At 40.8% G+C, this 144,179-nt stretch overlaps 8 protein-coding genes and 1 non-coding gene across 20 annotated transcripts; 1 reads left to right on the plus strand and 8 right to left on the minus strand.

The window, feature by feature from the left end:
* Positions 1-17,514: 17,514 nt before the first annotated feature.
* il17rc (interleukin 17 receptor C) lies at positions 17,515-27,281 on the minus strand. Of its 2 annotated transcripts, none has more exons than XM_071203134.1 (15): positions 25,223-27,281; positions 24,603-24,928; positions 23,988-24,135; positions 23,078-23,181; positions 22,872-22,983; positions 22,747-22,788; positions 22,525-22,643; positions 22,035-22,091; positions 21,715-21,775; positions 21,387-21,604; positions 20,941-20,994; positions 20,804-20,855; positions 20,583-20,684; positions 20,347-20,385; positions 17,515-20,247 (listed from the first exon to the last, which is right to left on the minus strand). In XM_071203134.1, the coding sequence occupies exons 2-15, from the start codon at positions 24,708-24,710 to the stop codon at positions 19,601-19,603; spliced, it is 1,863 nt and encodes a 620-aa protein (XP_071059235.1). In that variant the 5' UTR covers positions 24,711-24,928; positions 25,223-27,281; the 3' UTR covers positions 17,515-19,600. The 2 variants fall into 2 exon arrangements, with proteins under 2 accessions (XP_071059235.1, XP_033938391.2); XM_034082500.2 differs by having other exon boundaries at positions 23,988-24,228.
* Positions 27,282-27,371: 90 nt separating this feature from the next.
* On the minus strand, positions 27,372-32,930 carry LOC139433821 (uncharacterized). 2 transcript variants are annotated; one of them, XM_071203135.1, is made up of 9 exons: positions 32,859-32,930; positions 31,746-31,814; positions 31,346-31,411; positions 30,255-30,308; positions 29,846-29,956; positions 28,115-28,283; positions 27,837-27,982; positions 27,663-27,744; positions 27,372-27,559 (listed from the first exon to the last, which is right to left on the minus strand). In XM_071203135.1, the coding sequence occupies exons 2-9, from the start codon at positions 31,759-31,761 to the stop codon at positions 27,463-27,465; spliced, it is 741 nt and encodes a 246-aa protein (XP_071059236.1). In that variant the 5' UTR covers positions 31,762-31,814; positions 32,859-32,930; the 3' UTR covers positions 27,372-27,462. The 2 variants fall into 2 exon arrangements, with proteins under 2 accessions (XP_071059236.1, XP_071059237.1); XM_071203136.1 differs by lacking the exon at positions 31,346-31,411.
* An 82-nt stretch (positions 32,931-33,012) lies between these two features.
* On the minus strand, positions 33,013-49,512 carry LOC117446262 (inter-alpha-trypsin inhibitor heavy chain H3-like). Of its 6 annotated transcripts, none has more exons than XM_071203131.1 (21): positions 49,321-49,512; positions 47,938-48,098; positions 47,706-47,810; positions 46,348-46,510; positions 46,149-46,250; positions 45,603-45,731; positions 45,299-45,415; positions 44,973-45,141; positions 44,779-44,889; positions 44,261-44,442; positions 43,953-44,132; positions 43,729-43,850; positions 42,380-42,573; positions 41,876-41,899; positions 41,584-41,604; positions 41,161-41,178; positions 34,274-34,291; positions 34,116-34,151; positions 33,838-33,852; positions 33,300-33,359; positions 33,013-33,047 (listed from the first exon to the last, which is right to left on the minus strand). In XM_071203131.1, exons 1-21 carry the CDS (start codon positions 49,390-49,392, stop codon positions 33,028-33,030), a joined length of 2,019 nt encoding a protein of 672 aa, XP_071059232.1. In that variant the 5' UTR covers positions 49,393-49,512; the 3' UTR covers positions 33,013-33,027. The 6 variants fall into 6 exon arrangements, with proteins under 6 accessions (XP_071059232.1, XP_071059231.1, XP_033938236.2 ...); XM_071203130.1 differs by having other exon boundaries at positions 34,116-34,175; XM_034082345.2 differs by lacking the exon at positions 34,116-34,151 and having other exon boundaries at positions 49,321-49,511.
* Positions 49,513-49,717: 205 nt separating this feature from the next.
* wnk2 (WNK lysine deficient protein kinase 2) lies at positions 49,718-71,217 on the minus strand. Of its 4 annotated transcripts, none has more exons than XM_034083738.1 (27): positions 69,837-71,217; positions 65,846-66,018; positions 65,338-65,558; positions 64,758-64,915; positions 63,971-64,059; positions 63,523-63,742; positions 62,538-62,790; positions 61,952-62,256; positions 60,596-60,628; positions 59,547-59,609; positions 58,797-59,360; positions 58,584-58,633; positions 58,301-58,463; positions 58,099-58,215; positions 57,853-58,023; positions 57,515-57,557; positions 57,264-57,404; positions 56,197-57,059; positions 55,915-55,972; positions 55,749-55,813; positions 54,914-55,503; positions 54,575-54,807; positions 54,254-54,484; positions 53,968-54,066; positions 53,186-53,230; positions 52,749-53,071; positions 49,718-51,980 (listed from the first exon to the last, which is right to left on the minus strand). In XM_034083738.1, exons 1-27 carry the CDS (start codon positions 70,494-70,496, stop codon positions 51,681-51,683), a joined length of 6,231 nt encoding a protein of 2,076 aa, XP_033939629.1. In that variant the 5' UTR covers positions 70,497-71,217; the 3' UTR covers positions 49,718-51,680. The 4 variants fall into 4 exon arrangements, with proteins under 4 accessions (XP_033939629.1, XP_033939628.1, XP_033939627.1 ...); XM_034083737.1 differs by having other exon boundaries at positions 53,992-54,066; positions 59,547-59,954; XM_034083736.1 differs by having other exon boundaries at positions 59,547-59,954.
* A 2,424-nt stretch (positions 71,218-73,641) lies between these two features.
* On the plus strand, positions 73,642-82,984 carry ninj1 (ninjurin 1). Its single transcript, XM_034082640.1, has 3 exons — positions 73,642-73,879; positions 80,006-80,243; positions 82,041-82,984. Exons 1-3 carry the CDS (start codon positions 73,823-73,825, stop codon positions 82,181-82,183), a joined length of 438 nt encoding a protein of 145 aa, XP_033938531.1. The 5' UTR covers positions 73,642-73,822; the 3' UTR covers positions 82,184-82,984.
* card19 (caspase recruitment domain family, member 19) lies at positions 82,663-87,035 on the minus strand. The gene is made up of 6 exons (XM_034082638.2): positions 86,985-87,035; positions 86,382-86,521; positions 85,377-85,533; positions 85,179-85,241; positions 84,943-85,008; positions 82,663-84,772 (listed from the first exon to the last, which is right to left on the minus strand). The coding sequence occupies exons 1-6, from the start codon at positions 86,989-86,991 to the stop codon at positions 84,663-84,665; spliced, it is 543 nt and encodes a 180-aa protein (XP_033938529.1). The 5' UTR covers positions 86,992-87,035; the 3' UTR covers positions 82,663-84,662.
* LOC117447448 (U6atac minor spliceosomal RNA) lies at positions 83,447-83,574 on the minus strand. Its single transcript, XR_004552226.1, has one exon. It is a non-coding gene; the product is annotated as a U6atac minor spliceosomal RNA (small nuclear RNA).
* A 411-nt stretch (positions 87,036-87,446) lies between the features above and the next one.
* Positions 87,447-106,763, minus strand: bicd2 (bicaudal D homolog 2 (Drosophila)). Of its 2 annotated transcripts, none has more exons than XM_034082641.2 (8): positions 106,275-106,763; positions 102,747-102,959; positions 94,235-94,387; positions 92,849-93,304; positions 91,244-92,236; positions 90,905-91,056; positions 90,206-90,431; positions 87,447-88,816 (listed from the first exon to the last, which is right to left on the minus strand). In XM_034082641.2, exons 1-8 carry the CDS (start codon positions 106,512-106,514, stop codon positions 88,814-88,816), a joined length of 2,436 nt encoding a protein of 811 aa, XP_033938532.1. In that variant the 5' UTR covers positions 106,515-106,763; the 3' UTR covers positions 87,447-88,813. The 2 variants fall into 2 exon arrangements, with proteins under 2 accessions (XP_033938532.1, XP_033938533.1); XM_034082642.2 differs by lacking the exon at positions 106,275-106,763 and adding an exon at positions 103,292-103,358.
* A 4,553-nt stretch (positions 106,764-111,316) lies between these two features.
* On the minus strand, positions 111,317-119,897 carry LOC117446466 (transketolase-like). Its single transcript, XM_034082643.1, has 14 exons — positions 119,546-119,897; positions 118,180-118,297; positions 117,960-118,073; positions 117,766-117,863; positions 116,923-117,114; positions 116,546-116,664; positions 116,205-116,401; positions 115,936-116,100; positions 114,691-114,847; positions 114,105-114,235; positions 113,883-113,966; positions 113,681-113,774; positions 113,184-113,306; positions 111,317-112,405 (listed from the first exon to the last, which is right to left on the minus strand). The coding sequence occupies exons 1-14, from the start codon at positions 119,650-119,652 to the stop codon at positions 112,218-112,220; spliced, it is 1,887 nt and encodes a 628-aa protein (XP_033938534.1). The 5' UTR covers positions 119,653-119,897; the 3' UTR covers positions 111,317-112,217.
* Positions 119,898-144,179: the final 24,282 nt, after the last annotated feature.

Here is a 144,179-nt window from a genome sequence, read left to right on the forward strand (position 1 = left end):
CCTCAATAGTGCATTACAAGACATCTATCAATATTTGTGCATACCTCCAGCAATGTTAACTATGTTGAAGCACTTATTTTAACTGATATTATACATAATGTATTACTCTTATAAGATGTATGTAGATATTTCATCTCCGGCCTTGTCAGGTATTGAACAATCAATAAATAAAGAACACAGAATTGTTGAATATAAAACACAGAATTTATGTGATTATACTAAATGATTTTCAAATAAACACAACTGCATATTTAACTGCTACACATGCTGATGTAACGCAAATGTTCCAACTTGGGATCAATAAAGTATATCTTATCTTAAGCTGATCGATGGCTACTGCCATATTTGCAAAATGTGCCTCTGAACCTTGACAAGTGCATGTTTCAGGCTTATCAATTAATGTAATGTAATGTTATCACAGGGGTCACACACATAAGACCAGCTGTTAAATAAAGCTCTTCTGACCTTAGCTGGCATGTGGGTATATATATTAATACTGCCCATAATGGGCACAAGCAATGTTCACCCATTTATTAATTATATGTTTTAAATGTGAGTGTTTCCTGTCCCCTAAACCTCCAGGGATGTACACAGTTTAATACTGGCAACTTCTTATTATGGGAAATACGAAAACGTCTTTTAAAACTACAACTCCCAGTAGAGACGTGCCATAGAGAACATGTTGCGAAACAGAATAGCCAGCATGTGTAGTTCTGGGGACGGGGTGGGGGAGGGGGGACGCGGTGGACCCGTTCAAATCCAGTTTTGGACAGTCTGCCGTGGTTCCATCCCATTTCAAGTGCTGTTCGAGAATCGGCTTAACCCTCGGAGCACAAACAATAGCTGGGGATTCTGGGTAGTGTAGTGTCTTCTGCCATCCTTTACTCCTGGGAATGGACGCTCACATTACCTTTAAGGGCAGCCGACATAAACGAATGCCGTGCTTCCATGAGCGTCAAATCCCGACGCAGATGGGAATACATTGCAATCAGTTGAAAGCTATTTGCGTCCCTTTATGACGCTGAAGGAGCCTAGGAGCGTCACAATTGGACGCCACGGACACTGACCAAACGTCGCTATTGGACGCTTAGGGAGTGAGAGTGTGTTGGTACTGTACTAGTACCTAAGCAGCCAGTTTGACATTATGACTTGCTTGTCATTGTATTTTCATGTTTTTTTAAAGAAAGATTAACTTGTCCACATTGCTTGCCGAAAGGGCAGATCTGCTGGCACTAACAATGTCTCCTGCTGTGGAGAACACCCTCTCGCTAGGGACAGAGGTAGTAGCAGATACAGCCAGGTAGCGCTTTGCTAACATGGCAACATAAGGATATTTGCCGTTTGTAATAGCTTTGGCTCGGTCTGAAGTTTTTGCGAGTGGTGGAGGCTTAAATGCTAGCGGGAGTTGGGTTTGCACTTCAGTCTTTTGGTACCGGTGATATTCACGTTCGGGTGATGTCTTTTCAAATGAGTGTGCAAGTTTGATGTATTGCCAGCCGCGTAACCAATGTTAGTTGAACAATGCCGACAAACAGCTTTGGTTCGGTCCACCTGTCTTTGTCGGTCATCCTTGTACGTAACTGCGAAACCAAAATGTTCCCAAACCGGAGACTTCAATGATGCTGGGGGATTTTCGAGCTCAACTTTATCTGCGTTCGCCATTTCGACAGTTCCTCAAATTACTGATTACATTTGAACGCATCCCTCTGACCAGCTCGTCCAATGAAATGACTTGCTCGCTCTATGACGCGTTGATCACAATGGGTGCAAATTACTCTGAATGCTGCGACGCAGCACCGGAGATTACTTCCAAGAAGTTGTTCACGTTCTCAATTTTTTACGTTTAACGTTATATGCGTTCGGTACACTTCGGTACACACGTGTACTGAACCGAAGGGCCCGTACCGAATAATTTCGGTACGGGTACGTGTACCGTTACACCCCTACTAACTATGGATGGCATTAATTTGGCCTCCAGTGAGACTATAAGGAATCTTGGTGTTATATTTGATCAGGATTTATCCTTTAACGCCCACATAAAATCAATTTCAAGGACCGCCTACTTCCATCTACGTAACATTGCAAAAATCAGGCATATCTTGCCTCAAAACGATGCAGAGAAACTAGTCCATGCATTTGTTACTTCTAGGCTGGATTATTGTAACTCTTTATTATCAGGGAGTACCAAGAAGTCAGTCAAGTCGCTTCAGCTGATTCAAAATGCTGCAGCTCGTGTACTAACCAGAGTTAGGAGAAGGGACCACATTACTCCTGTTCTGGCTCCCTATAGAACACAGGATAGAATTTAAAATTCTTCTTCTCGCCTACAAAGCCCTTAATGGGCAGGCGCCATCTTACCTTAAAGAACTCATTATACCCTACTGTCCTACTAGGGCATTGCGTTCCAAGAATGCAGGGTTGTTGGTTGTTCCTAGAATCTCTAAAAGTACAATGGGAGCCAGAGCCTTTTCTTATCAAGCTCCACATTTGTGGAATCAGCTTCCAGTTTGTGTTCGGGCGGCAGACACCCTATCCGTTTTTAAGAGTGCGCTTAAGACCTTCCTTTTTGATAAAGCTTATAGTTAGGGCTGATTAGATTCAGCCCCTAGTTTTGCTGATATATGCTTAGTTTGTCGGGGGACATCTTACTTCTTCCTTCTCTCTGTCTATACCTGTGTACTCTCATGTTCCGATTAACCCAGCTTCCCCAAATGTCTTTCTTTTTGGTGTCTATATACGCTGGGATCCGGAGTCATGGATGATCCTGCGGTCCTGTGTCCTGGATCTTGAGTCGTGGCTGTGGTCCTGGATGGATATCCTCGTGGATTTATCTTCCTATTATACACACATGCATTTCCAAACATTTGGACTACCTATGTTGCAAATGTATTATCTTTTCAATTTACACACGGCATCTATTGCACGTCTGTCCATCCTGGGAGAGGGATCCCTCCTCTGTTGCTCTCCCTGAGGTTTCTCCCATTTTTCCCTTTAAACTGGGTTATCTTTGGAAGTTTTTCCTTGTACGATGTGAGGGTCTAAGGACAGAGGGTGTCGTATTGTCATACTGATATTCTGTACACACTGTGAAGACCACTGATACAAATGTAACATTTGTGATATTGGGCTATATAAATAAACATTGATTGATTGATTGATTGATTGATTGATTGATTGATTGATTGATGGTTATTCTCTACTAATAGTTAATTAAAGACTGTATATTATGGCTATTTTGCACATCCCTTTCAAGATTTTCAAAGGTTTATTGACATATCATACACAACTACGGTGTAGTTATGCAATGAATGAAAAACTTGGGTCACAGGTTTCTCAACAGTGCATTACAAGACATCTATCAATATGTGTGTACCTCCACCATTAAACTGTCATATTCTGCACATTTCTTATTCTATCTACATACATAAGAGTATAATTAATGTGTATAATATCAGTTAAAATAAGTCCTTCAACATAGTTAACATTGCAGGAAAGCAATATATTAGACGTTAATTACTTTGTCAGGCTTAATATTTAATGTTTAAATAAAGGTTAATCCGTTTTTCTGTTTTGCACCTCCTCCTATTAATATCTTTGTACATCCTGCACTAAACTGTTTTATTGTAGAGATCACTTATAGTATCTTCTTGATTTTTTATATTCTATATTTCTATATTTATACTTTCCCCCTATGAAAGTATGTACTCTTAATATTTTTTTAATCAAATATAACACATAAAAACAATAATTCAATAACGTGCTTTAACCACTAGGAGGTGCACACAAGGTACACACAGCCATAATAACTTTGTATTATTAGTGTGTATGTACAACATCTGAAGATGTATACTTTTATGCATGCTTTCACATCATTTTACAGCATATTGCTATACTATTTCAGACTCAGTATTTACATTCTTACATTCAAAGAAAATCAGTAATATCTTTAAAAACTACAGTCCTTTTCTATCAACTGTGCACCGTTATGGTGTAAATATAACCTATCTATGAATTAGATCAAATGTAAAAGTCAGCCGAATTAGTGTTGATACTACAAGGAGACGTATTGTGTGAAGAGAAATTGAAGATGTTGTTTAATTGTTGATATATTTATGATCCACGTCAAGTATTCAGTTTCGGCGGCATTTCTTCCAGTTTTTCCAAAGGTCTTCTCATCAGGGCTCTCTAAATAAAGAACTACGGCAGATCTGTAATATGTAATGCAGCCGAACCGTGTATTACAATGCCGTTATGTGATGACTTTCAAAGAGAAAAGCAAGAGCACTCGGAATTAAGTATTATTTTATTCTTTTAAAATGTTTTCCGGATTTCATATAATATAAACACCAAATCCCAGCATGCATTGCGGCTAACACATCCAATCAACGAGCTTAAAACCATAGCTGAGGATCTTGGGTAATCGCTCGAAATGCCTACGTCTGTTTCCGGTTATATTTATTTTGAAATTCAGTTCCTGACGGATGCCAAAAAAGCCCGAGATTATGGAATTAAACCAATAAATAAAAGCAAGGATAATTGTGTGTTATTGGTGAGTAAATAACAGTGTGTTATTTTGAAAAGAATAACAAATTAGAAGGAAAAAAAGATTTAAAAAATACAGATTTCAGTATCCTGAGGCTCTGAGCCCCATTTATTTTCCTCGCAGACGACAACAAAAGTCCGAAATTATACGATTTAAAATAAAAGCAATAACTGTGGCTTGATATTGAGTAAGAACATGTTTTTATGAACCACACAGCTTCCGGTCTTCCACGACCCGACCGGAGAAAAAGACGTGCTGCAGCCTGCAGGCACGAAACACATTACCAGTAGAAATACATTGCTTTTAAAATCGTGCTGTGCAACACGAAAAAAAGGGCCAAATTGTGTTGGTGAACACGAATCAATAGATTAAAAATCGTGTTGGTGAACACGAAATGCCGTGAGACTGGGTTGGTATGTGTGGCCCGAGCGAGAGAGAGACCTTACGTGCATTGTTGTTGTTAGCATCTGGTGCTAGCTAGCTGCGCTAACGGATATAAGGAGCTGTTTAAATTAAAACAGAGGAGCGACATTTCGCCACAACTGCGCCGAGCACTTGACTTTATGCAGGAAGCCAGACAGTGGGACATTGTACGAAAAGTCAGCACACTCAGCACGGATACATGAACATGATTGCAGCTTCCAGGCCAACACACTCTCACTCCCTAAGCGTCCAATAGCGACGTTTGGTCAGTGTCCGTGGCGTCCAATTGTGACGCTCCTAGGCTCCTTCAGCGTCATAAAGGGACGCAAATAGCTTTCAACTGATTGCAATGTATTCCCATCTGCGTCGGGATTTGACGCTCATGGAAGCACGGGATTCGTTAATGCCGGCTGCCCTTAAAGGCAATGTGAGCATCCATTCCCATTGGATAACGGATAATTTTACACCCGGAAGTAAGTAGCCTACTCCTCTTACTGTCGATTGATTTTACAGTGATATCTGCACTACTCATCGACTAAAAAACACCAGATTATCCTTGTTAATTACACAACATTGATTGGTTTAAATTGTGTGCAATGCTTTTGTATTTTTCCCCTTCGATTCGGAGAAACAAATATGTTTTCTGAGTAAAGGATGGCAGAAGACACTACACTACCCAGAATCCCCAGCTATCGTTTGGCCTACACCATGTGCTCTGTTTGACAAACCCCGTTTTTTTCACCATTCATTCCGATGGCTGGCGTCTATGTCACGTGATCTTCAAATTTCTCCCTGCAGAAAAAGAAAACATGGCCGAAATTCGTTTTATTCTCGGTAGAAAATGCCTATTTTAAAGTTAGTTTGGCCATTCAAATGCGTTTTGATGTCATTTGATGCGAGAAATATGAGTTGTTATTTCAGATTATGTGTGCAGTGGATGTACATGATCTGTTGTTTGCTAGTTATTACGAAGATTACTTCAGGAAATCACGACATTTTCATTGTTACCAAGGTGGTTGCTAGGGACGCTGCTATCGATATTATTTCTGTTATGTTGTGTAACTGTTTAATGGTGTTATCTTTATTTCTACCCCCTTCCCCGTCAATGTATAGTGTTGGTCTACAGCCTAAACATATTAGTTTAACAAAATCCGCATCTAAAGATAGCCTACGTTATTTCCCCCCTGTGCAATTCCAGTCTCACATCTCAGAGCACATCGTCATTAACAAATACCGGAAACAGACCAAAATAATAATAATACCTTATTCCGAGTGTGCTTGCTTTTCTCTTTGAAAGTCATCACATAACGGCATTGTAATACACGGTTCGGCTGCATTACATATTACATAACTGCCGTAGTTCTGTATTTATAGAGCCCTGATGAGAAGACAAACATGAGGAACTGAAAACGTGACGTGGATCATAAATATATCAGCCATTAAACAACATCTTACATTTCTTTTCACACAATACGTCTCCTTGCAGTATCAACACTAATTCGGCTCACTTTTATATTTGATCCAATTGGTAGATCGGCTGTATTTACACCATAAAGGTGCACAGCTGATATAAAGGGACACCTGGTGGTTAAAGCATGTTATTGAATTTCAATATTTTTATTATTAGATATTAATACGATCCCTATCAAGTATATTCATTACTCGTTATTCTCTACTAATTATTAATTAAAGACTGTATGTAATGACTATTTTGCACATCCCTTTCAATATTTCAAGATTTTCTAAGGTTTATTGACATATCATATAGGCCTACACAACTGTGGTGTAGTTCTGCACTGAATGAAAAACTTGGGTTGCAGGTTCCTCAATAGCGCATTACAAGACATCTATCAATATTTGTGCATACCTCCAGCAATGTTAACTATGTTGAAGCACTTATTTTAACTGATATTATACATAATGTATTATACTCTTATAAGATGTATGTAGATATTTCATCTCCGGCCTTGTCAGGTATTGAACAATCAATAAATAAAGAACACAGAATTGTTGAATATAAAACACAGCAATTATGTGATTATACTAAATGATTTTCAAATAAACACAACTGCATATTTAACTGTTACACATGCTGATGTAACGCAAATGTTCCAACTTGGGATCAATAAAGTATATCTTATCTTAAGCTGATCGATGGCTACTGCCATATTTGCAAAATGTGCCTCTGAACCTTGACAAGTGCATGTTTCAGGCTTATCAATTAATGTAATGTTATCACAGGGGTCACACACATAAGACCAGCTGTTAAATAAAGCTCTTCTGACCTTAGCTGGCATGTGGGTATATATATTAATACTGCCCATAATGGGCACAAGCAATGTTCACCCATTTATTAATTTTTTTTTTTTAAATGTGAGTGTTTCCTGTCCCCTAAACCTCCAGGGATGTACACAGTTTAATACTGGCAACTTCTTATTATGGGAAATACGAAAACGTCTTTTAAAACTACAACTCCCAGTAGAGACGTGCCATAGAGAACATGTTGCGAAACAGAATAGCCAGCATGTGTAGTTCTGGGGACGGGGTGGGGGAGGGGGGACGCGGTGGACCCGTTCAAATCCAGTTTTGGACAGTCTGCCGTGGTTCCATCCCATTTGAAGTGCTGTTCGAAAATCGGCTTAACCCTCGGAGCACACTCTCCAATCACAGAGCTTGAGGACTATCACGGGGTTTGTCAAGAGCACATGGTGTAGTCCAAACGATAGCTGGGGATTCTGGGTAGTGTAGTGTCTTCTGCCATCCTTTACTCCTGGGAATGGACGCTCACATTACCTTTAAGGGCAGCCGACATAAAGGAATGCCGTGCTTCCATGAGCGTCAAATCCCGAGGCAGATGGGAATACATTGCAATCAGTTGAAAGCTATTTGCGTCCCTTTATGACGCTGAAGGAGCCGAGGAGCATCACAATTGGACGCCACGGACACTGACCAAACGTCGCTATTGGACGCTTAGGGAGTGAGAGTGTGTTGTCCAGGCAGCTCCGGTTCGAGCATATGCCTTGAATTGCACATAGCTCCAACGCGCGCGCGCACGCACACACGCACACACGCACTCACGCACACACATACATACATACATACATACATACATACACACACACACACACACACACACACACACACACACACACACACACACACACACACACACACACACACACACACACACACACACACACACACACACACACACACACACACTTTGTATTGTATTATTGTCTTCGTACGCTATTAACACACCATCGTAGCGATGGCGATGTTTCAGGTGACTGATCAGGTTCGAAGTATTAGGGAGCGCTGGATTTGTGAAGAACTCCCCTCTTCCTAAACCACTAATACCACAGTACTGGCAAAACGGGAGGAGCCGAGTGAAAAACAAGCGCCCCTCATCCCAATCCACCCACACCGCAGTATTTTTTTCTTTTTTTTTACCCAAAAAATATATTGTATATTATCCGGGCTATTAATACTGTTATCGGGTTTATCGGGATGACGTCATAATTCCTAATATCGGACCGATAATTATCGTGCATCCCTACTATTTTTATGATATGTACAGCACTTTGGCTCGACCAAAAATCGTTTATAAATGTGCTATATAAATAAAACTTGATTTGATTTGATATCTTGCTGGTGTTCACTAGCACATCATGTCCAGTTGAAAATAGTCCCCAACAAAAAGAAAGAAGCCAGAGCCCGACATGTCCAAGAGATAAAACCTTATGAAGGGGCCTGGCGTCTACCAAGACGCCGCTGTGCATATATCCTCCACAACGTTGAATAAGGCTGTCAACGCAGCCACAGCCCGTGTGGAGTGCGCACGAACCCCCGTAGGGCAGGCTCTCCCTGCCTGTCCGTAGGCATGTGCAATGCACTCGCAGAGCCAGCCTGCCAGGCGTTTCTTGGACAGAGCTTTCCCGATCACACCGCCCCCCACACACACGAACAGCTGTTCGGTGCGTCTAAGGGCAGCCGTGCGCTCCACATAACATGCTAGCGCACGCACCGGGCAGAAGAGGTGCAGTTTAGCTTCCCTGGCCCCACCATGGGGGGGAAGACTAAAACTCCCTAACTGAATAGCCCTCGACCTGAACGCACTCCTTAGCTTTTGGGCACAAAGGAGGGGTTCGGTCTGAGTGTCGCGCCACTCCGGTCACCCCGAATCAGTAAACAGCTCGGGTGCACCGACAGAGCAGTTAACTCGGACACCCTTTTGGCTGACGGTAAGGCAAGAAGCAAAGCTGTTTTCCAGAGGCTCAAACGGCCCCGAGGCCAGAGCCTCGAGCACTAGGGGCAGGTCCCACTGTGGGGTGGAGGCGTGCACTACTGGGCGCAGCCTCCTGACCCCCTGTAAAAACCGCGACATCAGTGGTTGACTAAAGGCTGACCTGCCGCCAAATCCCTCATGGCAGGACGAGATGGCTGCTGCATACACTTTTATAGTAGAATGAGCTAGTCCTCTGTCCACCAATAACAGTAAGAAGGAAAAAAATAGAGCCTAACTCACAAGATAGGGGCTCTCCGCTCCTCACACCATCGCTGGAATCCTAGCCACCTCGGCCTGTAACAGGCTGTGGTGGATCCAGCTCTAGCTGCCTGGATAGACTAAATAACACTGTCAGACAATCCACCCTGTCTCAGCCTGTCCCAATCAGGAGCCAAGTCTGGAGAGGACGGCCCAGAGTGGGTAACGCCCCGATTGCACCTGCCTCTTGAGACCTCACCCCCCAGAACTGGGGAACCGCCCAGGGCTGGTCCACCTTCATCTGTGTCATCTCTGAGTACCACGGCGCCCCGACGCGGTCCGGAGCCACTAGGATGACTGACAGACGTTCTCGCCTCACTCTCCCCAGGAGAGGGAGAATGAGAAGCAGCGGTGGAAAGGCGTATAGCAGCTTCCTTGGCCATGGCTCGTGTGCAAACGCGTCCACCCCCAAGAGCGGGTCGTCGCCCAGGGCCATGGAGAACCACAGGGCACAGTGGTTGTTGCGACGGCTGGCGAACAGATCCACTTCCGCTCTCCCGAACTGGGCCCAGATCAACACACTCTCACTCCCTAAGCGTCCAATAGCGACGTTTGGTCAGTGTCCGTGGCGTCCAATTGTGACGCTCCTAGGCTCCTTCAGCGTCATAAAGGGACGCAAATAGCTTTCAACTGATTGCAATGTATTCCCATCTGCGTCGGGATTTGACGCTCATGGAAGCACGGCATTCGTTTATGTCGGCTGCCCTTAAAGGTAATGTGAGCGTCCATTCCCAGGAGTAAAGGATGGCAGAAGACACTACACTACCCAGAATCCCCAGCTATCGTTTGGACTACACCATGTGCTCTTGACAAACCCCGTGATAGTCCTCAAGCTCTGTGATTGGAGAGTGTGCTCCGAGGGTTAAGCCGATTCTCGAACAGCACTTGATATGGGATGGAACCACGGCAGACTGTCCAAAACTGGATTTGAACGGGTCCACCGCGTCCCCCCTCCCCCACCCCGTCCCCAGAACTACACATGCTGGCTATTCTGTTTCGCAACATGTTCTCTATGGCACGTCTCTACTGGGAGTTGTAGTTTTAAAAGACGTTTTCGTATTTCCCATAATAAGAAGTTGCCAGTATTAAACTGTGTACATCCCTGGAGATTTAGGGGACAGGAAACACTCACATTTAAAACATATAATTAATAAATGGGTGAAAATTGCTTGTGCCCATTATGGGCAGTATTAATATATATACCCACATGCCAGCTAAGGTCAGAAGAGCTTTATTTAACAGCTGGTCTTATGTGTGTGACCCCTGTGATAACATTACATTACATTAATTGATAAGCCTGAAACATGCACTTGTCAAGGTTCAGAGGCACATTTTGCAAATATGGCAGTAGCCATCGATCAGCTTAAGATAAGATATACTTTATTGATCCCAAGTTGGAACATTTGCGTTACATCAGCATGTGTAACAGTTAAATATGTTTGTTTATTTGAAAATCATTTAGTATAATCACATAAATTCTGTGTTTTATATTTAACAATTCTGTGTTCTTTATTTATTGATTGTTCAATACCTGACAAGGCCGGAGATGAAATATCTACATACATCTTATAAGAGTATAATACATTATGTATAATATCAGTTAAAATAAGTGCTTCAACATAGTTAACATTGCTGGAGGTATGCACAAATATTGATAGATGTCTTGTAATGCACTATTGAGGAACCTGCAACCCAAGTTTTTCATTCAGTGCAGAACTACACCACAGTTGTATAGGCCTATATGATATGTCAATAAACCTTAGAAAATCTTGAAATATTGAAAGGGATGTGCAAAATAGTCATTACATACAGTCTTTAATTAACAATTAGTAGAGAATAACGAGTAATGAATATACTTTATAGGGATCGTATCAGAGGCGGATTTAGGATTGTAGGAGATCCGGGGCTTAGCCCAGGAGTTGTTGGGGGGGGGGGGGGGGTGCAGGGGTAAAGTGCTATTTTTTTTACAAGTGGGGGGTGGACCAAACATCCTTTAGGGGGGTCGTCACCTCCTCTAGGGGGGTCCGGGGGCATGCTCCCCCGGGAAGATTTCTTTTTTTAAATATTGAAGTTAAAAGTATCAATCTGGTGCACTTTGAGAGCAACATGAACCCTACCTTAATAATACCTTAAAGGGGACATATCATGCTATATTTGAACAATATATTGTAGGGCCATACCTATATAAAGTATATAAATAGTTTTTCTTTCAAAATACCAAACAGATCCTGCATTTTAGCCATGCCTCATTTCGCTCTATTTGCTCTTTCCAGCGCTGTTTTTGCAGGGGGCTGATTCTGTGAGCTGCACCTGACCACGCCCCCCTGCAGGAGAGGGGAGCGTGCTTTGAGATCAGCTGCTAGGCTGCAGCGGGGAGAAGAGGGGGAGAAAAAGAGATCTCCGTCCTCCGTGTCTTATTCTTATATTATTATATAGAGTCGTTATTCATTTGTTTTAAAGCTCAATAAATAACAAAGAAGACCTTTGACCGGCACTTTTCTAATTTTGTCCGGAAGATTTAAACTTTAACGGACATGATGACCGGGGAAATAAAAATCTAACTGAAACTCTGCCGCACGGTCCCCTCGTTCCTTGGAAGAGCCGGAGAGGAGGGTGTTTGTCATCTACTGGTGGACTGCCGGAGAGAATTACAGCGAGGGAGCAAACGCTTCCCTCGGGGAGGGAGAAAAAGAGCCAGAGCAGAGTATAAAGGGCAACCATGCGCGGGAAGTCTTCTTCGCTACTTTTGTGGCAGACTACAGCGCCACTTACAGGCCTGGCATATGTACTACAGCGTCTCCAGCGCAATGGCTGGCCGTGGCCCAACCCCACATTCCCCTGATAGGTGGAGAATTGACCAATAAGCGGAGCACCACTTCTGTGACGTAGAAAATAATTCAAGATCAGTCTGTATCAGATCCGTTGCAGCCCCGTTTTTAGAGATTTGGGTATGGAGGAAAAGAGAGAGGGTTGTGTTTTCTGACACTTGGTGAGTTCCCTGGAACACCGGGGACTAGGGGTGTAACGGTTCACAGAAGTCATGGTTCGGTTCGTACCTCGGTTTGGGGGTCACGGTTCGGTACGGTTCGGTACAACAAGAAAAAGCAAAAAAAAGTCCCAAATGCATAATTCCAGGTTTTCTGTTATTTATTTTTGAACAGTAGTGCAAGTGTCAGTTTAAAAATAAGGAACTCTGACATTTTAAATAATTAACTGTATTAAACAGTTAAAAACAAACCACAAACAGTACCACACACACTCAGATGGCCATAGTATCTATAATGGCTGATGTCAAACAAAAAGGTTTCATCAAGCTGTAAAACTAAAAAGAATGTCTTGAAAATATGACATCATAAATAATAAGAAAGTGTTTCAAGAGCGCAGTCGTTGAAAAAATATGCCAAAAGCTTCCGTTATTTATTTTGGTCTCTCGGCTTTCATGTCTATTGGTTTATTAAAAACAGCGGGGATCAGCTGTTGAACTGTTGTTGTCTTTTGCCGGGCTCCGGTGATTGGCAAATCTGGGTGATGCCTTCTGATGTGATTTAGCATGTTTGGCGTGTGTTCCCATTAGCATACCGCACCGCTATCGAACAACGCCGACACACCGTCCTCTTCCGATCTACTGCACATTGCTTATCGTTTTATAGATCTATTCTCATCCACCATCTTTGTTTGTGACGTAAAGAGTGTAAGAGTCACGTTTCTGAATCGGGCACTCTGAGTGGATGCAGTCACAGCCAATCGGATTTAGAGTGTTGCCTGTCAGTTCCGTTGCCTGTCAGTTCCGTTGCTATGGTTCCGTTGTTATGTGTACTGAAACGAGAGCCGGTATAATTCCACGCGCGAAAACAAAATAAAAATTGGAATACATTATGTTACAAAAGTAGACTGAGGTATGAAGGGTTAACGTTACATCTTAGAATAATTTGTAGTCATGTTCTGTATACATACTAACATATAAGGGTATTGACTTAGTGTGGTTTATCTTTTTGTCGCTGCTTTTAATTTAAACTGAGCTGTTGTGTTCATCAGTAAAGTGGAACTTCTGTGTGAACTATTCATATCTTAAACTGCACTGTAACTTTTTATTAATGTACTTTTTCTTTTAATGTTTCTTTTATTATCTTTTACTGTTTTTAAATGCCTTTGTCTGAATGTCTTTCATTTTTGTAAAGCACCTTGAATTGCCTTGTGTTGAAAGGTGCTATATAAATAAACTTGCCTTGCCTTGGTTACTCCATGCTTACTAGCTATAAGATTAACGTTACATCACTCTTTTTCACTTCTTACTCAGTCAGACAGAGTGCAGATATCACCATTAGATTCACAAACCTGAAACATCATCCATTTCTTCACTGCTGGTGATGACATTGTTGTCAGCTGCTGCTGCTGCTGCTGCTGCTGCTGCTGCTGCTGCTGCTGCTGCTGCTGCTGCTGCTGCTGCTGCTGCTGCTGCAGCTTGTGGAGCCTGCTTCGATGAAAATAACTTTCTAATATCCATAACTTTATAGGCTATTAGCTTAAAACTCGTCAGGCACTAGGAAGAATCACTTCTTCTTCAGGGCAGGGAAGGCTACGCAGTACGCAGGCTAATGTCCCGCAGCGGCTGCCTCTCTGGTGGACTCCGGTGCTGCACATTACTCCCGAGACATTTAAAAAAAAAAAAAAAATTAATTAATTATTTTTTTAATTTAAGTGAAACATCCGGGGCTTTTCAGAAAACATCCGGGGCTTGAGCCCAAGTAGCCACCCCCTAGCGCCGCCCCTGGATCGTATTAATATCTAATAATAAAAATATTGAAATTCAATAACATGCTTTAACCACCAGTTGTCCCTTTATATCAGCTGTGCACCTTTATGGTGTAAATACAGCCTATCTACCAATTGGATCAAATATAAAAGTGAGCCGAATTAATGTTGATACTGCAAGGAGACGTATTGTGTGAAAAGAAATGTAAGATGTTGTTTAATGGCTGATATATTTATGATCCACGTCACGTTTTCAGTTCCTCATGTTTGTCTTCTCATCAGGGCTCTATAAATACAGAACTACGGCAGATATGTAATATGTAATGCAGCCGAACCGTGTAATACAATGCCGTTATGTGATGACTTTCAAAGAGAAAAGCAAGCACACTCGGAATAAGGTATTATTATTATTTTGGTCTGTTTCCGGTATTTGTTAATGACGATGTGCTCTGAGATGTGAGACTGGAATTGCACAGGGGGGAAATAACGTAGGCTATCTTTAGATGCGGATTTTGTTAAACTAATATGTTTAGGCTGTGGACCAACACTATACATTGACGGGGAAGGGGGTAGCAATAAAGATAACACCATTAAACAGTTACACAACATAACAGAAATAATATCGATAGCAGCCTCCCTAGCAACCACCTTGGTAACAATGAAAACGTCGCGATTTCCTGAAGTAATCTTCGTAATAACTAGCAAACTAAAGATCATGTACATCCACTGCACACATAATCTGAAATAACAACTCATATTTCTCGCATCAAATGACATCAAAACGCATTTTAATGGCCAAACTAACTTTAAAATAGGCATTTTCTACCGAGAATAAAACGAATTTCGGCCATGTTTTCTTTTTCTGCAGGGAGAAATTTGAAGATCACGTGACATAGACGCCAGCCATCGGAATGAATGGTGAAAAAAACGGGGTTTGTCAAACAGAGCACATGGTGTAGGCCAAACGATAGCTGGGGATTCTGGGTAGTGTAGTGTCTTCTGCCATCCTTTACTCAGAAAACATATTTGTTTCTCCGAATCGAAGGGGAAAAATACAAAAGCATTGCACACAATTTAAACCAATCAATGTTGTGTAATTAACAAGGATAATCTGGTGTTTTTTAGTCGATGAGTAGTGCAGATATCACTGTAAAATCAATCGACAGTAAGAGGAGTACTTACTTCCGGGTGTAAAATTCTCCGTTATCCAATGGGAATGGACGCTCACATTACCTTTAAGGGCAGCCGACATAAACGAATGCCGTGCTTCCATGAGCGTCAAATCCCGACGCAGATGGGAATACATTGCAATCAGTTGAAAGCTATTTGCGTCCCTTTATGACGCTGAAGGAGCCTAGGAGCGTCACAATTGGACGCCACGGACACTGACCAAACGTCGCTATTGGACGCTTAGGGAGTGAGAGTGTGTTGCCCAGATCTGCTTCACCACCTCCGGGTGAACGCCGGAGTAGCCAATGCTGTTCTCACCACTACGGTAACGGAGCGTCCACACTACAGCTTCAAAAATAGCTTGGAGCTGGGCGTGTCTGAAGCTTGGGGATTTTATTCAAGCAACGCGACCAACAACCAATCACATGGATCTCCCGCCCCCGACATACAAAGCAAAAAACCCCGGGGATTTTATGCGAGCAATATATATATATATATATAAAAACTCCCCAAACAGGCGAAAACCTACCAGTTTCACCCACTGTCTCTGCCACCTCCCTCCATGCCTGGTTCTTCCGGTTTGTATCCCAGTAGGTGAAGAGGGTCTGGTCATACAAAACCGGGTGATTTGCTACGGCGATAATTAGTTTCTCCTCCATCTTTTTTTGAAATATAGAAATGAACGGCGGGATATCTCTCCCAGTTCAGACGGGTTTGATTGGCTAGGGCTTGAGCTGTCAGATTTTCAGAAACAGGATTTGATTGGCTGGCGCTGGCTACTCCGCGGTCTCCGGACCACGATGCTACCCACAATTCAGTTCGGCGAAAAAGCGAGGTAACGTGACGTCAACCCATTCAAAGTGAATGGGCAGATTGAAGCTGTCGACGCTGTAGTGTGGACGGGCCGTAAACAGCATTAATCGGAGTCTTTATAGGCGTAGTGTGTTTTACTAAGGTCCCTGAACGCACCGCCACGCTCTCTTGTGTGAGTGCGGGCTCCGCCATAATGCAGCCTTTACCACTACGGGTAAACTGCATTGGAGTCTTTGCTCTAGGCGTATAGTGTGTTCTCTGACAGCAATACGCCGGCCATAATGTCCCTGTACCTGCACTCCCTGCGGTTCATCCCTCTCTGAGCATGCCCACTAGCCACCTCCTTTACAGGAGCTACAGCTGGGGCAGCGAATGGGGAATTTGTACGGTTAACATTGTGTGTAGGCCTAAGTGTAGCCTTTGTGGAAACAAAAGACACTTAGATTTGGATACAGATCAACCTCATTCTTATTAGAAATCATAGTGATCTGTGCATTATACAGGGAGGAGGCGGGATTCTCCCCCTCGTCCCGGGCAGAGAGATTTTCTCCCCCCGCCAGCCAGATCCGTAAAGACGGAAAGCCCGTCCCCGGGGAGTTTAGGACAGTGTTTCTTCCTCTGGGAATGGGCAAGAAGCAGCTATGCTGCAACTAATCCTCATCCCGTGAGCAAGGAGATCGATCCAAAGAGCCCTTCCGTAAACACGGGGCCTCCCAGGAGATCAACACAATCCTCTTTGGAAAGTGCCACGTGGTGTGATATCCCAGGGACATCACACGGCGGGCAGCGGTGGCGGCCTGTGATGAAGTAGGGTCGACCCTATATCACGTGAAGCCACCGAGCACCGGTCCCTGGGGGAACCGGGCCTGGGGAAAGGCCCGTGGACCAAGCTACTTATTCGGCCTTGCGGCCCAATAATCGCTCTGACCTGGTGAGGCGGGGGCATCTCTAGCAATAAGTGAGTAGCCCACACACCCGCCGCCACGATCATCATCCAGGGAGAGTACAGCCCTGGGCGGTGGACTTCCATGGACGCCAGACCCGGAAGGAATGGCGAACGTGAATGGCGAACGTGAATGGCGAACGTGAATGGCGAACGTGAATGGCACCGCCTCGGCCATATCCTGGTCCCCCAACCACTCGAAGCAAGGTGGTGGGGATTGTTGGGGGATGGGGTTTTTACAACCCAACTCCTCTCCGCGTGTCGTTTTGGCGAGTCCTGCTTGAATCATAACAGGGAGGAAATTAGAAGACACCAGGATACCAGTTAAACAATAATCCGTTTTAATTAAACAAGGTAATAATGCAATACAATATAATACATTACTATACAATATAAATAATCATATAAGTAACGTAAGGAGTACTCCTGCCCTGATTCACGCGCTGTGATCCTCCTGTCTGGGCAGCGTGCGGAGAGAGAGAGAACAACAGGCTGAACAAGCTCTCAATACCAACACAAGAAGGAAGGGGCGGAGTTAACTTGGTCGTCTTTTCCGGTCATTTCATTTGGGAGATACCAAAGACGCTGTCTCACAGGGAATCAGCGCGGGCCAGCAGAGAACCAAACAGTTTCAGTTTGAAGCAAAACACATTCTTATTATGTAGCTTATCACACAATAGTCCATATGTTTTCCCTTTATGGAAGCCACACGTGTTGGGAATGTATCAGTCATCATCTCATGACCCCCTCAGGACCAGCTAACCCACAGAGCTTCTCAAGGCCTGCAGGATGCGCATCATTAATTTAAGAAGAATTTAACCATTATATCTGGGGGAAATGTCCCTCGCAATTGGCAAAGCCTATCAATGGTTTAACCAAGAAAAACACTCAAAGGGGTAATCCTTTCACTCAAAACAGAACTCACAAGTAATTCTGCATCTTCCCTCTTCAAAAATAGCCTAAAGACACCCTTTTGATAAAAGGGTAAAAGTGAAAGAAAAAGACTATTGCGCTAATCTACTTTTAAGAAAAAGGGAACATTGTTTCAGGAATCTATAAAAAAAACCTCTCTATATTTAAGAGGAAAAATGTACTTTTTGTTCCTTCAACTATTAACACACAGGAATGTATAAACCCACACATATATTAGGGATAACATGATGCAATACACCTCCTATATATGGGTGACATTAAAATGAATATACCAAAAATATGCTGCCTCACTTCTTCTGTATAATACCTTACATCAATTTTCCACAGGATCGGCGCCCGCTATTTCAGCCAGGGTATACGAAGGACAGGCCCGGGTCTCTAGCAGTGGCGACTCCCTGGAGGTATGATAACTCTTTCTTCTTCTTTCAAACGTATCTTGTGGAATCACTTCCGCTGCTGAAGAGAAAAGGATGATAGTCAGGAGGTGAGGCCTCCTTTTATACGGTGTGATGCGCGCGCATTCAGGTAGGCCCGCCCAAGGCCGGCTACGTCTATAGAAGTCTCAGTGGGAGAATGCTTGCATAGAGGGTAGTACCCATAGAGTCCAGTAGAGGGCGGAGTCTGTGAGAGATATAACATGCAAATGTAGAGTTGAACATTTGGGAGATGGTCATTTCATGGCATAACACCAAATAGATCATTGCCAGCTATTATTTAATAATGTGGATGTTCATCTCATCCACACTTTGGATGAACACATGCTTCATATGCACAGAGCAGCAATAATGTACAAAAATAACTAAAGGGTGCTAAAAGGTCTTTGTCTCCATGTTTCTTTATCAACTCTCAACATATTTACAGTGTGATTTCTTCTGCTAGATTGGTCCTTCTTTAGACTTTGACCTCCATCCATCTGATGCCCTCCATTTCCACCCTGTCCATGGCCCTTTCTCATTTCTCTAACTCGACTCCCCTCCTCGACTCCTATCATCGAGACTTAGTCCCGCCCACAGGAGATGCGAACGGAGGAGTCGAGGAAGGGAGCCGAGGAGAGAGGAGGGGAAGCAGCAGGCGGTTAGAGAAATGAGAACTCCTCTTTGTTTGTAGATATCTACTAAACTAAAGCAAATAAAGAGAGTAATGTAGGCCTGTTATACTGAGTGATATATATTATACAAACTGCTCTGCTTTCTGCACAGACCTCACAGCTGTTTTCTCTGTAAACATCGCGTCGCGATGAGAGCAGTTAATAAAATAATATCCAGGGGATGCATGCAGAGTTGTCATTGGCTGAGATAAGTCCGGCCGTGCGTCACGACTCTTTGAAACATCTCTGTTCCCGGAAATGCATCCATGAAGGAGCCGTGGAGGACCGTGGAGGACCCATCAGCGTATCCTCGGTTATAGCTCCTCCAGAGAGCCTCCTCGACGCTCGATCCTCGGTCCTCGAAGTGCATTTAGAGAAATGAGATGTCCTTCAACATGGCGCGCTAAAATTCATTTCCGGGTCACTACCGGAGGACCGAGGAGTCGAGGAGTTGAGGAGGGGGATTTGATGAAATGAGAAAGGGCCCATGTCTTTACCTGATCCCTTCCCTGCCCCCGCTACGGCGAGCTCAGATAATAATGCCTGGGTCTGAGAGGGAAGCTGGAACAGGTGCAGCCCCTGAAGAAGCTCTGGTAGACTCCTGTCAATGCTTGAATTGGGGTCAAATGTCACAAGAACAAAACGTTCTGCAGCTCTGCCCAGCTGCTTGTCCGCTTGGATGAGACACAGAGAGGCTGTGAACACATCAGAGTAAGGGGAAGACTTCTGAGGAAAACCCATGTCTTCCCTCTTCATCTTGGTAACCCCTTGGTTCTGGTTGGTCCATGTTTTTACTCGCTCTAAGGCTTTCTGGGTCAACACAATCACAACTCGGCCGCCCAGGCTTTTCAGCTCCAGCAGCTGGGAGTACAGCCATGGCAGAGGCCCCAGAGTGCACTGCTCCTTCCTGCTCCACTGGTCCACAGACACGCTGAAGCCCTGGTTAGAGAGCTGTGAGCCGAGCCGACACACTGACTCCGAAACACCGTCATCCACATCTGGGGGGCTCAGCAACACCACATGACACTTCATGCCAACTTTGGAGAAATAAAACAAGAGGATAACTATCAGAGAGTTGTTCCATTCCAACTGAATGACTTTTTAATAAAGTAGTGATATTACAAGAAAATACTTACTCTGTACAAATCCGCCATGATGCCAGCTCCACACCCATTCTATGACAGACATAAAGATAGGAGTAAACATATCAGTGGGCTTAGCAGAAATACACCAAAAGGTATTTATCATTTCAGTGCCATGCACAACTGATTCAATGTGTGCATAAGCTACAATCGGAGGGGTGAAAAATGTCCTGGAATTCATCCATATTCATTAAACTTATTGCAAAAAGGAAAAAAAGATTTGAACTTACTCTTCACAAAGTCATGCCGGAGAAGATATGAAGATATGAACACAGTCAAGCAAAGGAGCAGCATGATACCAACAATCAGGAGACTCCAGTGCCACCTGTCAGCTGCAAGTAGTACAAAATAAAACCCTGTTTGTAAAAAGCATGAGGAACATGTGCTGCATTTCAGCTAAATGCGTCCAAACCAGCATCAGTTTGTGTAAGTATTAATGTGTCAGACTCACTGTTTTCAAAACAGAATGGACCCAGCTCCCGATCCATTCCCTTTACCTTCACCTGCACAAATATATTTAAATAAAGTATTTATTCAACGTTGGTAAAGTAATAACATTACTGCGGAGGGAAATTGTGAATACTTTACCATCACACATGGTGAGAGCTTCAGGTTGATTTCTTCAAACACCCCTGTTTTCTTCTAAAGAAGACACAATCATAAATGCTCTGTCAAACTTAAAGCACTGTGAGATAAGTAATAAAGTAAACAAAATAAACATGTTTAAACTGAGGGGAACAAGTCAAGTATATTTACAGAGCATGTTTATTAATAGAGACTCATACAGATAAGATAAAGACACATAAGATAAGATGCTATTACAATTGCAGTAGACCTTTAACAAGTGGCAGAGACTTCCAGAGACCAGAAGGAGTTCATAAACTGATTTCTGATTCTAGGTATGGCGAGGAGACCTTTAGATGATAACTAACAGAATATTTTGTGTGCATTTAGTGAACATGTAAACAACATAGGAAGGAGCTAAGCTTTTTATAGACTTAAAACCAATAATAAGTATTTTAAAAGATTCTTACCCACTGTCCCTTGCGGTTTTGTTTCCACGTGCCATTTGACAGCTGCTGTCTAAAGCCCTTCATTTCCCTGCAGCTGCTCTCCTTCTTGCAGGGCCACACCTCCCCCTCCAGCCTGCAGGGTGCGGACAGTTTCCACCACAGCATTGGGCGGAGGTTGTTCATCTGACCCGGGCCCACAGACACTGACACATTCTGCCATACGTTCCTTTGGAATACATCTTGAATGGACACATAGTAAACATCAGCATTCCAGAGCTAAACTGCTCAGTCTTTACCTTGTGATAACAAGACCAGAAAGAAAATGAACTAGAAAAAAAAGACGTCTCACCTGTGTCAGTGAAAGGGCAACTGTGAGAGCGCCTGGACCTCTGCCCATCCTCATCCCAGACCTACACACACACACACACACACACACACACACACACACACACACACACACACACACACACACACACACACACACACACACACACACACACACACACACACACACACACACACACACACACACACACACACACACACACACACACACACACACACACACACACACACACACACACACACACACACACACACACACACACAGTTATAAAGGTGTACAGTGTTGATGTGGTACAGTAGCTATAATAGAACCATGATGTTTACCTGGAGACAAATGCAGGGGGTCACAGAATACAGTGGGATGGTCATCCTGTTCCATCCCTTCAAAGTAACATTAAACACAACAAGGGTTACACTTTTAATATAACTAGACTTACATATTGTTTATTAATGAGATTGAGAAACTAGTGGTTGCAAGTAACTAAAGGAACATTTATTGAATGTATGTCTGTAATTGTTCTGTCCTTCCATCTAATGCCACTGTATGCTACTGCTGAATTACCTACAGAAAGATGATATTGATACATTTAAGTAAACTTCAACTTTGAAGAAAAATGCTAAACATTCACTGGTTCTACTTGGTGTTACTTGTTTTTCTTGTATTTGACTTTAAACTAGATGCATTTGGGTCTTTGTACTGCTGATCGGACAAAACATTGCAAATAGAATTGGTCAACTTGACCTTCTTGAACTCTGCAAAAAACAACAATAACAAAAGAAAAAATGACAGACTGCACAGATAAACAACACTGACCTGACACCTTCCATTCTTCTCATACTGGATGCACACAGAGGGGAAGCTCTTATTCCTGCCATCAAACTGCAGCTCCACCCGATTCATCTCTTTGTTGATAACACTGATAAGCTTGGGCACTGACATGAGGAAATTAAGAAACTAGTTATATTCTGCCAAAACAAATACTCATAAATAGGCACAAGGAAACAAACAACCAGGTATTATGTGGGGAATATTTACCATGGCATTCGTCTGGGCGCTCCTGCTGCTCCTGGGTGCAAACTGAAGACAGATAACACAGTATGTGTCACTAATGGTTTATAATAGTTTAACAAGTGCTTTGTAGTTAAAAGAATAGACTTTACCATCATCTAGAGAAGGAACAGAAACTTCTTTTCTCAGAGATGAAGCTTTAGGATAAACAATCACACGACTGCTGAAGGAAACCCCAGATGGCTCAATAATCACCACAGAAATCTAAAGTATAAGAAACATTGAGAGTTTATAAGACAATGTTTACTAGAAGTGAGTAGTTCATACTTGTGATTCCAGTACAGGGAGTTTACAGTACCTTTGAATGCTTTTCATGAGAAAGAGCTGCACGGTTAACCGTAAACTCCACCTTCTTGCACATGGACATGGCAGGAGCTGCACAGTAGCACACCGTCACAGACGCTGTTGCAACACAGACAAGACAGGGTTCAGGATTCATTGGCACAGTATAAGATAGTAAACATGTAAGACACACCTCTAAAACCACACTTATAAGATCACACTATTGTTTCCTGTTCAAACTATTGCTCCCTGTATCATAGTGTACTCATGGGAATGATTTGTATTGCCACACCATATGGTTTAGCATGGTTTTCATTTGCTCCACTTTATACGAATTGATCAACATGACATTTTAACCATGTAGAATTTCTCCAAGTCAGTTGATCAAGGGTGAAGATAAAGCAAATATTAGTTTCTGTGGTCTGTAAGTCACATTGTACAGCGACTGTGAAACAAAGCACCGTTCATTTCACAATAACCCTGTAATAACAACTTCCATGCATACTCAAACATTCTTCCAGTAATAATTTCGCAACATCCCACAACCTGAAAAAAGGAGAATTGCTCACTGTATTCCTCCCCCTGAATAAATAAAGGTTAAAAAAACAAACATGTTAACATGCTCCTGAGCAGGTGACTGTCACATCTTGGATGTTGTTTTAAATATGTCCTACTGCTAATCCCCATGTGACAGTAATGTAACTGTGAAAAGACGAGTTCACTGTGATGCCTATTATAGCAGAAAGTCCTTGCAAGTTGACTCGAATATCAAAACTATAACAAAACAAATACAATAGTTGATGGTAAGAAAACGTTGAAAACCTGTTATGTACTTTTGGAGACGGGCGGTGACAACAGAAAGGAATGGATTGTTAAATTGATTAAACAAAACAACCAGTAGCAAGTTGGCGACATGTAGATTATACCTTTAAAATTCCTCTCTGTTTCCTCCTCATCATCTTCTTCTCCATTTCCAGAGTGGCCTTCATCCTCCTGGGCTTCACCCGGGTGACTGTTGATCTCCGTTTCTATAATCAGACATAATACACACGGCGCCCTGTCCCTGCAGCAGAGCTTAACATATAGAGTCAGGTTTTGGACAACCACAGCATTTTCCTCTGGTACATTAAAAGGCATCTCATCCTTCATGGTGCAATTAGAGAGACCCTAAAAAAGTCAAAAATAGAAAGGAAAAAGGAGAAAGACATATGTTTAATATGTGCCATCGCTTTTTTACTGAATGTAATCTGAATGGTAAATATTTACTGTTCAGAGGATTATATTGTGATTGGTGGTCTACATACAATGGCACTATATCTTCACAAGCAGGCAGATGGTTATATCCCTGTGTCTGCTTAATTAGATGTTTGAGAGTAAACACTTTATCAGTGAAAAGGGAAATCAAACTGTCAGAGCAGGCTACACCAGCAGTAAAAGGAAATTAAAAGTGTAATATGTCAACAATAACTCTATGTACTATTCTGCAGTACAGGACATGTCTGCTTCAGTGTTTCCCAGAAGTTCACCCTCCAGTTGGTTACCTTGGAGCAAATGACTCCGTCGCTGTCATATCCAGAAATCTCCAGATGGCAGGCTGATATGTGTAGAGTCAGTAAAACGCACCAAATGGTCCATCCAGTATGAAGCATTTTGACTGAGGACACTCCAATGGAGTCCTACAGTATTTTTCACCAAACATCTCTGTCCAGGAGCAACATCACAACCTTTTTAAACGAGTCCAGTGTCTTCTTCCTCATTGTGACCTTAGGATGCCATTTAACTTTAACATGTTCTTGATCAAACTGCACATCAGCATGAAAGGAATCGTGGTTAGCTGAGTTTGATTGGTTTCACCTTTAGTCCCAGCCTGAAAAGGAAAAGACAATCCAGGTATGGGCAGGTGTTTCTTCACACGTTTGCAGTGATATAATAATTAAAGACATCACATTCTTCTTTTTCAATAATTTACAAATGGGCTCCATCTGTTTATGTTTTACAACTCACTTGATGAGTCAAGCTCACACATCCCTCAATGGACAAAGTTACTGGGAACTCTGTAGTCCTTTTAACACTCCTTTAAACAAACAGGGCTTTGACAGTATATACATGTAACATCAGCAGTAGGAAATAACACAAAACAAAAATCCTCTGGGTCACTTACTGAGTTTAATAATCCACCGACAGTACGCTCCTCTCCTCAGATTACCGGTACACCTTGTGTTCTTTGAGTCATTGTAAAATGGAATGTAAAATGGAAGCACGTCATGTCTTTCCTCAAGGTACGTCCCTCCCTTTCTCCCTCCCTTTTTTCTCTCTTTCCCGCTTTCCCTATCACTCTTGCTCAGTCACAGCACAGTCCTTCACCTTGTTAAAAAGCACATCATATTGAGACTTCCTGCTCTGACTGAATTCCTCATTACACTATAACCAGAATAACATAGACAGCTCAAAGTCCTCAACTACTTTGTTTAAAAAGTAACTCCACCTTGAACACTGAGTTAAAGTAGCTTCATAAACAGAGCTGCTTTTTAACCACAGTTGACACTTCATGTGGTTTGTTGGCAACACTTTGTTACATTTGATAAATTGTTCTTGTCATGTCAGTTTGGCAGAGATCCTTGATTGTGTAATGTAGCTCTCAGTAGACTCTGCCTTGATAAACAAGTTTACCACCTCCGCTCATAATAACCCATATACCTTTGCACTCCAGTGCACCGCGAGAGGACAATCCAAAGTATCACTATAACACGCCTCCCATTGCAGCTCGACTGGTTTAATCACTTAATGTTGAACGAAAGGAAAAAAACGTTGTGGCTTATAACTTTAGAAATGTTTTCAAACCAACAGGGAAAAAATACAAAAACTATAGTTTACTCTGTAAACTCAGGAAGTTACTTTGCTACTGCAAACTAAGTAGAAAAAGTATGTTTATTCAAGCTCTGTGTTGAACTGTGAGGAACATTCACTGAAGCTTTCCAAGGATTTATACATTTAATATACTATTTACTTTTCAGACTGATATATTTTACTCCTAAACATTTAACTGATTGCTGTAGTTAGTCCTGAAAAAGAGATAATCCATTGCATCATACCACATTTGACTGCACTGCTGCTGAGTACACATTTAGTGCATCAACTATACCCCTACTATCCTTATTTTTTAAGGTTAAGCTCTGAGTGCAAGAACTTGTATTTGTATTATCATGTTTTTTAATATTGTTGTATGGCTAGTGCAGGATTTAAATAGTTTATTTTGTCCACACCTTCTTAAGATGTTTGGTGACATTATGCTTTCATCTCAATTAAAATTGTATTTATTGTAAAGAGACTACATTTGAATACAGCTTTATGTAAATGCGGCTGCTGGTGAAAAAAAAACAGTGTAAAAACAGTAGACTCCACTGTTTACACACCGTACTATTTTCTTTTTTTGAGTAGAGGAACCTCTCAGTCTAAACTGTAAGTATGTTTTAGGACCAGCTCTGCTGCTAACTGGGCTTTAAAAAAGCCTGTAGAAAAGATGTTTGACCATGAGGCAGTTATTTATATGATGGTTATAGAATAGTTACTCTTTTGAGTAAATAAATCACAGAGAGTGTGTTTGCATAGTCACATTTAACTATAACAATGTCATTGGAATATAAAGTTTGGGCAAAACTTTCTAAAAACGTCCTTCATATATTATATACATTCATACACAAATACGTTAAAATCAGATTATATATCATATCCATAAGCACTCAAATATTAATTATGCTTTGTAACAATAATCATAGCATATAGTAGGGTTTTTTATATTTACTATATATATCTTAATACTTTCATCATTGTCACTGATGGTTTTTTGGCCATTGCTGAAGTAAGTAAAGGGAATCACATTGCACGATGATCAGTATAAACTAAAAAGGTCAACGCATGAAGGATATTGTGAATATTGTTGGAAATCGATATGGATATTCATCATGACTGCTTATAATGATAATTAACCAGCACCATAAGCAGATTATAACGCATTTCATTTTTTTTTTTAACATAAACATGTATCTTTATCATGTATAATTGACATGGGCAACAAAGTGTTACCAAAGTTATTGTTTTTTAATGACATGATGGTAATGTTTGAATCCTAAAAGAATAATAAAGGAATAACACTTTGGAAAATTAATTGAGGGCTGCAGAAGAAATGTCACTATATGTTCTTGATTTAAATGTTTTAAGAAACACATTTGAATATCAAAATAATAGTCGAACCATTGATACCATAAATTCTAGATAAATATCATCTAATTAAGTTCATAAACAACAACCAATGAGCTTGGATAATATTTATTTGATTATCTTAGCTAAAGCTAGAAAGTTTTTTCCCCAGATTAATCTGTTTGTGTTTGAATAATTTTCCTTTCAAACTATGAAGGCCTCCAGACGGACAAAGTCGGACGACAGGAGCCAGCAGTCCAGTGTCAGGGGGGGGGAAATACTGTAGTCAGCAGCATTGTCCCTGGAAAACAAAGACAAAAATAGTCATATACTTGTAATAATAATAATACTGATAGATAGATAGATAGATAGATAGCTTTTTATTAAAACCAACTAAAATATACCTGGTAACGTCAATCTCCTGGTCTTTGATCCTAAGTTTTGTGGTGGGAGTTTGTGGCACCTCCTCATAAACAAAATTCAGAGCTGGACACAGAGTGCAAACAATTAGGGAAGATAGCTGGCCTTCAAGGACACATTGCAGCAAATCATACAAAAATGTCATAATTTGTACCCACCTAAAAGTCCTTCAGCGCTGTCCGATGACTGCTGTCTTAAAACGGGCCAGAGGAATGATTGAGCGTCCTTTCCCAGAATTAAGATGACCAAGTGTGTGTCCCCACTAGCAACATCGATGTCATTGTCCCGCCTAATAATTGTCCAACTAGAAAAAACATGCAGCTTGTCTTAATTTCTTTCAGACTTGTTTTGCATGGAAATGTTTAATATTTAAGGAAATATGTTGAAATATGAAAAACAAGAAGGCAAGATTCCTGCCATTACAACGTAGAGTCACCTTCCAGCTGTGATGGGATCCTGTCCAGTGTGGTGTGTCATTCTCGATCCCTCTCTCACAGTGATGTTATTGACTTCAACATCAACATACAGGTCAGCATTGAGCTGGATGACAATCCTTCTGAAGCCTCCATTCGTTACTGAATCAAGCTCGCCGTGTACAGACAGCTCTGATACAAAAGAGAAACAATTTAACTCAACTCAATATCACACTGTTATCCTTACTGTACACATATCTTTCACTTTAGTAAAAGTACCAGTACAATAATGTCATTATTGTTGTCATATCAATGTATTGAGGTACAATATATGCTACCCAAATGTGGGAAAGAAGTATAAAGTTACATTAAATGGAAATACTCAAGTAAAGTACCTGTATCTTAAACATGGACCCTACACTCTTCCATAAGTGGGTCAAAGAGGACCCGTATTAGAATAATATGTGTTTTTATGAAATGTTTGTCATTTTGGTTCAGAAAAATCACTTGTATAATATTTAGTATTATATTTTGGTTCACACTAGAAATATTATATATTTAATTTTTCACTATTTATAATTTTAGGGAAAACAAATTTATTTTGAAAGAAAAAAGAAATTGCATAGAAAATGCATGCGGTCATTTTTTACCCACTTATGGAAGCTTGGGGTAATAATACAAAAACTACAATTTCTTAAAATGTATAACATTTAAATTTAAAATTTGAATGGCATGATATCCAAAACATGTTTTTTGAGGAATAGCTGGAATATGAAATGATAAAAAAAATTGAATTACAAAGATACTCTAAGAAAACCACCTCACCGGGTCAAAAAATACCCACTTATGCATCTAAGGGTTAAGTAAAGTACTTGAGTCAATGTACTTACTTAGACTTTCCACCACTGCTAAATTGACTTGACTTTAAGTATCAAAAGTAATACACTGTACTGCAGCCCAGTGGTACTCCCTCTAGGGGCCAAAAGACGTTGTGAGACATTTATATTTAAATGAAGTAACCAGAGGTGGGAAGTACATTTACTCAAGTACTGTACTTAGGTACAATTTAGAGAAACTTGTACTTTACTTGAGTATTTCCATTGTTTGCTACTTTGTACTTCTACCCCACTACAATTCAGAGGTAAATGGTGTTTTTTTACTCCACTACATTAATGTCATACCTTTAGTTACTTTACAAATCTGGATGAATGATGTGAAATATAATCAACTCTTAAATCAGACTTTAGTTCCATCTGGAGTAAATCCACCAGCTACGCTGCAGTATACAAAGTCATTCAAACTAGCTGCACCTTTACCAGCTTTGATAACACTTTAATGTTCAATAATTAAAATCAAAACATATCATATATATTATTCTGAAATGGACTACTTGAGTACTTTTACTTTTGGTACTTTAAGTATATTTTGATGCTAACACTTTCGTACTTTTACTTGAGTAACATTTTGAATTTTACTTGTAACAGAGTATTCCTACACTCAGATAGTAGTACTCAGATCTTGTACTTGAGTAAAAGTAGAAGTACTACTACAGTACTTGAGAGTGAATGTACTTTGTTACTTCCCACCACTGCAAACTAAGGGTGATCGTGGGTTACACTATACACACAAAAGGAGAAGAAAAGTATTTTCTTTTACACGCAGGGAGAGAAAAAGCAAACTAATAGAGGTTTACGATTAGGCTTTTAAAGATATGTAAGTGAAATAGTGAAGGCACAGAGAGGAGCTTTACTGACCGCTGGGAGGGTGTAGTTTAAGTAGTTTAAGGCGAACGTCTCCAGTGACATCAAAGCAGAGTGGAATTGACTGATTCTCAGTTTTCAGCAAAAACCGATGGGAAACAGGAACTAAAGAATAATAAAGGATAAGGAGAGTCACACAGTTGAAGGAAACACTTGTCGTGAGAGTAAATATGATGCCCTGAACTATAAACTAATTCATAATGATTGTCCAAATATGGCATGTGGTGATCAGTACACTTTTGAGAGAAGGTAAATACAGCTGTGGCTGTGAAGCACTGACTTTTAGCACTTGTTTTGCTCTTAGAGTCACACATATTGAAACATTCCAGTGTAAACCAAATTATCTTAGTTAACTAGTTCGTATTTATACATTATTATGAATAACATCGATGAGAAACTCAACTGTTATCTGTTGCCGGCACAATGGTGGCATGAACTTGAGTAGGTGCTACATCAACTGTAAATTACATTTAAACAAAGTCAGTTACATATATTCACATTACCCAAACGTATAGAAATTGTGTAAATCTAACAGAAAAAGCATTAATCGATACACACATTCTGACACATAACCTCAGCCTTAAAACAAACCACTGCATAAACACATCATATTAATCTTGACCTGTTCACTAGGCTTAATCTAACACACACACACACACACACACACACACACACACACACACACACACACACACACACACACACACACACACACACACACACACACACACACACACACACACACACACACACACACACACACACACACACACACACACACACACACACACACACACACACACACAGTAACGATAAAATGTGTAGATTCAAACAGTTTTCAAACACAAGTAATGTGACCTGAATTTGGTGGAAAGTTTATACCAAGGTGCATAACAGAGGTCACTCATTTGTTTGATATGTGTTGTCTTTTTTCACACTTTGTTTAATGGGGCGAAGCCTGCGAGCTAGTTCAGGCAGTCAACTCGAGCACTTATGCTGCATTCATACATAACGCCCCCTTGCCACTCTACAACCAACCAAACAGAGTCTCCTTAATATGCCGCTCTATTTAACCTGCCAGATCTCTCTCTATGCTTTGCTTGCTGCTGCTATCGCTGCAGCTACTTCCACGTGGCTGCTGCTCGCTGCCCCACCACCACCCCAGCTTCCACCTCTAGGCTCAGGGTTAGTTATTTAATCATCACTCATCGTGCTATGTATATCTGTGGAGTGATGAGGCCCGAGCCTAGTCGCCAAACTCAACTATCTGCTGCTTCTAATAAACATGTTAAAGAAGCACGTGAGTTGTCTGACTGAACTGATGCAAATGCTGTGATGATTTTCAGCAGCTGACTTTGACATGTTTTTCTCAGTCTCACATGATTTGAGGAAACATTGTAGCAAAAAAATGAATATAATTAGTTTGTTTAAACAAGTGACATGTAATGTTTTCATATGAATTCTACCATGAATGATATATTTGAGAAACTCAACTGTTAGGTGGCAGCATGGTAGACTCTTCAAGATCTACAATTTCGGAGGTACCAAGTGAATCCATATCTAAATAAAATCAATTTAAACAAATTCAGTTACATATCGATGTGTGACCATTTTAAGGATGTTAATTAAAGAGAAAAGTGGGTTAATTGACACCCCTAATCTGACACCCAACATTGGCCTCAAAACAAACCACTGAATAAACACATTGTCCAGCCTGTGTGAAGCTGACATGAAACAACATACAGCATACATTCGGAGAAAATCGTCTCATTCCGTGCCTGTGTTTAACCAAAATGAGCAGAAAAACTCTGGTAATGCACTGCCTGAAGGATTTTTAGGGTGGTTGTACAAAACGCAAAGGATGGATCAGAATTGGAACAAAGAAAAAGTTTACCTTGATCATGAAACATTAACCCAAACCCAACCAAAGGAACAGTATGGTCGCGTTGTGTCAATGTTGGATCTGTTGAACGAACAGTAAAGACATTTTAGAATTGAACATATTTAGTTGGATTATAACACAGTACATTAAGGAAGAACTGCTAATTAACTAGTAGAACACATCCATCAAGGCCAGGTGAGATACATAAAACCCCCACCATGTTTATGGCCGGCCATCAGCTAAGATAAGACATCCTTGTATGAACTCACTGCTAAAACATTTACTCATTACACTGATGAACCTTTGTCATAAATATATAAATAAATAGACCTTGCCCTGGTCCTAGTTCCACACATTGGGGGGTCGTTTAGGAAAAAGGGACAATAACATGAAAATGTGATACAGTAATTATTTTTTCTCTTAAATAATCAAGATTTGATAAATAAGCACCCAGCTGTACCCACCACTCGCTGCATAATTAAAAACAATTAAAATAACTAAATGTACTCATCGTGTCGAATCTGAAATGTATGCAGTATATGAAATTGAAATTATTATTATTAAACCATTGTGTATGTAACAATACTGAAGAAGTGTACCTGTACCTTGTTTATAGGACAAGGATGATTACACTTATTTATGATGCAGTTGGTCAAAAACTGGTGATGATTTGTAAATGAGCTTGCATCTTCCCAAATGTGTCGTAAACAGTACGTTTAGATAAACTGAAAATGAAACTGGATGTTCATATATTGTGGCTCGACTTTAATAAGCAGAAATATGAAAATGTGTAGCAACTATTGTAACTTTTTGATTGTTACCAAAAATGTATGAAAACGAGTATAAAATATAAGACATTATTAATTAATCAATACAAATCACGATGCGGTTGTTAATTTATTTAGAAAGAAAAAAAACATGCAGCTTCCTCCACCCTCAGTTTTTGATATTCATCAAGTAAACCATTTTTAACCATTCAACATGTATTGTGAAGAATCTGAATATTTGCAAATAGAGATAATTGATGCTGCAGGTTATATTATATGAGCTATACATAATTGTTTACAATAAATGATTAGTGTATCTTTCATGTCAGAAAAGGGCAGATGTGTAACTACATCTTACCTGATTGAGCAGAGAATACTGTTAAACAGAAAAAAGAATACAGAAAAGGTTATGATGCAATTTACAATACAGCTGTTAATTTACTTTGAAATACTTAAGTATTCCCCCTCAGTTTTTTATATATATTTTGTATATACATTAAATACACCAGAGCAGACAGTGCAGACGTTCATGTCTTACCTCTCCCAACTGTTAAAAGGAAAAGATGACAAAGAAAAAGTTATTATACAAATTCAATACAACTGTTAATTAACTTTGAAATAGTCAAGCATGCATCTCCCTCCACCTCCCTCAGATTTTGTTTTACAAAACATTAACTAGTGTGTCTATTGAGTTTTTTTAACATGATTGAGAATTTATGCTTTTTTCATACAATGACAGCTATTTATAATTATAAGGAAATAAGGTGTCTATTATGTCAGAGCAGTGCAGATGTCTTACCTCGCCCAGCATTTAACTTTGTACTCCTTGAGCTTGAGCTTGGTGCTGAGCCAAGGCCGCCTGTCAAGGAAAAAAAGATGATAAAGAAAAAGTTATTATACAAATTCAATACAGCTGTTCATTAATTTTGAAATAGTCAAGCATGCATCTCCCTCCACCTTCAGTTTTTGTTTTACAAAAAATGAACTAGTGTTTCTAGTTCATTTTTTAGCATAATGTTAAATAAATAATCATGATTGAGAATTGATTCATGTTGCACAACGACAGCGGTTTATAATTATTATAATGAAAAGGAAATAATGATCTATCATGTCAGACCAGTGCAGATGCACATTCAAATCTTATTATAAAATTGATGATACTGTTATAAAGGAGAATATTATAAAGTTATTATACAAATTCAAAACAGCTGTTAATTAACTTTGAAAAAGTCAAGCATGCATCTCCCTCCATCTTCAGTTTTTGTTTTACAAAACATTAACGATTGTTTCTACTATTATAAGGTAATAGTGTCATGTCAGAAAAATGCATATGTTACCTCGTCCTCGTCCATCTGTTTAAAAGGAACAAATTATAAAGATAAAGTTATTTCACAAATTACAAAATAGCTGTTAATTTACTTTGAAATACTCAAGCATGTACATCCCACAGAGTTTTTAATATTCATCAAATAAACCAGTGTTTTTCTGCTCAGTTTTTTTTAGTTTTTGTTTAAAAATGTTTACTAATTAAAAAGAATGTATGCACTGTGTACGTTATATAATAATATTAACATTGAAATCAAATCAGGTCAGAGTAGTTCAAATGCTTTCTTACAGTCCATCACATCATAGTCCATCACATCATAGTCATCTGTTAAAAAGGTGATTATAAAACCTTATGATACAAATTACAAAATAGCTGTTAATTGATGTAAACTGTATATCATTATATTAATAATAATTCATGTCAGAACAGTGCAAATGAGTTCTTACGTGACAGACCAGGGTATGCTGTGAAAAAATACAAGATGATACAAATTAAGTTATGATACCAAACTACCATACAGCTGATCTTTGAAATACTAAAGCATGCATCCTCCTCCACCCTCAGTTCTTAAAGGAATGGTATGCTCATGACACTCATTTTTAAATAATTATCATCCGATAAAACAGACCAGTCTCTGCCAGTCTTTCTTTTTTTTTTTTAATCCGATGACATTATCAGTGATTTTAAACTGATTATATACCGAAATAACATCAACACTGTGGGCGCCGCCATTTTCCGGACGTGACGTAAACCATGCGTTTGGTTTTCGAGGACACGTTGATCTCCATGTTATTTACTGTAGTTTCTCTCTTCAAATATGCCTCACTGTATCGCGAAATATTGCCACAATATTGCCACAATTCGGAATTCTTAGTTCCATCTGTTGCCAAAAGGTAAGCGTAAGAAGTACATTCAGAGGCAGTGGCTAGCGAAATGTGGCCGGCCCGAACCGAAAGATTCACAGGCTCATGTATGCAGCGAACATTTCAAATTTCCGGACGACTACTCTGAGAGTATGATAAAACATAACATGGGATTTATGGAACAACCATTACTTAATGGAGATGCAGTACCATCGGTCTTTCTGGTGTCATCACCGACCAGGACACCAGTTCGGCCAGTTGAGAAATCGCCCTCTGCAAGTGTGAAGCGACGGAGGAGCAGAAGTAGTGCTCGGAGTAAGAATAAGGTATGTTATAGCGCATTTCCATTGCAGCGGCTAGTCCCGTTTTAACGTCCTTTAGCGTCCAGGCCAGGACAGTTTTTGGTGGCCTTTCCATATAGCGTAGTACCGACTAGTGTGTATTTCCCCCCAGTTTTTTCCGGCCCCATAAAATCGTGATTCTATAGCCAGGGACAACGAAGCTGAGTATGCTAAACTAGAGAGGGAATCGCTAGCAAGGGTGGTACTACATGCATACATATAGTATCTTATATCATCTTCCTATTATACACACATGCATTTCCAAACATCTGGACTACCTATGTTGCAAATGTATTATCTCTTCAATTTACACACGGCATCTATTGCACGTCTGTCCGTCCTGGGAGAGGGATCCCTCCTCTGTTGCTCTCCCTGAGGTTTCTCCCATGTTCCCTTTAAACTGGGGGTTTTCTTCGGAAGTTTTTCCTTGTACGATGTGAGGGTCTACGGACAGAGGGTGTCGTATTGTCATACTGATAACACATCAAAACTTCTTCCTCTGCTGACGAGTCCGAACTCAAATATTCAGCCATGTTTCCGTGTGTTGACAAAGTGAACGCATGGATGACGTCACGACCATCACGTGACTACTGAAAATGGCAAAAATGGCGGCGGCCAGACGGAATATAAAGGTTTTGATAAAAAAGAGCTATAAAATCATTATTTACCGGGGAATATCGCTGATTTCTTCAGGGTATGGTTTAAACATAATGTTTCACTAAATACTGAAGTTTTGATTAATTATCTAATGAGTGGACCATTCCTTTAACATCAAATGAACTACAGTGCTTCTTCACATTTTTAACATAATGAAAAAAAAACATTTTGTCGGGTTTAAAAATGTATGCTGTATTCATGTTATGTCATATTTTGTTCTGTTGTGGGGAGGTTTTTCCCGGGAAGTCGCGGAGAGACGGAGCGGCTACACGTTGTTGTTTGGGCCCCCTTTTTCGAGATGGGTCTGTCTGCAGACAAGGAGGCGTTTCCTATAGGGGCGTTTCCTAACTTTTTTTATCCAGCTGCTTTTATAAATCCTCGCAGAAGAAGTCATTGTTCTAGTGATGGGAATTCCGGCTCTTCTTGCTGAGCCGGATCATTTGGCTCACCAAGAAGAGCCGGCTCTTTCGGCTCCCAAAGGGCTCTTCAGTTTACCACATATTATACCTTTTAATTAAATCAAATGTAGCGCTGTTTTGACTAATGATTTATATGTGTACACATATATCACTTAAATTATTCAAGACATCCTTTGTACTAAAGTATTCAAAAGTAAAAATTACATGTTTAATATAAATTATTTGCTGTGGCCAATTGTTTTCATTGCATTTACAGACCCGTGTAACTCTCTGATACCACCCAATTAATGCATTGACTTGCTTGTAGAACCACGCTACACAAAACAGATGGCAACACCTATAAAAACTATTTAAAAAAAGGGGCTACTGTATCAACCTATATAAAGTATATAAATATAGTTTTTCTCCCTGCAGGAGAGGGGAGCGTGCTTTGAGATCAACTCAGCGGTCCAGACATAGACATCATAGCTACGGCGACATATATTCAGTTGCCAGTTACTTTTGGCATTAGGGCAGGGATATCTTTCAAGGTTTGACATAATGAATTGTGCTACTTTTAAAGCAAGCAACGATGTTTTCAAATCTGTAATCAAAAAGCTCCTCAAAAACACTATAGAAGCAGTTCCTGCCGTTGTTACGTTAGTTCAAACAGTAACAACGGACTACTTTTCTTAGCGGATGCATGTCAATTTAAATCAATACAAAAAACTATTTTTTAAATCAATAATATCTTTTTCTAAATCCATAAAAGCATTTCAACTATTATTGGGAGTCATGTCGTTACTTTGTTGAGAATGTGGCCATGTGTAATAAGCGGGATAATGTCCACATTGCACATTGCATAATGTGCCTTCATGCCGATCTAGATCCCTCCCCAAAAACAAAACAAAAAACGTCTCGTTCGCGGGCGAGAGCCGGCTCCCGTCGTTCACTATAGGAAACGCCCCTATAGGAAACGCCCCTATAGGAAACGCCTCCTTGCTGCGGTCTGCAGACAGACTCTATTGCCTTTTTCCACCTGCCCAGTTGTGCTGTGGCGGGGACCTGCTTCCACTTGTCGTGTGCTGCTGTCCTGGCGAGATTTTACCCCGGGGGGCGTAACGGAGAGACCGGAGCGGTTTCGCGTTCGGGCGCGGCCTGCTTTACACCTGCTGTAGCGGAGGCCTGTATCCACCTGCTCCACCTGTCGTGCTCTACGGTGCCGAGGACGTTTTACCACGGGGATATCGCTGAGAGACCGGAGCGCCTCTACGCCTCGAGCTGGTCCTGCTTCGCCTATCCTGCTGTAGGCCTACTGAGGAGGTTCTGCAACGGGGATTTCGCGAGGAGAACGGAGCGCCTCCACATTTCGGGCCTGCTTGCACGCTTATCCGGATGCTCTGCTGGTCTGGGAAAATGGCCCATATCGGGATTCTGCTGTGCCTGTTAACTGTTTTGGACTATGAGAAGATCTCTAGTCATTCTGAGAAGACTACTGGATTCAGGTCTGTTCTGCCACCTGCAGTGGGCATCCCCTGCAAAGGTTCGGATGTGTTACACAAACAATTACCAGTTGCCTTGTCACAGACAATCTGCTCGACAAAATATGTTTGTCTTTTTTATTTTCCTGCGATGATGGTTCTTCAGGACTGCTTCTTAAGCTCTAATCACACTTTCGCAGACTTTTCCGGTGTTTCTAAATTAGATGACAATGTATGTGTGTCATTTAAGAGGAAAAGATGCCTGTTTTTTTTGTTGTTATTACTGTCAGGAAATGTACAACCTAACCCTGGTCCGCCCAGTAGTAATAGTCAGATCGCTACTCCTGCTGATTTTAAAGCTAGGTCTGGGTTGGGTTTCATCCACTTGAATGTGCGCAGTCTGTTAGGTAAACTAGATTTTGTCCGTATCTGGGCAAAATCGACTGACGCTGACGTCATTGTCTTATCTGAAACATGGCTAAATAAGTCTATTTTGGCCTCTGACATTGCCTTAAATGGTTTTAATGTGTATCGTACCGACCGGCCTAATAAAGGTGGTGGCGTTTGCAATTTATGTTAAGAATAAGTTCAGTGTAACCACATTAATTTCCAAATCGATCAGTAAGCAATTTGAATTTTTAGCCTTAAATATAGAAGTGGCAAAGGGTCAACAGGTCATGGTAGTGAGTTGTTACAGACCCCCCTCAGCTGTCAAAGACTCCTTGTCTTCACTAGCAAATCTTTTATCACAACTAGACTACAAGGAAATAGTGCTACTTGGAGATTTTAACTGGGACTGGTTAACTGCAGTGTCAGAGGATTTTAAAAACCTTTGTATCTCTTTAAATGTTACTCAGATTGTGGACAGTCCTACTCGCCCAAATATTAAGTCCCCTAATAAATCCTCCCTAATTTATCTAATTTTAACTAATGTTCCCCATAAATATTCTTCTGTGGGAGTATTTGCAAATGATCTGAGCGATCACTGTGTTGTAGCCACAATTAGGGACACTAAGGTCCAAAAGGTTAAACCTCGCATTATCATTAAGAGAGACAAAAAACATTTTGTGGAGCAGGGTTTTGTGCATGATCCGTTTGATTTTGATTGGGGTAAAATCGATCTATGTGCTGATGTTGAAATCGCATGGTCTTATTTTTATCTTGGTTTTATGGAGATCATTGATAGACATGCACCCCTGTGTAAATTTAGAGTAAAGGGACGAGACAATCCTTGGTTTTCTGCTGAGCTGTCTAGTCTCCTTCATGAGAGAAACAAGGCCTGGGCAAAGGCTAGGAGATCAGGCTCAGAGATAGAATGTCTGCGTTTTAGGCAGCTAAGGAATAGCTTCACTTCAAATGTCAAAAGTGCAAAGTCGAAGTACTATTTGTCAGTTACCACAGAAAACCTAAATAATCCTAGGAAATTTTGGAAAGCAATAAAATCGATATCAACCGGTGAGATCCGTAATGAGCTACCTCCGTGCCTTACCACAGCATCTGGCTCTATATCGGACAGGGCTACTATGCTAAATTGCTTTAATGAGCATTTTGTGTCCTGCGGTTCTATGTTTGATTCTGTTTCTAACTCTGCTTCTGTAAACACCACAGTCTGTGACTCTGAACAATGTGGTCTGGAAAACCCTTTCAGTTTTACCCCTTTTACTGTCAATGTTGTTCATGAAGCATTATCTAAGCTAGATCCTAGGAAACCGGCTGGCCCGGACAACTTAGAACCTTTCTTTTTAAAGATAGCTGCAGACTTTATTGCTCCACCTCTTACTTCTCTTTTTAACCTCTCCCTCAGCACAAATACAATTCCAAAAGTATGGAAGTCTGCTTATGTCTTGCCTTTACTGAAAGGAGGGGAGGCAACTATTTTAAATAACTATAGGCCAATCTCTAAATTGTCAGTTCTGGCTAAGGTTCTTGAACGCCTAGTGAGTGAACAGGTAAAGGAGTTTTTATGTATAAATGACATCCTGTCTAAGCATCAGTCAGGCTTCAGAAAGAAACACAGCACCATCACTGCCACAATGAAAGTGGTGAATGACATTACTAGTATTTTAGATAATAAGCAGAGTTGTGCAGCTCTGTTTATTGACCTTTCCAAAGCGTTTGACACCGTTGATCATCACATCTTAAAGCAGAGGCTACTCAGTATTGGCATGTCCAGCCATACAGTGGGGTGGTTTGTGAACTACCTCTCTGAAAGGTCCCAATGTGTTCATTTTGATGGACTGTCTTCTGAGTGGTTAAACATTTCTAATGGTGTACCACAAGGTTCTGTTTTAGGACCACTTTTATTCTCCATATATATTAACAGCGTAGGTGATAATGTGGATGAAGCTACTTTACATTTTTATGCGGATGATACTGTGATGTATTGTGCAGGTCCCTCCATTAAGGAGGCTGGTGTTAAATTACAGGCTGTTTTTAACACTATTCAGACTCAGTTCTCTGAATTAAAGCTTCTTTTAAATGTGGATAAAACCAAGGTAATGCTCTTTTCAAAAGCAAAAAAGACACCAGAGCCTGTTTTAGATATTGTAACTACGCAAGGAACAAAACTTGAAGTTGTTGCCTGTTACAAATACCTTGGTATCTGGCTTGATGATTGTCTCTCTTTTAAACTTCATGTCAATAACCTGCTAAAAAAACTGAGGGTTAGGCTAGGGTTCTTTTTCAGAAACAAGTCCTGTTTCTCGCTTGAGGCCAGGAAAAGGCTAGTCACTGTGACCTTTTTACCTGTGCTGGACTATGGGGATCTGGTCTATATGAATGCACCTGCCAATTGCCTGGTCAAGTTAGATGCTGCGTATCACAGTGCACTGAGATTTGTGACAAACTGTAAAGCATTAACCCATCACTGTACCCTCTATGCAAGGGCTGGTTTGCTTTCACTAACTGTACGGAGGCTCAGTCACTGGTACATTTTTATATACAAAGCCATGTTAGGGAAACTTCCATCTTATATCTGCTCCCTGATCTCACGGAAAATTGTAAGTGGCTACTGCCTGAGATCGAATGCTGTGGTTTTATTAAATGTGCCAACTGCTAGGACTGTCTTAGGGAAGACAGCTTTTAGATGCGCAGCTCCTCTGTCTTGGAATAGTCTGCAAACTAAATGGAAACTGAACAATCTGGTGCCACTAAATGTTTTTAAAGCTCGGTTGGATGCTACTCAATTGGAAGCTATTGGTACCTGTTTATGTGGATAATTATGTAAATGATGCTGTATGATGTCCTTTTGTTGTTCTGTTTATGCTTTTATGTTTCATGTGGAACTACTTGAGCAGGTCTCCCTTGGAAAAGAGATCAATGATCTCAATGGGATTGTATCTGTATAAATAAAGGTTTGAAATGAAATGAAATGAAATGTTCAGAATTGTATTGATTAATAATGAATAGTGTTAGAATGAAAAGGTGAAATTGTATCTTACATGCCGGGGGTCCTGTCAAAAAGAAAGAAATGATAAAGTGAAGTAAATGTTCAGTTGTTAGTTTACTTTGGCATCTGTTTCTTGTTCACTTTTTTTCTAAAGCTTATTTAGAATGCGAAAGTGTGCAGTATATTATGAATTGGTCCAAATTACCTGGTAAACCTTGTCGTCCTATTAAAAAAAAAAAAAAAAAAAAAAAAAAAGATGTTAACATAAATTCTCAAAAACAATTGTTAATGTCATTTGAAATATTCTTGCGTTGTAGATACGTTTTTAGTTTCCTGCTTTGTCAGTTTTCAATATACAGTAAACAACAACATTTTATTCAGTAAACAACATATTAGTCTACAAATAATCATTAGATGTACTCTTAAGACAAAATGTATGTTATTCATGGGGGTACTGTCAAGAAGAACAATATGATAAAGTGAAGGAAACGGACACTAATTGTTTTAAAATATTGTCAAGATTAGCATCCGTTTCTTATTCATTTTTTGGATGTGATTATTCGTTTTCTAAAGCTTATTTATGCGAACGTGTATGAAGTACAGTATATTATTAATTGGTCCAAATTACCCGGTGAAGCTTGTCGTGCTCCTAAAAAGAAAAAGATGATAACATAAATTCTCAAAAACATTTGTAAACTTAATTTGAAATATTCTTGCTTTGTAGATACGTTTTCAGTTTCCTGCTTTGTCAGTTTTTAATATATAGTAAACAACAACATTTTATTCAGTAAATAACATATTAGTCTGCAAATAATCAGTAGATTTACTCTTAAGACAAAATGTATGTTATTCATTAATACATCGAATTATTAATGAATCAATATTGTTTCTGTTATGTCCAATTCAGATGTATGTCTTACCAAAGTTATGCATCACACTGCCCGCTGTAAAGACAAAAAACAATGACAAAATAAACATTTGTTGGATGTTAACAAATGAGCTTGCATTGCTGCAAAATTGTCATGTCAGGATCCTCATATCAAAACCATTATTAATAACTTAAATCATCTCTTCTGTTGCAATGCACTAGTATAAACAATTAATGGTAATATTAAATTACCTGAATAAGAAACACATTTACCAACCTTTACGTTAATCAAATAAATAAATGATGGTGGATTATTTTAACAAAAAATGTATGTCCAGTTCTTTAAATTATATCTATCAATGGCACGCAAGCGCTACCCACAACCTGCCAATAAGGAATCCTTATCAAATCTAGTAACTGTATTTATACATAGTGAATACACCACCTTTTATCAAATCATGCTGTTTAGACTGACTATTTAAAAAATTGCTCTGAGAACGAAGTCTTGACACTGGATTTTGCATCGTGTTTGCTTTATTCACATTGGGTTGCTTACAATAACCTATATTTTGATGCCTTGACCCTGTCTGTGGGGCTTCTCCTTCCTTGGGTTTATGGAGCACTTCGGTGTCCCCTCCCTCAGGCTTGGTGACCACCATGGATGTGAGTGGAGTTACAAAGCTGTACTTCAGCGACAGCTCCAATGCCTCTCTCTTCACGTTCTCCTTCTCAGCTCCAGATAACAGCAGCCTGTGTCACAAATTGTGTTTACACATGTGAGTTGGCATGAGTATGATTATTGTAAATGAAGTAACAAAGTTGCCTTAATTAAAAAGAATAACATCATTAATTCAATTAATTCAATAATATTATAATCTTTAAAATATGGCATGATTTAATACAGTTTAGTTGTATATGTTACACCAATATGCGTGAGTGTTTGTTGTTTGTTGTGCCTAGTGTTTTGTTGATGCAATGGACAACTCAACGTGGGTTGATGTCTTTTATTGAAGCTCTGCTGCAGTCCGTGACAAAGTTATTCAGAAAAGGAACTTTCAAGATGAATCTCCTTTCACAACAAGCGGCCAATGAGCTATTTGTTTTATGCTTTCATTCATATATTTTCATGTGTAGCACACTAAGCTAATGTGTTTGGATATGTATATGTGTTATTCGTTGTTGTAGTTCTCACAGCATAACGGAAGAAGGGAGGCTACAAGATTATACGCCAGGAATAAACGCCCGTTTCAAAGAACCGACCTGTGTCTGTGAAGAGAGCTACAATTACTATAACTTTATGTTTTGCTAATGTTGTTGTTTTTTGCCTTCACCTACAAGTAATGTTCCCACATACATTTTACCACAGTCTTAGTCAACTTTTTTCTTTCTGCAACAAGTGCTGAAAAGATTTTTGATGATAGTTGATCAATCATGTTAGTGTTAGCATTAATGTAAGGGAGCTATCACTATGTTTGATAAAATCATCGTAATTTCTTTCCACTGCAATCGACTAAAAATGAGAAGCATTTTTCGTTTACTTTACCTGTGGTATCAATAATTAATATACCGGGTATTTTTAAGTTAAAATATTACAAGTTGCATGTTTGCCTCGTCTTTGTGGCCCACCTGTTAGTATATGTATAAACACAGACTGTTACATTATTGTTTTCAAGTTGGATATTTATATGAGGTAAAGCAAAATGTCTAATTTAATTTACTGCTGCTCGTTTTCCGTTGTATTGTTAATTTTATTTGTGTTTACTCTGATATATACCTTGCATTTGAGTTTTGAAGTTTAATGTATGGACTGGGCACAGCTGCAAATGAATTGCAAGTAGATAAATACATTTGTCTGAATCTAAGGAGGAGGCAGCAAGAAAAAATTATGGTCGACATGACACTCACTCTTTCTCCAGAAGCTGTTTGACTGTCAGATAGGCCCAAACCCTCTGGATGTGGTCGGCAGACTCTGTTCCAGTGGACTCCACGGTGCCGTTGGGGTTAGAAAACGTCATCTTTTTACTGCTCTGTCATAGTCCAAATGAAGTAATATGTCAGCATACACACAGGAACATTTCAACAACCTTTCAGAAGATTACAGATGGTGTGCAGTGCGAAGCAATTCTTACTGAAATTGCGATGACTTGTGGAGTGAAGGTTCCAATGTCGTTGTCAGTGATCATACCGGCCACCACAATCTCTGATCCGTTATAATACTGGCTGAATTCAGTCTGCGTCAGATTGGTGCCACCATTATAGCTCATAGTCACATCGATCAAAAGAGGAGTGGCCACCTCTTCGTAGAAACCCTGTTGACATGCAGTATGTACAATGTATAAATGTTTAATTCTCTATATCCAACCGTTATCATTTTCTCTATGGAAATGCATCAAATAACATTGTCACATTTATAATAAGAGCAACTGATCGCAAATACCTTCAGCTGTAAATCAGCATCAGAGTCTTCATAAATCCGTCGTGCCATACCATTGTTCTGCAGCGACATCTTCTCAAGGAACTCAAAATTTACATCAAAACCAAAACCGAGACAGTAGAGTGGGAATTTGTCCGCAATAGCCGCCCTGACATTTGACTGGATTTGTTCAAGATTTGTCACCCCTGCAAAGACAAAGGACATTCGGCTAAATAAGACCAATCCACTCAGACTTTGCAATCCAACAACTATCCTGTGACTAGTCAAAGTTATCGATGGTGAGGGTGCACATTTCTTAAAGCTAATTGATAATAAACTTGACTTGCTATTTGTGTTTTAATTTCCATGATGTTCAATATCCCACAAGAGTAGGTCAGAGCTTGGTGATAGGAGAGGATATGGAGAAAATGACTGCAGGGGAATCATTTTTAAAATGATGGACTGTGTCACATGGGACATGGGTCCTTATAAAACATGTTTGAAGTATTTGCTTGTGTTTATGTGCAAGAATGTGCAAGAACCTGTTGTTGGGTCTCCATCAGTGAGAAGAATGAGGATGGATGCTGAATCTTCTCTCGGATGTGCGTTGAGCATACTGGCTCCTTCCAACACTGCACTGTTGATGTTTGTGGCTAAAAAAACAAACAATTGTATCACAACCGTTCTGCTGGGATATATTTTCATCCCTTCATAACATTTTAACTAAAAACCTTACATCCACTTTCTTCAATATTTTTTGAAAATATTTTGGCACTCTCCAGGTTTCGCTGGTTGGCTTGAACAAGTTCTCGTTTCCAGTAAGAAATGCTGCCATCAAAAGTGATAAGACCAAAGTGGTCATCCTCTGACAGGTCGTTCAAGATGTGGATTAAGGCTAACCGGGTCTGTGCAAAAAATATAATTGACAGATCAAGACTTTTATTCAAGTATAAAACTATGTAATATGTTGTGTTTCATATGTGTCTATATGTATATAATAAAGAGTTATGTCTTACTGATATGAGCAATATGTCACAAACTTACACTCTTCAATTACTTTACCTGATGCATTTTTTTGCCGTGCATTGAGCCACTTCGATCGATCAAGAAGACAACATTTTTTGATATGGGGGTAAGACTAGATGGGGCAAAGTGATGAACAAAGTACCCGGCTGAAGTCTTGGGGGAGGAAAGAAGAAAGTTTGATTGTGATAAAATATTGTTGAACCAACAGGGGATGGTAACATATTTTTTTATTTCAGTATGTATAGTGGTTTTCAAAAAATAAATAAATAATAATAAATGGTCTAAATAATAATAATAATAGACCATTTAAAGTTTTCCAGAACGTGAACTATTGCTTTACCTTAATGTCTCCCAGTCCACTGTCCCTATTGACATCGTAAACAATAACCAGATCTCCATTCATTCCCTGCTCTCCACAGCTGGTACACGTTTTCTGTTGGTCTTCTGTTGGGTAGAAGTTCACCCACACCTGGAAACAGGAAGGAGAAGGTTTTTACAGACTTTTTATTGACACAGAAGTTGATGAGCAGGTTTTATTCTTCAAAAAATCCTCTGCCTCTTGTTAAATGTGATAAGACTGAAATCTAATCACTGCATCACACTACTGGAACAACAATATGCAGTTTAAGATCAAACCAGAAAGAGAAAAATGTTGAAAAAGTGCAACAGTAGACCTATAAAAATAGAAAATTATGAGCCATATGACAGAATGTATAATGTACATTGCCATTATATATGTAGCTAAATGGTTAAATATAAATCATAATAAAGTCAAATCTGAGTTAAATACAAAAGTTCTAATCACTGCTAAATCCCAATTAGGGACATTTAAAGAATGTCCCAAATTGGGATCAATAAAGTACTATCTTATCTTATCATGATGTACCTCATTGTCTGCATGTGTTTTGTTGATGGCATCAGCCAGGGCTAGTCCTCCTTTAACCTCAACGAAATTGATGCCCGATTGCTCGTGAATGTGCACATCAACCTGGCAAAATGAAATACATTAAAATAGTTAGAAGTAGTGAACATGCTAAATGTTTTGCCGCACTATTGTTTTCCAGAATAGATCAAGGGAGACCCACTTTAAAGCTTTTCACAGGCTGCATGGGTCGAGCGTGGATTTGCAGCTCGTACTTTCCAAGCCTGCGTTTCAGCAGCTCCTCGTATGTGAGTTCAAAGGTGACCTTTTTGTGAGCAGCCACAGTCACAGAGGTCTTAAATTCCTCCAGGGTCCTCCCTACAGAACTGCAATGAGATGATCAACTTTGCATTAAAACAGTGGTTTCCCCCTCGGTCTTGTGTACAATTTAAACAAAAATAATATGTATAAACCCTAATCACAGGTTATAACATTATTGTGGGAGTAACAACCAAAGGTGAATATTTCCTTCTCAGATTGTTTCATTTGAAAGACTTTACAGCAAAGATGTTTAACACATTTTCATACAGGTCATACAAAAATATGTTTTTTCCGTCGTTCTCGAGAGGATACCTATGGAAGCTCATTTCCGCCACTTGAAAAAAATAAAATCCCCATGAAAAGTCATTATGAGATAAAAAAGTCGAAATAATGAGATAAAAAGTCATAATTATGAGATAAGAAAGTCGAAATAATGAGATAGAAAGTCATAATTATGAGATAAAAAGTCATAATAATGAGATAAGAAAGTCGAAATAATGAGATAAAAAGTCATAATAATGAGATAAAAAGTCATAATTATGAGATAAGAAGTGCGCATGCGCTGCAGTGGCGCTGTCTTCAAAGGTCCCTTCATCACCTTGCTGCTCTCCACCATGCAAACGGCATCTAGTCCTAAATAAGGTAACTTTTACAGGTGACTTTTGTAAATGTTAGATGTTACATATAGCCTATATTGCAGCTAAACTACAACAATGCAGTTTATAGCTTTGACATTACCTGTTATGAATATATATAATATATATGCCTATAGTTTTGTGGTAACGTTCACAGGTTAGAGTTAGAGCAACTCACAGCAGCAGTATGCCTACACTATTGTCATTAGTGGCGTGAACGTTACCACAAAACTATAGGCATTATAGTTCATAACAGGTAATGTCAAAGCTATGAACTGCATTGTTGTAGTTTAGCTGCAATATAGGCTATATGTAACATCTAACATTTACAAAAGTCACCTGTAATAGTTACCTTATTTAGGACTAGATAGATGCTGTTTGCATGGTGGAGAGCAGCAAGGTGATGAAGGGACCTTTAAAGACAGCGCCACTGCAGCGCATGCGCACTTCTTATCTCATAATTATGACTTTTTATCTCATTATTTCGACTTTCTTATCTCATAATTATGACTTTCTATCTCATTATTTCGACTTTCTTATCCCGATAAAAAAATTTTTTCAAGTGGCGGAAATGGGCTTCCATAGGTACCATCTAAAGACCTGTCAAAAACGTGATCTGTTGTACCTGACAAGTCCGGCGCTTTGTCCGCGGGACACAGCCTCAGTGTACTGCTGCCTGGCTTTTTCTTTACCTTTCACAACGCCATCGTACACTTGGCCATCAATAAACCTGAAGAAGACCAAGGGAAATGTGTCATTTTATGCGTACTCTTTAGTAGCCTGTGATTTATTATTTTTATTCTGTGATGTAAAATCATTTCTGTGTAAATTCCTGTAAACATGTTTGCCTAACACACATTCTAAATGTACTGATGAAGGCGTTCTTGGGAATCCGGACGTGGAACTCTATCTCCTTTGACTCGTCCATACGATTGGCCATGCGGCTCGTGATGACAGTGGTTGCGTAACGACTGGTCACTGTGGAGTTGATGTGAAAGCTGTAGATGTCCCAGTTGTCCTAAACAAATAAAGCAGGAGGAACATTTCAATAAATTGAATGGCTTGGTTACTCACGTTGGCTCAAGACCAGCTGACCAAAGATCAGGTCATGGTGAAAATCTAATAGTTGATGGCATCATAAAAGTCTTGTTGGGCTAACTCACCCCGCTCTTTCTTATTTCGTTTTTTTGGTTTGATTACACATCACAACAATCATGAACAACATCAAGGGGTCCATCTTTTGTGCTTAAAATGTGACCCTCAACTGTGTTCACATATTTACTGCCCAACAGTATGAGTAATACACATTCACAGGGCCATCCCTGCAGGCCGATCACGCAGACTGCGTGGGGCCTCACCTTGCGGAGGGAGCCGAAAATGTGGCGCACTTATGCGGCACAATTCGTGTGACGCGGCACGGTTTCGTCGCTGCGAGGCTCCACTAGCAAGATACAGATAAATATGATATAGTCAGTAAAATGTATGATCTACAATAAAATATTGATTGAAATTGTGTTACGAAGAAAGGGGTGGGTTGGGTCACGTCAAAAGATGAGTCTCGATTGGGCCAAAGTTGACCCAAAGTCACCCGCAACAGTTCAATGCACTGCTGGGGCTTCCCGGACCCGAACACCAAATTATACACTTTTTTTGACAGAGCACTTCAGACTTGGGTAAAATGGTCAAAATCAGTTTTGCTATGTTAATATATGTTGTGGAGGTCATCATGAAGCCTTTTTCCGATTAAAAAAACGAGAGAGATATTATACAATTGTTGCTTGAAACGGGTCACGGCAGACCAAAACACAACACAAGGGTTAAGCACATCAGAAAAAACTAAAAAGTATGAACAAACTAGAGTCCACATGGATATTGCTATGCGACTTGCCATGTTTGGGAAATCAAACATAGCTGTCCAACTCAATGAAAGCTACAGGAAAAGAGATCAGTTGGCATCATAAGGAGGTTCTTATTCCCTTCTCAAATAATAGACCGTATCAAGTTCTGTGGTGCTTTTGAGCTAGCCCTGCATTGTATTATGACATATGTTTTTACTTTGTGTAAACGTTTGCTTACATTTTGGAATAGCCCCCCCCCCCCCCCCCCTAGAGAAAAAAACTGCTGCCATTGATTAATTAAATTACAAAAAATCCCTAGATGTTCCTACTTAATAGATGTATTCAATAGATTGAGTTTCATTGCAGTGGCATGCTCTGTTCCATTAGGTTTTGTGTCCTCACCTTGTTCGGTTGTGTCGCAGCCAAAGCCAGCAGCAGCCCAAAGAGGGTGATTTGCAGCACAGCTCTTTCCATGATGGCTCCCAGCAGAATGAAATGCTCACAGATCAAACTGTCCTAAATAGACATGGACAACATGATGTGTACGCACAATTATTTAAAAGGTCGAACTCCGCTTTCTCTCTCTTGTATCAACATCTCCCACACACAACCCCCCACCCCCACACACACAAACACAAACTGTCCCCTACTGCCGGGAATGGGACACAAAAATAAGCTTCACTGCTGCCCACAGCTTACAATGCAAACTCAGACAACATTAGACAATTTAGGTTCATATGTTCACAATGCACTGAAAATAAAACAAGTACAAGACTAATATTGTATGATGTCAAGCAAATATTAATTTATTATATAAGTATATACAGCTTTTGTGAAATAGTACCGATTTTGGAAAACATGATACAGTGGGCGAAAGGAACCATACACCTAGCTTGCTTTGAAAGCATTAAAGAGATCAAATACATGTGAAAAGCACAAAGAAAAAGCTGCATAGGAGACGTTTTCATGAAAATAATAATAATCCATAAACCATCATGGAAGAAATTATACCTTTAAGACAATGTATTCATTTTCAAACAAAATATCATCACACTGCAGTTTATTCATCCTGAAGAGCACTGCTTGTACTTTTGTATTATGTGGCTCTGGAAAGGTCCTTCCAAAAAATACAAAATAACCCTTATCATGTCAAAAGTCCTACTGAACAGCATTGTGGGAAATGTAGTTTTCCGTATTTCTCAAGCTTGAACCATACTCTGTCTAATATTAATATGCGAGACATTAATGAATTAGGCAAAGGTATTCTTCAGCAGTAGCTTTCCTAATAAAAGTTTTACAAGAGCTTTAAGTATTGGAAGTGAAAGTGATGATTGAGGCAGCACTATTGAAATAACTTAAAGCATGACAGTGTAATATTTGTTGGAGATCTTTGAGTTGATTCTGCCATATACATAATTAGCTTTATAAGATGATCATGTGAGGCTAGCGTTGGATAAACATCATCTAGAAAACCTATGCATTGTCATAATAAAATGTCAAACAGTTGTGGCTTCTCATCTATTCATATTCTTCATGAGCCTCTCAGATCATCATATCATCAATATGTATCAGACAACAACCAATCACAAAATAATTTCTGTAAAACCACAAAGGCAACCATATGTAAAGCGACAGACGGCATTAGAGGTATGGCATGACAATGACTTTGACTCAAGGTTGAGTCCTTCAGCCCTCCTTGTTGTATTGTTTCAATGCTAGTTTCTCTTTATAACATCCTCTTGAAGCAAACCACATCAACCTGTGCACATTCAGAATATCAGTGTATTCATGCAGGAGGTGGAAGGTTGTAGAGCAAATCCCACAAATAATTACTTCAGTGAACAAGGTTTAGTTTTACAATCTGTGATATTTTATGTCTCAACATGACCAGATAAAAGTATTTTTTTATGTTGTGTTGCTAAATTAGATGTGAAATTCCACATGTATTATTCAAATCACATCAATTACCTTTGGAGGTTAAAGCATATATAGAATATCTGGTATCTGCTTTGAATCTAAATGCTTCTCTTCATAAAACTCAAACTTCATTTCAAGGCACTCCCACAGGTGTTTTTCCACCTGAAGATAAAATTCAAGTTCATTCAAATCTCTTAAAGATATTTCAAGCGCTTGTGCTGGAAGCATTTCATCGATGAAGAATGAAACCTACCCTTGGACTGAGAGCAGAGTAAAGCAACCGGTCCTAGTGACCAGGATGTCAAGTCTTCACAGTGACGGCATGATGGTGGCTAATGAGGTGTTGCATTAAGACACATCTGCAGCACCGAGCAATGGATTATCTGATGTTATCTGTACAAACACAGAGGCTATGTACAGACTCACAATGATTCATATACACACAACCATAGAGGTGATTTGAGCAAAAAAACATGAACTATTTATATAAACGTACTATTAATGAACAGTTCATTGTATACATTTAATGAGTGGTAAGGTACATTAATAAGCTATGACAAAAATGTAATATTTTTAGCCTGATTGGTTTTATTAGGCGTCTTTACCTGTACTACTGCCATTACACTGCACTTAAGGATATATACTGCAATATGGACATGAGGTATGTTGATACGAAATAACCAAATCACTTTAAACTCAAGAGTGGATATGAGTATGTACATATGATACACATGCTGGTTAAATATATATATATATATATATACAGTATATGCACTTAAGATTGACTAGAACTATAGTGAGATTTATTTTTGGTAACGGAGTTGGAAGACACAATGCTACTTAGGTTACAGAGTCCTGGCTTTTGGGTCCGGCGTCTGATATGATGGAGCTGAAGTCGGGCTGGGGACGTCCTGGGATGAGCATACAGCAGGAAAGGCAAAGGCTCCTGAAGGAAGAGGAAAGAGCAACCCAGGCCACTGGCTAACAGAGAGAGGCGAGGACACGGCCCTGAAAGCAGCAGGAGAGCGAAGCTGACAACTGCCATGGGGCCCAGTGGAGGGGCTGCTAATGATTGTTGACCCCGGGCTATCAGGCAAGGACAGAGAAGCACTGCAGGCCTCCGGACCTGTGGCTGTCCATGATACCTAACAGGGTCAGATAATGGGCCGATTTTGAATTTCACAATAATGATTAACTGCATGTCATAAAATACAATCAATTAGAAAAGGTTATTGCTGCCCATTACATGTAACACTTCCAGGACCAAACTGTACACTTTTCTATTTACTAAAGCTAATGGGTAATTACTGTCAGTGTCAGGGAGTAATGAACTAAATATAATCAAACTAGTACTACATTGTGTGTTGTCTTAAAGGTCACCTATTATGCAAAATCCACTTTTTAATGTGTTTTATACATCAACGTGTGTAAAGAGATTCTGAAAGTTTCAGGAAAAAAGATTTGCTCTCTTTCTGTCCTGATCCATTTATATAAAAACCTGTCTGAAAATGAGCTGATCAGATTTTGGCCACTTTATGATGTCATAACGATTTTTTTGACTTGTGTAACCATTAGCCAATCACCAACCAAGGTATTTGGAGCCAAACACTTCAGAGACATGTTTTGTATATATCTGAGACCTATAATATATTGATGAAAAACAGTATAATAGGTGACCTTTAACATATACAGTAGTTTAAAAATAATTGTAATTTCCCATAATCCTAAACTAATCAAAACGCCTAGTCAATGCGTTTTGTTCTCCACTTCAGGTTGCATTATCTAAAGACTGTGGGTATATGCACAACTACCACTGTACCTCTATGATCAACTTAACTTTAAAAATATGTTTTAATCATTTTTGTTTTATATGAATGCAGAGCAAACTGGTGCACAACTAGCATGAGACTCACGTCTGAAGCACTTGTCAGCTGTCCATGTGTTCGATGCATAACCTGATTCCAGAGCTGCTGCCCACTGATGCTCAGAGACTTGGTACCAGGCCTGTGGGTGACGATAAGCACCTCCTGGGCCCAGTCCTCCATCAGCCGCTGCAGGTCTTCAGACAGGTTGTTTTCATTGGCACTCATGGATAAGCCAGTGTATGTGGCTGTCTTGTTGTTGCTGTTATTTGCCTGAGCTTGGGCCAGTCCTGTCACCGGCTGATGAGAAGGAGGCGTGGCACCGGCAGGCGGCTGCTGGGATGGATTGAAAGCCCCTGGCCCAGCTCCAGATCCTGAAGAGACACAAATACACCCATACCATGAAATCATGTTGTTGAGTTAATTTAACCGATTGAAATCAACCCGCCTTTGAACTCATTTTAGCAAGACACAGTCATTTTACGTACTGCTGCCACGCTCTTTGCCGAGACACAGACGCTTCAGTGTTGTCCCTGTAACACAAAAATACTTTATACAAATTTACATTTCCATCAGCTGGTACTAGTAATGTTAAATAACAAGATGCAGTGCAAAACAAAGATGCTCAATACTGCCACAAAACAAAGAACCAAAGTAAAAACCAAAGTAACATTCAAAGCAATCAGCCCCCTAAAATAAGTGAGTCCATTTATAAGCAAAATCATGCAAGTGAATTATCCCTATCAATGTGCATTATCAGTTTTAGAGAGATACAAAGATAAAAAGGAGAGGTTAAGAAGCAATGAGAAATTAAAAATGTTATGGCTGATTGGGGTGCATGCAGAAGTCTATTGCTTAGTAATGGATGGTGGTAAAGTTGAATTGTTCAAATAGCATCAGTATGAGACACTTGAAATGTGAAATAATGCAAATTATTTATTCAAATTAAACTTAATTTTCCAAACCTTCTGAAAAGGGTAATAGTTAATTAAACAGGAACCGTGAGTATAAATACATATATAATAATAATATAGATATTATAGTTAGTTCATCAAAATCTCTACTTTACTTTTTTACTTTCATGGGTTTGAAAAAGATAAAAGATAAAAGAAAGTGGTAAGGATGAGGCAAAGCGTTAAAAACCTGGCAGTGTTGCATAATATTTGGCAAAGACAGAGAAAAATATATCAGTAAGCTGAAAGTAGAGAAATAAAGGATGATGATTACAAACAGACAAATGAAGCTATGCGGGAAGAGAAGAGGTACAAACAGATAGACAAAGACACAGGCCCACTGAGAAATCTAGCTCGTGGCTTGCTACTCGATTTATAGGTCACTCTCTCTGAAGTTTGGGGGTTATTAGACCAGCCTGTAGAGGAGTATAATCAAAGAGGGGAGAAGATAACAGGGTAAGAAGAGCACACACTGAAATACCCAACCTTATTGTAAAAATCCACAGTCATGTATTTGTTACTTATTCTCTGTTGAATATACATGTTTACAGTCTTGTATTTGTGTAAAGACTGTCAGGCTAAGATGTTTGGTTGTGTGCTCACCTTGTCCCGGTGGAGCTTGTGTGCCAGTGCCGTCTCCTTGTAGTCCACCGTAAATATTATCAGAAGACAAAGAGCCCTTGAGGGAACAGGGCTGCTGAGTCTGCACAGGCTCTGGCGTTGAGCTGGGAAGGTGACTAGTGCATGACCGAGCCCTCCCTTGAGTGGGGAAAGACCCTTTGGCTGGAGAGCCATTTAGGCTCACTGTGGGTTCACTTGTACCTGTAGCAACAACTGAACACACACACACAGGCATCAGAATGGCATACTCATTGTGCCAGTGCTGTAAATATTCAATCTTTGACATTCTGAAAAGTGACTCACCTGTTCTGCTTGAGTCACTACTTTTGGTTGTGACATTTCTAAATTGTTGGACTAGAGGGCTGAGAAGTTTGCCAGGCTTCAGTCTGTGCTTGTTGGACTTCTTCCTACGCCCCGCAGGTGGTGCATCATGAGAAAGACCCAGGCCAGGAGGAGGAGCTTTGCCAAGCCGGCAATACAGCAATTCCACTTCCCCCCGCTGATTGGCCTGCAGCTCAGAGATCTCCCTCAGATGTCTGAGGGGATGGAAGCGGTAACATAGTGGTCACTTGAAGATAAATAACTACATATTTTCATGAAAAGACATTTAATAAGGCCAAAAGCAACTATGGCTATACTCACTTCTCCCTGAGTCTCTGTAGTTCCCTCTTCATGTCTGAGTCCTCCATCTCTGAGTCATTATCGCTGCTGGCATAGGCCGAGCCGTGCATGCCTCCATGCCTGCTTGGTGAGTCAGAGCTCTGCACACTGCTGCTGCGCCCTGAGCGACGGAGGAATGCCACTGCCCTCTTCATGAGGTCACTTCCTCTGCGCTCAGAGCGAGTATGTTGTGACGGGGTGGCAGGAGCCATCTTTGCAGGACTGCTCTCAGCCCCTGAGTCTGAGGACAGGAAACGAGCATGGACCGTGACATCCACAGCAACAGAGTTGGATGTCACGGCCCGAGGCAGAGTTTCCCTCTTGGCCATTGATGGAGGTGTGTCTAGGTAGAAATCTGGCGGGGCAGAGTATCGGCTGCAACGCATCCTCTGAGTCATGTCATCTTCTGTGCTAACCACAGAGAAACGGCCAATTGTGGTGGATTCTGATAAGGCCTCAGCCTGGATGTAGTCCTCACTGTACCCTACAGGGTGTGCTGGTGAGGCAGCGCTGCTCCAGCTCCTCCGCTTCACATCTAGTCTGTTGGCTACTTCAGGAGGAACAGAGATGATCTGCAAAAAGAAAAGAGCAAATCAGCTAAACACAAGGCATTGTGCAATGCTTCTGTTAGAGCATATGCAGTTGAACTCATCTAAAAACACAATTATACTTGCCCCTTAAAACTACAGTTGGCTAAATACCTTTTTTGTCATATTTGCTGAAACTTCTCTCAGGATATAGTGATATTTTCAGCAATATGACAAAGTTACCAACTGTGTTTAAATGTGTTTAAATGAGTAAAATCTCGTAATCGTACTTTAAATCGGCCTCTTGTTCCAGAGCAGGAGGTGGAGTGAGGAACGTGTCTTCTTGACAGGGAAGCTGCAAACATTTCAACAACAATGATCACCGTGGCACTGCCAAAATCAACAAATAGTTAATGATAGCAGGTTGTTAGATTGATTAGTGTGTGTTGTACATACCACACACAGCTGAGTCACTCAATGTGCTTAAACTATCCATTCTCTCTGGAATTTGAGGCTAAGGTGAGAGATGAACAAAACAAGGAATTATTAATTACGATAAAACTATGTATTACTTTTTTATTACACCTGTCAATGTAGACACAATCTTTAGTTGATCTCTAACTAAATATTTCTCATGAGATCTTACTGTAGATTAAATTAGAAAGTGTTTGTATTTTATGCAACTAAAATACTCTATATTTTCATTCAGTTTAACAAGTCACTGTGGATTGTACTTACTAGCTGTTCTCCTACCCTGTAGCGGCCCTCCCCTATCGGCCCCGGCGTGTTGTTTCCGGACCCTCCTGTGGCGCTATCTGGACCCAGAGGAGACTGTATGTACTCGGTGCAGGAGCCCGGGGTCTCTGCAGCACTGCCTGATGGATACATGGGAGCATATTCCTGGTAGAGCAGGTTCCTCAGCTTCTCATCCAGTGTTTTTATAGTGCTGTCCACAAAGCCTCCACGGCCAAGCCTTCCTTCACCATCTGACTCACCATGCCCTGCGCCGTGCTGGGATGGCGCAGGGCTCTGGGGTACCGAGGACATTTTGGTTCCTCCCACGCTGGAAAAAGGCTGGTGAAGCACCACAGGTTGCTGTGGGCGCTCGCTGCGTACGGCCGAGGCATAGGAGACAGACGGAGGATCTTTGGCTGAACATGGCTCCTGGAGTGGAAGTGGAGCGAGAAGAGGCACAGCCTGTAAACCGCTCACATCCAGAGATAAGGGCATAACCAGAGGGCAGCAGGGCACTTCGTCAGCCATAGCAACAGCGTATGACATGTCGGGCATCTGCAGAGTTGCATGAATTGGAGAGACGGATTCCGAAGGGGATCCCCGTGACTCATCAATCGGGAAAGACGTATGTGGGGGCAAAGTTTGTGCTTTGGCAGGCTGAGCATGATGAACACTGGGCTGCACCGAGCTGCCAGCAGGCACCCCTGATGTCACTGACTGAAGGGTCGGGGGAGCAGAAACAGGGGGAGACAGGGTAGCTAAGAAAAGAGGGTCTGTGTTGGACATTATCGGAGGGCTACAGAATCCATAGACGTCATAGGTGAAGCCTCCACTTCCACCAGACATTGTGGAAGACGACCCTTCTTCTGCAGGACACAACAATCAAGATGAGAGAAAATTCTTTCAATTAGTGTAAATATATACCAACTTTTTTTTGTAACCTTTTATTTAAAAGCTATTATTGCACACCAGAGCTTTAGGCTGCAATTCATCCAGCTGCCACAAAGTAGTGCTATTGTTCTATGAAGCTGTATATTTTGTCTGAAATCGCTCTGTAGCAACAAAGTCACCTCTGGGTTTTGCAGTGACACTGTCAGCAGGCTGGGTAGTGGTGGAACTGCATGGAGACTGTGTAACAGTCCCATCAGACGGGGTCTCCTGGCTGGATGTGGGCGTCTCCTCAACGGGGCAAATTATGAACCATCGCTTTCCTGTGTGAAGAATTGTTCAAACAATTTCCACTTATTTTCTTCCAGGTGAATGTGACATTCAAAATGAAGACATGCAGATGGATACAATATGAAGGGCATTATTGTTTTACCGTTCTGCTGATAGACAGGCTGATGTGCTCCAGGCTGCTGATACTGCAGAGAGAAAGACAGATGACAATGAGCTAAGTCAATATTATTCTTGCCATTCTGTATTTAAATGTCTATAACCATATCTGATTGAGGGAGTAAAGAACTACATATAATCCAAATAATATTTGCAGTCAATTCTAATCGTTCAAATTAATTAATATTTGCATACTGATTCAGGTAGCTAAATTACCAGGACAGTAATGATCAAGCTGTAAAATATGAAAGTTTAGGACATTTTTAGTTGTTTAGATTGCACAAGTCAAGCGTTACAAAAGTTGACGAGTATAGTCCCTCTTACCTCTCCTGCCAGTCCTTCAAATATCTGGAATTGTTCAGGACTACAACTTAGGGCGGAGACCCTTTCTCCCTCAATGTCTTCATTCAGCATGTCTTCAGCTTTATCCACAATGTCCTTTAGCTGGTCAATGAAGATCTCTTTCTCTATCAGTAAGATAAACCCATTCTCTACCTGTAAGCATACAATTTAAAATATGTTAAACAGTGTCATAAATATAACCAAATAATTGTAAAAGCTTCAACTAACCATGTAAGTGGCAATTTCCTCTGGAGCATCTCCATCCAGATCAAATTTAAAGGTCACCATTTTGTGGTTGTGTGTCTCCAGCTGGCATTCAACCATTTTATCACCAGTGTTGCAAACCTGTGTGGGCAGGAAATACACTTAACAATCATACAACTCACAATTTGTAAAAAACTATAACTTCAAAAATGATAGCATGACTCACATTTAGCATGCTCAGTTTGGGTTTGCTGGTCCTCTCTTGCCGGGAGCGTGTGCGGGCAGACTTGCGGTGATGCTTCCTGGGTTTTCCGTCCCCCTTCCCTCCACTAGCCAAGCTGTCATAGCCATCACTTGTTTCCTTACCAGATGCCACATCAGAGTTAAAACTATAAAATAAAAAGTTTAACACTTTACCACCTCTATGTCGGTGTCAGCATTTTCATCACACAAAGTTCTATAGAATCTGTTAATAGCTGAAAAAACTGTGAAAATCTTGACACACACACCTGTCATAGGCATAATTGGGTAAACCTATGGGTTTGTCTTGAAGCGCATCCTGAAGACAGAGAATTGTGCATGTACAAAACAGTTAGGAGACCTTGGTAGAAGTTTCATTATCTACAGAAGGGATTCTTGCAAGAATATATAAAACATGCTGTTTTAATAAGTATATATGCATATGTGTATTGATCAATATTACACTCAAAAAACATACACACCTCTAGACAGGACTCTTGTTGAAGGGTGCCGGATGCAGAGGTGGACTCAAAGTTTTGCTGAGTTGTGGCCACGCTGGCACTCTCAGACACTGAGCCTGCTGTCTGGATGCCAGCAGGCTGCAGAACTGCAGCTGGGACAGAAGCTGCAACAGGGGCTTGGGCTAAGCTTTTCGATAAGTCTTTTGGTGATTCAAAAGGGAGATCTGACGCAGAAATTGGTGCTTGAACTGGGGCTATCGTTTGCACTGCCGTCGGAACTTGTATTGGGACTGACAGTGGGTCATTAACAAAGGTTGGATCCATAGTTTGAGGCATGACTTCAGCTTGATATGATGCTGAAAGCGGTTGGTTTGGTGCTGCGACCAGAGCTGGTGTTTGTGTTTGGGACTGCGTTTCAACTAGAGCTGGACCTAAGATTGAGGCTGCAGTTGAAACTGTAGGAGCACTTGTTAAGTCTTGGACAGCTGTAGACATTTCTGCATCTACTCCACTTTCCCAGAGACGAGTCTGTACAGCAGGCAACCCAGGGTGGATCAGGGCAACATTACCCTGTGGTGGAATCATCTTTACCAGGAAACAATAGCACATTTAGGGAATTGTTCATCAATAAATTACAACTGGTTCATATTTACCTCTAAATCCCTAAACACAAGCCCTGCATGCATTATATCAACAAGACACATTGCTACCTTAGTATTAGAGATTTCCAATGGCCCAACCACAACAGTGAGAACTAAGCTAAATATTCACCTGAACAATTGGCTGAGCCAATTCCTGCTCAGGGTAGGGGGCAGGGTATGGGATAGGTTGTACCTGGGAGAGAGGTAATGAATGGGTGGTATGGAAGATAAAGTTTGTCTGAGATGTCAGAGGGCCGCCCTGCTGCTGAGGCACTGCGGAGGACATGTACATAGCTAAAAGTGGAATAGGGAGTGCAAAGTTAGGCATGTGCTGAGGTGTGGACAGAGGGGTCTGAGGGGACCCGAGAGAGGACAGGGCAGAGTTAGAGGTCAGAGTAAGGGAGGGTTGGTGGAGTAAGGGTGAGTAATGGGAGCTAGACATAAGAGGGCCACTGCTGCTGTAGGCACATGGCAGAGGAGTAAGGGGGATGGAGGAGGGCTTGAGGCACCCTATTTGAACAGGATATGGTGAGGAAAACTGGGAAAGAATGGAAAATGATCAAAAATGAACAAAGGCAACCAGTCGATAGAAATAACATTCAGATAGGCCCTTTATGTATGACCTACTAACATCTGTAAGATGTTTCTACCAAGTTATCTACCATAATTTGATGTTTCTAAGCAAATTCACACATAATTTACATTTGCCACCCATTTGCTTTTATTCTATGCAAGCAAGGGTATGAAAATATTGCTTCCTGTAGCGAAGCAAATTTGCATCTTTGCATCGTGGGAATTTGAAGTTTGGTGAACTTTCACGCAAATATCGCCATGGCAGGGGATGGTCACTGGTCTTTATGTGTGACTGTGCGCTAATGCTTCTACAACGCGTAGACAACGGGCAGGAGCGGGGAAGGAGGACTGGAAAACTGGTAGGTGTGTCAGCAGGACTCAGGTGAGGAGTGGGCTGCTCAGCAGATAACAGCTACGAAAACAATGGAGAGTATAAGCTGTGTGACAAAGTGATTTCTGCATTAAACTTAAGAAATTGTAGTCTAAGCTCCACTTTAAAAAAGGGAGCTGCGTGGCAGGCAGACTTCATTTGATCCAACTATTCTGTGGTGTTTGTAGTGTATGTACTGTAGCGCACAGTTAAGTTAAAATAAATGTTTGCCATACCTGGGGCAGGACAGCAGCTTGTTGAAGTTTGCACTAAATGGAGTAAAGGCAAATAGGAAGGAAACAAATGTAAAACCATTTACATTGACATATACACACACAAACAAATACTGTACAATATGTGATGAGGAATTTAAAACGGGTATCAGATGCAGTTTGTACCCACCTCACATGCAGATATAACTCAAAATAGTGTGCTTTCAGATAGCTGGTACCACTAAATAGCACAATAATCTCCTCTATGTTGAAATGTGTTGGCTATCTGTAACTGGTGACACTGAATGCCGATGATAGAATCAGTATCTCTAAATATCAAACAAGCATTTGGGACAATTCTCTCTGTTGGCAAGTGTTGACTTCCAAGGTTTGGCCTTCTTCTTCTGCTTTTTTGTGTCTCACTTAAGCTGTTGCCAGGGCCTGTCGCAGTTGGTGCATGCAGTACCTGCTCCTGGGTGGGTGGGTCAGTAAACTGTGGCTGTGGATTGGGGTATGCAGCTGGGAAGCTCTGTGCTGTCTGCCTACTCTGGTGCATAGTAGTGGCTGGTGTAGATGAATCCGAAATAGTCTGTCAGAAAACATATAGTGGGGTTTACATGCATTGGGCCCTGTACACGGTCATGTTTGTGTAATTTAACAAGTAATGCGATAGAAGATGATGTGATGGAAAAGTGGATCAGAAGAGATATCCACCCTCATATTAACTCAGTGGGAGCACCATTTTGAGGGTGGGGAAAGATGTGAAGGGGAAGTCACTGGGTCTGGTTGACTGTTTGAGAATAGGGCCAAAAAGAAAAAGAAAAGTGTATGTAGGAGATGTGGGTGAGCCGGGGTTAGAGACTGAAGATAAATTAGCAGATGTGGAGAAAAAGTGTATATTTTTGTGTCACAGAGATGCTCCTCCCTTTGTCTTAACCATCATGAGGAGAGACATGCAAGCCTTTCATTGGCGGTGGGGGCTGTGGCGCTCAGACGGAGGGAGGAGGGAGGCAGTAAACTCAGGGGACGCAGAGGTGAATTGAAATGACTTGCTGAGTCATGATGTGAGTGTGTATGTGGGGGCATTTGAGAAGATAATAATGATGGATTATGGGCTGAGTTAGAGGATACGAAGCCTGTGGCATGCGCTGAGTTCTATGCTATTGGTTAAGCTAGATCCTGTGGTGGACATAGAGAGGGGCTTTTATTCATTGTCTTAGTGAGAGAGGGTTTTCTAACCTTAATGCCTGACATGGTAGGACCTTCTAACACACTGTTGTCATAACATACAAGGCAATTGTTGCAGTGTAAAATTCCAAAGATTTCAATGAAAAAAGTTACGAAAGTTTCCACAGAGAAATTAGAAATGCTGTCACTCACGGTTTGAGACTGATAAGGCCCCTGGTGCAGTTGTGCTGCAGGTTGATGATAGGCCCCAGAATGCAGCTGATCTGTGGTTTGCTGGTAGGCCCCCTGGTGTAATTGAGAGGATGTTTGTGTGTAGCTTTCTTGAGAGGCCTGTGCTGTGGGTTGCTGGTATGGCCCCTGGTGTTGAGGCTCAACCAGAGCAGGAGGACTGTAGATCATCTGAGCTGTGGAGATGGGCTCTGGAAGCGATTGGTTGAAGATACTCTGCTGATTATTTAGATCATCTAATCGCATGGCAGGGCCCACTCCGCTGTCAGCTGTAATAACAGAGTGAATAAAACATTACATTTCTCAACAACGTCCTCTGCAGGAAGGACGGACACAGGGAAAGGACAGGGGGAAAATCTCATTAAAATTCAAAAGCTGGATGATGATGTCTTATGATGACTAATCGGTTTTACTCGGATGCTGCAGTCTCATTTACTTTCAAATATACCAATTTAACGATTCATAGCAGTGTGTCCTGTCCTGTTAATGGATTCATGAGTTTGTATGATGTAGGATACGTTCATGTGTTTTACTGATTGCAGGTTCTCACATGTGGAAGACGTGGTGGCTGGCACGGTGCAGACCAGAGTCTTTTGCTCCACCTCCTGTTCCTCACCATCTGTCGTAGCTAATGTGGCTGCCTGTGGCACGGCGGGTCCGAGCACCGTCAGGAGGTTCGGCTGCGGCTTCTTCACAGCTGGAGAGACAGTCCGCTCCCTTTTCCATTTAATGAAAGCCACGCGGTCCCGGATGGACTTCCCAACTATCTTTACATCACAGTCCAGAAAAAAACCTGATTCCACCTACAGGACACAGGTTAGATGATCACTGCAGCTAAGAACAAACTAAGGTTGTAATTCCACAGCATATGTAATCAATAAACAAATTGACATTCATTACATGGGAGAGCACAGATCAACCGATCAGTTGCCTTTAGTTTTAATCAATAATTACATCAAGCGTATGATTACTGACATGACCACTAAACCAGATACATTACACCTAACTAAAAGGGCCCAGAATTGTGTCAAGACACTTCTGTATAAAGAACCCTTTGTAGTGCATTGATACTACATAGTTAATAATCCACAACAAGTTGTCCTGATATATAAAGGCATCTCTTTGAATTACCTCCACTCCCTCATTGTGTGTCACCGTGCCTAGAAGAACAAAGAAGTATTGTTGCTATGGTTACCTGCAGCTTCATCTTCCTTACGCACTGAATTGAAGCTATTTTTGAAGTGTCAATGAATTTCAACAGACACAAGCCAGTCAATAAAAAATTGGTATTTTCAAAGAGTCGACAAATGAAGTTTGTGGGACAGAAAAGTGAGTTAGGGCCGGTGAAAAAGCAAAGGTCAATCGATATCCAAACAAGTCTTAAGACAAAAGGGATCAGTCCTTTGTTTAGATCTCCTGATTGTTCTAGTTTAGTACACCTATATACCCCCAATGGCATACACGTTACAACTATTTTCTGTGCATATTTATCAAAATACAATGATTATTTTTGGTAATTCAAAGATTTTGTTTACCATTTCTTGGGCAACAACCTCTGGGACCTCATTAACCAAGTCAAAGGAAAACTCGATGGCACCAGTTTCCTTGTACTTCCCCTTCAGCTTTTTTGTATCCTCAACCCACAGCTTCAAGGCAATGGATGCTTTCTTGCCATCATCGTCTTCATTAAGCTCTACCCTCACGCCTGTATCCTCTGCAAAAAAGGCGTGATTCAGGAGGTCCTTGATGGAGTACCTGCAGGAAACAAACAAACATCAGATACTGCCCTGGGCTACGGGCCACGATGATAGTGACCTCACATCAATGATGCATAACACACAATAACATTGACTGGGCCAGAGCCAAATAATGGTATTGACGTCACACAGCAGGAACAGAAACAAAAGAACACAGGGTTTTGTTAAAAGTCAGCCTCTATCTATATACAATATGCGTCACTGCCAAAGGTCCAGCTCCCCTTACCTTTCTTCCCATCTGTGGCAGATACATTCCCCGATTATTTCCTTGATTTCTGGGTCACTGACTTTGCTGTAGCTAGCAGGTTTTACCCCCTGCAATACAAACATTAGCATTAGCATTTATAAACTCAAGAAATTACAAATAGCAGTCCTTAGTGTGTGACTACATACCAGGAAGTACAGAACATGCTGTCTGCAGGGTAATAAAACATACATTCAAAACCCATTTCTCCCTGGAATCTTGACTCTGGGGATTAAAAATCTACTGCGGTACAATAGGTTTTCTTTGGCACTGAAAAGATTAAATGAGTGTTGAAATTAAATGAGAAAGGATACAAAGTGTAAGACGGAGTCATTTTTTAAATAAAAAAGTATTTAACTTTTGCTAGTTAAGGTCAGACTAAATGTGTGTATGCACTGAAAATATAATAAATAATGTAATGTAATTCTTAAGATGTAAATTCACCCTTGCTTTGATGACTAGTAGTTTTGGCAGCTTATGTTAGCAAACATTTCTACATCTCACTTATAACTCTTAATGAGATTTCAAGACGTACTTTAACAATGAATAAATGTGGGCAGGTGTCATCAATTTTTAACAAGTTAAAGATTGTGTGGTTATTCAGTCCATCAAAAAGCATTTGATTATTTATCGTGAAAACAATCATTGGCTGCAAACCCTGTAAATCTCTCCAAGATTAACAGTCGATATTTATGTATTTCATTAAGGACAGCTAATCCTGACTTAAAGCAGTTGTAATAGAATTTGACAGTCTTAAATGTGATCTTACACTGGTGACTTTTCGGTAGATCTGAGCAGCATTTTGACACTCAGAGTAGGGATATTCTGAGGTGGCCATCTCCAGCATACACATCCCAAAGGCGTAGACATCCACAGACTCATCATAGTGCTCCTCATACATCTCTGGGGCCATGAACTCAGGAGTGCCTAGAGAATAATGCAAGAAAACACGGATAAATGATAAAGTAAAATGCAGTTTTAAGCGTGGCATCCTATTTCAGAGGGATCAATATCAGTGTCAAGGACTGAAACCCAACACAGCTGTTTTTAGTAATCACTCACAAGACAGACAAGAGAAAAATTGTTGGGATGCAACTTTGAAACTTTGATTTGATGTTAATCTTTGTTTTAAAAAAACGTGTTCAATCAAAGTTTAAGGGCCAGATATTTCCCTCAGGAGTTGTTGGTCTTACATACTCCAGGTAACAGAGTCAAAACAAATGAATGCAAATGTTGCTCTGTATCATTTCCAATATCATTTTAAAAGGTGATAATGTTTCAACTGGAGCAGAGGGCATAAAGAGTTACTGCAGGTTTAAAATATATCTCTCATAAAGACAAGGATTTACCGATAACACTTTTAGCAAAAGAGGCCCTTTTCAGTGTCGCTAGGCCCAGATCGCCTATTTTGACAGAGCCTGTAGGACCAGTGATGAAGATGTTGTCACACTTCAGATCTCTGTGGATGATTGGAGGGGTCCTTGTGTGGAGGAAGTGGAGGCCTTTGAGAATCTGCCTGCACCAGCTCCTAAGAACTTTAGGCTTCATCACCTTAAAGCGCTTCAGATACCTGTGGGACGAAGGAGATGTTCAAGTTGTCACCAGGTAAATACTTTTCGGGTTCAAACCACATTGACTAAAAATAAAGGCAATATGTATAAAACTTGATACACATGATGTTGACCATCCAATGGTCATTAAACTGTAAGGTGAACTAATATTAGGAGACTAATTATGTGCAACTTACAATCAGTGATCTACTGATGGGTATAAGGATGAAAAGGACACACATGAGCTAAGACGGAAAACATACCATGACTTCAATAATTATAAAAAAGGGTTTTAATATAGACTTACGTTTTAAGTGTCCCTGAGGTCATCAGCTCTGTCACCAGAACGATACATTTTTTCCCTTTAACCGGTGATTCCCAGAAGTCATAAAATCGCACGATGTTGGGATGCTGGAGAGCCTTTAACATCTCTGCCTCCTCTTTGAACCTCTGTCTCTCGACTTTTGATAGTTTCCGTTCCTACGAAAAAAAAATGTTGAATGTAAAATAATGAATTCTAGGTTCACCCACTCACTTTTGTCAGTATGCTAGAGCCTTATCGTAGGAGAAGCTCCAGTGCTGTTTAATTTATCCAAATTGAACAAGTTGTGGAGGGGGAGGAAGAAGGTGCTGAATCATCGTCGTTTTCAGTGTTTTTCGAATATTCTGACAAGAGGTAAAGGAAGATAAAAATCCCCTTTAAACCTTCTTTAAATAGTGTACCATTCCTTCAGATGTGGGCACTCCGTTACAAATGCCTGTGGCTCATGTTAAGAGTGAACACAGCATTGGCATTTTGGTATGTAAACATGCAGGACTGAACCATCTACTTAATTTGATCTGTGTGTAAAACACAGGACTCAATAAACTCACCCATTGTGAGTAAAATCCTGAGTGGTGTGATACAGAGACAAACACATCTGTCATGCCGGATAAACAAAAGATTATATTTCATTATGACGTATTTTTAATCAGTTAATGTCAAATCTGCTGCTGGTTAAAAATAAAAAAGTAATATAAGAAAATAACAATAAGAGTTTTAAACAGCCACTGGAGATTCCTTCTCATCCATCAAAGAATACAAGACATAAAAAAGAACATAATCATTAATGTTAATGTTCAATTCTTCAGAGTTTAAATTGTATCTTTGGGTAACACGCCTGAGTGAATCCTTGTATACTCGATCAATATGTTGGCCCCTGCCTTCCCTGAACCGCTGTATAAATAGTAAAACAGCTGACGGGCGAACATCCTACATTTCTGTTCTCTCCAGTCAGCATGGCAGATACAACCCAATGGCCTCAGCCTCCACAAAATGCTGAATGACCTCTGGATTTTTTTTCCTGTTGTCTCAATGCACACATTTTAATGGCAACGATAAGGTTGAATGTAGTATTTCAAATGTCTGGAATTCAACAATAACCTCTTGTACATCACTTCGCATTGATTGTTGACTGATGCTGGGGAATCAGATTTCATTCAGTGTGGACTGAATGACCTATGCAGTGTGCAGCATTACATGCTCGATTACGAGCGGCATCGTGAAGTATATGCCTCACCTGCTTCAGCCCTTTTCATAATGGTGATTCTCATTAATAACAAATATATTACAGTAAAACTATCTTTCTGGTAACATTGTCCAATTTTACAGGAAGTGTATACAGGTTAGTAATGGTTCTTGGCAGAGAGAAGGTCTGAGCAGGGTGTGGCACACAACAAAGAATCTTCATTTTGAACAATAAAAGCATAGAACAACAATATATGAATAGCAGGTTTTTCTCAATAAGTGTGGATTGATGAAGAGACTAATGCTGAAATGAATATAAATATAGTATTCTTGAATTGCTGTCTATGAAACACTATGAGTGTATCTTGCTGTCCTTAGCTGAACCACTCTCCTCTCTCTTTCTGTCTTGGTGCAGAGGGCTGCATCAGCAAGATTCACTCTCCACTCTCCAGTTTTAGTATTCTTAATTAAGCCATCAAACACGACAAATAATGTGCAACAGTGAGACACAGATCTCAAGCTGGTGAAATGTTTTGGCAGTTTACTGAATTAGGTTGCATCATTTGCTCACTTTGGGTAACAAATTGCTGTTTAATAATCATTCATTGAATAAATAAGTAACAAGTCCAGCAGGTTGTTCTGCTCCACAACAAGCACTGGCGTCTTTTTAAATCTGATTTATAAAACTTTTAATGAAAATCTATGTATTTTGCTGTCTCATTCTTAGTTTTACCCTCAAACACACACAGTATCTATATATCTATTTAAGTTGCAGCAGCATTGTGTGAGTGATGCACACAAGCTCTGCAGGGCAAGGCCTTATCTCGAGGGACAGAATGGTTGAATCATCACTAAATCTCATAAAAACCTGCTCAGACGCAAATAGTTACTCTAAAAAAACATTAGGGCCTTACCCGTAAAGACTTGGATACTAAACGTATACTCAAAGCTGAGAGGAACCAGGCTAAAATGTGGGTTGAAGCCAGGACAATTCATCACCTTTTGCACAATCATTTAGGAACACATTTCCTTAATTCCAACAAGGGTTGATTGAAGTTGCCCATGCAAATAATGCTCGTTATATGTATAATATACATGTGCATACAAAAAAATGGTGAACTTCACGTAGCCTCACTTGAATCTGGACCTGTGTTGTTGCCAACAAAAAGCTGTGAGATAAGCACAACGTAATAGTGATTTCATTCTGTGTCTAAACCTTATTGAGTTGTGCTGTGATTACTTATTCCCCCGGGCCTGATGGGGTGAACCTGAGTTCTGCAACAGTAGGAAGACAAAAAAAAAAAGCATCAGCTCTGGTCGTTATCAAGCCGCACCAAACCTATAAAATACTGCTGCAGGGCTGCGTCTCAAAGTCACAACCAGTATCCTCATTATGGTCACTTTAAGATAGACTGAAGTTCATAAATGTATGTTGAGCTCCAATACACAGGTAGCTAGCGCATTGACTCAAACAACGCATCTAATCGAAGTCTGATTAAAACAATATTTGATGGGAGAAAATGTAATGATGTTTTAATGACTTATTTCCAAGAAACTCATGAGCACATCACTGGTAAACACAATATTTAAAGTAGTGCTTTAGCATGACTCAGTCTTAGACAACTGTCCATTATATCAACTAATAGAAGATGTGAACTATTGACAGTGGCTGAACCAAATCCCAGGGTTGTTTCCCTGGTAGTAATTTGCTCTATGCAGGCTGTAAAAGCTTAGCAAATATAAATCCTAAAAGTTGATACATTAGTTAGTGATACAGTAAGCTGTCACTGCTATGTTTGTATTAGCTCCATGCTAAAATGATGACTAATTAAAGTGTCAAAAGATTACCTGGCAACACTGTGAATGGGCTAAACACTGTTAAGGTGTGAAGGCTGAAATACTTTGATTTAATTTAGTTATATCTCAAGGAAGTATACAGCTGAAAATTAGAAAATTAAAGTCTTGTAATGTCTTTGATAAACACAAAACTACATGATAAAGAAACATTAAGGGTGGGAATTATGAGAGGAAAGGCTGGAGCAAAGTGAGTGCTGACAAAGAGAACATGACTGACAGTCACCTCCTCCTCACTATGCCCTGTAACATTACTCTGAATAATGCCTTTTCTCAGTTGGAAACAAACGCAGTAACTCATCTGGTGCTGTAAAGCATATAGTACCTCAGCAATATCAGAGTATAAAAAACAATGGAACAGAACTATTATGTTGATACAAATCTTTAAATCAATGAAAAATAAAAACACAACTAACTGCAGACAATTTCAACCAATACATGCCAAGAAATACAAATAAATAGACAGATAATCTGACAAATATTCACATTCACTCTATCGGGTGGATTTTGAGGCATCTGTAAGAAGTTAGTGTCACTTTGTCATGCAAGGTGCATATGACGCTTTACTGGTATACTACCTGAGAGACTCCTGACGGAGAGTTTGTAAAATCCTAGAATTGATTAAGTAGCAGTATCATTAAACTAGTCCTTTGTTTTGTTGAGAGAAACATCTTGGGTTACCTTTGGCTGCAAAATTACTTTTTGGGCTCATTGTTGTTTTTTAACAAACCACACAATGCTGTTAGAGATAATAGTCATATAATAATAATAATAATGATAATAATAATAATAATAATAATAATAATAATAATAATAATAATAATAATAATAATAATAATAATAATAATGGGTTTCATTTGTAATGCACTTCATATTTGATGACAAATCCCGAAGTGCTATCAGTGTAATGTTGGCCTTGAATGATGAATGAACCCACCTGGAGTTCACACCATGCCACTTCGACCCAGGTGTCGGTGTCAAGACCTTTATAGACAGTCTTGAAGGACCCTCTTCCCAGCTCAATGTCAAACTTGAGAAAGCGCCCTCCAGGTGAAGTGGACACAGCCTTCATCCCTGGCTCCTCTTCGTTCTCGTCACTTCCGGCTTTACCTGAAACGTCCGAAGGCGCCACCTCTACCTTTGCCTCGGCTTCGCTCCGGTGTCTCTTCTCCTCATCTGCACTCTCTGAGGGGTTGTCCTTCTTCCCCACCTGGCTCTCCGTGATGGACGTCTCCTGGAGGTCCAGGCGGGTTCCTTGCAGAACCCGGGTTCGAGTCCTATCAACGATGGTCCTCAGGTCAATGTTCAGCACCGGGCTGCTGTTGACAGGCTCCGGCGTGTCCACCGGCTGCTGCTCCTCGGAGTCTGACAACCACAAACTCCGCCTGATGAACCTCTGGCGGACCAGCGCGCGGTAGTCTGTGGAGGGGTATGCGCTGGGGTCACTGGCTCCTCGCAGGCCTGCCATTTGGATGTTATTTACAATGTGGTCCGTCCCATTCTGATATATAGCCCTACTGCCGTTTGCATTAATGTCCGAATCTAAATTGGGTGCTGAGGAAAATGTGGATCCCAGTGGCGCCGAATCCGAATCCATCCCTGTTGCTCTGTTAAGCGCTTATCGTAGACATAGTGCAGAGAAGATGATGCTCCTCTCCCGGCGGTGAGAGAGTTTACTGCCTACCTGCAACACTCGCATGCAGTGACGCAGTTCGCCAGCACAGGATGGATGTATGGCCTTGTGCTTCAAATGTGTTTAGGAAACATAACACCCCCACAAAATGTCCAGCTCGGAGGATGCGCGCATTGCCACCTCACGCCCCGGTCCACCTTGCTGCAATACAGCACGGAGCTATTCAAGTTAAACCTAATGTTATTGCCAGGTCAACATGAGCTCACGAACACAGTTCCCTCCACATCGTATAAGGTCTGCTCCAGCGCAAACTATATAATGTGATTTGTTCCGCAGACAAACCGCTAGCCTGTGTGAACAGAGGATGTTTAGGCTGTTTCGCTCACTAATCCCTGCAAAGTCACATCACGGGAAGACCAAGAGCGCAGCTGTCATCCCCTGTAAACACTCATCCAGCGTTTGATGCAAATGAATAGCAGGTGTTCCGGGTGAAAATGAGTTCCGAGATGTGCGACCTCAGCTTCTTTGCGTCGCTCCTTTAACTATCCTCCGTGCTCTCCTAACAGTCCCGGGGAGTGCAGGATAGAAGCGATTATCAGAGATGTCTCACTGCGGCACAGTTTCCCTCAGGTCAAATACATCTGCTCATCTGTCGTGCAGTTTATATGACTGCTGTCTTCCTGTATTTAATCTCGTCCAGGTTTAGGAAAACTAGAATATTTCACGGCACAGCCCACGCCCCTAGCAACAACACGTATCCAATAACTCGGCACGCTTTTAGGCGGCACCCTAGCCTCCCGTGACAGAGGCTGCATGGACCCTATGCACGGACCACATTTCCGTCCGATGGTGACGCGGTAAGCTTCCTGTGAGGAACGTACACATATATATATGTATATATACATATATATATATATATATATATGTAACGTACCAACCAAAAGGGACGCTGCTAGGGTTTATGGGCTACCGTGTAAAACGCACCGGAGACCATCTTAATACAATGGGGGGCACATAACATACGCTAGTAATTAAATAAAGTGCTTTCTAAAATTCTATTTAGAAACACAGCATAGGCCTACATTGTTTCACCTTGGTTTTATCTGAATTATTTTATAATTAAAATATTGTTTTAAAATTACTTTTTATATACTTGTTGTACTATTATATTATAAGCATATATACAGTATGTCATGCTATTATATTAGCCTATTATACTGCAGCCTAGGTGAGACCAGGGTTAGTTGGCACACTTTTCACCAACTGTATTTCTCTGGCAAAATCTATGATAGAATATTATTACCAGCTAATGACAAGCTGGGTCTCAGCTATATTATGTTTTAATGTCAACAATTGATTTGGGGTAGTAGTTTTGTGCATTGGCATTTGCACTGTGTTGAGATGCTATAGTTACATGAAGATTAACCAATGTCAACAATTTAAACATTAAATACAAACAACAAGACCCAAACTAACATGTGTCTGTAAAACAACATTTTAAAGCATTAATGAAAACGAATGTAAAAATACTTTTTCCATTGGCCTTTCAAAATGACATTAAGTAATTAACAAAATAATATTATTTTCTAATCTTTGAAAAATATTTGGAAAGGGGTGATAAAGTGAGGGAGTTTTTAAACTTAAAATGTGTGTCCATATTGTGAAGCTTTGTATCAACTTTTCAAATGCAGGCCTTGATTAAATACATATAGTAAATACATTAAATTAAACAAAGTTGTTTTTAACATTCTGACTTACACAGAGGTCATATTGTCATGCTTGTATAGGATTAATATTTCGGTTTTTTTCATACCAAAGAGTTAGAACATTTAAAGGGAAACAATATACTAAGAACATGAATGGATAGGTCAAAATATTCACTTAAGGTCTAAATTATATTATTCTTTACAACAATCGACTTAAAGGAACATTTTTACATTTTATGGGGTCAATCATTCAGTCAAACCTGCCCTGGTCACCAGGGAAACAGAGGAAATAATAGGAACCAGTTGGTGGGTGCGGTCAATGTTTGGGGGGCGGTTTACAATGTGAAGCCTTGAATGTGGCAAACAAAAGTGTATGGCCATCCCATTCATTGTCTTGTTTCCTGAAGACACACATGACTGCATGTGTTTCATTGGATAAGACTTTCAGTTAAGACTCTCACTATGTTGCTCATCTTACTTTGCCAACTCTTCTTAAAATAGATACACACTTACAGGATCTGACTTGTGGGGGAAAAGACAAAAATAATTGAGTATAGGATCAATATAATAACATTACCATGCACCCCTGCAAGGTTAAAACAGAATGAATGTATATGGTATGATTGCTTAATCCCTATAATACCTCCTAGTTTTCAAGTAAGAAGTACTTCAAGTTGTCATTGGTGTAAGATCATTATTATGCTAGTATTCAATAATAATGATTTTACACTTTTCCCAAAGTTGTAATTAATTAATTAATTAACTTTTTACACTAAAACGTATACATGTAGGTGGCACTCAAGTCTAGATAGACAATTAGGCAAAGATGGCAACTTCTGTTCTTTTGTATTATCTTTTGTTGTGTTCAACTTGAAAATGTTATTTTATAAGTATAATATGCACAGAAAAAGGGAAGGAGGGGAATAAAAAAGAAACCCCAGGGCCCCTACTGGAATCGGTTAATTAGTCAATTAACACGTTTCAATAATGTATTTATAACTTGTAAAATCCATCCCCAAAGAAAATCAAAAGCTTTAATTAGCATATGGTGTCACTTATGTAGAAGGTGTTTTAGAAAGCTCTGAAACAAAATCTAGTTTTTCAGTATATCAAATTCATGTTTTCCTTGAACACGTTTGAATTGGTTTAAATTAGGACAGCACCCTTTGGTTCATTGCATCGCCAGGACATCCCAAGAGTTGAGCATGCAATACCACATTAATACACAGGGTGGCAATACAACGTCATCTTGCCTTTACAGTCTGTCCCCCATGGGACAGGGCTAAATAACGTTACAGTCCTAAACGCTGCTTTTCTGAAGAAATTATGGTTTCACTTCAACTGTGGGAAATACCCCCATAAATTCCAGTGAGCAACCTGCCGTGTTTACACTAACAGCCTGCCCTGAGGACGGGTTCCCCCGTGTAGGAGGGGCGAGAGCCTGGAGTTTTTCTGCCCTCTTGTCGTCACGCTAGCCTTTATGTTTATACAGTCTTTTCCCCGCCGGCTGGACCACGGTCTCCCTTGAACCCTTACCCTACACTCAGTATAAAACAAGCTATTCTGGATAAAGTTATTAAGAAGATGGCTACGGACAGCTATGAAATGAACGGTGATGCCGACCGAAATGGAGAGGCGGAGGTAAGTTAATACCGGTGTTCGTGACAAAAGACAGCGTAATGTAAAGCGTCCCCTAACATCCAGGGCAGCTCAGGCGGGGTAAAATCCCCTCAAAAAAAGTCACAAGTAAGATATATTGATCGGGTACAGCGGATATCTATTGTCTACTGTTGTTTTCCACGCATCCTAACGGTGTTTGTTTTTTTAACCATTGTTAAAGTGTCATTCCGTGTTTGGGTTTGAGGTCATTAAGCCAATGTGACCGGTTAGCAGATTAGCATTAGTTTCTATTCAACAGATAACGTGTGTTTGTGAGCTGAGTTTGCCTTTGTTGCCCTGTTCTCATCCTCGGGGTTCAGTTTACACTTAATCATGGGCGTAGGAAGCATCCTGAATGTGGGGGGGGGGGGGGTCTAAACTAATTTTTAAGGGGGGGTGTGGGGGTCCCCCCCACAACAACAAAAAATAGTAGATGGTGGTTTGATACTTTTATGTGGCTATACTAGCATGAGGAAAATGATGGGTACATTTTGTAATTTCATCCAGTAGTAAAGAAAGGAAACATATTTGATTATTAATTCAGAGCCGTCTTTGAATTAATAAAAATAAGTTTAAATGCCCATTTTTTGTACATTTATATACAACAATAAATATTTGTGAGTGCATTGAGAGATATTGTTGTGGAGAGTCATTTATATATACATCGCAAAATACATTTGTGAATCCTTCTGTGAGCATTTATTAATACTGAGACTGATCTGACTCCATACAGATGTTAAGTTCACCTAGGAATGGTATCATTGACTTAAATGTTCAAATAAATGTTGCTCTGCTGTCTATATTGGTCATATGATGCCCCTTGACTGAAATGTGTCCTGTTCAATATCCCCACTGATTTCCTTAACATTCTGGGATGAGAGTCCACATCACAATTTACTCTAAACTGTCATTTCCCTTTCATCACTCACCTCAGTAACGGACCTCTCTCCACTGTCCCTGTGTTCTGCCTCTGACTCACTCTCAAGTGCCTAGATGTCAAGAGAGGTGGTGAATTGATCATTATTTATTGAGCAGTATACTCTTTCACATTGAATCATAACAAGTCATACTGAATGTAAATACAACTGACTCTAAAGTAAGTCCCAGTCTGTGACATTGGACATTTTGAAGACTCAAAGTCCCAAGCAGTAGGTAAAATATTAGCTAGTCTATGTAATGTGCACAGAAAATAAATAGTTAACTGAATACTGGGATAGAAATTGCCTATAAGCACTCAGTAAAACATAAACACACACAAAAAGCTTCTGAATGATAAGAAGTATAATTAAAACATAATGCACATTACCATTTTGAGAGAGAGTACCGAAGTTAAAGAACTCAGAAAATAATCTCTTATCGAACTGAGGCTCCAGTAAAAGACACTGACTGCGTCTACATGGACATCAGTATGCCGTTTATGAGTATTATCCCGGTTATGATCATATTGGGGATATGGTGTTTACATGAGCACAGAGAGATCGGGCTATTCATGTTCCCTGTTTACATGATAAATACTAGTAACCTGGCATTTTGATGCCTTTTCTAATCTAAACTATTAAGTATTTGTATCTCTCTATCATGACATAAAGACGAAACTCCTCTCCAGATGTGAGACGCTTTTGCCGCCGCCATCACTGTTAACTGATTAATTGCTACCAGCTGATGACTTACTTTCCTCTTCTTTGATTTTTTTTCTTATGTCCATGTTGTCTGTGGGAGAAAACATATCAAACCAAGAGATCGTCAGCTTTGATTTTCGCTGTATTAACCATTTCCTGAACATTTGGTGTGTGTGCCTTACCACCGCTACTGGCATCGCTTCATAAAACAGATCTGAGCTGTCCAACTATGGCAACACTCCTTGAACATGCGCGCTATGGGAGAATCTGCCTTGGTACAAAGTAGCAGTGAAAACATGGTACGGAGTTTCATTGATTTGGGCATTCTCTCAATAAGCAAGTGGAATGGATTTGATAGTGAAGCACTGACACAGCGCTCTACAAAGTGCAGCGAGTGGATTGACCGATTCACGGACTTTCCGCATAGTAAAAGTGGGGGGGGGTCTAAACTAATCATTTGAAAAAGTGGGGGGGACTTGTCCCATCCTCATATAATGGCTGCAACGCCCATGCACTTAATGATGACACAGCAGACCATGTGGCTGTAAGTCAGACCCAACAAGCATTGCTCTGTCCAACAAGCATTGCTCTGTAAAGGAATCCACCTCCAGGTGTACCAGGGATATGATCTGTTCGGACCTAACGCTAAATAGCTTTAAACTGTGCTTGTCCTGGTCACATTCAGGAATGTAAAAGGGTCATTCCAGAATTGGAGGACAATTTAGACACCAACATTTTTGAAAAATTAACCTTTTATTTTATCATTTCTTTTTATGTATTTAGGAAAAACAGATAATAAACCATCAAAAAAAGTGATTTTCCCATCTAGGCATCAAATGTATGTTTTCCAATGAAAAATTACCCCTGTTACTCTAATTATAGTAACAGGGTTGAAAGTAACAGGGTTGAAAATCAGTGCTAATTTGAGCTTTAACCTCAGGAATTATTGCATGTAATGCTACTTTCAAGGCAAGGATATCTAATGCAAGAAAGATAACTTTGAAATTAATATGCTTTATTCTGATAATAGGAGTAACAGGGTTGAGTGGGTCAGAGTGCCACACTCTTTTAAGACTGAAAAGATTGTAAAAATATGAAAAATAAAAGAGAGGAATTAGTTTTGGTCTACCCATGGCACTAGCACATGGCTTGCTGATGTCACTTCCACTGTGTCATCTGATTTACAGTTTTTTCACTTCCTGTAACAATCTAAAAAGGTTTGGGTAACAGGGTTGAAACGCATGTTGAGGGACACGCCTTCTGTGCAAAATTACTGTTATTTAAAATATGTTAATGATTTAACAAATTGATTTTACCATTACAAGAGACATATATCAATAGAATAATACCAACAAAAGTAAATAAAATCCCTATTTTAAATGTTATATTTGACATGCAAGTTGGTCACCAAGAAGCGGGGACAAGAGAAAAATGCCATTTTAGGGGATGTTCGAGAGCTAATTGATAATTTAAATAATATTTTGAAACCACTTTTTCTACAACTTAATATATACATTTTGTCTCAAGACAAGTATGTTTAACACAACAAGTGCATGTTTTAGCATTTTGGGCATGGATTATTAGATTTTTTATATGGGGGACATGAAATGTCCTCCAATTCTGGAATGACCCAAAAGCAAACTTACATCTGCTCTCTTAAACAATAAATATGTGTGTGTTATTAGCCTGTCCGAGGGTCTACACTGGCTCCCCTTTATATAAATGGTACTGTGTAGTGGTGGAAAGTAAATAAGTATATTTATTCTGTAGTACTGTACTTAAGTACACATTTGAGCTACTGTCATTTTTCATCATCCTTTCGAGTATTTGTATTATATACTACTTTATAAAACGGACAAGTCAAATCAAGCAATATGATTGGTTCTTAGCCGTGATATACTGAGCGTATACCACGGGTAGAATTGTAAGTTACTTTTCACAACAAGTCAGTATCCCTCCGCGTCTGAGAAAAACAGTATACCGTTGGGCTGAAAAGCAAACTGCTTGCAGTTTGCTTTTCAAACTGGAACAAGAAAGCAGCGGAGAAGTAACAGGGCAGAACCCCTCCTTTTTACGCAGCGGTCCAGACATAGACATCAAACGGCAAAACATATTCAGTGTGCAGTTCCTTTGGCATTAGGGCAGGGATATCTAGATACTTTCCAAGGTTTGACATAATGAATTGTGCTACTTTTAAAGCAAGCAACGATGTTTTCAAATCTGTAATCAAAGAGGTCCGCAAAAACACTATCGACCAATCAGATTGCTTGATTTGACTTGTCAGTTTTATAAATATACGAAACAAACTTACAAAGCATAAGATGGAAACATTTAAGATTAACTTCGTGTCGGGCCGAACCACGCCCCTTAGCTGTGATATAATGAGCATATACCACGGCCTGTCGTGAGCTATTGCTTAACTATACTACTGTAGTTGTTGTACATTTGGAAGCACATTTTACTATAGCCTACTTATATTTTACAGAGTTATCTATTAGATACTTTATAAATTCAGATTCTGACACACAATACTTAGGAAAAACCTTTAAAATATGATTATTGGTATATTGAACCATCCAAAGTTATTAACAAAAACCACACCACATAAGGAACACATTATAACCAACGTTTAAAGAAAGCTCTCTCCTCCCTAGAAAGCACCGTATTTATAGGAAGCTATACTCAGTCAGAGGACAGAAAGTGAAAATTAAGCTGTAACAGTACAATTACATTTAATGGGGGACAGCTAGGGCTGCTCAATTAATCGTATTTTAATCGCAATTACGATTATGGCTCGCAACGATTACGAAAACAGCGTAATTGAAATAAAAAGATTATTTTTTTATTATTATTTCTTTTCTTTTTTTTCAAATTACATTTATTTGTATTGGTTTTTCAGTTGAATTATACTTAAAGTTCAGGGTAATCAACTGTTCAAAACATACTGTTCAAAAACAAATTCTCCAATAAATGGATGTTTTCAAAGTAAATGGATAATCATTTTTAATAATCGTGATATCCATTATTGACCCAAATAATCGAGATTATGATTTTTGCCATAATCGAGCAGCCCTAGGGACAGCTATTGACACTGCTGGTTTACCACAAGAGCATATTTTTCCTCTGGTTTGGTAGTTTTCTGAAGAAACAAGAACGCTAAGCTGAGCCTCAGTGTGCGTTGTCAACCTTTACACAAGGGGGACATTGTTGCAATCTCTGAACTACGACATGAAACCCTGAGAACTAACCTAAACTCATGACCACATACCCTGGCTTCCTGTGATGTGAGTTTGGTTTTCAGGTAACCATTTACGACAGTCTCATTTCACCAAAGAGACAAGCGTAACCCATTTATTTACTGTTCTACAAAAAGTAGGGGAAATGATTCATGGGCAATTGATGGTCTTCCACACTGTACCATATGTGGTTTTACGTGTGGTGTATTTAGTGAAACCGGATCGAGGTCATTATTGTGAGTTTTGTGACCTGCTCAGAGGGTCATGGTTGTTCCTGTTTCAATTTAGCCACTGTACACTTTCACTTCCACCATTTTGTTTCATAGAAAACTAAAATACTGGAATTGCACAAATCTGGGTTATAGTTTTGCCGTCATGATGATCAGTTGCGATCAAATGTATTGTCATGGTTGAGTTTTAAACATTATCTTATTTTTCAAACTTATGCTGGACCAGCTTTGATAAAAAGGTCACTGTTCGAGTTCACACAATTATTTCTAAATGGAAGATTAAGGCTGAAAAAGAACCCCCGCATTTCCAGCACTGTATTTCCTGAGAAGGTGACATCATTTTTCCACACGTATTTAAATAAAACTCATCATGCTTGCAGCAGTGCGTTGTTATTTTGTCCCATTCATTTAAAAACCTTGTTTACACAATTTCAGGAGAAGAAAGCAGGCTGTTTCCAGTGTTAGAGTTACAGTGGTGAAAGTGAAGATACTCAATGTGTTTATTTCTATTACATCAGTACACTAACAGAGTGGGTTCATTTAGAAGTGTCGTGAGTTAGACCACATCTCTTAAGTTTAAAGAGTGTGTGCACACATACACCTGTTTAAGCTGTAAGGGAAATGATATGACCCCACTGTGATTAAACTCACCAATGCTGCGCTTAATATTGACATTTCTTACCAAATGTACAAATATGCAACCTTGCTCGGCTGACAGAGTGGACCTGTTTGTACTTATCTGTCATTTAGCCTTTCTAATCCATTTCCCCTTTTTCGGCCTCTTTCCCACATAGTAGAATTGTTTGTATTGATGCAGAGGGTGGAGTTTGGCTTAGACCGGGGGGTGAGGTTACACTTAATAAAAATACCACAGACGCTACATCACAAAGTAAATAACTAACACCTGGATGACAACATATTTTATGTTCATGAAATCTACCATAATTGAGACATTAATAGAGGAATGGAATTACCACATTTCTAACCGTCAATACTGATGTCATGGTTTATGTTTGCCTTTAGGTCGCGCTGCGAGGCCAGGGGAGGAGGCTACAGGGGCCTCTGAACATGAACCATTATGCCAATAAGAAGAGTGTGGCAGAGAGCATGCTGGATGTAGCTCTACTGATGGCCAACGCCTCACAGCTGAAGGCCGTGATGGAGCAAGGACCCGGCTTCACCTTCTATGCACCCCTTATCACTCTCATTAGCATCTCTCTCATCCTACAAATCATAGTGGGAGTTCTGCTCATCTTCATAGGTGATTTGAGAGTCTCCAATTTCTTATTTTCCAGGCTTTTATATATTTAAAGAGATCATTGAAATATATAAAATATATTGTGTTGGTCCTCTGCTACTCACAAGAACGTGTCTTCTACTGCAACATCGTGTAAAGTAAATGTGAGATCATGTTTACTTTGTCCAGATTAGCTAGGTGTGTCGACTTGATTATAACAATTGTTATGTAACAAAAGGAACTGCTTTTGCGAAAATCCGTTTACAGATTCAAGGCAGACAACTCTGTGAAACTCAATAATCAAATCTCCCATGCTATGTGATACTGAAGTTACACATGCACACCCATTTAAGTCACAAATGGGACTTTTTGAGTCTACTGTTACAGGCAAAGGCCGGGTCAAAATACGTATACTTGTGTGTGTACATGTACATGTGTGTGTATTTGTAACACAACTAACAACTGCTGTTCATTGATAGGATTTGTTGGCTAATCATTCTCTACAACTGATACCATTTTTACTAAATTGGATATCAAATTTCTCATGCTGTTTTTACAGGTCTACCAATGAAGATTTTTAACCACACAAAAAGAAGCACAATAATATTTACGCTTCTCTGGGCATATAACCAGGGGTGCACATAACTTTCTCAGTGAGGTACTGAGATGAGTACCTGGAGTCAGTGTTTGGTACTCCAACTGTATCGCGAACGTCAATATTTCCCCTTCTCCAGTGAAGGGGGGGGTGTCACTACCCGATCTGCAGTGCGCATGTGGGAGATGGTCCGCCATATTTGGGGTTAAGTACATTGTCAGAATAAGTGAGAAATGTAACTTCTGTTAGACAGCTATCATACTGAATACATATTTACTGTGAATGTATGCAAAAATGTATGGCATAGCTGTCTAACAGAAGTTAAATCCATTTCTCACTTAGTCTGACAATGTACTTACAACCAAATAAAAAAAACAATAAAAAGAGTTGTTAAATAATAGTGAAGTCACGTTGTAATAATAATAACAACTCATCTCTCTCGCGTTTTCTTTTTGTGATTTGCCAAAAGCCACTGTGTCAAGGGTCCTACTTGGGTTGCCGTCCGGAGTTGTCCAATATGACGGACCATCTCGCACATGCGCACTGCAGATCGGGCAGAGCTGCAGATCGGGTAGTGACAGGAGGGGGGGAGGGTGTCTCCCTCCGCAGCCGGTTGGCGTAGTTTTGGCACAATTCCGTTGTACAGACCGACGTTAACAGCAGCCCTGTCTGTGCACACGGAGACCGACTCTGTCGTCCGGTGATCTAACCGCCTTCAGGAAAAGCTTCACAAGACGTCGGTACGCAAATGCGCCCATGCGTACATATAACCCTGGGAGCACATACATATCAGTGTGCTCACTCTTCCTTTGACTCCTTATCTTATCCTAACAGAATACTGTTGGCTGAGTTTAGGGAGTCACAACAGGAAGAAGCGCCTCTGCTGTCAGCTGTTTCCAGTTTTAAAGAGCTCTCTTAACTTTTGGAAAATAAGTCATGTCTTGGAGATTTGCCAAATCTGAGACGGTCGTTAAAAAAACAAAACAGACCTTCTCTTTCTAAAAAAACAAAACATTCTCAACCCAGCGAAGCATGTAATGTCCTAATGGAGGAAGAAGCGAATTATTTACTTGAGGGCTGTGCTGTCAGATGTTGTTCATCTCTATACCATGCGCTCAGAAATGATTACCAATACAACAGGTAACTCTGATAGTTTCTTGAGGGGATGGCAGGCCTACTCCTACTGACTAGGCAAAACTAATGTATTTCCTTTTTTCTTTTTACAGTTAAGTGGAACCTGAATGATACACGCATGCACTTCAAGCTGAACATCTTGGAGAATACCACCACAGCCTTCGTCTTTATCATCGTCGTGGTCAACGTCTTCATTACAGCCTTTGGTGTACAGCGGCCCAACCCGAGTTCTTGATCACCCTTTACACGACTCTACATGCCTGCTGATCAACTTAGTAAAGAAGGACCTCCACATTATTTACACAAATATGCAGAATATTTATTCCCCAAACTAAGTGGCATTGCACTTCCATTTTTGTTGACGTCCTAGGCATTAGACTGGTAATTGGTATGTGCGTGCGTGCTAGAGTTCCCTTCCTCTGACTTTGGACAAGTTTTCGGTCTGTTTTTATTTCATGTGACCATCAATCAGTTTGTTACCTCATCATGCTCAGGTTACCGATGATGATAAATGACTGCCTTTACCTATGTAAAAAAAAAAGGAAAACTAACCAGGAACCAAAAAAGACTTGCATCCCTTATTTTGAAATGTGTCAGTATCGGTCAGTCTAAACCACAATGTATGCCTGCAGCCTTAGGAAAAAAAGAACATAATCACAATAGCATAACCCAAAAGACATCCTTAATAGTACATCATGGACCATGCTGCTCATGAGGCATTACATAAAAGCTTTATTACGTTGGGGGAACATTTTAAACAGTTTACACTTTCATAAACCTCAACCAATCAAATGAAGTGGACCTTACATGCTCTGTTTTGTGTGCTGTCGAAAGCCGTGTGTGTTTTGTTTGAACCTGTATATATTAGTTAAAAACGTTAAACTATTGCAGTATATAGTTGACGTGGTTACTTTTAGGCTTTTTTTTAAATCACTTTTTTAAATGACCAAATATTTCCAAAGCTTCACATGATCTTGTATTACACACTGTAACTTCTTTTGAAATACATTTTATAAATAAAATTCAGAAATTATAAGATGTGTTTTTTGTCCCGTTTATTCTTATCATGCATTTTATAAAAGACCAAAGTCTCAGTTCAAACGATGGCACTTCCAATTTAAGGCATATAGTCAACCAAAAGGCACAATGAGATTAATATAATATCCACTCTGCTCGACCAAATACAATATCTATAGCTGTGAATTATATACAAATTTGAATGCACTTTAACGCTCAGAAACTGAGTTTATTAGCTCCTTCTATGAGATAGAAAACACAGGAGTTTCAGTAACCCTTCGTGTATTCAGCAGAGGCTAAATGCTGAAGGCAAAGAGGAACATAATAAGAGTTCACATCCTGCCCGAACCAGCGGAAACAAAGACACAGGAAAATGTTACGGCATGCTTCCTTTTTTAGAGTAAATGGTCGAAACGTTGAACGGGGAAAAGAAAATTAAGAGATAGTAAATACTTGTTGGATTAAGTAGAATTTATACTAATAAAAAATCTGGTTATAGATGCCACGAAGTAAGTGGCAGTGCCTTAACCGTATATGTGTTGATGGCCACTAGGGCCAATTCCATCCTTGTCGAGGGGAGTGCTAACCTTCTCTCCTTTCATACAACACAACAGTCAACACGCAAGTCCGCTCTATATATACCCGGAAATATGGAACCTACTTTTCATTGCGGTGTAACCTCCGAATTGGATACTAAAAAAAACACATATATTAGACACACATGGTGAATATTTCATACGTAAAAAGTTAAATTAGTGTTTAATTTGCATTAGTACGACTCTTCATTAGACATTATTTATGTTTTGGGTAGCTCTTCCCATAATGCACTGCGCTGGTAGCGTGTTTCATTGGCGTAGGGAATCACGTGGTTGCAAAACTCGTCTAAAAGTGTTATTATACGGACACGGCCCAATATAATATCTTGCTGTTAAAACGCCTTATCCCGTTTTCTGTCTAAATGTGAGCAGCAGATTTTCGGGAAGCTATTATGAAACCAAGACAAGCCAACATATGTGTGCACTGCTGGTGATGTAGTTCACTTTTAGCCACAAGAGGGCAGTATTGTTCCACCAATGCTGAGCATCATGGGGTTGGTTTCTGACTACATTTGGGGAGAACTTTTAAAAATGGTATGCTTGACATCAGTTGCCATCACAAAAAAAAATGTTTTAGGATAGTCTCAGTACCAAATTGTCATCTCTGCATTTAAGGATAGTTATTATAGGACTGCGAAATACACCAATTAATTGGAGGCTATATTTAGCATTTGCTGAAAATTGACCATATGTCAATAACATACTTCCAATTGTAAATATTTATTTTTTCAAAATGTCTAATTTTGTCACTATACTATGTTTTTCTTGTTTATTTGGTTTGTAAAAGTTATTTTGTTCCACATTAAAAGGTAGTGAGAACAACTTGTTTTTGATTTCCCTGTGTTCATGCCATGAGTGTATTCAGTCCCATTTGCCAACTTAAATAGGTAACAACATGTGAGGAAAACAGAGCAAAAGGCCAAATGTAGCTCTAAACATACCCCATATTCCTCATTTTAGACCACAACCAGAATACTTCATACAAGTGTGTACAAAATGAGTATCAAATCCTGAAAATATATAGTGTGCTATGCTTTGGTACAATTCATAGGAGCGGAACTGCTGAAGCACCTGGTGTGAAGGAGTCGCCCCCCTCCTCCCTTACTTCATGAGGCCTTCTTCAGTGTACCATATGAGAACTTCCTGAGCTTTTCGTTTCAAACCCAGAGACGCCATCCCGAGGGCCCGGCTACCTCCCGTCACTTTTGTCTCTACAGAATAAAGACACCATCTTTGTATCACTGAATGAACACCATTAAGTGAAGTAGTATGTTCAAAGCATGCGTTCTTAACTTGGTAATAAATACCCAATAATACTGACAATATCTAATTATTAACATTGCAAAGTCAGGTTATGTTGAAAAACTGCAAAGTTACTTACCACTGTAGTAGTAAAGTAAAGCCATTCCCACTGCAACGCTGAAACAGCCCAGAAAGAAGACCGGACCTGGAAAGAGGTTAGCATAACGTAAGAAATATAATGAATTGTCTGTGTACTTCTCAGCATTAAATGACTACTTGTCACACTAATGGCATATTTTGTTTCAATCACAATGACTATCATATACATTGATCATTTGCTGCCCACCATTAAAGAATAAATAACTAGCATCTTACCTCTGTCATTTAGAACATGTCTCTGTTGTTGGACACGTGCAATTGTGAGTGGATCTAAGGAATCTGGAGCAGGACGGATAAGAATACAATGTAACATATACTCAAACAAACAAAAACATACCTTAAGCCTATTCTGTAATATCCAAATAATGAATAAATAGCTCACATAATATAAAGGCGCTGTTTTGGGGGACTAACCTCTGAGGCGCAGCCTGGTAGGCAAGCTGTAGTAAACCTCCTCCACATGCAGGTGAAGAGCTCTGTAGAACTCCCTGCAGGCTTCATCTCCTTTCCCCTGCAGGTGGGTCAGAAGCTCACCCACTCGGACACTTGTGGACACATCCAAGTTTCTGAACTGGATAACAACAGTTATTACAGGATATTATATATGGTATATATGTCTTGCCCATGCCAGACAGGAAGGTCCAGGATTTTTTGATTTCAATATGTTTTCATGTTGTCATAAACTGCTAATTGCAGGACATCATCAGAAGCGTTCTGTTCAAAGAAAGAATACTCATGTACCTATATGTACCAAGACTAACAGGTGCTTGACAACAACATATTCTAAATACAGTGTTTGTTGTTGTATGTAATGTCAAATAATAAAGTACATTAACTTAAATATATAAGCGAGTACAATTAATATGGTCGAATGTACTTACTGTAAGTCTCTTTGGATAAAAGCGTCAGCTAAATACAATGTAATGTAATATACTTGTTGAAATATATACTTTTAAGCCATTTGCACCTTCCTGCAGTATATTATTGATTAGTTTACATGATCGTTTTACTCAACGTCAAAGGGAAATAATGAATTTCTAACTCATTGAGATGTATCCCACAACCATAGTTACCAATCATATCTGTATATAACATTCTGCATAAGAACCTACTACAAGTTTATTGAATAGAATGCATTATAATAGACTTGAACTGTTTAGCACCTTTCATACAATAATTGCAGTCCAATGTGATTCACAGTAGACATCTTATGAAATAGTCACAGAAAACGATAGACTAGATTCCAGCACAGTAAATACCAGCAGTAATAATAGTCAAATAAAGTACATCGACAGGGATGCTTCCCTTTGCAGTACATCTTAAAACGAACTATACACTGTGCTACATCTTTGTCTTCATCTCTTCCATCTCTGCCTGCTTGTGACCCAGACAGTGAGGAACTTTGTGATGAGAACTTACTTTGGTGGCCTCCTTGTCTGACAGGATCTGCGGGTAGATCCTGTTGAGCTGCAGGATGATTTTGTCCAGCAGCTCTGTGTCCAGTCTGCGGTCAGCTCTGAGGAAGGCGCTGTCCGCCAACAGCTGTTCATGGAAACTGTCTGTCCGCGTTAAAAGAGAGACGTTTAAAACAATAACTTAGCACATCAGCGATACATTCAAAACACTGTCTGACAACAGGATAGCTGGTTCATTGGAAAGAGAAGTACGTTTGCGGTAGCATAGGTCTGAATACAGAAAATAAGTTTGACATGATCTCAAGTCTCTAATCGTAACGGAGTGTGAGAATACATATATTGTTGGTAATCTATCTAAACATTTGCCAATCGAACATTTAAGCGTGTTACTAAGTGCAAATGTGTCGTTAAGAAACTTTTTAGAAACAGGACTTGACTGAAACGCTACATTGTCATTGGCGAAGACAGGCAACCTTTGAGGTCGTTAGCGCTGTTATAATGTTCGTGTTTTTGGACCAAATGGGAAGAGATTAAACCAAAACAGAATGCAAACAGTAACCTTTGTTAAAATAAGGGTAACTAATTTCTCGTAAGGAAAGACACAAACCTCCCATTGTGGAATCCCCTGTCCTTTGTTTGGAACGCCCCCTGACGTCACCGCGCAGGCAGGGAGTGGTTTACGTAAACGTCTTCAAAAAAGGAAAAAAAAAACCTTTCCTTTTCACCGGAAATGGAAATAGATATGGCAAATCCCAGATTAACGAAATAAATGCATTACTTTATACAAATGCTGAGATGTATTTACAATAAAACGAGACAATGATCTCCAAACTATGGCTAAACACATTAGTAAACTGTTTCGTTGTACATTTCAAAATGTAAAAGGGTAAATGTCACGTTCAAATTAGATCCAACTTTGTGTCGTATGAGACTAGAAAGTGCATGTATACATGAATTCATTTCTTAGTGATCAGAAAGGCATATACATGGTAATAGTGAAGCCTTTTCTCAACTCTTGGAGGCATAATAATTGACTCTTAACAAGCAATATAGGATAATGTCTCAACAGTGAAAGAATGAAGCTTTATTAAAAATGACAATTGGATGAGTAACATTATGCTTGCATGATAATGAACCAAAATTACACTTTTAAAGTTAATTTATTTGTTCACCATCCATAACTGTTAGCAGTAACCCACAGTCAAACATTTTACTAGTGTTTTACCCCATGTTCAGTCTTCAATGATCAATATTCTGACCAGCCACTTTTACTCTTGACTCCCTTATGAAAGAAAGAGGATAATGGCATCCTGTTGTCTGAACAGTGTCAAATAAATACAATTGTAGATATAGTAAAATCATATAATAAAAAAAAACAATTAGGACCAAGTATGTGAGCAACAATGTGTTTAACATAGCACAAACATTTAGTTGTTTTTTTCTTGCCATGTTTGCAAATTGCAGTCATAGAAACAGACACAAAATGGCATTGCAGGCTTGTTTGCAGATATAAGGACTTAGACGTTTTAAACAAAGGTGTATTAAAACAATAACATTAAAACTCTCCTTCATGAATAAAGTTAATGAATACTTTCAACATCTGACCTTAACTTAGAAATGTTTAAATAAGTCGTAACAAGCATACTGAATTTGTAACAGCTTTGCCATGTCTACAAAGGACAAGCACACAACATGTAGTAATACCCTGAAACTGAAGTTCCATATTTGCAGGATCGTCTTTAGTGAAAATAATATATTTCATATTTCTTTTTATCAGATAAACAGGAACAAAAGTTATCAATTATCTTGAAACCTAGAAAGTGTTTATATGGGTTGTCAGAAACGCACCCATACATTTAAGGCCAAAAGGAAAACAACTAAGGCAGAAAAGTGTTTATGTCCCTCTCGTTAGATTCTGGTTTAAAAGCAGTTACCACATTATCTCTCAATGTGTTGCTAGGAAATAAATAAGGATAAAAAATATGTTGAACCACTTAAAAATATCACCTGGTAGATGAACATGCACATCTGGTAAAAAAAAAATGAATGTATAATATTTCAAATAATTAGTAGGATTTTTAGAAAGATAGAGGAATCAGCTATGGGTAGGGAAAGCGAAAAAGTGCACAGTCATGGTAACATTGGCAATGAGAGAACAGCAAAGGCCTGCGCTGATGCTTTCTATGGTTCAATAATAATAGTGGTGCATATTGTTGGAAGACTGCAGAGGACCGCTGATGCGACGAGTCATTCCCTCTTAATGTTCACTCTGGTTTTGGCACTCTAAAACAAGGCCCTGGGCAATGACTGATGTATATGTTCGAGTGTTAACATTAACATGATTTGGAGCATGATTAGAGAGTGAAGGAACCGGGTGACTGGAGACTGTCACAGACAGGCTGACGGAGCTCCTTAAGGACACTTGGCATGATTGGTTTACTGCAAATAGAAACACAGAAACAGAAGAGAAATCACATTAATTAGATTGTTGGTTGATTGTTGAAATGTGTATTTCCACTGAATCAAGTTATATAATTAAGGTAACATTAGATGAAAGCAGAAGAATGAGGGGTGTAATGCATGCAGGATTCAGTAAGGGGTCACTGATAATACAGGGACATTTTACATGATCTCGATGTCATTATCATTCAAATAATTAAATCAAACTCTTCACTTCCTGAATATGATACAGAAAATAGAGAATAGTATATCACTAGTCATAGAACACAAGCCTTTTCGGCTCAGTGAGCGAATAAAGGAGTTGTAACATGAACTGACCTTAAATATAAATGAATTCTTCAAGATAAATATCGAGGTAGATAACACATGTATGTAACATCATTGTAAACATTGTTATTAAACCTCTTCATCCAACTCGTTTTCAGGCCAGAATATCTAAGCACTTCTTCAAATAATTCTTTTGTTGGTTACATGTGGCATCATCCGCTCACAAAACAAATGACCCGCACACTTACTAATGATATATTTCTATAATTATCACATATACATTTGGAATTGGATGTAGCCCGGAAGCTAATTCAGTTGAATTCAATTTAGAATTCAAGTTTCATGTTTCATGTGGATCGCAAGCCAAATAACGATATATAAATATCACAAGGAAAATAACACTTATACTTCATGCTCAGGAGATGTGTGCCTTCCTTGAGCCCAAATGAATATATTCTGTATATTATTTGACATGAATAGTAGCACAGAGAGGAATGGTTCTGCTAAACCAGTCTAACATTGTGAGCACAATCATGAAAGCATATTTAGACAGTATGAAGTTGATTTTTTATTGTGTTCTGGTTTAATGTTTCAGTATTTGTAAGCAACCTTGACTGAAATAATATTGCTTTCATTTTACTTTTTAATGGTTATTTCATTTGTTATTTTTTTGTAAGAAGGGGCAGGTCGAATAAGATGTCCTTCTCCCTGCTCCTTTCCACCATGCGCTATACCTTTGTTTTTAAAACCCAGTATGAGTGTACACGTTTCGTAAAGTGAACATGTTTTGTTTTAAAATAACTGCCATGTGTGGAATGAATAAATAAATAAATGTACTGTACAGGATAAAGAAATAATACTAGTATGCCATATATTATGTTAGAGGTATAATGGCTCCAAAACAGAGAGCTTAGAGTGAGAACAAATTAGTGAATGCACAGCCCGAGAGAAAAATCTTGCAAAAATAAAGATACAAAAATACAAATAATAATAAAGATGTAGAGGTTTAAAAGGGCCACTTGAAGCCTTGCAGAAGAACCCAGAGCCTCTGCAGGTGCTCTGTGGCTCACAGTTGGTTCTGCAGTAGAGCATACGACTTACATGTTTGCTGGCAGAGGCTCCCTTTGTGTTGCCCTTGCCTCCTCCGGCTGTGGCGCTGCTGCGGCGGGCCTGCTCATGGTCAAACTCCAAGTCCTCCAGGCGCTGGGTTAAGGCCAGTTTCTGCTGGATCGCCATACGTAACAAAGAGTTCAGAGTCTTCTTCTCATCCTCAGCAGCAATCAGCTGCCTCTGCATGTCATCCAGCTGGATCACATACTCATCACACCTGAGGGGAGGAGAGGGAGATGTAGAGAAAAGAGAGAGAGGGGGGGGATAAGAAGAAACCAGAGAGGAACATTATATCCAGCAGGTGGAGCAGCTTGCCTTTTATCCACTGCTGCAGTCACATGGGCTCTCCATTCCCGAGACAGCAATTTCCAGATGGGAGGATGAGGTTTCTGCTAGCTCACTCACACAGTATTACATCAGACTGTTCCCACAATGCCTTGTGTCTTATACACACCAACATGAAATATTTAACATTTTCTTTTTTCATTTGTAGGAGAAATATGCTAAAATTAGTGAAAAATTAACATGATTTAAATAAATGTCCTCTCTAATCTGGTAATTTTCTCATATTTCCATTGAAGTATACAGGACATTAGTAGGTTTGAATAATGTTGTGTCTTGGCTAATTTCATGTTTGTCAGGAATAAAAATGTAAATAAGTGCTTGTTCCCATTTAGGTAGTAATCATACCTTGTAGCAAACATGGCTCGAAGAGATGAGAACATGGCGGCATCTTCTTTCAGAGCCTTGAGTTCATTGCGGAGCTTCATGATCGTCTCCGTCACCATGCCCTTCTCGCTCTCATACTTACTCTTCAGGTTGGCCAGCGCACCCTCAGCCGTCTAAAAGGGAATAAGAACTTATATAAGTATTCATTCATTATTCATTTATTGCACTGCGGTTATTTTAGGCCTAAGTCTATCTGAGAAACAATGAACATCCTTCCTTTGGGAAACATAAGCAGCAGCAGCAGCAGCAGCGTGCATACAGCTGGGCCACACACATACAGACACACTGGGATCCTCTGACCTGTTTGTTGGCCTTCAGCACGGCTCTGAGAGTGGCAATCTGTTCCCTTTTGGTGCTCAGCAGGGACTTCAGTTTGAGGATCTCTCCAATGCAAGCCTCTTTGTCCTTGTCTGCCACTGTGCTCCGCTTCAGGTTTGCAAGTCTTTGACGGGACAGCTCCATGGTGCGGTCCACCGCCTGCTGCAGGTGGAGGATCTGGTCCCTGATGATGGCCACGAGGTTATACACGTTCATGGGTTCTGGCCGGTGCTCTAGGGCGGATGTGACTGTGGTGCTGCCGGAGCTTTCAGATTCAGATTCAGTGATCAGCCCGTTGGTGAGAAGTATGGAAGACTGGTGCTCCTTCCCTTCTTTACCTCTTCTCACTATGGCCTTGCCTTCCTTGTAGTAGTCCAGCATGACGCGGTTGGGCGTCTCGTTGTTGCACATACACACATGGTTGTAGAGATTGGCCAGCTCCTCACTGAACGTTATGAGCTCATCCTGCGCCACGTTAAGGCTGCCGAGTGATTCTCCCGCCGACGTGCTGACCAGACGCAGCTCCTTCTCCAGACGAGTCACATCTGCTTGATCCGCCTGGCTGATCTTCTCCAGGGACGCCAACTTCGACCTGAGTTCATGGACATCGTTATCGAACCGCGAGCGCTCCTCCTCATACTGTGTTCGACACTCCTCGTACTTGGACCGCAGCGTCTTCAGTTCCTGCCTCAGCTCCCCAGCTTCAGACACAGCCACTGTGTATTTACACTGCAGGATCTCCGGCCCGTTGATGTCCAGCTCGTAGTAGTCTCCGTCATCGTGGCTGTCCCGGTCTTTTTCACTGTCCAGAGCAGAATGGCGCTCCTTACTGGCCTGTAGCTTCCTCATGGCAGTGAGGTTCTCAGTCAGCTTGTTGACCGTTTCCTTTTGCTCAGACACAGTCCCATAGGCCTGCTCCAGGTGCTTCTGGTTCTCCTGGAGAGAGTTGATCAGGGACGATTTCTCTCGCTCCACCTAAACATATAAAAAGAAAGGCATTTTCAAAATTGCATGTACAACTGATAAATCCAAAGATGATCAACAATCATGTATTTACAATGTAAGCAACACTTGATGTGGACAGTTACAGTTCTGACTACGTTAAATGTATATATTAATCCTGCGCATTGACATTTTGTATTAACTATTGTTGCTGTTTTGGCATCGTCAACAAAACATTTCTTCAAAATCTTAAATCCCTGATGAGCTTTGTGCATTTACTTAGCTTGTCTATTGATGTAATGTTCAAATGGATTGAATATTAATCCACAAACCTTCGTAAACATTTCTTAAAATATATCGGTCATGAATGGAGACATTGTTTTATTACAGATATATTATTCAACTGACCCATTTAGTTTTAACACAAATAAATGTTTGGGCATTTTACTACTTGTATGGGCTTTCAAAGAGTAAACTACAGGCCAGATACATCAGCTGAGATCAAAGAGTTACCCAAGAGCAGTTAGGAAGGACAATCAACTACTCCTGTGCATTACATACTTTGTAATTCATTTATTTTTGAGTGAATGTGTTGATAATATCTGATCAGGCCATACATTGTGGTTATGGAGGCCGACTTCATACCTGCATAAGCTGTTGTTTGAGTTTCTGGATCTCAGAGATGTTGAGCTCGGTCAGCAGGTCGTCCACCAGGCCGGGAGCCGGCTTGAAAGCCTCTCTCTTGTTCCCTCTGTTGTCTTCCTCACACTCTGCCATCTTGGCCAAGCCATTTTCAAAGCCTCTGATCAGATCGTCGTTGTCCGGCTCGTAGAAGATGGAGTGATCATCGTGCAGCTTTAGGTTGTCGATGGAGATGTTGAAAGGGCTGCTGTACAAGGAGCCGCCGATGGTCATGTAGTGGGAGAGCTCCTTTCGAAGAGTGGTCTTCTGCTCACGCTCGGTTTTAATCGTTTCTAAGGCCTCAGTCAGCTGTCGTTCGGCGATTTCTCTCAGACGCATGGCTTCCTCCAGCTGGCTGTGAAGGCACTGAGAGTCCTCCTCCAGACGCCGGATCTCATGCTTTAGACCTTCAAACTCCACCTAAGCAGACGGTCAAAAATAATAATTAAACTACATTTAACTTTTTTGATTTGTGGCGCGTGCTTCAACACGTGCATTTTGGTTTATTCAAGGCATTCATTTTGTTATTCTACAGTATTGTTGTTTTATAGTTATTTGTTCATGTAAATAACCCAATTTATGTTCTTTGAAATTGAAAAGGATATTGTGTTGGTTACTTTTGTTGCAGTTGTATATATGTCTTAAGTGTAATTTGGCTTGGCTTCCTATTTTGTATGGACATGCTTTTATTTTGAAGGAGAGTTAGTGCTGTTGACAGGAAGTTGTTGTTGCTATGGAAACAACGTGACAGACAAAAGGAGCGGAGATTAACGGAGAAAAGTCATATCTACATATAAAGACGGAGAAAGTAAACAATAAAGTTGATGGTTAAGTGTTAGCACCCCCCGAAGAGGCACAAGCTCTTACGTTGATATTGGAGATTTCAATAAATAAAAAAATAAATAAAAAGAATATCCGAATAACGAAATTGAAAACCGAATAGTGGGCCAACGGCCAAATATTCGGATATTCGGGTACAGCCCTACCTCTTTGGTGGGTTTTTTGTATGCCAAGGTGCCTAACATAGTGCAAAAATGACCATACAAATATTTCATAAAATCTTAATTGCAACTACTAATAAGGTGAACAGCAAAAATCTAAAGTGTAGGTGGAGCAGTTGACATGTCTTGCCTTGTCACTTTCTTACATGACATAATGACTATGTGGTTTTATTGGTGCATGAACATTTTTTACGTGTGTGGTTTTGTTCTTAAAAAGGAGTTTATACGCGAAAAACGTTACCATTTGTTAATAAAAAGGAGTTTATACGGCAAAAACTTGACTATTTCCCATCATTTTCACCCAATTCAATTTGTGCAACGAAGTGAGGTTCCATGTTCTTTAGCTCACCTGGTTCTGTCTCAGCACAGAGACTTGTTTCTGAAGAGTGATGTTCTCGTCCTCCAGCTCGCTGTAGTCCTGCAGCAGACGAGCCTCCCGTACCTCACACTCTCTCAGGTCATCACGCAGCTGACCCCGCTGCAGCTCCACCAGCTCTGAACCCTACAACAGGGAGAATGCATGACAATAAACACAAAATTTAAAAATTAAAAAGGGAAAAACCGGTGCTTATCAGGCACAAGCTCCGAACCGGCCCTGGAACCGCATTGATGTGAAAGGGGCAACATGCAGGGCCCCGCAGTCATCCAGCTCATCCTGACATGGCTGTGTGACTGACCCGAGTTTACGCCTCCTCGTTCTGATAGCTCCGTCCCTTCGCTCCAACCCCCCTTCCTCCCCATGTTCCTCTCCCGACATCTACAGGTGAAAATTACTTTAGCGACACATTCATCGCCACCTGCGATCTACGGAGGCCTGCTCGTCGCGAAGAGACGGAGAGGCTCCACCTGTTGCTGCCTGCGATCTGCGATCTACGGAGGCCTGCTCCCACCTGTAGAATACGGCTGTACTGGAGAGGTTTTTACCCCGGAGTCATCGCGGAGAGACGGAGTGGATCCACGCTTCGGGCTTGGCCTGCTTTCACCGGGCGTGTGCTGCTGTGCGGAGGAGGATTTTACCACCGCTGGGGCCTGCTTTCCACCTGTCCTGGTGCTGCTGTTGCAGAGGCCTGCTTTCACCCCGGGGATACCACGGAGGGACCGGAGCGCTTCCACGCTGCTGTTTTCGCCTGTCCTTTGCTGCTGTGCTGATTTTTCTCCAGGAACATCGCGGATACTGTGTGCTGGTCTGGGAAAATGGCCCATATCGGGATTCTGCTGTGCCTGTTAAGTGTTTTGGACTATGAGAAGATCTCTAGTCATTCTGAGAAGTCTACTGGATTCAGGTCTGTTCTGCCACCCGCAGTGGGCATCCCCTGCAAAGGTTCGGATATGTTGCACAAACAATTACCGGTTGCCTTGTCACAGACAATCTGCTCGACAAGATATGTTTGTCTTTTTTGTTTTCCTGCGATGATGGTTCTTCAGGACTGCTTCTTAAGCTCTAATCACACTCTCGCAGACTTTTCCGGTGTTTCTAAAGTAGATGACAATGTATGTGTGTCGCTTAAGAGGAAAAGATGCCTGTTTTTTTTTGTTGTTATTACTGTCAGGAAATGTACAACCTAACCCTGGTCCGCCCAGTTGTAGTAGTCAGATCGCTACGCCTGCTGATTTTAAAGCTAGGTCTGGGTTGGGTTTCATCCACTTGAATGTGCGCAGTCTGTTAGGTAAACTAGATTTTGTCCGCATCTGGGCGAGCTCGACTGACGTCATTGTTTTATCAGAAACATGGCTAAACAAATCTATTTTGGCCTCTGACATTGCCTTAAATGGTTATAATGTGTATCGTTCCGACCGGCCTAATAAAGGTGGTGGCGTTGCCATTTATGTTAAGAATAAGTTCAGTGTAACCACATTAGTTTCCAAATCTATCAGTAAGCAATTCGAATTTTTAGCCTTAAATATAGAAGTGGCAAAGGGTCAACAGGTCATAGTAGTGAGTTGTTACAGACCCCCCTCAGCTGTCAAAGACACCTTGTCTTCACTAGCAAATATTTTATCTCAACTAGACTACAAGGAAATAGTGCTACTTGGAGATTTTAACTGGGACTGGTTAACTGCAGTGTCAGAGGATTTTAAAAACCTTTGTATCTCTTTGAATGTTACTCAGATTGTGGACAGTCCTACTCGCCCTAACATTAAGTCCCCTAATAAATCCTCCCTAATTGATCTCATTTTAACTAATGTTCACCATAAATATTCATCTGTGGGAGTATTTGCAAATGATCTGAGTGATCACTGTGTTGTAGCCACAATTAGGGACACTGGGGTTCAAAAGGTTAAACCTCATATTATTATTAAGAGAGACATAAAACATTTTGTGGAGCAGGGTTTTGTTCATGATCTGTTTGGGTTTGATTGGGGAAAAATCGATCTGTGTGCTGATGTAGAAACTGCATGGTCTTATTTTTATCTTGCTTTTATGGAGATCATTGATAGACATGCACTCCTGCGTACATTTAGAGTGAAGGGACGAGACAATCCTTGGTTTTCTGCTGAACTGTCTTGTCTCCTGCATGAGAGAAACAAGGCCTGGACAAAGGCTAGGCAATCAGGCTCAGAGGTAGAATGGCTGCGTTTTAGGCAGCTAAGGAATAGCTTCACTTCAAATGTCAAAAGTGCAAAGTCGAAGTACTATTTGTCAGTTACCACAGAAAACCTAAATAATCCTAGGAAATTTTGGAAAGCCATAAAATCGATATCCACCGGTGAGATCCGTAAGGAGCTACCTCCGTGCCTTACCACAGCATCTGGCTCTATATCGGACAGGGCTACTATGCTAAATTGCTTTAATGAGCATTTTGTGTCCTGCGGTTCTATGTTTGATTCTGTTTCTAACTCTGCTTCTGTGAACACCCCAATTCGTGACTCTGAACAATGTGGTCTGGAAAACCCTTTCAGTTGTACTCCTTTTACTGTCAATGTTGTTCATGAAGCCTTATCTAAGCTAGATCCTAAGAAACCGGCTGGCCCGGACAACGTAGAACCTTTCTTTTTAAAGATAGCTGCAGATTTTATTGCTCTTCCTCTCACTTCTCTTTTTAACCTCTCCCTCAGCACAAATGCAATTCCAAAAGTATGGAAGTCAGCTTATGTCTTGCCTTTGCTAAAAGGAGGGGAGGCAACTATTTTAAATAACTATAGGCCAATCTCTAAATTGTCAGTTCTGGCGAAGGTGCTCGAACGCCTAGTGAGTGAACAGGTAAAGGAGTTTTTATGTAAAAATGATATCCTGTCTAAACATCAGTCAGGCTTCAGAAAGCAACATAGCACCATCACTGCGACAATGAAAGTGGTGAATGACATTACGAGTATTTTAGATAATAAGCAGAGTTGTGCAGCTCTATTTATTGACCTTTCCAAAGCGTTTGATGCCGTCGATCATCGCATCTTAAAGCAGAGGCTACTCAGTATTGGCATATCCAGCCATGCAGTAGGGTGGTTTATAAACTACCTCTCTGAAAGGTCCCAATGTGTTCATTTTGATGGGCTGTCTTCTGAGTGGTTAAACATTGCTAATGGTGTTCCTCAAGGTTCTGTTTTAGGTCCACTTTTATTCTCCATATATATCAACAGTTTAGGTGAAAATGTGAATGAAGCTACTTTACATTTTTATGCGGACGATACCATGATGTACTGTGCAGGTCCCTCCATTAAGGAGGCTGGTGTTAAATTACAGGCTGTTTTTAACATTATTCAGACTCAGCTTGCTGAACTTAAGCTTCTTTTTAAATGTTGATAAAACTAAGGTAATGCTATTTTCAAAAGCTAAAAAGACACCAGAGCCTGTTTTGGATATTGTTACTATGCAAGGACAAGTACTTGAAGTGGCTACCTGTTATAAATACCTAGGTATCTGGCTTGATGATTGTCTTACTTTTAAACTTCATGTCAATAACCTGCTTAAAAAGCTGAGGGTTAGACTAGGTTTCTTTTTCAGAAACAAGTCCTGTTTCTCGCTTGAGGCCAGGAAAAGGCTAGTCACTGTGACCTTTTTACCTGTGCTGGACTATGGTGATTTGTTGTATATTAATGCACCTGCCTATTGCCTGAACAAGTTAGATGCCGCCTATCACAGCGCAGTGAGATTTGTCACTAATTGTAAAGCACTTCCACATCACTGTACCCTGTATGCCAGGGCAGGTTTGCCATCACTTACTGTAAAGAGGCTCAGTCATTGGTACACGTTTATTTATAAAGCTTTGTTGGGTAAACTCCCGTATTATATCTGCTCTCTGATAACACAGAGAGTTGCAAGCAGCTATTGTCTGAGATCGCATGATGTAGTATTGTTAGATGTGCCAAGAGCAAGGACTGTCTTAGGTAAGACAGCTTTTATGTGCGCAGCTCCACTTGCTTGGAACAATCTTCAGCAAGAATTGAAACTGAGCAATCTCATTCCTCTGCATGTTTTTAAAGCTAGGCCAAATGAAATGCTTGTTGATACTATGGGCACTTGTAAATGTCTATAACTATGTAAATGTATCCTGTAAATATAATGTCCTTTATTGTTTTATGTTTTTCATGTGGAACCTATATGCTGCAAGTCTCCCTTGAAAAAGAGATCTCTGATCTCAATGGGACCAATCTCGTTAAATAAAGGTTTGAAATGAAATGAAAAAAATGCTCTATGCATTTTATCTATTGAAAATGACCCATGAAGTGCACACTACATTCTTGCTACTGCCTAGCTCAGGGGTGGGGAACCTCCGGCCCCCGGGCCGTACACGGCCCGCTAGACAATTTGGTACGGCCCTCGAGGTAATTTATGTACACACGCAAAAAAGAAAAACATTAAAGAAATCTAGACCGCAAAAAAATTAAACAAGCGAGCGCCTGTTTTTCCTGGCCAAGGTCAGGGTCCTTCAACACAACACGAGCCTAACTGTCATCACGTGGTATATGTCTCGTCTGACACAGAGGGCTCTGGTCTGACAGGGGTGCAGTTCTGACGGAAAGCACCGGAACGCGGCTCCGGCACTTCCAACAATTGCAGTACCCATAAGGAGCCGTACACATGCTGCAGTTTCTGCGTGGCTGTATCTTTAGTTGAAAGCCCAGTGGCGATCTGCTCATCTGTCATACTGATCATACAGTCAATAACTTTGTTGTTATTAGCATCTGGTTAGCTAGCTATGCTAACGAATATAAGAAGCATTTTCTCCAACCAGTGAGGTAAAGGCACATCTTTATATGATCTTTATAGTTATAAAAAAACAAGAGAATAAAGTAAACAGGTATAAAATAATATATGACAGTAAAAAAAAGTTGTTATTAATAAACAAGAATACAGTTTGAAAGGAGAGTGATTTGTAAAATATCCACAAAGAAAAAGAAAATCTGCTTACAGTTCTGTTTCATCTGGGTGTTGAGAGATGTTTCCATAGATCTACTAATGTTGCTCTCAAAGTGCACCAGATTGATGCTTTCAACTTAAACATTTAAAAAATAATCTAGTTTGACCCCCCTAGAGGAGGTTAGGCCCCCCCCACACTTAAATCATGTCCACATGAATAGGAAACTAAATACATTTGCACACATCTTGTGTCCACATCTTTCTGTTTTGGTGTCCATGCCACCGTGCACGTGCATGCATGCGCGAGTCATGGTGAAATATCTGGATTTAGAGGTTGCTTTTTCTTTGCACAGCATGAAAGAAAGGCGAAATGAATGGGCTGTGATTTTAGTATTTTTAAGCAGCGGTCAATAATTTGTACGGCCCTCGGAGGATGTTGTAAAAATTGAAATGGCCCTTGAGAGGAAAAAGGTTCCCCACCCCTGGCCTAGCTGGTCAAGTGACATGAGTATCAGCGTGTCAGCATGTTTCACATAGCACAGGGTAAGACTTTGGCAGGTGTCTGTAATGACAGAAGGAGGACATGGTCCACTTACCAATCCATGCTACAGAGCCCTGGCAGAGGACATCCTTTGTGTCACCCACAGTGGACCATTACATCATCTTTCCTGCTGCTCCTAGGCAGACCCTCCCCCACTACCAGCACCGGCTTCAACTCTCTAACAACTCACCCTGACAACTAGTGGCTGTCTGGCCTCAACGTCAATCTAAACTTAAATCATTTAAACTAACCGTCTCTCTTTATATTTCTCTTTTAACTGGTGACATTATTGGGAAGATGTGTACCATTTCAAACACACTAGTACTTTGATTCAGTTATTGGCTCTTACATCTGTGAGATAAACTAAACTAGATGTTAGCATACCACACGTGTAAATGGTGGATCTGTATGTCAACAATGTCTAGGGAGCAATTTCAAGTTAACATTAGTAATACTCAGATTGACTTGGTAAAATGCAGTTTTAATCTGTACATCAGGGGTGGGGAACCTTTTTCCTCTCAAGGGCCATTTCAATTTGTACAATATCCTCCGAGGGCTGTATACAAGTTATTGACCTCTGCTTAAAAATACTAAAATCACAGATTCATTTCGCCTTTCTTTCATGCTGTGCAAAGAAAAAACAACCTCTTAATCCAGATATTTTACCATGACTCGTGCACGCATGCATGCACGTGCACGGTTGTGGCATGACCACCAAAACAGAAAGATATGGACACAAGATGTGTGCGAAAGTATTTAGTTTCCTATCCATGTGGACATTATTTAAGTGTGGGGGGGGGGAAGCTAACATCCTCTAGGGCGGGGCATGCTCCCCCGGGAAGATTTTTTTTTAAATGTTGAAGCAGATCTCTTCTGGATATTTTACAAATCACTCACCTTTCAAACTGTGTTCTTGTTTATTAATAACAACTTTGTTTTACTGTCATATTAGTATTTTATACCTGTTTACTTTATTCTCTTAACTATAATGATCATATAAAGATGTGCCTTTACCTCACTGGTTGGAGAAAAAGCTTCTTATATTCGTTAGCATAGCTAGCTAACCAGATGCTAATAACAACAAAGTTATTGACTGTATGATCAGTATGACAGATGAACAGATCGCCACTGGGCCTTCAACTAAAGACACAGCCACGCAAAAACTGCGGCATGTGTACGGCTCCTTATGGGTTCTGCCATTTTTTAAGTGCCGGAGCCGCGTTCTGGTGCTCTCCGTCAGAACTACACCCCTGTCAGACGAGACATATACCACGTGATGACACGTTAGGCTCGTGTTGTGTTCAAGTACCCTGACCTTGGCTAGGAAAAACAGACACTCGCGTGTTTAATTTTTTTGCGGTCTAGATTTCTCTAATTTTTTTCTTTTTTGCTTGTGTTTATAAATTACCGCGAGGGCCGTACCAAATTGTCTCGCGGGCCGTATACGGCCCGGGGGCCGGAGGTTCCCCACCCCTGCTGTACATAAACAGTTCATTCTTAACAGAGACTCTAGAGGCTTCTCAATACTCAAATTTCCCCTCCTCGACTCCCCTCCTCGACTCCCCTCCTCGAGACTTAGTCCCGCCCACAGGAGATGCGAGCGGAGGACCGAGGAGGGGAACCGGGGAAAGAGGAGGGGAAGCAGCAGACGTTTAAAGAAATGAGAACTCCTCTCCTCTGAGCGGTCATATTAAAGCGACGTCCGTTCATTATTACGTGGCAACAGCTGCATCAGCTGTCGAGTGTTTTGTCATATTTTATAATCTCTGTTAGATCAGCTGAACATTGTTCCCCCACATATTTACCTTGAATTCATTGAGAGTGCGGTATAATGAGACAATAACGGGCTACAGATGCGGACACACACACACAAATATATTTATATAAATATATGCAATTTAAAGTATGAGAGCACTCTCATAATAACGTAACACAATCAGAGACTGGATATATCCCCCCCCCCCCCCCCTCTCTCTCTGGTCGCTGAAATGGGGAATTGAAATTACGGGCCAAAAGTTGTATTTGCAAGCATTAAAAGTAAGCAGAGGACACCAAACCAACTGAGACCTGTCTGTCCGCCGCATCTGCGCACACACTGTACCACACACACACACACACACACACACACACACACACACACACACACACACACACACACACACACACACACACACACACACACACACACACACACACACACACACACACACACACACACACACACACACACACACACACACACACACACACACACACACACACACACACACACACACACACACACACACACACACACACACACACACACACACACACACACACACACACTCCTAAAGCATAATCAGGCTACAGCCGTTGTGTATTTTAGTATGTGAAGCACTAAATGTTCTTAGAAAAATATCGACTCTTTGTTTGTATATATCTACTAAACTAAAGCAAATAAAGAGAGTAGGTCTGTTATACTGAGTGATATTTATTTTACACACTGCTCTGCTTTCTGCAGGACCTCACAGCTGTTCTCACTGTAAACATCGCGTTGCGATGAGAGCAGTTTCTAAAATAATATCCAGGGGATGCATGCAGAGCTGTCATTGGCTGAGATAAGTCCGGCCGTGTGTCACGCCTCCACCGTTCCCGGAAATGCATCCGCGGAGGAGCCGTGGAGGAACCATCAGTGTATCCTCGGTTATAGCTCCTCCAGAGAGCCTCCTCGACGCTCGATCCTCGGTCCTCGGTGTGCATTTAGAGAAATGAGACGTCCTTCAAAATGGCGCGCTGAAATTCATTTCCGGGTCACTACCGGAGGACCGAGGAGTCGAGGAGTCGAGGAGGGGAAATTTGAGTATTGAGAAGCCTCTATTACGTTTGTTTAAATACTTACAAATAAAAACATTCATGCTCACTTCATATAAACACATATATTCATAGGTAGAGAGTTAGTTATACTCTTCAGGCTCTAATTTGAAGTCTGCTCCTTATTACTCATGTTTCAATACTTTGATACTTAAAACAGCTCACTCTCACCTCTCTTATTTCCAGGGCAACGGATGACAGGCGATCATTTTCAGCTTGTACGCTGGTGAGGGAACCTTTGGCCTGCCGGAGGTCATTCTGCAGCTCGAGGACCTTCTCCTGGTACAGAGCCTCCTGACTGGCTGACTCCAGCATCAGAGACTCTTCCCTGCTTTCCCCATCTGCTGCCACCTTCCTGTGGGCTGAGTAAGCATGTCTAAAAGCCTGGGGACACAGGGAAAGAATAAACATCAGAAACATATTATAATAAAACATATAATAGCCGGCCTGTTTTAAGAGAGACAAAAAATAACCTCTGGCGGTGATAAAAGTTATCTTACCCAAACATTGTTTATTCCAAAATACCATGCCAGTCATTAATACGGTGACTTGCGTATTATTTTACAGAAAGCCTTAACTGACAATTACTGTCAGCCTGCTGCTACAAATTGGTTTAATGTCACGACGTTCATATTACACAGTGGCAGAGCATGAAAAGAGATTAGTGCAAGCACTGATACATTTGAACTATATGCATTTAGATTCCTCATGCTCACATGACAAGCTGGAGGACGCTGTCGTCCAATCCAAAATCATCTCTTTCAGTTTGGTCTGTCATGGAAATCTGAGTTGAGACAACCACATTTGAATTTACAGTTAAACATTGAGTACATCTCATTTTGATAAAAAGTTGTGCCCCAGACATTTATGTCTGTTTTTCCTCTGCATCTATTACAGTAATCACTACAGTCACTGTTACAAACACATGTCGAGTCAAATCAAACAAATAAACTACTACGACTACAGCACTCAAATAAAACACTATGAATCATCTCCAACTATATCTGCTAATTACAATCTTTGCAAACTTCCTTAATATATACCTATCCTTTACAACTTGACTGATGGAGCAAGTGGTATACAGCCTGGGAGTGATGAGCCTTCATGACCATCAGTGAGTTATTTAAACAATTGCCATTTTACCCTACTGAAATACAGCTTCTTTAAAAAATGACTGATATATATTGCAAAATAAAGCAGAAATTGGTCATATACTGTCAGGCAATTGAACTGAAAAGCTGTTGCATTTGTGGCATACTCAGTCACTTCCGACCAAAATAACAACAAAGAACGCAACAAGATGTCGGGGAAACTGATGAGTCACTCTCTGGTCCCATAAAAGCCTTTCCACAGCATCAAGGTCTAATGGAGGTCACCACTGTGAGTGCACAAATGGAAGGATACCAAGAAAAAGCATATAGGCTTAAGCAGTACTGACAGTCAGAACAAAACTTGAAATAAGATGAATAGGTTAACGTCAGATTCCCACAGCCATCTGATATAAAGGCGTGTGGACATGCAGCCGACAAGCTATTGACACTGAGCCAAACTGGTGACATCACAACTACTGTCCAAGAAAGTCCAGAAACCCACCACCGAGCTGCAGCTCTCCCTACCACCAGTCTCTAACCCCACATCTTCTTTAGCAGAGGTTTTCAGTCAACACACATGTGACAGGCCACTGTCAGTCACAATATGAATCGATCTGCATCCTCCAGCACAGTGGGTGCTAATGGACTCCTATATTTGTGCCATACTCTACTAAAAAGAGAAGTAACAGTCAGCATCATGAGATACCAAGACAATGACCACATCTATGACTCACTGAGTGACTGGACTGCAGTATCTGCCATGAGAGGAAATCCCCATCAGCAAACAACTAAGCATATCCATTGACATTTGTCCAGTGTTCCTCATCCTAACTAGATGATGTGTCACTTATTATTCAGAAATAGAGTTGTAACAATTAGTCAAACATTCTGTCAATTAAATGATTTGATGCTTGTCAAATATGGCACATGTTACATTATTATATGTTAGGCTTTGATTATTAGTTGAATAAAACAAGCAACCTTAATACATGACGGTGAGAATTAGAATGTTGTAGCACTTTTTACAACTGTCTGACAAAATGTTAAACATACAAAATAAAGGCAAGTAAACAAAATGCAAATAATTTGATAGTAAAAACTAATTGTTGATGCAGCTAAATTATTCATATCTAAGTAATGGACTGGCATCCATCTGAGCCCATCTATTACTACTATCTAATACTACTGTTCACAGCCGTTACCTGATCACATTATTATGCATTTGTGGCTTTCTGGCTACCAGTAAAACACCAATGACAAATCGATAACAAGTGGTGACCACAAGTGCTTTCGGATAGTGACACTGCCCGCAAGATTATACAAGACTGACGTTAGTACGCAGACAACCTCTCCTTTGATGTAGGGATAAAACTTCCCACAGTTCTTAATGTCATCCAATATCACTTATTCCTATGTTGTTATTGCATTTTTTTAAAGCATGGTTTATTAGATAGATAATAACGAATGTTTGTGTCGTATTTGGTTGACTTTCAGGTGTCTGAATGTCTCTCTCACATTCAGCTGTGTTGGATGCTGCTTTTACCATCCCACCTTAGGTTTGACTCTTCCTCATTCTCCTATTGTTGGCTCTGATAACTGTCAGATACAGTAGCAAATAGTTATCTAAAAGTGTACATCTCCTTTCAAAGATCAAGGGCTGAGGTGATGTTTATAGCTTTGTTGACAACAGCATGGCTTGAAGTCATAACGTTGTAATGCTAAATTGGGTTATTAAAAGTCTCAGGCAGCTGAATGTAGTTATGGTGAAGATTAAAACCTCCTTGCCATGTGAACCAAGGTCTCTTCTGACTGCTTATCGACCCAAAGACACTGACAAATCCCCCACAAAAAACAATGCTAGCACTGTTGTTGTCTTGGGTTAGAAATGTCTCTCCAAAGAGTATTCTAAATAATTGAAAAGGACATTGGGATACGCATTACAAAAATACCATGGGTTGGCTATCATCTTTCTCAAGCTTCACTTTAAACTGAGCAGCAAAACAGGTCTGAAAAGTGTGTCTTTCTGCTACAGCCTGGACCCTTCCTGTTACTTTTAAACCCAATAAACTCACAGCAGGTTGGCCACATAGGCATCTAAATTTGACATACTGCTGCAGCTGCAGGCTCTGATCTGAAGGCCTCAACCTTACTGCATACCAGGAGCAAGTACGGGCAAGTGACCAAAAAGTAATGTAGTGATGTTTATCCTTCGAGGTGAAGAAATCATTAAACCATACGAATATTGGTTACAATATGATAATCTGCCAGACTTCATATCGTTTTCCAGCCTGTCAGTAGGCTATGCTCTTTGGGGCACTTTGTAGTTTTTGGAGGCATACATTAAAGTTATAGCTGAGCTTTAAAGGAACTAAGGCCATGATTGATATGAACTTCATCCAGTCTATGATTAACTAATATAATTATGATATGATGATTGTGATTACCGATACGAGTGTTGCTGCTACAACCTCTGGTACCGGTTGCTGCCAACAGGACGTTTGCTCGCTTGCTGTTTACTCACATACCGATACATTTAATGGGTTAACGTTAAATCTACCGTAAATCTTCAAAGTGTCAGTGTGTCTGCGTGGCTATGACCCCGGTTTACCTCCTTCAGCTGATCCAGCTCATGTTTGACCGTCTCGTATTCTGTCTCCAACTCATCAAATCGCTGTTTGAGCTGCTGCTTCTCCTCCAGCACCGCCAGCCCGTACTCGGCCGCCTGGATCTTCTCATGTGTCGTCTCACGGAGCTCCCGGCTGAGACGCTCGACCTCCACTTGAAGCCACTGCGGCCCGGCCTCTGTCACCAGTACCGCTTCGGGATATTCCTGCTCCTCCATAGACATATTGGTGAGCCGCCGACTCACCCAGTGTAACGGGACCCAGCCCTGGCTGAGCAGGAGCAGCACAGAAAACCACAGATACCACAAATCACTGCCTGCTTTGTTTGAGCCGCATTGTCGGGACCTAAATGTTATTACGTTCCAGTTGACGTTTCCCGCCGAGGACTTCAACGAAGCTCAACCTCGACGATACTTTTTTCATTTTCGATGAGTTTCTTCAGCCTCTATGTGAAGCTGACAGAGGAAACTTCAGTTGAGATCATCGATTGGGAGAAAAAAGCTTCCCTTTCAAGACATTCAAATCGCCATTAGTGGGAAGGGAAATGTAGTTTTGAGGTTTTTCCAACATATCAAAATCTACGTTCTGCAGCTGTCCTGTTGACTGCAAGTACCAGCATGCATTGTACGGGCCTGGACTGGTTCTGGTAACTTACTGAAGATTTCGATACAGCACCGCCATCTACAGTCTTTATAATGTAACTATGACTATATTAATATGTCATAGACCCACTGCATTATATTTACTTTTTGCTTTGGCTGTAAGATTAGCCTCAGAAGAATCAGAATCGAGTTTATTGCCAGGTACGTTTACAAATACAAGGAATTTGCTTTGGTGTCTGGTGGTGCAAACATAAAAAAAACTAGGAAATAAGTTGTTTATTGAAGTATTTACACCGAATATAAATATACAAAAAAGCTATTCTAAAAAAACGTAGTTCAATGAATATATGACAATATGTGTTAACTTCAGTATATTATATTTTAAAGTGGAGGGCTGTGCAGATATGTGCAAAAATATTTCCCGAGAGATGAACATGAACATTATGGAAGCCCATTTCCGCCACTTGAAAAAAATAAAATCCCCATGAAAAGTCATAATTATGAGATAAAAAAGTCGAAATAATGAGATAAAAAGTCATAATTATGAGATAAAAAAGTCGAAATAATGAGATAAAAAGTCATAATTATGAGATAAGAAAGTCGAAATAATGAGATAAAAAGTCATAATAATGAGATAAAAAGTCATAATAATGAGATAAAAAGTCATAATTATGAGATAAGAAAGTCGAAATAATGAGATAGAAAGTCATAATAATGAGATAAGAAAGTCGAAATAATGAGATAAAAAGTCATAATTATGAGATAAGAAGTGCGCATGCGCTGCAGTGGCGCTGTCTTTAAAGGTCCCTTCATCACCCTGCTGCTCTCCACCATGCAAACAGCATCTATCTAGTCCTAAATAAGGTAACTATTACAGGTGACTTTTGTAAATGTTAGATGTTACATATAGCCTATATTGCAGCTAAACTACAACAATGCAGTTCATAGCTTTGACATTACCTGTTATGAACTATAATATATATGCCTATAGTTTTGTGGTAACGCGCCACTAATGACAATAGTGTAGGCATACTGCTGCTGTGAGTTGCTCTAACTCTAACCCGTGAACGTTACCACACAACTATAGGCATATATATTATATATATTATATTCATAACAGGTAATGTCAAAGCTATAAACTGCATTGTTGTAGTTTAGCTGCAATATAGGCTATATGTAACATCTAACATTTACAAAAGTCACCTGTAATAGTTACCTTATTTAGGACTAGATGCCGTTTGCATGGTGGAGAGCAGCAAGGTGATGAAGGGACCTTTAAAGACACCGCCACTGCAGCGCATGCGCACTTCTTATCTCATAATTATGACTTTTTATCTCATAATTATGACTTTTTAGCTCATTATTTCGACTTTCTTATCTCATTATTATGACTTTTTATCTCATAATAATGACTTTTTATCTCATTATTTCGACTTTCTTATCTCATAATTATGACTTTTTATCTCATTATTATGACTTTTTATCTCATTATTTCGACTTTTTTATCTCATAATTATGACTTTTTATCTCATTATTATGACTTTTTATCTCATTATTTCGACTTTTTTATCTCATAATTATGACTTTTCATGGGGATTTTATTTTTTTCAAGTGGCGGAAATGGGCTTCCATAGAACATGGCTCACAGTATTAAAGAAGAAAGAAAATGTGTTTCTCATGATCTGATTAGGTTATTTTCCTAATATATTAACGTTCAAATATGTTCTGATGAATAGCTTAAACTATCATTTGTCAAGAAATTGCCCATTGGAATCTCCTAGAGCTGAGATCAAAAGACCTGAACCCAAAATGATTACATTCAAAATAGGCCATAGGCCTATATAAAATGCAGAAAATCAGGCTGGAAATATCTAATATTTGGCATTTTGCTTTATTACATGGACTGACATTATAGAAATATATATAAAAGCTGTTTATGTTTGTCTAATGTTTGTTTACATCAGTAATGTTTCCAAACATTGTCCAGACATTACTTACAGTATGCCAAAATTCAAAAAATTGAGATACATTAATAAACCAGGGGTGTCAAACTCAATTTCATGGCGGGCCACATTAACATTATGGTTGCACTCAAAGGGCGAGTTGTAACTATATAAATATACATATATAATATATATATAATGTATTATATTACATTATTGCCTCTGAATTGGATTATTATCGGATAGGATAATAACTTAGTAATGAACTACGTCTGAAAGCAGAAGTCCAGGGCAAATAATTGCAAGTCTCTTCAGTGCGCATGTCACAAAACGAGATGCATTGTGGGACATGTAGTGTATGGGCAACCTGCTTCTGTAAAGTGGCATGTTACCGTATAATAAACATATTATATTCTTTGCAAGCTCTTGCGGGCCACATGAAATGAAGTCGCCGGCCGGATTTGGCCCCCGGGCCTTGAGTTTGACACTCCTGCATTAAACCATTGCCAGTTAGCCTTCACACTTATCAAACATATAAAGATAGCCAAAGAATGTGAAAGTAAAACCTGCTGTCGGGGACTTTCCTTCCCGTCTGTGCGTATTACTTAACAGAGTTGTTTGACAGGGTTCACAAACTTGTCTTACAGGTGTTGTCGCAACACCTGCCTGGAGAATTTACCTGCATCTGAATATAAATGGTGAGGTTACCTGTTTTTTCTGGCTCTCAGGCTTTTTCACCTGGCGCAATGTAAGTTCATACTCCTTTCTGTATTATATTACTATATAATAGTCTCCCCCATCTCTCTCTGTCTCTAGCAACAGCTCTGTTTACCCATCAATCTATTTGTGTTGTCCTGTCTCTACCAAACGTTCATGATAATGTGTCTTTCTCAGGAATATGGAAGGGGACTTATACGGACAATGTATGTACATTAATGTGGTGGAAGAAAACAAAAGTCATCTATGTTTATTTTGACAATATTTATTAATTGTAATCTATTCTTTTGAACATTTCAGACAAATATTACCATTTTTATTCAATATGCTTTGGTCTGGGATGTGGAACAGCACTGTATAGGCCTTTTTGTTGTAAGTTGACATCATTTTTTAGATTCTTAAATGCAACGTAATCACCAACTAACTTACAACTTGATATAATGTCCTCTGTTTAATAATGTTTGTGTTGTGTTTCAGCACTCATTGTTCCATCAGTTCTTGTTGTGTTTTTCACCATAGTGTTCGAGATTGTGGGCATAATGTCAGGTAATTTGAACTTGAATTGAATTGCTATTTTTACCAGAAGATGTTCATTTGACATGTCATTTTGGACAATCCCCATAATTCCCTTTAGGTTTTATTCGGACATGAATGCTAATACTAATGTAAATTCATATTGTCTGTCAGATATTCCACCCCATACTAGGAGATGTAAAGGGCTTCCATATGACAGAAGAGGTACGCACACTGATTTCAGTCATGATTTGATTATAATCTTTATCAGCACTGGAGTGAGTAATATGATTACTGGTTTTGATTGCCATTGCAACAACACTGTATAACTGTACACTGTTACTGTATAATAAAACAAGAACCTTTAAATATAATTATGAATTAGGTCTACATTCAGATCGGTTTCCAGATCTGTCATTATCTGTTAATTCTCTCTCTCTCTCTCTCTCTCTCTCTCTCTCTCTCTCTCTCTCTCTCTCTCTCTCTCTCTCTCTCTCTCTCTCTCTAGATGTTTACTGGGGATTTTGTTTTGCACTTTTTGTGGCCATCCTAAACCTAAACTCCTATCATGGTAAACCACATGATTTAATAGCATGTAATAAATGCAGGCGTCTTGGTAAAATGCTGTGGTAACATGTAATGCTTTTTTTCCAGTCTATACACTGTCATATGGATTTGGAATCATTGTGTTTGCTCTTAGAGGAGCAAAACGGAAATACAGCTCTCTGAGGTAAGTGGGCTTGTAAATGCCGATTTTATTCTGCATACTGTTGATTGTTTGTAGCTTCATTTTAGCTTCAATACTGTATTGTAAATGTCTTTCAAAGTTAAAGGGATGGTATTTTTTTAATCTTTTGGACAGGCAGCTAAGGAAGAAACGGAGGTGGTAGAAGACGTTTGCAACCACAGACCGCAGAGTTGTGTTTGATGGAATTATCTCATGGAATTGTAGGAAGCCACGCATGTATCGACAGAAACCGGCACATATCATTCTCTGTCAAAAAATGTAATGATCAGATTTTTATTCAAAATTGCTCTTAAACCTGGGATGGGATAAATGCAGTACATTTCACAGTGCTGTGTACTTATGTGATGACGAATGACATTGTATTCATGATTTTGTGCACAGTTTAAAGTAAAAGACGAATGTACAGATGTGTATGTATATTGCTTGCACCAGCACTTTAACAAAAAACTCAAAACAAATAAAAATACTGAGTAAAAATTCAAATTCAAATGCAGAGGGTTTTATTACATGAAAGTAAGGTACATACAACATGTCAAGTTACAAAGAAAGTGTTTTTTCTTGGGTTAACAAGACATATGTAACTCTAATTTCATAGTTGCAGCTAGTCACATTCTTCATCAGCATGTAAAGGGCCAACAGCCCTCTACCTTTTGTAAAAAAAAAGACAATGTCACTGAGCACATAGTTATTATCGTCACACTGCTGGTATGGTCCAGTTGTACAGCTAACACAAATGAACACTGAGGTGTGTATGTTGATAGTAACTTTGAAATCGGTTTTAAGAAATACAGTGCTAAAGAGGAATGGAACAACTTATGAAACCAAAACAGTTTAAATGAACTGAGCATGTGACTTATGGTTTTGATTGTCTGCTCTTTATGTCCTACCTACATTTGTTTGATTTTCCGACTACTTTCTACAAACAACAACTCAGTTGGCTTCTTTCTGAAACTACTGCCAGGATTAACTACAATGCCCCACCCAAGAGCTACATCAGAACAATATAAAACATTTCCAGTTGAAGTTAATCAAAGAGCAATAAAAAAACAAACACATCGGAGCATTTCATATTTTTAACATGTAATAATGAATTGTTTTGTATGGTGAGCATCACAGTCAGTTTTGGAAACATTTTGCTAAATGAACTGGATTCATGATAACGCTGAGTTTAGGAGTGAGGGTGTCTTTTTTAATTTGTGAATTTCTGTTCTTGTATGTGATGTAATGGATGCTTGAAAGAGAGAAAGGCAAAAGTGGAACTCTAAAGTGTACGGCACAAAATCACATTACTTACTTAGGGGGATTCACAGTGAAGAGCTGGGTGTCATGTGAATAAAACATATTTGACTGTTTATCTTCATCTCCAGGGGTGTGATCAGGTAGGTGGGTGGGGCAGGGAGACATTTACTTGGCGTTGGTGGAGCTGCTGAGCATCTTGCGGATGGACTGGGCGATGGAGTCCCGGTCGATGCCATAGATCTTGAGCAGCTCGTGTGGTTTGCCACTGCGGGGGACATGGGACACTGCCAGGCGGATCTGATTAAGGCCAGGCTCATTGACCAATGCTGAGGACACTGCCTCCCCGAGGCCACCTGAGGAACAACAAGTCATCACATGAGAGGGGTGTAGAGAAAGAAGGAAAATCCACATCCTTGAGGCATCGAATTAAAAAGCGTTGAAACTTCATTGACAATCAAAATTAAGATATTGAATAATACTGACAAGAGATGGCATGAAAAAATTACAAATACATTTAATCTAAACATGGCCCCTTGACCATTATAAGATTAAGATGGAACTTTATTTATCCCCGTGGGGAAATTCAGGCGTTTATGGCAGCAACAAGGTCAGAGTGAAAAACAGGATTCACACAAACTAAAAAATAAAGATAAAATAGAATAAAAATAATAATACTACAATTAAAAACAAAGTGATAAAGTGATATAGTAACTGTTGAAACAAGATATCACGGTATAATGTTGATCATTTGAATGGACATACAAACATATTATACTACTTTCTAGCCCAGATGTAAAGCGAATAAGATACCTAACATCACACAGATGCCATAAAGGCTCTGTCTAGTCAAGTCCATGCCATCGCCCTCCCCCTCCCCCTCCCCCTTACTAGGCACAGGGCATGGCTGTCTGTGTTATATAGGTCACACAGAGCCCCATGGGCACATGCTCAGTTAAGGAAATCTCGCGTCTCTGTCTCTGAGCCAATAAAAACATGCCAGCGCAACACAGCCAAGGGTTCGGACCAATGACCAAAGCTGCATTACGCTGAGATGCTTTTTGCTGTTCGGTTGGTGGTGGTCATACATTATGCAGAAGCTGAACAGTATCAGCAACTTTTATGCAAGCCTACCTTCATAGTAATGGTCTTCCACGGTGAGGATTCGTCCCTTGGTGGCACGTGTATTATCGATGATGGTTTTGACATCCAGTGGTTTGATTGTGAAGGGGTCAATGACCCTGACGGAGATCCTCTCTGGAAATTCAGTTTATTCAGTTAATGAAAACAACATGTAACGTGATACTGTTAATGACTAAGACATGTAATTCATGAAGTGGTTCTTGTAACAAGAATCTTGCTAGTCATTAAGATCACTATAATTCATTTATGAAATATGATATGGTATTTGCAAGCAAACCCTATCTGAGTGCAAAATCAAGACACATTTAAAAAATAAAATCTAAGATTAGATGTTTATTTTATGCACAGTAATTATAGATAACATTACATAATTTGGCATTTACAATAGGTTTTATCATAGCATATTTTAGATTGAATTGATGTGTCAGACGCAATTTGGTATACTCCTTATCTTCTTATGACCAGAAGCAGTATTGCATGTACTGTACCTTTCTTTAAGTGTTCAGCTGCAGCCAGGGCCTCATGCAAAGTCACTCCAGCTGCAACCACGGTCACCTGGTCATCTTTGCCCTGGTACACCACCTGGAAACAAAGATAAAAGTATTACATTATCTTTTCGGTTACAGTTTTTACAGTGAATGTTCATTTTGCACTGAAGTTTCCCTGTTGTCTTATTATCCTCTCACTCACCTTAGCCTCTCCAACATGGAAGTCCTCATTGCTGTTATAGATGATGGCACTGTCTTGGCGGCTGGTTCGGATGTAGCAAACACCCTTTACAAAGAGAAACATTGACATTTGATCACTGAAACATTTTGACACAAAATAGGCTACATTTGCTTTGCCAATAAAAACACGTTCTAGAGATACGACAGAAGGGAAGCAAGGACACTGCTTTTAGGTTTTATGTACCTTTGTCATTGCAGCCAGTTCCACAGCCTTCTCTGTAGACACACCGTCACAGGGATAGAATATGGTGGCTGTGGGAAGAGCCCTGAACATAGCCACGTCCTCAAGAGCCATCAGAGCGGGGCCTTCCTCTCCTGTAATATGTACATTTGTGTTTGATTGTATACTAGTCTCAACATTCAGAAAGTCCTCAAAGGTTTTTGACAGGTCAGGTTATTGGATGCATGCAGATACACAGACATAAAGCCAGACTGTGCATGCAGTATACCTGCACTAACAGAGGGACACCTGGTTCCCTGTTGACAGCTTCCAGGGCAGTGAGGAAGGGAGAAAATGGGAGGATTGAGTATTAGCTGTGAGGTCAAAGGGGGGAAATACAGCAAGGAAAACACAGAGTTAGAGGGAAAGTGAGGATTGATACAAAGGCACACTCACAAACACACAAAGATCCTTCTTTAAAACATTGTAATCATTAGTGACTATGAAATGGTCTGTGGAAATGTCTGGCTTCAGTGGGAGGGGAATAAAAGGTGCATGTTTGTGAAGGTTTGGTAGGGTAAGGTGTGTGAGAGGGATTGTCCTGGCTCACCAGTGGACAGGCCGCAGTGGGAGCCACACAGGTTGATGTCGCATTCAGAGATGGCTGCCATCCGGAGCTGGTCATAGGCCCGGGTGAAAAAGGCAGCAAGAGTGCTAGCAAACACCACGTTCCTCTCACGGGCAGCACATCCCATGGCAACACTCACCTGGGAAAAGGAAATTCAAGTTTTTATTAGCACTGATACTAAAGCAAAGAGATATAACCTTCCACAGGTCACTTGTGCTTCTAGAGATCACCCAGAGGGAGAACTATCTGCATCAAACACCATATTTTAAAGCGTCTTTGAACCATAGACCATGTTAAGTCCAGAGGGATGAGAAGAGTTTTTTTCCAAAGCTCCGGAGCTTATTTTCCCATATGCGTGGATTCAGTGGCATTCCTCCTCTTACAAATAATATCCTTTTATCCTGACTTCAAAACTCTCCCAAATACCACAGGTTATTTCCTTGCTTTTTCAAAAGCACCACAAAACCAACCATGAAAACGTAAATGTAATGTTAGATAGAACTCTCTAGAGACAACCAAAGAAAACTACCATCAAGGATACATTTAAACTGGACTAATATAGAATGTATTTAATAATAAAACGTTTACCATAAAAGTACATTCTTCTCTATTTACAACATTAAAGCTTTTGATTATTTTCTTTGATTCTGCTTAATTTAAATCGATAGGTTTTAAATCCACATACATTTTGCCATTCAGCGTTTGACTTTCTCTTACATTCAGCCAGATGGTGCCCGGCTCTGCGCTGATTAATATTTTACTTCTGACTACACTTGTCATGACTGCTTATCGTCATTCACATGACCTACATTTGAGTTTTCTGCTTGAGCCAGCAATAAGAGCACAAGGAATTTATGACTGAACGCCTCTCTCCAAATTATTAATCCAAGCTCAGATAGACAATGGCAAAGGTCCATGTGGGGAGGCTGTCAGCAGCAGCCACATTGGCCATAAGAAGGCAAGTGGGTTGCTTTGTTCATTATTGATTATGAATAGACATGTCATGTTTAATTAAATACCACAAGCTCCGACTCACAGCTGTGAGATGTAGGGTTGTTTCCTATCCAATCAGAACTGAGAAAGAGCATTTCATCAGCAAAATTACAATATTAAAGAGAGGTTTTATGCTTTTAGGGAATTACACAAAAAATACCATACAAAGAACTAGGATTTTTTCCATAAATATATGAATAAAGAAATAATATGTTGGTTGATGGGGGAACGTACCATGTTCTGCTGAGCAATGTAGCACTCCACAAAGCGGTTAGGGTGCTCATTCTTAAAGATGTCTGAGCAGGTGAGGTTGTTGGTGTCTCCATCAAGGACCACAACACGTTCATTGTAGCGGCCTATCTTTGCCAAAGCCATCCCATATGCCTTGCGTGTGGCTATCTGTAAAAATATAAAATAATCATTAACAAAGCTTAATCTTTAAAAATTATTCAATAATGCACCTCTGTGGTTTCTGTACACTTTTTAGTGTGCGGGTGGAAAACCTTTTCGCCAGTCTTGTAGCTGGGTGCGCTCGGCATCCTGATGTTCCTCAGGCTGACGGGGGGGGAGTCCTCTACGGGGGAAGGAGGGTACAGGTGCTTGCTGCTGTTCATGATGCGACTCTGCAGATCCTTCGTAACCATCTCGGCCATGTCTTTGGGCAGAGTTTTTGCATGCCATCCCAGCTTATCCTCGGCAGCTGTAACAACATGAACAGACCATCACATTGCTATATTTAAACAGTGTTTGATTAATGGGTCACACACTAAGACCTTTATGTAATATGCACAAGGATGAGAGCAATGCATTTGCAGATGGGGAGCAGAGAGTGACAGATAGTTACCTGGAATGCCTTTGCCCTTGATGGTTTTAGCAATGATGGCAGTTGGCTGATGACGTGGTTGGCTAAGAGCCTTGCAAAGCTCCTCCACACTGTGTCCATCCACAACAATGGCATTCCAGCTATATACACACACACACGCACACGCACACACACACACACACACACACACACACACACACACACACACACACACACACACACACACACACACACACACACACACACACACACACACACACACACATCAAAGTCTTACATCTGGTATGCTTGGTACAGTATGCTTGATATAGGTGGAAAGCTAAATGCATACCATGGCAGCGTAATACATGTAATAGCTATGGATAGACACATGTAATACATGTAATAGCTATGGTTACCCGAAAGCTTCACAGCGCTTCTGGTATTTCTCTACGTGGTGCTGCAGGGGTGCAGCGTCACATTGGCCCAGACGGTTGATGTCCATGATAGCCACCAGGTTGTCAAGCTGGTAGTGGGAGGCGAACGACATGGCCTCCCACACAGCACCCTCCGACATCTCACCATCCCCCAGCAGGCAGAACACACGATAGCTGGGAACAGGGTGAGATAATACAATTAGTGTGGGTGGGGTGCAAATCTTACAAAAATGGAAAATGTTCTCAGACTCTTTTCCAGTCTGATTGATTCTCTTTCCTTTAGCTTGATAACCAGCGGTGACACGGTAGCAGCTTCAGGCCCCTTAAGGTGTGGCTGCTGAGTTTCACACCTGCCTCTAAAACATGTCTCCCTTAAGAACCCACAGCGCCATATGGGTCAAATATTTATTTTTTTAAAAGGCAAAAAGAACATTGAATCAGTTTTGACATACCTAAAAAACATTAATGGGAAAATCCACAATGCCTGAATTTGAATCAGATATCAAATCAGCTTTGATGGTACATAGTATACATAGGTGAGATTTGACTGCTGGGCCTGTGATTATTAGAGCAGAATAATTGTGAGAGCAGAGCATGTAGCCGGAGCACACACCCACAGAATCTGGAAATTCCCAATCACTGAACACTTGAATGCATTCTGCAGGCCTACACATTTTAATTTGTGGATTTAAACAAGTCATGGGTTTTTAAACACATGCAAGAAATCTAGATTGCAAAAGGAAAACAAAATGCATTTAAGGAAACTAAAATTGTAAAACTAATGTGATTTTTTTCAGTGATTTATCCACATGTATGAAGAATTACCTAGATTTGTCAAAGTATTTCCCAGTGTAAGCCATTCCACAAGCCACACCAAGACCCTGTCCCAGAGAGCCAGTGGCTACATCCACAATTTGCTGCTTCTGAAATGCACAAAAACACACACATACACAGTGTTATTTAAAACATTTGCTTGACTGTTTTTGCTCTATAGGATGACACCTTATTTGACAGCTTACAGGGTTTGGGTGGCCCTCCAGGGAAGAGTCAACCTGGCACAAACTGAGCAGCTCGCTCTCCTTGAGGAAACCTGTTTCAACCCACATGGAGTACAGGGCCGGAGCAGCGTGACCCTGAGGAAAAAGAAATGCATAAATCAACATTTTCTTAGCATTCTACACTGAAGTGATTGAAAGAAAAAGGTCAAATTATGTACGACATTAAAAACCTGACTCTCACCTTGGACATGATGAAGCGGTCACTGTTATAGTTCCTCGGGTCTTCAGGGCGGTACTTCATGGTGTGAAAGTAAAGCACAGACAGGATCTCTGCCACGCTGCAGCATGATGTGGGGTGTCTGTGAAACAGAGAAGACCGTGCGTGCTGTTACACATATGGCAGGCATGAGTACAAACACACGCATGAATGTACCGTAACCACAAAGACATACACACACTAGTTGCATACAGTTGTTATTATTAAGAGTATGCAGTTATGGGATGTTACAATGACTACTTGTAAAAAAGCTAAGAAAAATAATGATTGGAGATTTTTTGTTAAATGAGTCTTGTAAAGATTTTTGTTAAATGAGTCTTGTAAAATCCCAAATAGCTCAATTTTAGAGCAGGAACTTTTTTTAATTAATTGGAATACTCCTAATAAAGTCATAAAGTGGTGGTTTTAGAGCTGAGCCCTATGGACAACATGCTGTATACTTCATTCAAAGGCCCTAGGCTTGCTTTTGGTCTTTTCCACAACGAAAGATATAAATCAATAAAAGTATTTCAATTAAAACTGCATGAATATGACACATGCAGCATTCTAACACAGCCATTAGTCATTATTACTAATAAGACTTAGATATGTTACTTTAAGCAACATTTTGTCAAATATAATTCAGTGCTTCCCTTTGTTCTATGAGTGTCGGTTACACTGCATGCACTGTGGCGTGGGGAGGAATTCTCCATCAAGATAACCCTCTTGATTCTTTAAATATAGAGAATATTTTTGGCTTCACATAATAGTTTGAACAGTCATAACACTGATTTATAGTGATACATAAAAAACATATGTATGTATTTTGACATTTTTATTTTTTGATACCAGTATCACAAAATAAAAATGTTCTTGCAGCAACAACGCAATATGTATGTCTATCTGCAACATACAATTGACTTTTCACATGGTAGTCTATAGTGCTTTCTAAAGCTAGAAAAATATAATATTGATCTCTTCGCAAATATTTTGAATGAAAACCACATGCATTTTGAGTCCTTTCATTTCTTAAAATGGTCCATAAATGTTCTATAAAGCAGAATAATATATAAATTGGTATTTCCATTTTGAGAGCAAAACTAATTATAGCATTTATGGATGTTGAAATGATACGACCAGTATATCACAGGAGGAGAACAAAGGCAGTACATGCTGTTCTTTCAGCACTTCGCTATGTGTGCATCTACACATACATGTGAGTAAGTCAGTAGATAGAGTCTAGAATCCATACTGCAAAGAAATATTAAATTTGCATTATGTGTTTCATTCATTGTGCATGTCTGCGTCACAGTGTTAAGCTGATATCTGAGAGCCAGTGCAGTCGACTCACCCGCTGCCTGCTGCAGTCGTTGCCTTGATGGAGTTGATCCGGAGGCGGTTGGCGATGTTCCTCAGCGCCTGCACCGTCTGCTGGTCTGGTTTGTGGTAATCCTCCATGAAGGCAAAATGTCAAGTTCCTCAGCACCAGAAAAGTGGACCAGCTATGATCCTATTTTAAGTTTGTGAGTTGTAAATGTGTGTGTGTGAGAGAGTAAGAGTTGGCAAAGAGCAGCACCTGTGTATGTGTGTGATAAAGCGGGAGCTGGAGAGAAAGAGAGATAGAATGGAGGAGAGGCTGGATATATCCTGTCAGGCGTGCAGACACATAGGATTACATTAGATGCACAAGGATAGACACACACACACACACACACACACACACACACACACACACACACACACACACACACACACACACACACACACACACACACACACACACACACACACACACACCACACACACACACACACACACACACACACACACACACACACACACACACACACACACACACACACACACACACACACACACACACACACACACACACACACACATAGCCAGAAGGAGAGAGGAGGAGAGGAGGGGGAATCCAGTGATGTGGGCTGGGTGTTTCTGCTAAAATCGAGCGGGTCATTTCATTGGCTACAGTGAGACTGGGATGCTGGAGGTGTGTCACAGCACTTAGTGTGTGCTGTCTAAGGAGGGGCTGAATAATTGGGAAGAGGAGGGGGTCAGGCATTTGAAGCATCTCACCCTGATTCCCTTTGGCTTTACTGTCTAAACTAATAATTCAGTTCTCGATGCTCGGTGTGAATGTGAGCGTGAATGGTTGTCTGTCTGTGTGTGTCAGCCCTGAGATTGGCTGGCGACTGATCCAGGGTGTGCCCCGCCTCTCGCCCAAGGTTAGCTGGTATTGGTTCCAGCCCTCCATGTCCCCTGAGGGTGTTAAGCTAATGATTGTAGTGTTGATGGTTCTTTGTTATTTACTCACTCCAAACAGCACATTCTTACTGCTAAAACCCATGTTTGGTGACGCCTAAGCGGGCTTTTCTTCTAAATATAACACAAAATAAAGTTGATGGATGCAGGTGAGGAATGAAGAATAAACAAGAAACTGAAAAGTAGGGACAGACAGAACAAAAGAGAGAATGTGGGAGAGATATAGAGCATAAGATTTGGGCATTTTCAAGCTGGGACCCGAGGAAAAAAAGTGTCTTCCAATTTCCTTTTTTTTTGTGATTTCCTACCTATTTAGGGTTAAAAAAACATCTTGCAAGTTAGACTTTTTTTATTTTAAAATGTTACAGTATGTCCACTGTAGAGGTCGTCGGGACCATATTAGTTTGAAAAGACAGCCAAAATGAACAGATGGACTATGTAACGTATTATGGTTATAGAGTGATATTAATACAATAATACATTCACCTTTATTTAAAACATGAATAAGTAATTGATCTGAACATTGCTGTTTATTTGGTCAATACAAAACTAGCTTCTTCTTTGTGGACAAGAAGGATAAGACCCTACGCCCTTGCATACACTACAGAGGGCTTAATGAGATCACAGTCAGGAACAAGTACCCCCTTCCACTCATAGACTCAGCCTTTGTTCCCCTTCATGAAGCCACCATCTTCACTAAGTTGGATCTTCGCAATGCGTACCACTTGGTGAGAATAAGGTAGGGGGATGAGTGGAAGACTGCATTCAATACTCCCAGGGGACATTTTGAGTATTTAGTAATGCCCTTTGTGTTAACGAACGCACCTGGGGTTTTTCAAGCTATGATTAATGATGTATTGCGTGACATGTTAAACAGGTTTGTTTTTGTGTACCTTGATGACATCCTTATCTTCTCTCGCACTCTTCAGGAGCATGTCCAGCATGTTAGGCTGGTATTGCAGAGACTTCTTGAGAACAGACTGTACGTTAAGGCTGAGAAGTGCGAGTTTCATGCCTCTTCTGTGAGTTTCCTGGGTTTTATCGTCGACAAGGGACAATTAAGGACTGACCCCGCCAAGGTCCAAGCAGTGACCGAGTGGCCCACTCCCTCTAACAGGAAGCAGTTGCAAAGCTTTCTGGGCTTTGCCAACTTTTATAGAAGGTTTATTCGGGACTATAGTAGGGTAGCAGTGCCTCTGACTAAACTCACCTCTGTCAAGTTGCCTTTTGAGTGGTCTCCTGCAGCTGAGGCAGCTTTTGTAAAACTGAAATGTCTGTTTGCCACTGCTCCTGTGCTCTCTCATTCTGATCCAGGGGTCCAGTTTGTGGTGGAGGTGGATGCCTCTGATTCTGGAGTGGGGGCAGTTTTATCCCAGCGTTCCCCCGCAGACCAGAAGCTCCACCCTTGTGCGTTCTTCTCTCGTCGGCTGACCCCTGCTGAGAGGAATTACGACGTTGGTAATCGGGAGTTGCTGGCAGTGGTTCTGGCCCTTCAAGAATGGAGGCACTGGCTGGAGGGAGCCAACCATCCTTTTATAGTATGGACGGACCATAAGAATTTGTCTTACCTTCGCTCTGCACGCAGGCTCAACTCACGCCAGGCTCGGTGGGCTCTTTTCCTGGGACGGTTCAACTTCACCTGCAGCCCTCTTTGCCCTCCGACCAAACCCCCTCCACCCCCCCGGCTCATCGACAACCACCCGGCCTTCACTGTACGGAGGTTGCTGAAGGTTCGAAGGTGGGGCCGTGGATACCAGTATTTAGTGGATTGGGCGGGGTATGGGCCAGAGGAGCGACAATGGGTTTCTCGCTCGCTCATTTTGGACCCAAAACTCTTGAGAGACTTTTATGTCCGTTTCCCGGATAGTCCTGGTAGGCCGCCAGGAGGCGTCCTTTGAGGGGGGGGGTACTGTTATGTTTTGCATGGGGCTTTTGTTGTTTTTGTGTTTTACTTGTTTGCTCCTTTTACCCCTCACTACTCTGTCTTTCTGTCTCTGCAGGGCTGGTGTGTGACAGGGGGGCGTGGCTGGTTACTCCTGGCTGAAGATGAGGCACACCTGTCCCCACTCACTTGATTACCTGCTCTTTAAGAGCCTGGCCTCACCTCACTTCTCTGCCAGAGTATTTTTCATGCTGTCCCGCGGTCCGGAGTGCCTTTCTGCAGCCTGGAGTCTGTTGCAGTTGTTTAAGGAGTTCTTTTTGAGTTTTGGTCGGGAACGTTTTCCCGCAGCTTTGTTTTAGATTACTACGGCCAGCCAAGCTCCCTGTCGTCAGTACCTGCCTTGGATTACCTTGTTAATTAAACTCTTTGAAACTTTATTTTTTGTCAGTCTCTGCTTTGGGGTCCCAGTAGTATCTAAACGTCACAAACTTGACATTCCTGAGGCAATTCTAATTTTTCATGGCTCCACTTAAAATAAAAACAACGATAAGACATACGTGCTACTCTTGGCCCACAGGGGGCCATGTCTTTCCAGCTCGTCCCTATCTGTCTCTATGTATCTATCTGTGCGCTCATGGAGCATCCTGCATCTTTCCCCCCCTTCTTCTTGACCCTCTTCTATCCCATGTGTGAAAGCCTCATCTCTCTCATCATCTGAGAGCTCAAAATCTTAATCTCCCTGAACTATCTGGTACAGAAAATGTATACTTCAGTTCCGTCTCCTGCAACAATATTGAGTCATAAAGTCCATGAAGACGGTCCTGACGTCCACTAGAATGGACATTTATAAAAGGGCTGTTATTTGAAAACTTGAATTATTTAATTGCTTTCAGAACTAATTATATAGTTCCTCACATGTTAATAAACAAGAATATATATGATTTTCATGGTAAAAATGACAATTATTCAACAATATTTGACTTCTCCTCCTGCTTCTATACAATTTTGTTTTTCGTATGCCAGCCATTTTGGATGAAAAGAAAGAGGAACTTCCCAGCATGCAATTTTAACCAATGACATATCACTGGAAAGACCAGGATGTCCTCTGTACAGTACATCAGGGATTGATAGAGTAGCTCAAAAGAGTAAAAGGAGATGCATGTTAACAAAATGTCCACTACAGTGGTCCCAGGAGGATATATTAAATTATGACAAATCCACAAATAAAACACAAATTCAAAATGTGCAGTAATCAATAGCCAGACTCCACATCCTTTATCATACTGTAATAATTTAAATCTAATCAGCATGCTGACTATACTTGTTCAAGCAAGTACAAATACAATAATTGTAATAATAGAGAAAGACATTGTTTATATTTATTTTCTATTATTCTTTACTTTTGTTTATGGTTTGTTTTTATGGGGAATGCTCCCCCCGGGAAGTTTTTTTAAATATTGACATTAAATGCATCCATCGGGTGCACTTTGAGAGCAAAATTAAGAGATCTATGGATACCTCTCAACACCCATATGAAACAGAACTGTAAACAGATTTTCTTTTTCTTTATGGATATTTTACAAATCACTCCCCTTTCAAACTGTATTCTTGTTTTACTGTCATATAGTATTTCATACCTGTTTTTCATTTATGCTCTTATTTTTTTATACCTATAATGATCATATAAACGTGTGCCCCGGATATACTTATTTACATTAATCGTGACCAAACCGTTTGAGACCCACTGAGATAACTTAGACTAAAGTTAACTATCTAAACACTGAGAGAGTCTTTTACCTCACTGAGCTATCTGAGCCTCTCAGTCTGACAGGAGAGAGTTCTCCCTTCACCTTGTTGTTGAAAAAGCTCGTTATATCCGCACCAGATACTAACCACAACGATCTCTGGTACTGGTGCGCGCTCTCTCTTGCTCGCTCGCGCACGCACACAAAATGGCTCGTGCCACACAAAGAGCAGAGCTTGAATGAAACACAAAGACCCAGAAGTAGGCTACTTGGACTGTACTGTAGCATATTATTTTCGAATCAATAATTTTTTTAATTATGAATTTCACACACACATAAAAAAAAGAAGAGACATACATTTATTGGGGGTGCTATGGCTACCCAGGGGGGTGCACCCCCTAGCACCCCACTGGCGCCGCTACTGCCTGGAACTCACTGCTCAGAGCATATTCTAACTGGGTAAAACAGCCGATGAACAGTACAGAGCACTTTTTTAAGAATTGCTCCAATAAACATTAAATGAAACATCGTATATAATTCCCTTGCTTTAAAATCCAAGACGACCTATTCACACAGTACGACAAATAGACAATATTATCATGCTGCAAAAAATATGTAGTATACATTTAACATTTCATAAAATTAACTTCATTCATTTTGTTGTTGTAAAGAATTAGCTGGCAAGTTGATTTGTAGACAAACATTATCAATTTATAAATACAACATGTTAAAAATTAAAACATTTATAAATATGGATCAACAACCAAAATAAACAGTTGTCAACCTTCAAATGTATGAAATGTTAAAACGGTAGAAAAGGTTAAGTATTAGAAATGTTAAAGTTAAGATTTAAGGTTCAAAATTCATTAGAATTCATTTAAAAGACTAACGTTTATTTTAGAAGTACGCGAGCACGCTTTGCAGCATGATATTTTAATCTTTGTTTTCCTGAACTTTAAAGGAGATCTATCATGCAAAATGCACTTTTTTATGTCTTTTATGCATAAATATGTGTCCAAGGTGTGTCAGGGAACTCACGCAGCGTCAGAAAGTAAAACCCTATCTCTTTTACCCAAATCTCTAAAAATGGGGCTACAACGGAGCTGATCCAGATTTGCGTCCGATATGACATAATATCGGAAATGTAGGCTGGCTTTACACCCATGGCCCTATCAGAAACGTTGCGTTCAGAAACAATGCCCAACTGTTTTGGACGTAATATGGTAGGTGCATGTTTACATTAGCGAAGTGAAGAAGCAGGAAATAAAAAAGAACTCACCTTGTGATATAACCGGCAAGAGAGAAAGCCTTTGAGCTCCATACTGTTACAGAAATAATTCTTGATAATCCATGATATGGCGTTTCATCACCGCAGTATCTGCCGGTAGAATCTCCTGCATGAGCTCAGCCCCCTCCTTTTTTTTATCATTTTTTTTTTTCTTAAAGCATTATACCCCAAATCAGCACTTTTGAAACGGAGGGATATGAGGCATGGCTAAGAATGGGTGATCTGTTTGGTATTTTGAGCAAAACACTTCAAAGACATGTTTTTTGCAGCCTGTCCTCCTACAAAAAACGACCATATAGGTTCAGCAGCTAAATACGACCCAGAGTCACGTTTTAAAGTGTAGCACCTCTAGTGGTCGTGTAACGGCCCGTACACACTACAGGCGTCAGAAAAGCTTGAAGCTGGGCGTGTCCGAGGCTTGGCGCTTTCTCGCGCCCAAGGCGACCAACAACCAATCAGGAATCTCCCGCCCGCCCCCGGCATAGCAACAAAAAGCCCGGCTCTTCTTCACTATTGCCAAAATGGATGCCGGTTTTGTAGCAACGATAGCGTTGGTTTATTCAATGTCTCGCAGGAGGCCACGTATAGTGCGTCGCTGTTGGGTACATCCGATACTCAGAAAACGTCTGCAACGGGGGGAATACCACGTTCTTGTCCAAGAGATCCGCCTGGATGGTGAACTGTTTCAGCAGGATTAGCAAAGACGTGTTCGACGAGTTGCTCGGAAAAGTCGGTCCACTGATTGCAAAGGCAAACACCCGTATGCGTTTGTCAATCGGACCCGCCGAGCGACTCGCCATCTGCCTACGGTACGTTTTGTGTATTTCTACTTCTTTAATATGACTCTGTATATAAAGAGAGAGAATGCATGCAATGGATGAATGAAGTCTGTGATTTAGTTCAGATGAATGACATTAATTAAGATAGCTAGGTAAACGCAGTATTGCTCGTGTGTGTGTGTGTGTGTGTGTGTGTGTGTGTGTGTGTGTGTGTGTGTGTGTGTGTGTGTGTGTGTGTGTGTGTGTGTGATATGTTGGTGTGTGTGTCTGCCTGTGGTGTAATTGTGTGTGTCTGTGGTCTGTCTGTGATGTGTGTGTGTGTCTGCCTGTGGTGTAATTGTGTGTCTGTGGTATGTTGGTGTGTGTCTGTGATGTGTGTGTGTCTGCCTGTGGTGTAATTGTGTGTCTGTGGTATGTTGGTGTGTGTCTGTGGTATGTTGGTGTGTCTGTGTGTGTGTCTGTGTGTGTGTCTGTGATGTGTGTGTGTCTGCCTGTGGTGTAATTGTGTGTCTGTGGTGTGTGTGTCTGCCTGTGGTGTAATTGTGTGTCTGTGGTATGTTGGTGTGTGTGTCTGTGGTATGTTGGTGTGTATGTGTGTGTGTCTGCGGTGTGTGTGTCTGTCTGTGATGTGTGTGTGTGTGTGTGTGTGTGTGTGTGTGTGTGTGTGTGTGTGTGTGTGTGTGTGTGTGTGTCTGCCTGTGGTGTAATTGTCTGCCTGTGGTGTAATTGTGTGTCTGTGGTATGTTGGTGTGTGTGTGTCTGTCTGTGATGTGTGTGTCTGTGATGTGTGTGCGTCTGTGGTATGTTGGTGTGTGTGTGTCTGCATGGCGTATAACTTATTTTTATTTTTTTAATCTTGTATATTACTTTTTTCTCAGGTACCTGGCAACCGGTGACTCGTACAGGACCATAGCGTTCAGCTATCGGGTCGGGCATGCAGCAGTGGCTGTCATCGTGAAGGAGGTTGCGGGTGACATCTGGACCGCCCTGGTCGAGGAGACCATGCCGGTACCACAGACGGAGGACTGGAGAGCCATCGCTGCTGGGTTCCAGGAGCGCTGGAACTTTCCAAATTGCGTTGGTGCCATTGATGGGAAGCACGTGGTGATCCAGGCTCCGGCACATTCTGGGTCCCTGTACTTCAACTACAAGTCCACCCACTCCTTGGTACTGCTGGCTGTCGTGGATGCCCAGTACCTCTTCAGGGTAGTGGATGCCCAGTACCTCTTCAGGGTAGTGGATATCGGAGGTTTTGGAAGGAGCAGCGACGGTGGGAGCCTGCGGAATTCCTCTTTTGGAGAGAGCCTCAGAGGTGGCAGTCTGCAGCTACCACCTGACACCGTCACCCCAGGAGCAGAGCGGCTGGGCCTTCTCCCCCGTGTCTTCGTTGGAGATGAGGCTTTTCCGCTGCTGGACAACCTGCTGCGTCCGTTCCCTGGACGTCACCTCACAGGAGGCTGTTCAACTACCGCCTCGGCCAGGTTGGTGGTTGAATGTGCGTTTGGCATCCTCTCATCTCAGTGGAGAATGTTCCGGCGTGTCATCACCACCAGCCCGGAGGTAACAGAGTTGTGTGTGAAGGCCACCTGTGTGTCATCTGCCTCATGGTGGGCAAGAGGCTCTTGAAGAATTGAAAGTCCTCGTCCTCCTCCACCACTGGTGGGGTTGGCTGGGCAATTGGTCACAGCAGACAGCAGACTTCTTTCATCTTTTCTTGCAGACGTTCTCTAATGAAATGAAATGAAATAATAAAGTTAATAAATAATAAAGTGAATTTCTTTAATTTACTAAATTATTCCTCCATTAATGAATGCTATTTTTATGCTACATTCCATGCTGGCTAAATATACTGTCTATGCTTGATAGCTGTGAATCAAATCAAGTTTTATTTATATAGCACATTTATAAACGATTTTTGGTCGAGCCAAAGTGCTGTACATATAATAAAATTAGCCTACAGTAGAGACACTTTACAGCAAATACAACAACACAGATTGTTCAGAATATCAGTATGAGAAAAACGACACCCTCTGCATGTATTATGTTATATTATATATAGTGCTGTCAAAATTATCGCGTTAACGGCGGTAATTAATTTTTTGAATTAATTGCGTTAAAATATTTAACGCATTTAACGCATGTGCAGAATGGCCCGCCCCATACGTGCCACCAGTGGCAGCGCCAGGGTATGGCTGGGGTAGGCTACACCCATACCAAGAAATGGCTTAGCCCCACCATGAAAAATGATGTTAAAGTAAGCAAAATAAAGTCTGCCAACTCGCACGGAGTAAATTGCACAGACAGCAGTTAGTAAGATTGATTTCAGTAGCCACGGTTTTGAAAACTTTTGTCACGTAGTGATCGTCTTCTCGATAGAACATCTTTGATAACGGCGTGGTGTTGTTGCAGGAAGTCCCGACGGAGAATACTCTTGCTGTAGTACAGGGCAGAGCCATATACTAGTAATAATATGGCTCTGGTACAGGGGTGCACATAACTGGTACGCAGGTTATGTGCGTAATCTGAAATGCGTACCGTCACTTGTGTCACAAAGCGCATTTGCGTACCGACGTACTTGTGAAGCTTTTCCAGAAGGCGGTTAGATCACCGGACGACAGAGTCGGTCTCCGTGTGCACAGACAGGCTGCTGTTAACGTCGGTCTGTACCAGAGGCGGATTTAGGATTGTAGGAGATCCGGGGCTTAGCTCAGGAGTTGTTGGGGGGGGGGGGGGGGGGACCAAACATCCTTTAGGGGGGGTCGTCACCTCCTCTAGGGGGGTCCGGGGGCATGCTCCCCCGGGAAGATTTTTTTTTTAAATATTGAAGTTAAAAGCATCAATCTGGTGCACTTTGAGAGCAACATTAACCCTACCTTAATAATACCTTAAAGGGGACATATCATGCTATATTTGAACAATATATTGTAGGGCCATACCTATATAAAGTATATAAATTGTTTTTCTTTCAAAATACCAAACAGATCCTGCATTTTAGCCATGCTTCATTTAGCTCTATTTGCTCTTTCCAGCGCTGTTTTTGCAGGGGGCTGATTATGTGAGCTGCACCACGCCCCCCTGCAGGAGAGGGGAGCGTGCTTTGAGATCAGCTGCTGGGCTGCAGCGGGGAGAAGAGGGGGAGAAAAATAGATCTCCGTCCTCCGTGTTTTATTCTTATATTATTATTATATAGAGTCGTTATTCATTTGTTTTAAAGCTCAATAAATAACAAAGAAGACCTTTGACCGGCACTTTTCTAATTTTGTCCGGAAGATTTAAACTTTAACGGACATGTTGACCGGCGAAATAAAAATCTAACTGAAACTCTGCCACACGGTCCCCTTGTTCCTTGGAAGAGCCGGAGAGGAGGGTGTTTGTCATCTGCTGGTGGACTACCGGAGAGAATTACAGCGAGGGAGGGATTGCATTGAATTACAGCAGCGGGAGCAAACGCTTGCCTCGGGGAGGGAGAAAAAGAGCCAGAGCGGAGTATAAACAGAAGGGCAACCATGCGTGGGAAGTCTTCTTCGCTGCTTTTGTGGTAGACTACAGCGCCACTTACAGGCCTGGCATATGTACTACAGCGTCTCCAGCGCAATGGCCGGCCATGGCCCAACCCCACATTCCCCTGATAGGTGGAGAATTTACCAATAAGCGGAGCACCACTTCTGTGACGTAGAAAATAATTCAAGATCAGGCAGGCCGGTGTGTCCTTGGGCAAGACACTTCACCCGAATTTGCTCCTGTGGGTATTGTCCACAGTATATGACCATTACATGTATGATCTGTATGTGTAATGTGTATTTGTAAAGCGCTTTGAGAGTCATTGAGAAAGCGCTATAATAAATATAAGGATTATTATTATATTATTACAAGATCAGTCTGTATCAGATCCGTTGCAGCCCCGTTTTTAGAGATTTGGGTATGGAGGAAAAGAGAGAGGGTTGTGTTTTCTGACACTTGGTGAGTTCCCTGGAACACCGGGGACTAGGGGTGTAACGGTTCACAGAAGTCACGGTTCGGTTCGTACCTCGGTTTGGGGGTCACGGTTCGGTACAACAAGAAAAAGTCCCAAATGCATAATTCCAGGTTTGTTGTTATTTACTTTTGAACAGTAGTGCAAGTTTCAGTTTAGAAATAAGGAACTCTGACATTTTGAATAATTAACTGTATTAAACAGTTAAAAACAAACCACAAACAGCACCACACACACTCAGATGGCCATAGTATATATAATGGCTGATGTCAAACAAAAAGGTTTCATCAAGCTGTAAAACTAAAAAGAATGTCTTACATCATAAATAATAAGAAAGTGTTTCCAGAGCGCAAAGTCGTTGAAAAAATATGCCAAAAGCTTCCGTTATTTATTTTGGTCTCTCGGCTCTCATGTCTATTGGCTTCTTAAAAACAGCGGGGATAAGCTGTTGAACTGCTGTTGTCTTTGGCCGGGCTCCGGTGATTGGCACATCTGGGTGATGCCTTCTGATGTGATTTAGCATGTTTGTGTGACCATTAGCATACCGCACCGCTATCGAACAACGCCGACACACCGTCCTCTTCCGATCCACTGCGCATTGCTTATCGTTTTATAGATCTATTCTCATCCACCATCTTTGTTTGTGACGTAAAGAGTGTAAGAGTCACGTTTCTGAATCGGGCACTGGATGCAGTCACAGCCAATCGGATTCAGAGTGTTGCCTGTCAGTTATTTGAAGCTTCAAATAAATAACTAGAAAGACAGCTCTGTTTGATTCACCATTTATTTGTTTTGATCACTTTGACTTGTACTCTCCATGTGGTGTCTCGTCAATTGTGTTAGTCGTGTTTGTTTTATGTCTGTCACTTCATGTTTAGTCAGGTATGTAATTCCAAGTCTAGTAAGGTTTCTATGTAGAGTCACGTTTTCTTGTTACTTCATGTCTTGTCTGTCTATTTCATGTCATGTCTCGTTTTCCCATTTCCTGTTTTATTTTGTACTTACCTCTTGTCTTTCCTTTCAGGTCCTTTTAATTCCTCACTTTGGGTGATTTTCCGTCCTCGTCAGTGTCTGCCCCGCCCCTGATTGTTCCCACCTGGTCCCTATTCCCTCATGTATAAATAGTCCTTGTCTCCCTTTGTCTTGTGCCAGTTCGTCTTGTTTCAGTGTGCTTCCATGTCCAGAGACCCAGCGTTAAAACCAGAGAGAAGAGTTTTGTTTAAAATCGAGAAGTTTTGTTTTGTCCTCGCTTGAGTGATTTTTTGTTAAAACTTTGTTTTATTTTTTCATTAAAATCTGAGCCGTCGCATTTGAGTCCAGTATTTTTGTACCCTGTTTTAACAGAACGAACTGGCCAACATGGACTCAGCCGACTCAGAAAAAATTAAAGTGGATGTCGAAGAACAGAGAGCAGAGCTTGCTCACCATGCTGCACAGCTGGTCTCCATTAACAGAGGAGTTGGTAACCTCACTGATCGCCAAGCAGAATTCCAGGAGGCTGTAACGAATCAAGTTAATCACCTGGCGGTTCAAGTGCACAGAGCTCTTGCCCAGCTCGAGGCTGGATCATCTACACGGTCTCCTACTATGCCAAGCCCATCCGTTGCATCCGCTGGTGCTGCTGCAGACCACATTCCCTCTTCTGGAACGTCGCTTCGCCTTGCATCTCCAGAAAAGTTTTCCGGGGACTCTGGGGACTGTCGCCCCTTTCTGGTACAGTGTGAACTGCATTTCACCCATAACCCCTCAGCCTTTATCTCAGACCAAGCTAGAGTAGCCTTTATGCTGTCCCATTTAACCGGGCGAGCTGCTGCCTGGGCTACGGCCGAATGGTCCTCTAATTCTCCAGTGAGCCAGTCAGTGAACATGTTCTCAGAGACTCTAAGGCATGTTTTTGATCACTCTTCACCAGCCAGAGAGGCCAGCCGAGTGTTAATGCAGATTAAACAGGGACCCAAAAGAGTGGCAGATTATGCGATACAATTTCGCACTTTAGCAGCAGATAGCGGGTGGAACACCCCAGCCCTTATTGATGCCTTTATGAATGGATTAAAGGATTCTATTAAGGATCAATTAGCACCCCTGGAGCTACCAACAGATCTTAACTCTATCATTGCAATGTCTACCCGCATTGATATTAGACTTAATGAAAGGAACAGTGAAAGGTTAAGGACCAGCGTGCGCCCATCTGCCCCACAACGCCCATGGATAAACAATACACCTCTGACAACATCATCCGAGGAACCAATGCAGCTGGGCGGAGCCAGGATCACGGCAGAGGAGCGACAGCGCCGTTTCCGTGAAGGATGCTGCTTCTACTGTGGACAACATGGCCATGCTGCATCTTCCTGCCCGTTAAAAGGACAGGCTCATCGGCGCAACGGAGGGCGCTGGTGAGCCGATTTTCTGCAGCTGACTTTCCTCCACGTTCATTGACCAAGGTAACATTACAGTTACGTGACCACACCATGACTCAGGGGGTACTAGTGGATTCAGGGGCAGACGAAAGTCTGATGGACTGGGGTCTTGTTAAAAGACTGGGTATTACTACTGTTCCTTTGACTTCTCCTGTAGATGCCAGTGCCTTAGATGGCAAGCTGTTATTCAGAGTAACCCATATAACTGAACCCGTTCAAGTAACCATAGATGACATTCACACAGAAACATTAAGATTCCACTTATTTGACTCTGCACTTCACCCTATAGTTTTGGGACTTCCATGGCTCCTCAGGCACAATCCGAATATTGACTGGCGGTCGGGAAACATTATGAACTGGGGCTCTGATTGTAAAGTAACCTGCTTAGCCTCCCCTGGGAACTCCAGACAGTCTGTTAATCAGACAGACATCCCCAATAGAATTACCACTGACATCAAGTCAGAGTATACTGACCTGTCCAGAGTGCCTGCATGTTATCTGGACTTAAAGGAGGTTTTTGACAAGACTAAGGCTACTTCGCTACCACCTCATCGACCTTATGACTGCCCTATTGACCTTTTGCCTGGAGCTCCGATCCCTAGAGGTCGGCTTTACTCCATCTCTGCACCAGAAAGAGGGGCCATGAAGACGTATATTGACTCTTCCCTTAAGTCTGGACTCATTAGACCGTCGTCATCACCTGCGGCTGCAGGCTTTTTCTTTGTGGGCAAGAAAGATGGTTCCCTCCGTCCATGCATAGACTATAGTCCACTCAATGGAATAACTGTCAAGAATAAATACCCCCTTCCACTAATGTCTACAGCGTTTGAACTGTTGCAGGATGCCCAAGTATTCACCAAACTGGACCTCAGAAACGCCTATCATCTCGTCAGAATTCGGGAGGGGGATGAGTGGAAAACAGGGTTCAACACTCCGAGTGGCCACTACGAATATCTTGTTATGCCTTTTGGTTTATGCAATGCTCCAGGTGTTTTTCAGGGTATGATCAATGATGTGTTGAGGAACTTTCTCAACAAGTTTGTCTTCGTCTACCTTGACGACATCTTAATTTTCTCACCGGATGAGGAAACTCACATTCAACATGTCCGCCAAGTACTCCAGAAACTGTTGGAGAATCAACTGTACTGCAAAGCTGAGAAATGTGAGTTTCATGTCAAGACGGTCTCCTTCCTGGGTTATATCGTCACCGCTAACCATGTTCAGATGGATCCAGTAAAGGTTAGTGCTGTGGAAGATTGGCCAACTCCCACAAACAGGAAACAGATCCAACAATTCTTAGGCTTTGCCAATTTCTACAGAAGGTTCATACGAAACTTTAGCACCATTGCGGCGCCATTACATGCACTAACCTCTTCTCATGTTGTTTTTAAGTGGAACACTGAGGCGGAGAAAGCCTTTCAAAGACTTAAGACGTTGTTCACAACCGCTCCAATCCTCACAGTGCCTGACCCGCAGAGACAATTCATTGTGGAGGTGGATGCCTCGAACGAAGGCGTCGGAGCGGTGCTCTCCCAAAGGTCTGCTCAGGACAACAAGCTCCATCCTTGTGCTTTCTTGTCACGGAAGTTGACAGACGCAGAGAGGAATTACGATGTGGGGAACAAGGAACTTTTGGCAGTAAAGATAGCCTTAGAAGACTGGCGTCATTGGTTAGAGGGGGCGGAACAACCATTTATAGTATGGACTGATCACAAGAACCTGGAATTCATTAGAAAATCCAAAAGACTAAACCCACGCCAGGCTAGATGGTCATTGCTCGCTTTAACTTCACCTTGTCATACAGACCAGACTCTCAAAATGTGAAACCAGATGCTTTGTCACGCATGTACGAGCCTGAACCTGCTGCCAAAAAACCTGAAAGCATCCTTCCACTTCATTGTGTGGTTGGGGCAGTTTCATGGCCAATAGAATCTGTGGTGAAGCAAGCACATGGTGAGAGCCCGGCTCCTAGTGGTTGCCCACAAAATAGGTTGTTTGTACCTGTTTCTGTTCGCTCACAGGTAATTCACTGGGCTCACACGTCTTTGCTCACCTGTCATCCGGGGGTTAAACGCACAATCTTTATGATAAAGCAACGTTTCTGGTGGCCGGCTATGGAGAAACAGGTGGCAGAGTATGTGGCAGCCTGCACCGTTTGTGCCAGAAACAAGACCTCCAAACAAGCTCAGATGGGTCTGCTGCAGCCTCTTCCTGTTCCACATCGTCCATGGTCACACCTCTCCATGGACTTCGTCACTGGATTACCCGTTTCCGAGGGAAACACCACCGTCCTGACGGTGGTGGACAGATTCAGTAAGATGGCACATTTCATTGCATTACCCAAGCTCCCCTCTGCCAAAGAAATGGCAGAGGTCATGTTACGTGAAGTTTTCCGCATTCATGGTTTTCCCAGGGATATCGTATCGGACCGAGGCCCCCAGTTCATCTCAGGTTTTTGGAAGGAGTTCTGCCATCTCCTGGGTGCCACCGTCAGCTTGTCTTCAGGTTACCACCCGCAGTCCAATGGCCAATCAGAGCGGATCAACCAGGAGCTGGAGACCTGTTTGCGGTGTCTCGTTTCCCAGAACCAGGCATCGTGGAGCAAGCACCTGGTGTGGGTCGAGTATGCTCACAACACACTGCCCACCGCAGCTACTAGACTTACTCCTTTCCAGTGTGTTTATGGTTATCAGCCACCCTTGTTCCCTGCCAATGAAGGTGAGGTCACGGTCCCGTCGGCACACGCCATGGTCCGTCGGTGCCGCCGGATCTGGGCAGGTGCTCGTCGTGCTCTCCTGCGCAGTGCCAGCCAGATGAAGAAGGTGGTGGATCGGCATCGCAGACCTGCTCCATCCTATAGGCCTGGACAAAGCGTTTGGCTGGCTACCAAAGACTTACCCCTTCATGTCATGTCCAGAAAGCTAGCCCCAAGGTTCGTGGGTCCTTTCCAGGTGTCTAAGGTGATTAACCCAGTGTCTGTGCGCTTACGTCTACCCAGGTCGCTCAAAGTCCATCCTACGTTTCATGTGGGGAAGGTCAAGCCTGTAAGAGAGAGTCCTCTGGTGCCCGCCTCTAAGCCCCCACCGCCTCCCCGGATGGTTGATGGTGGTCCTGTCTACACTGTTAAGAAACTGCTTGGAGTCCGTAACCGTGGTCGAGGGAAACAATTCCTCGTGGACTGGGTTGGTTACGGTCCCGAAGAAAGACAATGGGTCCCTGCAAGCTTCATTGTAGATCGGAGTTTGATCACTGACTTTTATCAGGATCATCCAGGAGGGTCTGGGACTTCCGGAGCAGTCCCTAGAGGGGGGGGGTACTGTGGTGTCTCGTCAATTGTGTTAGTCGTGTTTGTTTTATGTCTGTCACTTCATGTTTAGTCAGGTATGTAATTCCAAGTCTAGTAAGGTTTCTATGTAGAGTCACGTTTTCTTGTTACTTCATGTCTTGTCTGTCTATTTCATGTCATGTCTCGTTTTCCCATTTCCTGTTTTATTTTGTACTTACCTCTTGTCTTTCCTTTCAGGTCCTTTTAATTCCTCACTTTGGGTGATTTTCCGTCCTCGTCAGTGTCTGCCCCGCCCCTGATTGTTCCCACCTGGTCCCTATTCCCTCATGTATAAATAGTCCTTGTCTCCCTTTGTCTTGTGCCAGTTCGTCTTGTTTCAGTGTGCTTCCATGTCCAGAGACCCAGCGTTAAAACCAGAGAGAAGAGTTTTGTTTAAAATCGAGAAGTTTTGTTTTGTCCTCGCTTGAGTGATTTTTTGTTAAAACTTTGTTTTATTTTTTCATTAAAATCTGAGCCGTCGCATTTGAGTCCAGTATTTTTGTACCCTGTTTTAACACTCCACAGTGTTGGGTCCTAGATTTACATAACAGTTGCCTGTCAGTTCCGTTGCTATGGTTCCGTTGGTATGTGTACTGAAACGAGAGCCGGTATAATTCCACGCGCGAAAACAAAATAAAAATTGGAATACGTTATTTTAGTGTCTTAAAAGTAGACTGAGGTATGAAAGGTTAACGTTACATCTTAGGATAATTTTTAGTCATGTTCTGTATACATACTAACATATAAGGGTATTGACTTAGTGTGGTTTATCTTTTTGTCGCTGCTTTTAATTTAAACTGAGCTGTTCAGCTCATCAGTAAAGTGGAACTTCTGTGTGAACTATTCATATCTTAAACTGCACTGTAACTTTTTATTCATGTATTTTTTCATCTTTTACTGTTTTTAAATGCCTTTGTCTGAATGTCTTTCATTTTTGTAAAGCACCTTGAATTGCCTTGTGTTGAAAGGTGCTATATAAATAAACTTGCCTTGCCTTGGTTACTCCATGTTTACTAGCTATAAGATTAACGTTACAGTACATCACTCTTTTTCACTTCTTACTCAGTCAGCCAGAGTGCAGATATCACCATTAGATTCACAAACCTGAAACATCCATTTCTTCACTGCTGGTGATGACATTGTTGTCAGCTGCTGATACTGCTGCTGCTGCTGCAGCTTGTGGCGCCTGCTTCGATGAAAATAACTTTCTAATATCCATAACTTTATAGGCTATTAGCTTAAAACTCGTCAGGCACTAGGAAGGATCACTTCTTCTTCAGGGCAGGGAAGGCTACGCAGTACGCAGGCTAATTTCCCGCAGCGGCTGCCTCTCTGGTGGACTCCGGTACTGCACATTACTCCCGAGACATTTTCAAAAAAAAAAAATTAATTTTTAAATTTTTTTTTTTTTTAAGTGAAACATCCGGGGCTTTTCAGAAAACATCCGGGGCTTGAGCCCAAGTAGCCACCCCCTAGCGCCGCCTCTGGTCTGTACAACGGAACTGTGCTAAAACTACGCCAACCGGCTGCGGAGGGAGACTCCCCCCATCACTGTAGAACTGCGCTAAAACAGCTGATCACAACGTTCACACTCTGTGGTCACGAAGTACTCCACTAGCCGCCGCCCTGTCGACTTTCCTGAAGTACTCCCCCGTTGATAGAAATCAACACGTAATGAATTAAGACCCCACGGTTTGATGATTGATAGGTGTGTGGGTTGTCTTTCATTTTGACATGCAGAAAAATGTTATAATAAACATAGATACTGTATGTTAAATGGATATATCCGCCTTCTTTCATTTATCTTTCCATTCCCACAACAATATACATAAATAAATGGCATATTTTGGACATAGTTCGAATGGTGATTAATCATGATTAATTAATTTTTAAGCTGTGATTAATCTGATTAAAAATTGTAATCGTTTGACAGCCCTAATTATATATTATGCTTATACTTATATTATATATTAATATATATTATATGTTATGCTACATTACTAGCTGGCTAAATATAGTGCCTATGCTTGATAGCTGTGCATGTATTATATGTTATGTTATATATTATGCTTATACTTATTATAATGTTTTTTTATTAATATATATGATATTGTAGTGCCGAGAGATATGGGAGTCGGAGGCGATCAAAGGTGGTCACCACAATATGTTATTATGCTACATTACTAGCTGTCTGTTCAATGCTAAAACGAAGTAAACTGGATATAAACTCTCCAAACAGTTGAAAACCTACCAGTTTCACCAACTGTCTCTGCCACCTCCCGCCATGCATGGTTCCTCCGGTTTAGGTCCCGGTAGGTGAACAGAGTACAGTCATACAAGACTGGGACATTTGCCACGGAAATGATTCATTTGTCCTCCATTTTCTGACATAAGGAAAATAGTCGAGACCTGCATACACGCGGTTTGATTGGCTAGCGCTTGTAATGACGGGAATTCAAAAACGGGATTTGATTGGCTGACAATGCCAGCTTCGAGCAAGCCTCGAGCCTCAAAAGTTGAACATTGTTGAACTTTTGACGCCTGTTGAGCATATTTGTATAATAACAAAGTCATGTTTGAGTTCATGTGTATGACATCATCAGAATGTGCCTGAAACGTGGTGATGCTAATGAGCATGCGCAGTTACAATAAACGGCAGTACTCCAGGCCAAACTCTGAGCGATGTGGTCGTGTGTTTCTTCTGTCCGTTAGCATACTTGCAAGCTACTTTGGTTGACTGCAAACGTGGAGACTTCTGCTGAATATAATGTCTCACGCAACAGGTTATGGGCCCAGTCAAGGAGGCCAAAGGTGGTTTAAGTTGTTATTCGACGGTGACGAGAAAAACTTTGAGTTATGGGAGACGAGGTTTTTGGCGCACATGGAACTGCGCGGCCTCAGTGAAGTTATCCTGGAAGAGCCAGCGATAGACTACAACGACGAACAAGCACTTGAAGAAGACGCAACAAAGAATGCAGAGGCATATGCTGAATTAGTGCAGTTTCTAGATAATAAGAGTTTATCACTCATAATGAGAGACGCGAAACGAGATGGAAGAAAAGCGTTGGCAATACTCCGAGAGCACTACGCGGGAAAGGACAAACCACGAGTCGTGAGCCTGTACTGTGAACTCTCTTCTCTCCACAAAGCAAGCAACGAGACTGTTACTGATTATGTTATTCGAGCGGAGACTATATTCACGTCTTTGAGAAGGGCCGAAGAAAATATCAGTGACGGGTTGCAGATTGCCATGGTAGTGAAGGGGTTACCGGACTCATTCAACCCGTTTGTCGTGCACGTCACTCAAACCAACGACCGTCTAACGTTCGGTGAGTTTAAAACTAAACTGCGGAGCTATGAGAGCACTGACAAATATAGGACGAGCGACATGAAAACGTACGAGGACGGCGTTATGAGGACTAGCGGGGCGAGGACACGAGGACGAAAAGTGAAAGCAGCGACAGCCAGCGGAGCTGAGGTCCGCTTCAAAGACGGTGATGATTGGCTGATTCATCAAAATGGTACTAAGTTTAAAATGGATGTGTATGGTAGGCTATATTACCTTAGCACAGTAGAGGATGAAAATACTGATGATGTTTGTAATGGTTGTCATGACATCCAGACATGGCATAGAATACTTGGTCATTGTAATTTTGAGGATGTGTCTAAACTTGAGAAAGTGGTTAAAGGTATGTCGATCAAAGGGAAACATGACATTTCTAACCATAACTGTGAAACATGTACGCAGGGGAAATTTACTCAAAGCAGAAACAGGCAGGCAGATGCAAAAGCTAAGACAGCACTAGAGCTAGTACATACAGACCTATGCGGTCCAATAGAACCAGCAGATAAAGACGGGTACAGATATGCAATAGCATTTACTGATGATTATAGTGGGATGATTTTTCCCTACTTTATCAAAGCAAAGAGTGATACAGCAAAAGCTACTGAAAAATTCCTAGCGGATACTGCTCCATATGGACACATTAAGTGCATAAGATCTGACAACGGTACTGAATTCACTGGGCATGAGTTTCAAACTTTACTTAGGACGAAAGGGATAAGGCACGAGACAAGTGCCCCATACTCACCTCACCAGAACGGTACTGCTGAGAGAGGTTGGAGGACCTTATTTGAGATGTCACGATGCATGCTATTGGAGAGCAAACTCCCAAAGCAGTTATGGACATATGCTGTACAGACAGCAGCACAGATACGTAACAGGTGTTACTGTAAGCGTCTAGAGCAGACACCATACCGTGTTTTTACTGGCAAAACACCCAACTTGTCCAACATGAAAATATTTGGCTCAGAATGCTACGTGTATAAACAGGATAAGAAGAAGCTAGATTCTAGATGTGCAAAGGGTATTTTTGTAGGATACGACAAATATAGCCCAGCATTCCAAGTATTTTATCCTGAGACAGGGAAAGTCCTGAAACATAGGCTGGTAAAATGTATCACAAAGAGTAGTGCAGATAGTCAGACTCAGACAAATCATAATATGGATTTTGACCCTTATGGAGAAACTATTCCCACAACACCAGCAGGGACAAAAATGGTGAACCAGAATCAGAGGGAGCCTAATGTGGGTGTACAGTCCTATAGTGAGGAGAATATTGAGGCTAGTCAGATCCAGACAGATGGTACTCAAAGAGAACAGGGAGAGAGTGCACGACGCTATCCCACTAGACAAAGAAAGGCTCCAGAATATTTAATGGAGTATCAGTGTAAGGCTGATTGTAAAGATGAAGGTGAAAATGTAGATTATTTCTACAGGGTTGCTTGTGACGTACCCAAAACATACATGCAGGCTGTAGGCTCTAGGAAATCAAAAATGTGGGCTAATGCAATGAAAGAGGAGATAAACTCTTTAACAGAGAATGAGACCTTCAGTCTGACCACACTGCCAAAGGGAAAGCAAGCAGTGGGAGGTCGTTGGGTATATGCAGTAAAGGAAAGCCCAGATGGATCTGAGATTTTTAAAGCCAGATATGTAGCTAAAGGCTATAGTCAAGTAGAGGGAATTGATTACAAGGAAACTTTTTCACCGACAGCAAATATGACTTCTGTACGTACATTAATGCAGGTGGCTATACAGGAGGATCTTATCCTACACCAAATGGATGTGAAGACAGCTTATCTCCATGCACCAATAGACTGTGAGTTATATATGGAACAGCCTGAAGGTTTTGAGGCAGAATCCAAAACAGGGGAACACTTAGTGTGCAAACTTAACAAGTCATTGTATGGTTTAAAGCAATCCGGGCGAAACTGGAACAAGTTACTGCATGATCATCTTACAGAGAATGGGTTTGTGCAAAATGATGCTGATCATTGTGTCTACAGAAAAGAGTCTGAGAAAGAAAGAGTTATTCTGCTGATATGGGTAGATGACCTACTTATAGCGGCCAATAACAACGGCTCACTCAGTGATGTCAAAGAGATGTTGAAGAGGAAGTTTAAAATGAAAGATTTGGGTGAACTTAAACACTTCCTAGGTATCGACTTTACACAGAGTGAGGGGGAGATCAAAATGAGCCAAAAGAGACACATAGAAAAGATGCTAGAGAGGTTTGGCATGTCAGAATGCAAACCAAGGTCAACTCCATGCGAGCAAAAGTTACATTTTGACACTGAGGGTGAAGTTATCGATTCAACAGGATACAGAGAGATAGTAGGTAGCTTAATATACATTATGACATGTACTAGACCTGATCTGAGCTGGATTGTGAGTAAACTATCACAACACCTAGCAGAACCAAAACAACAACATTGGGCTGCAGCAAAACAACTGTTGAGGTATCTAAAGGGTACAATAGACCAAGAGCTACATTACAAGAAAAGTGAGGAAAGCCTAAAGCTTGAGGGATACAGTGATGCTGATTGGGCAGCCGATCAAAATGATAGGAGAAGCACAACTGGATATTGTTTCAGCTTAACTGAAAATGGTCCAGTTATATCCTGGAAAAGCAGGAAGCAGCCAACAGTGGCGCTATCGACCTGTGAGGCCGAGTACATGGCATTAGCGGCTACTACTCAAGAGAGCATGTACCTTGTACAGCTATTAAAAGGGGTAGACCGTAATAGCCCACATGTACCAGTGAAGATATATGAGGACAACCAGGGAGCAATAGCTCTATCCAAAAACCCTGTATCCAGACAGAGAAGCAAGCATGTAGACATCAAATACCATTTTGTACGATCTGCACATGCTGAGGGGAAGATATCTATTACATATTGTCCTACTGCAGATATGGTAGCTGATGTCCTAACTAAGCCGTTGACAAAGGCACAATTTGACAAGTTCAAAGGGTATTTGTTTGGAGAGTAATGTAAATTGCAGGTATACAAATTGAACACTGCTAGAGAAGCTTTTGTTTTGTTTATTTGGATTCTGTGTACCACTGTAGAGAGTTATCAACATGTCTTTGAGTGGGAGTGTTGAGCATATTTGTATAATAACAAAGTCATGTTTGAGTTCATGTGTATGACATCATCAGAATGTGCCTGAAACGTGGTGATGCTAATGAGCATGCGCAGTTACAATAAACGGCAGTACTCCAGGCCAAACTCTGAGCGATGTGGTCGTGTGTTTCTTCTGTCCGTTAGCATACTTGCAAGCTACTTTGGTTGACTGCAAACGTGGATACTTCTGCTGAATATAATGTCTCACGCAACAACGCCGATAGACGCTCGCGAGGCTTGCAACGCCTTGCCATGCTACCCACAATGCAGTTCGGCGAATTTTGAAAATATCCTACGTCACCCCATTCAAATGAATGGGCGAGGCGTTGGAAGCCTTTTTTGACGCCTGTAGTGTGTACAGGCCGTAAGAAACAACATGCTCCTGTCGATTGCAAAGGCTCCGGAGGGTCGTTTATTCACAAATAACCCTCTCTGGAAAATCCTAAATTGTGGAATTGTGGAATTGGCCATTAAAATGCTTTTTTATTAGATTTCTAGCGAGAAGTGTATATTGTACTTTTATAATCTACGTCCAGTGGATGTGTAGGATCTACAGTTTGATAGATATACGAAGATGATTTGAGGTCTCGCCAGGAGAACGTGTACCATGGATGTATAATAAGAACTGGATACGGCGTGGGAGGCGGGGCCTCATTCATTCCTATGAGAGTTGCTCATTGGTGCATGATGATAAAATGGCCCAACTTTTGAGAGAGTGAAACGTCACAGATTACCCGGCATGCCTGAGAAGTACCCGTATGTGCGCTCATAGCGCATGCGCAACTTTAACCAAAATGCTCGTTCACATCAAGCACGTCAATTTGCGTACACGTAACAGCACCGCGCGTTCATGACAGCATGGTAATGATTTGTTATTATGATGGATTTGATCTTAACGAGGCGGCAGTTAGCAGCTAGCGGCTAGCTAGTAATGATGCTAATGTACACATCAATCGTTATGTACTTATATTACGTTGTAAGTTAGGATCTAGTGATATCCAAGCAACAGAGCTTCATTTAGCATGAAATAATTATTGCACTGTATATATATATATATACAGTGCAATAAGCTTCTTAGTGCAATAATAATAAGCTACAGGGACGTTAATCTAACATCGGTAATATTAACTTTATTCAATACAACATTTACGGTACAAGATTTAGTCATACAGCCCATATAGTATAATATTTTACAAATGATGAATTACAGCAAACATGTGCAATATATCCATTATTACAGCTCCGTGGTATGGCAGTAAGGCAGGGCTATTCAATTACAAATTCAGTTGGGCCAGATTTTATAACTACTAAATTCAGCTGGGCCAGACATTCAGCGGCCTGTAAAAAGCGGGTAATGACACATTTTAAACCAACACATATTACTGCGATGAAAAACATGGAATTTTTATTCATCCTTCATCTAACAAAGGCATGTCAAAAAGTGCATAAAAACACAACAAATTAGCATTAATTTAACAGAATCTGAGGATTCTCAAAGTGCATACAAAACAAAAAGTGCACAGTTGAAGCATTACATTTTGTTCGCTTTAGAAGTAAAATATTCAGGTTATTTTTTCGAACCAGACACATCACAACGTGCATTTAACCGAATACAATAATAGCAGTCTTAATAAATGTCTTCATACATACAAAATAGGATACATATGACACATGCACATCAAAAAGTGCATTAACAAACAGTTAAAGAGCTCCAATGTAACACAAAGAGGTAGTACTGTAGCAATACTATTTTTTCACTTTTCAAGTATTAACAAAAAATAATACATGTTGGTCACATTTGACCCAGACACATTACAAAGTG

Source organism: Pseudochaenichthys georgianus, chromosome 5 (assembly GCF_902827115.2).
Source record: "Pseudochaenichthys georgianus chromosome 5, fPseGeo1.2, whole genome shotgun sequence".
Classification (NCBI taxonomy): Eukaryota; Metazoa; Chordata; class Actinopteri; order Perciformes; family Channichthyidae; genus Pseudochaenichthys; species Pseudochaenichthys georgianus.

Bases quoted from the DNA above. Each gene is read 5' to 3' on its own strand.
- card19 (XM_034082638.2), bottom strand. The intron at 85,534-86,381 runs GTAAGTTCTCAT...GTTGTTATCCAG, and splicing joins CAGACAAGGAGGCCACCAAA to TTCAGAAACTTGGATGTGTC. The intron at 85,009-85,178 runs GTAAGATGCTAG...ACCTCTTTCCAG, and splicing joins ACATGTTCTAAATGACAGAG to GTCCGGTCTTCTTTCTGGGC.
- ninj1 (XM_034082640.1), top strand. From the start codon at position 73,823: ATGGCTACGGACAGCTATGAAATGAACGGTGATGCCGACCGAAATGGA. The intron at 73,880-80,005 runs GTAAGTTAATAC...GTTTGCCTTTAG, and splicing joins ACCGAAATGGAGAGGCGGAG to GTCGCGCTGCGAGGCCAGGG. The intron at 80,244-82,040 runs GTGATTTGAGAG...TTCTTTTTACAG, and splicing joins AGTTCTGCTCATCTTCATAG to TTAAGTGGAACCTGAATGAT.
- LOC117446466 (XM_034082643.1), bottom strand. From the start codon at position 119,652: ATGGAGGATTACCACAAACCAGACCAGCAGACGGTGCAGGCGCTGAGG. The intron at 117,115-117,765 runs GTAATTCTTCAT...CCCTGTTCCCAG, and splicing joins AAATACTTTGACAAATCTAG to CTATCGTGTGTTCTGCCTGC. The intron at 116,101-116,204 runs GTTTTCCACCCG...ATATTTTTACAG, and splicing joins GCTACAAGACTGGCGAAAAG to ATAGCCACACGCAAGGCATA.
- wnk2 (XM_034083736.1), bottom strand. From the start codon at position 70,496: ATGGATTCGGATTCGGCGCCACTGGGATCCACATTTTCCTCAGCACCC. The intron at 57,558-57,852 runs GTAAGAGGGACT...TTCTCTCTGCAG, and splicing joins TTGAAGGACTGGCAGGAGAG to TATCAGCAGCCTGGAGCACA. The intron at 54,808-54,913 runs GTGAGTATAGCC...CCATCCCCTCAG, and splicing joins CTACAGAGACTCAGGGAGAA to ACATCTGAGGGAGATCTCTG.
- LOC117446262 (XM_071203130.1), bottom strand. From the start codon at position 49,392: ATGGAAAGAGCTGTGCTGCAAATCACCCTCTTTGGGCTGCTGCTGGCT. The intron at 47,811-47,937 runs GTGTGTTAGGCA...GGTCTTCTTCAG, and splicing joins TTCATCAGTACATTTAGAAT to GTTTATTGATGGCCAAGTGT. The intron at 42,574-43,728 runs GTGAGTGTCATG...TTTGTGACACAG, and splicing joins AAACAGCTTCTGGAGAAAGA to GCTGCTGTTATCTGGAGCTG.
- bicd2 (XM_034082641.2), bottom strand. From the start codon at position 106,514: ATGTCTATGGAGGAGCAGGAATATCCCGAAGCGGTACTGGTGACAGAG. The intron at 92,237-92,848 runs GTATGAAGTCGG...TTATATGTTTAG, and splicing joins TCAAACAACAGCTTATGCAG to GTGGAGCGAGAGAAATCGTC. The intron at 90,432-90,904 runs GTATGATTACTA...TCCTCCCCTCAG, and splicing joins CGAGCCATGTTTGCTACAAG to GTGTGATGAGTATGTGATCC.
- LOC139433821 (XM_071203135.1), bottom strand. The intron at 29,957-30,254 runs GTTGAGTTTCTC...ATTATTCTTTAG, and splicing joins TGTGCCGGCAACAGATAACA to TTCCTGTTTCCCATCGGTTT. The intron at 28,284-29,845 runs GTCAGTAAAGCT...CTTTTGTATCAG, and splicing joins TAAACTACACCCTCCCAGCG to AGCTGTCTGTACACGGCGAG.
- il17rc (XM_034082500.2), bottom strand. From the start codon at position 24,710: ATGCTTCATACTGGATGGACCATTTGGTGCGTTTTACTGACTCTACAC. The intron at 21,776-22,034 runs GTAAACATCATG...GTGTGTGTGTAG, and splicing joins CCCCCTGCATTTGTCTCCAG to GTCTGGGATGAGGATGGGCA. The intron at 20,386-20,582 runs GTAAGTTCAAAT...TGTCTGTCATAG, and splicing joins CCGGCATGACTTTGTGAAGA to AATGGGTGTGGAGCTGGCAT.